At 48.8% G+C, this 141,559-nt stretch overlaps 4 protein-coding genes and 1 long non-coding RNA gene across 7 annotated transcripts in view; 2 read left to right on the forward strand and 3 right to left on the reverse strand.

The window, feature by feature from the left end:
- The first annotated feature begins 793 nt into the window (after positions 1–793).
- On the forward strand, positions 794–14,982 carry TF (transferrin). The gene is made up of 17 exons (XM_010304393.2): positions 794–1,028; positions 3,150–3,313; positions 3,533–3,641; positions 4,970–5,158; positions 5,363–5,498; positions 5,942–5,997; positions 7,297–7,466; positions 7,599–7,785; positions 8,859–9,013; positions 9,752–9,845; positions 10,054–10,089; positions 10,734–10,892; positions 11,930–12,074; positions 12,978–13,042; positions 13,152–13,336; positions 14,146–14,332; positions 14,744–14,982. The coding sequence occupies exons 1-17, from the start codon at positions 986–988 to the stop codon at positions 14,779–14,781; spliced, it is 2,118 nt and encodes a 705-aa protein (XP_010302695.1). The 5' UTR covers positions 794–985; the 3' UTR covers positions 14,782–14,982.
- A 10,336-nt stretch (positions 14,983–25,318) lies between these two features.
- On the forward strand, positions 25,319–34,066 carry SRPRB (SRP receptor subunit beta). Its single transcript, XM_075760707.1, has 7 exons — positions 25,319–25,475; positions 25,644–25,738; positions 26,130–26,207; positions 27,536–27,618; positions 28,695–28,831; positions 29,714–29,768; positions 31,685–34,066. The coding sequence occupies exons 1-7, from the start codon at positions 25,370–25,372 to the stop codon at positions 31,899–31,901; spliced, it is 771 nt and encodes a 256-aa protein (XP_075616822.1). The 5' UTR covers positions 25,319–25,369; the 3' UTR covers positions 31,902–34,066.
- Positions 34,067–36,169: 2,103 nt separating this feature from the next.
- Positions 36,170–65,539, reverse strand: SLCO2A1 (solute carrier organic anion transporter family member 2A1). Of its 2 annotated transcripts, XM_075760708.1 has the most exons (14): positions 65,319–65,539; positions 53,326–53,463; positions 51,143–51,305; positions 46,788–47,003; positions 44,903–45,001; positions 43,158–43,291; positions 41,909–41,990; positions 40,568–40,732; positions 39,824–40,013; positions 38,037–38,196; positions 37,520–37,689; positions 37,287–37,351; positions 37,015–37,135; positions 36,170–36,889 (listed from the first exon to the last, which is right to left on the reverse strand). In XM_075760708.1, the coding sequence occupies exons 1-14, from the start codon at positions 65,406–65,408 to the stop codon at positions 36,769–36,771; spliced, it is 1,914 nt and encodes a 637-aa protein (XP_075616823.1). In that variant the 5' UTR covers positions 65,409–65,539; the 3' UTR covers positions 36,170–36,768. The 2 variants fall into 2 exon arrangements, with proteins under 2 accessions (XP_075616823.1, XP_075616824.1); XM_075760709.1 differs by lacking the exon at positions 53,326–53,463.
- Positions 65,540–72,948: 7,409 nt separating this feature from the next.
- Positions 72,949–80,805, reverse strand: LOC142602984 (uncharacterized). The gene is made up of 3 exons (XR_012836854.1): positions 80,544–80,805; positions 73,836–76,216; positions 72,949–73,059 (listed from the first exon to the last, which is right to left on the reverse strand). It is a non-coding gene; the product is annotated as an uncharacterized LOC142602984 (long non-coding RNA).
- A 24,167-nt stretch (positions 80,806–104,972) lies between these two features.
- Positions 104,973–141,559, reverse strand: part of RYK (receptor like tyrosine kinase) — a 62,018-nt gene continuing 25,431 nt past the window's right edge. The window contains exons 7-15 of one of the 2 annotated variants that reach the window (XM_075760710.1): positions 137,320–137,421; positions 134,791–134,924; positions 132,320–132,406; positions 118,178–118,247; positions 116,158–116,290; positions 114,287–114,396; positions 110,342–110,501; positions 106,887–107,023; positions 104,973–106,035 (exon numbers count right to left, since the gene is read on the reverse strand). In XM_075760710.1, the coding sequence (XP_075616825.1) occupies positions 105,924–106,035; positions 106,887–107,023; positions 110,342–110,501; positions 114,287–114,396; positions 116,158–116,290; positions 118,178–118,247; positions 132,320–132,406; positions 134,791–134,924; positions 137,320–137,421 (1,045 nt within the window). In that variant the 3' untranslated portion in view covers positions 104,973–105,923. The remainder of the gene's footprint in view (positions 106,036–106,886; positions 107,024–110,341; positions 110,502–114,286; positions 114,397–116,157; positions 116,291–118,177; positions 118,248–132,319; positions 132,407–134,790; positions 134,925–137,319; positions 137,422–141,559) is intronic. The other variant, XM_075760711.1, reaches the window with a different exon arrangement.

Here is a 141,559-nt window from a genome sequence, read left to right on the forward strand (position 1 = left end):
CCTAGCAACTGCTGTCTAGGGATGCTGCCAAGGCTTGTGGGCTAGCCGATGTGATCCAGGGGCTCTCACGTAGTATGCACATGCCAAAGTCAACCTGAAGCTGGTCTTGTAGCCTGCAGCAAAGATGGGGACATCGAGCCTGGGACTACATCAGGAAGGCAGACCGTCATAAACCTAGCCATGCCCCACTGGCCCTGGCTGCAAGGAGATAAACCAGGAGTGATACAATTGGATGGAGAGGTTTTGCAGAGGAAGGGGGTGACTCCTAATCTCAGCATTTCTTCCCAGGTCCATCCCAAGAATTTAACACAAGCACAACAGGATGTTTCATTCTGGCTGTAGGGCGCTATCAAGCTGTCCAGTCGCTGCCACTGACTTTATTTGTCTGTGCAAGGAGCTTGCCAGATCATGCGTAAGGAACATTTACTGCCTTTCAGCCCCATTGCCATTGCCAAGAGAGCGCAAGGGAATGGGCAGGCACTCGCGGTGCTCAAGCCAAAGGGCGACGGGCACAACAGCAGCAGTTACTGGCAAAAATGCAAAACTTGGGGCTGGATCCAGCAGGGACTTTCTGAGATTAGGCTGGGCAAGGCAGGGGGTGGCTAGCACAAAGAAAATAGCCCCTCCCGTGGCGTTTCAGCCCACAGAAGAATTCAGATGTCACAACTTGGGAATTTTCCGTCTGAAGCCCCTTGTAAAATGAAAAGCACCTTGCCCTGCTCTGACTCCTGCCTGCAGGGGGGTTCAGTGCCAAAGTGAAAGGCTTCCTAAAAATGGGCTGATCCAGGGAGGGGGGCAATTTAGGAGCTATTGAGAAACAAGGAAGGACAAACAGTGTTAGGTCATTGCTTCTGCAAACACGGCCAGGGCTGTTCCTCTATAAAAGGGGGAGAAAGCAGTTTCAGAGCCATCACAGACTCAGAGGGGACAGTCTGTGACCAAGGCTGCTGCACCCCCTCCTCGGCACCTGACTCCCCGCTCAAGTATGAAACTCATACTCTCTACCGTGCTGTCCTTCGGGATAGTGGGTAAGTGTCTGCTGAAAGCAGTCTGGGGGGAAAGCAAGAATCAAAACCTCCCCGGACCCCAGGCTTTCCCCCTTAGATGAGGCTGTTTTAAAGCTGCAGCACGTGCCAGACCCAGGCAGCTTTTAACTAAAAGCCAGGAGTTAAAGCGATGCTTGCTTTGGCAGCTGTGGATCTCTGTCAACAAGGACTGTGCTTTGAGCATTAATGACAGCGGCTTTTTTCCTTGGCCCACGGAGGCTGGAGGGAGGTCTGCGGCTCCCCACAGCAAGCTGCTGAGCACCCGGTTGGCACGGAGGAGGGATGCTCGGCACCCACAGCCGGGGCAAGGGGATGGCTTGGGAGAGGCTCCACTTGTACAGGTGCACTCTTGCTGCCGCAGGGCAAGGGGAAGAATCGCCCTCCGGCTAGCTGCTGCGCTGGGAGAGGAGCAGGGGTTCAGCTGGGGGGAGAAACTAGAAGACCTGCCTGCCAAGCTTGCATTTGTATGGGGTTAAACCTGAAGGCGGTGACAATAAAATAGGGCTTAAATAACGAAAGACTCTGCATGCTCCCCCCTCTGCTCCTGCACTGCTCTGTCCTGCTGCCACCGCCGCGCTTTGCTGAAGCTCCTGTGTATTTTATGCCTAAATTGTGCTGCTGCTGCTTGAAATGATTATTTCTCTCTGTCTCTGCTGACGGTTTTGGCAGGCAATGGGCAGGTAGCCACGGCAAAGACATTGCTGCTGTCTGCACCTGACCTGGGGACCGCTGCCTGGAAGGGGAGAGAGGGGTCCCCTTCTCAGACTAGGCAGCGGGTCTCTTCTGACCCCCTGTAAAGTGTGGTGGTGATTAATGTCCTCTGGTGGGAAGTGCTCCCTGTGCCGCTGGCATCTGAAAGTCCTCGAGCACCTTTGCTGAGTACTAGCATGCAGTGATGAAGAGTCCCTCCTCCTCCCCTGCATGGAAGGAGCCAAGAGGTTGCCCAAAATCTCCGAGGCAGAGGCTGTGGCACTCGGGCTCCCGTTGCCTTCCCGGTGTTCACCAGTGCGGCCGGGCTGACTCCCTTAGGAGGTCCCCGTCCAGCCTCTGCCCAGGGCAGAGTGGTTGCCAGCACTAGGTTAAGGTGACCATGGCTTTGTGCAGCCAAGATCTGAAAAAGGTAGAGGACGGCAGTGGGAATTAAGGCTAAGGATTCTCCCTGTGGCCGAATTCAGCACCTCCATGGGAGGAAGGGAGGTGTCTGCTGGCAGGGTTATGGCTCAAAAATCAAGCATGAGAGAATATTTCAGAGGTGAAAAAGAAAATGGAAATGGCACAGGTTAATCTGGAGATGATGGAATGAAATGTGCCGTAAGGGTTTGGAGGGAGCGAGCTGTGCATACAGCCTCTTGGTCTGTGCAATCCTGCCAGGAAGGGGCAGAGTTGAGGAGAAGTGTTGCAGCGCAGGCTGCAAGTGTCCAGAGATTCTGGTGTTTAGGTTGCTGAAGGAGGAGTGTGCCTGTGTCCACTTGAGGTCTTTGCTTTGCTCTGGTCTCCCAGAGCTGCCAGTCAGCTGCATTTACTGGTTGGGGGACTGTTAGAAGAGAGGACTGTGGTGGTGGTATGGCATCTCTGTTACTGGGCGTAGTGGAGGAGGTGAGATATGAAGAGACCATTAAATATCTTAGATCATCTAGCTGCCAAGGAGGTCACGTGTGGCAACGTACCGAATGTGGTCTGGCCAGGTCAGAGCTGCTCTCCCTCTGGGGTTATTTGCAAAGACACTGCTTCAACAGACTGCCTCTTCTCTCTGTTTTTGCAAAGTCTTGAGTTTGATTTCTATTGAAGTGTGTGGATTTGTTCTACTCCTGTGGATGTAGCTGTGAGCCCAGGCTGCTTGAATCATGATGCTATGCAGGACATCCATTACCCAGGGACAGGAATGATCCTCCCAGATGTTCCTGAAGGTGCACATGTCAGGCAAGAAAGAAACAGCCTTCCTGCATGACTTAGGAGATGTGCAAGGGAGATCCTGCACCTGGCCATCACCCGAGGCCATGACTGCAGGGAACCAGAGATCTCGTATTCACAGCGATGCTGTTTCTCTCCAATTGATGCCTTTTCTACCTCTCTGAGACTCTTTATTTCTGGTTATTTCTACAGCTCTGTGTTTTGCTGCTCCCCCCAAGGCAAGCATCAAATGGTGCACAATATCCTCAGCAGAAGAGAACAAATGCAACAGCCTAAGGGACCACATGCAACAAGAGAGTGTTGGATTGATTTGCCTGCAGAAAACAACGTACCTTGACTGCATAAAAGCCATTTCGGTGAGTGGGCAGCAAATATCTGTGCTGGGCACTGAGGATGTTTCAGCAGCTTGTTACACCTGGGGAAGGTTGGAGTTTCCTTTGAGTCACTGGTTGTTACCTGTGATCCTCCTGCAGAGAAGGACTCACCCACAAGGATCCACGAGAGACTCTGGGGAAGTTTTTCCCCTCATGCATCTCTGATTTTTGTTTATTGACTGAAATCTTTCTGTTGTTTAGAATAATGAAGCAGATGCCATCAGCTTGGACGGTGGTCAAGTTTATGAGGCAGGCCTTGCCCCCTACAAGCTGAAGCCCATTGTTGCTGAGGTCTACGAACATAGTGGAGGTACACTTCCGTGCGATATTTTTAAGCCAAGTGGTGGTAACAAACTGACAGTGCAAAGGCCATCCTTTCCACGCAGAGCTCCCATGTTATTTCTGTCAGGTGTCCGAGATATTGCCCCTGGCTTCCAGATCCCAGAGGGGAAGGGGTGGGGGGCAGTTCCACCAAAATGTGAATCGTCACCCATGGCCATAGAGTCACTGCAATGGAAAGGGGCAGAGCCAGTGCCCCATTTCTGACGTTAGCTGCGATGAAAGTAAGTCACTGATCTGTGACGATGCAGTGGCCGTAGAAAGAGAGCACCACGAGCAGAAATCACAGTCAGCCTGAAGCATGGCATAAAAATTGTGCCGGTCCCAGAGATCTTCTGCTTCCAGTGACCTTGAACTACGTGGGTAAAACACTATGTTCCTGCGCAGTCATCAAGGCAAAAAAAAAAAAAAAAGGAAAAAAAAAATTGAAGAGGCAACAGTATTGCCATTAGTGGTGGTGGAGGAACACCCAGTTGAGATTACTGAGGCAAGAGGTGCAGGCAATGCATGGAAAAAAGAAGAGAAGCATAAAAAAAGCTCTGCAGCAATCCCTTCTGATAAGAGTTAGCTTGCTGGCTCCATGCCTACTAACTCTCTGTACCATCCTTTGTCTCTCCCATCTTTCCCCTGGGAGCCAAACAGATGCTATTTCCCCGGTTTTGTCTGTCTCGCCTCACGCAATCCCGCCACATCCAAAGATCTTAATCATTTTTCACCTCTGCCCTGAAGTTCAGCTCTTTTGTACAAAATATTCAGGATCAAAGCAACACGGCAGAGTCATCCTCAGCGCAGTAGCTAAGAAAATACAGATATTAAATGGAAGGCTGTGGTCTCTACCACCCCTAAAACTCAGGCATTTTATTTATACATAGCAAGTGATGGACTAGGTATAATTTTAAAGACTGAATGTGGAATTTCAGCCTTGCAAGGCTTACATGTATGCTTCAGTGGGCGACAGCATTTGAGAAAAGACTTGCCAAATAAGATTTGCCAAAAAGATTTGTTGAAGCATCCTTACAAAACTATGGACATATCTAATGTCTCTCCAGTGGCAAAGCATTTTGTGTCTGATAGTATTTTCCGGTCACTAACCATTACAAGTTGTAATGTGCAGCGATAGTTCAATATTGGCAGTGTAGCTTACCCCTAAGAAAACTGGAAGACCATGAGTGTTCAAGCAAAGTTGCTAATTATTTGGAAGTGCAGCACTTTATTCTCTGAAATCGGGGGTTTGGCAGGATTTGATATGTTCCTAAGTCCTGCTTTTTCATCGCTTTCCTGCTTTCTCCTGCACCGCAGGCTCCACAAGCTATTACGCCGTGGCCGTTGTGAAGAAAGGAACAGATTTCACAATAAATAACTTGCAGGGCAAGACCTCCTGCCACACAGGCCTGGGCAGGTCCGCTGGCTGGAACGTCCCAATTGGGACACTCCTCCACCGGGGAGACATCAAGTGGGATGGCAAAGACTCATCCTCCATTGAGCAAGGTGAGGTGGGAACCAGCGAGATAAATGGGTTGATGTTAAGCCGAGGTGGTGGTACGGTGAAAGCGATGTTGCCCGATCTTCTGCGGAGGTCCAGAGGTGGCTCGCAGATCAGTCGAGTCATTGACATTCTTTGTGCATCCCCTCCCTTCCAGGTCCTTGTAAAGGTGAATTTTAAACTAACTATTGCTTCTTTCTCCTCCATAGCGGTGGCCAACTTTTTCTCTGCCAGCTGTGTGCCGGGTGCCACCACTGAACAAAAACTGTGCCGTCAGTGCAAGGGGGACTCCAAAACCAAATGCTCCCGCACAGCACCTTATTCCGGATATTCTGGAGCTTTTCAGTGAGTGAAAGCTATTTTTCCTTTGAGAAAATATTCTAGCCTTGCAAATGCAAGTTTTCATTATACTGGGGAGGGCTGTGTCATAATCATGGGTCCTGAGGAGACTGAATTTATAGAACAACTAGGAGTGCTGGTAATTAAAGATCCAATTAGTAATAACTGGCAGGCAGCTAGCGGGAGATGAGAGAGGCAGCTGGGCTGTATGATTTTGCACAGACTTAAGAATACACAGCATTAGCATCATGCTAAACCTAACCGGGCTTCTTGAGCATTACTTCTCTGCCATTACATTTCCTTCCCTGCCAGCATGGCTTTTTGGGGGGAAGAACACTGCTCTATGGTTGCAGTTTGTGCTGAAATAATTTGCTGAAACAGGAGGTAGAGAGCCACAATGTGTGGGTTTTTTTTTTTTTTAACATCTGTTCTGTTCCTCCCACCTGCAGGTGTCTGAAAGATGGAAAAGGAGACGTGGCGTTTGTGAAACACACAACGGTTCAAGGTAGGCCTGACAGATCACCTGTTTCTCTCCTTCTAGTCCAACCTCTTGCTGCCATTCCATCCTGCAATTAGCTTACACTGTGCAGGCTTTCAGTCCTCTCCAGGTATGCCCTAAACCTCTTCTTTCATCTCTACAAACATGTTTTGCACACTGTTGACAGACATACTTGTTATTGAGAAATTATTATGGTGGGGTCCACTTTTTCTTCTTTGAGGTCCTTCTTTGAAGAAGGAAAACCTGCTTGATTTAAGTTCAATGGTATGATAATTGATGCCATATCTCAAAGCCAGCTTTAATGTTATCGCAGCAAATGCAGGGTGAGCAATTGTGTAGGTAATTACACAATTACACAAAATCCCTCTGGGAGGGATTTTGGAGGGAATTCAGCCCACAGCAAGAGTTCACTACCTCTGCACTTCTCAGAGATGGAAGATGGCCTGGCATGCCCAGGACCTGCAATGAGCTCAGTGGAGGGCCACCAAGATGGTCATGGGGCAAGGACACTTGTCCTGCGAGGAGATGCTCAGTGGGGTGGGCTTGATTAGCCTGGGGAAGAGATGACTTTAGGGGACCTCAGAGCAGCCTGCCTGTACCTACAAGGAGGCTAGCAAGAAGGTGGAGCCAAGATCTTTAAGGAGGTAGACAGTGGAAAGATGAGAAGCAATAGTCATAAACTGAAACAAGAGAGGTTTGGGCCTGATACAAGGGGAAATTTTTTTCACCTTGAGGACAGTCAAGTAGTGGGACAGGTTGCCCGGGACAGCTGTGGACTCTCCATCCTTCAAGGTTTTCAAGATCCACCTGGAACAACCTGGTCTGCCCCTGCTTTGAGCAAGGGCTTGGACCAGAGATCTTCAGAGGTCCCTTCCCACCTGAATTCTTCTGTAACCCTGCGATCTGAGCTCTGTTTTCAGCCTTGACATTGGCTATGTTACTGGCCTTAACAGACCGTGTGCAGCTCCTGACCAGTTCAATCCATTTGTATGGTGTTTGTAAATATATTTGCATTTGTATCCATTTGCACATGTCTGGATGTCTAGGCACTACCACCACATAAATCCACTTACTGTTGGCTTAGTTATGACAGAGGCAGGAAAAATCTGTCTTTCACAGGCACATGTATTCTCCTTTCTGCATTGCTTTCATATGACACGATGACCCCATTACCATTGCAACCTGTCTTCTGCAAAGATTCTCCCCTGAGCTTCAGCAGAAGTCAATTCATCACAAATCTGCCCCAGACTGGCTTTTTTGTCTATTTTCATGGTGATGCAACTCATGGTTCTTCCCTTTCTCCAGAAAATGCCCCGGAGGAGAAGGATGAGTACGAGCTTCTGTGCCTGGATGGCACCCGCCAGCCCGTGGACAACTACAAAGCTTGTCACTGGGCCAGGGTGCCTGCTCACGCCGTCGTGGCTCGAGATGATAACAAGGTTGATGACATCTGGACGTTCCTCTCAAAAGCACAGGTATCGTCACGCTCCCTTTCCTTTCCCCTAGCATCCCCACTTCTGTGCTCCGGCTTCACTCGCTCTCTCCAGCTTTCCAAGAGCTTTAGTAGTAGTCATTTACTGTTTTTTTTTTTTTCCCGCCCATGGCAGGAAAAATTTGGTGTGGGCACAACCAGTACCTTCCACCTCTTTGGGCCACCTGGCAAGAAGGACCCAAGCCTCAAAGACTTGCTTTTCAAAGACTCTGCTATACAGCTGAAGCGTATCCCAGCACTGATGGATTCCCAGCTCTACCTGGGCTTTGAGTACTACAGTGCCATCCAGAGCCTTCAGAAAGGTAGGCAGGACATGAAATACTAATGTCGTGTCAGCGTGAGCTGCGCTGAAGAGATGGGATCAGCAAATACGTCTGGGCAAAAGGAAGATGATTTATTTCAAACGCAGACGATATTCTCTGCAAAATATTTCCTGTGAAAGGTATTATCATTAAAATCACACAGTCTTCACAAACTTCACTTGCATCAACAAAAGGGATTTGTTGATTCCAAAGTCAAAATAACATCATCACCACACTGACTAAGGTGGAAAATTTGCACACACTCCACCCCTCGTCCCTTCACCACGATTACAACAGCAAAAATTGCCCACAGTTATTCAGCTGGTGGTAGGGATTGGGCACGGTCAAAACTGCTGCTTCAAAAAGCCATTTCTGGGACGTAAGAGGAAGGACCATCCTGGGACACCAGGTCCAGTATTGGCCATTTGAGTGAAATAGTGTCCTTTATTTCCATCTAGACTCATCAAGCATTTACTGGTGTCCTAGCTGGCTTTCTGAGAGTCAAACATCCCACAAATGACCTCCGAAAGCCACTCAAAGTTGCTCAGAGATCTCTGTGGCAGGCTCAGCCGCTATGGCATTTATTAGAAGGGGGTGCACGGACTTCATCTAGCATCAAACCAGGTTATTCAGATGCCACTTCACAGAAACATAACTAGGTTGTATTTTTCCAGTTCAGTCTGGTTGTAGTCTCATGGTTGTCTGGGCTGTGATGTCTGGAGAAATGTGGAATATGTTGTAAGCAGCAATACCAAGTACTATTAATGCACGGTGGTTTAGCAGCTGTGATATTTTAGCTAACATGAATCTGCGTGAATGGCTTGTATTATGCAGAAATTCTCCTTTTGGACCTGTAAATTGATTTTTGAGTATCCTTCAGCTTAAGAATCATCCCTTCTCTTCACGCCAGCCCTGGGCTTAAACAAGAACGTTGTGCGCTGGGCAGCAGCAGATTGGTGTGTACAGACGGTTTCAGGGCTGAGTCCCACGCACCCAGAAGATAGCCTGTTTGTAGCTTTATTTTTCAGTGGGGCTCTAGGCTTATCCTTCTTTTTCTTCTGCTGGTTTTACAGATCAGTTGAACTCCAACCGCAGAGAAAACAAGATGCGGTGGTGTGCAGTAGGCAAGTATGAGAAGAGCAAGTGTGACCTCTGGAGTGTGGTGAGCAACGGAGACGTGGAGTGCACCGTGGCAGACAACACCAGGGACTGTATTATTAAGATCATGGTATGGCTTTTTTTTTTTTTTCTTCTCCCTGTGAACCTTTCGGATGGAGAGCAGTGTTGCTTCTTTCAGCCTGGGAATAGATGGGGTGGAGGGGAGGGTAGATTTTAAAATAAAATGTTGGGAGCTTTGCAAGAAATAACAACTAACTTTGTCACAGGGAAAAGGCTCGACTGTTTTTTCACTGATTCACATTTTTCAAAAAATTTCATTGGACGGTGTTCTTTTTTGAGGTTTCCTAAGTAAAAAGCAATTTTCTGGTGTGAAGTAACTTTTTATGTGGAAAAGGAAGGCAAAATTTTGTAAAATGCAGAGAAAAACAGTTGCCTGCTTAGAAGAGGAGTGATTCCGTAGCATAGACGAGGATGCTGGTGGCAGCTCAGGGGGTTGGGTCAGTGCCATGAAGACAGCACAACATGCAAACTTGAACGGACAGGTGAGAGGAGGAAATCTGGCAGGGAAGCAGGCTAGGAGAGACACACGCCTCAGGCCGCGAGTGTCTGGGAAGGAGAGCTGCTGCTGGAGGTGGTTACAAACGCACGGGAGCGATAATTTCAAAACTCCCTCTGTTCGCATCAGCGAGACCTCGTCTGTCCGTATGCTGAGGGATGGCCTCTCGTGTCCCCTTAGCCCCAAGCCCTTCTCCCTTACATCGAGTGCTGCTTTTACGATCTAATTTCTGAAAAGCACTGGTCTGGGGACACACAGCATCGCTTCAGCGCTGCGCTGTTTTCGTTGCAGAAAGGTGAAGCCGACGCCATCAGCTTAGACGGAGGTTTTGTCTACACCGCTGGCGTGTGTGGCTTGGTGCCAGTGATGGGAGAAGCCTACGAGGGTAAGCACAGCCCGGGCTGCCCCTCTGGGTCCAGGTGGTGGGAAATGGGCTGGTGCAAAACCACTGGTTTTATTCTGAAATCCAGAAAGCAGCCTCAGCGCTGCATCCTGCAAAAAACAGACGGTGCTCTCAGGGAACTCTGCTCACTGCTGCGCGCCTTTGCCATATCTTTTATCTAATATCTTTTTTTTTTTTTCCCCTCCCCCAGAAGACAGTCAATGCAGCAAAGCAGAAGGAGAACCAGGTAATTACCGCCAACAGAAGGACAGAAAACAGTCCTAGTGGATATAAATAGAAAAATATATATGCAGTCACGAGTGGAGAATAAATGGCCAGCCTCCACACAAAGAGCCGCTGCGCCCAATGTAGATATTAAAAATTTGGGAGACAAATTTAGTAGTCAGATGGAAAGTCTGGGTCTGCAAGCAGATATCAAGGCAAAGCGTACGGTAGCATCAGTGATTTTTGCTTAGTTGCTGCTATCTGAAGTACGGTCACACCATAACGGTGCCAGGGCTGCGATCAGGGAAAGATCGTCTGGGTTGTGGCATTAGGAAATTGCTCTTTATGGAAATGGGAAGAGGGAGAGGAGGGAAGGTTTTTGTCCTTTGCTTAAAGAGGGGATAAGAAATCATCATGTATGCCTTCCTACAGCCTGCTTGTATACCCAAGTGTCAGAGTTTTGGGGGGCAGAGAAATGTCAGGGATAATAATTCCCCAGGAGCATGGTGGGAGTAGATGCATCACATCTGCAAACTCTTCTGCCTGGCAAATCATTTACAAGTGCAAAGTATTTCTTCTACGCTGTTCATAGGTGCCCTCTCCTAAGGGAGCACGGTGGGATCCTCGGGCCAGTCCTTAATTCTCCTCTCTTTTATTTTCTGAAAGCATCCTACTTTGCTGTGGCTGTTGTGAAGAAGTCTAACGGCGATATCACATGGAACAATCTGCAGGGCAAGAAGTCGTGCCACACTGCTGTCGGGAGAACTGCTGGCTGGAACATCCCCATGGGCTTGATTCACAACAGGACGGGAAGCTGCAATTTCGGTGGGTCGAGTTTTGCATCCATTTCTTTGAGCTGGGAAAGTGTTTTCCCATCCTTCATCTGTTCTTCAAAGTTTCTTCTGCCTCAAAGATTCCCACCTGGAGGTGGGAAATGGAGAAGACTCTGTTGTTTAAGCTTTCATCGAGCAAAGTTTTAGGCTGTTGGTAACTGCTTCAGAGTAAGATACGGCACGTCAGCTGCTTTGGGGGGCTTCGCTTTCTTTTCACATCTCTCCCCATCCCATTGCAGTGCCCCAAAAGATATTCCCAAAAAGGGAATAGGGGCTGGCCCAGGTATCGGGGGCTGGTGCTTGTGCAGGGTGTGTGGGGAAAGGATGGGTTTATGAATCTCAGAAGGGAGGGGAAGGGCTGAGAGCAGGGGACAGAGGCTGATCTTCATTCGAGAAACTTAAAGGGACTGATCCGACTGCCTGAGGGTGAGGGGGTGAAAGTCTGCATTGGCTCTGGGACTTTGGAGATTGCTCAGAAGATCAACTTCTACATCCAACTTTCAATCGGTGAGAGTTACGGTCCAACAAAAATAATTTGGAAATATTATTGACCAAGGCAAATTAAGCGTACAATTATGAAAAGGAAATCTCTAACCGCAAGAAGATACTAGTGTCAGTAAGTTTTAGACTCGGCCTCTGCATCCTCCTGCCTGCCTTTCCCCTGTCCCTTCTTCCCCCAGAGCTCGGGCATTGCTGCCAAATGCAACTCAGCCAACCCATGAAGGCCATGGAGGCTGGGGCTGGGGCTGGTTTGCACCAAAAACTTTCTTCTTTTTATGTCAAGATAGCACCTACTGCAATTGAGTGTCAGGCCCTGCTTCATTGTCAATAACAAGAAGACACAAGTTTCATACTGAAAACTGGATGCGCGCGACTTGCTGTCCACTGTCATGCTCCTTCTTGCTGCCTGTTTCCAGCTCCCAGTGACTGCTAATACAAATTCAGCGTGAGAACGTATTATTAAAAGAAAACCTAAATTTTCAGTGCAGGAAAAGTGATTTCCCCCCCCCTCCCCGTTTCTGCCTTCAGATGAATACTTCAGCGAGGGCTGTGCTCCCGGGTCTCCTCCTAACTCCCGCCTCTGCCAACTCTGCAAGGGCTCAGAGGGAATCCCACCGGAGAAGTGCGTCGCCAACAGCCACGAGAAATACTACGGATATACTGGAGCTTTCCGGTAGGTGGTGGAAACACTCCAGCTGCTCTCAAGTGCTTTGAGGCTAATCACAGCCGTTGAGGGTAGATCACATACAGAATAAAAGCTGATGTTGATGCTTATTTGCTGACCTTCTCTTTTTCTCCATTACACTGCTGATGATATATGTGCTATACATTTTTTTTCTTGATATGGCTTCCTGCAAAATGATGCAAAATATTCCTGTTCTATAAAATTAATGTCCTGGTGTGCCTCCAAGCAAGCTTGGAGAGACACGAGTGTTTTGGCAAGACCTCCTACAATGGCAGCAGTGCTACATTTTTAATATGAATAAGGAGTTTTAAAAGATGAGGAGCCACAAACAATGCTGCCACTAGACACCCCCTGCTAAACATGCTGCTAGCCTTAGTTAAAATGAGCCGTCCTCTAAAAAGTGCAGAGACCAGAGGTCAGCCCCAGTGCCATCCCTCTGTACCTGCTCGGTATTGGCTGAAGTCTAAATAATTCATACCGGGCATGAACTGAAAAAGAGAATGAATCTTGTTTCATTTACATCTAATGGCAAAGAGATCCTGCTTCAGGGTCTGCAGTGCTTTTGGTGCAAGTTAGTGTTTTTACAAAGCTATTAACACATGCAGGCAGGCATTGCAGAAAGCAAAGCGAATTCTGAACCTGCCCAAACTGCTGCTTTCTGACAATAAAATAAATCGGCTATTTATCACGTAAGAAGGATGCACATTTTTTTTCCAGAATATGTTAAAAAAACTGTGTTTCAGATATCCTTAAAATATTAATGGCAGGGCTCCTCGACCTGGCTGTCCTCAGAGATTAATTTTACAAAATAAGACATAGGTCAGAATCACATCTGCGGGACAGGGCCAGGATCCAACACACACGTCACTTGCCTTTCTTTGCACTTCCCAGGTGCCTGGTCGAGCGGGGGGATGTGGCCTTCGTTAAGCATTCCATCGTTGAGGAAAACACTGAGGGTACGTGGTTATTCTGTTGCATGGCTCTCAGCAGGGCTGCCTTCCCCTATCTGCATTATTCTTCTGCTACGCAAAATCTCTGAATCTCCAATACCAATTCTCTTTAAAGGCAAAAATAAAGAAGAATGGGCCAAAAATCTGAAAATGGACCAATTCGAGTTGCTGTGCACTGACGGTCAACGGGCAAATGTCATGGCTTACAGGGACTGCCACCTGGCCAAAGTTCCTACCCATGCTGTGATCACGCGTCCGGAGAAAGCAAAGAAAGTCCGTGAGCTGCTGGAGAGACAAGAGGTTAGCAGGACTGACAGTGAAAGAAATGTTCTGGGGTTGTTTTTATGCAGCATGTCTGCATGTTTAGAGCAACGATGCTCGGAGTTTCCCTGAGTCAGCGCAACACGGAGGATTTTAACTTAACCGATATGGGGTGACAGCCTTGTCCCCGAGCCTCCTCGTTCCTCCATCCCTTCCGAATGGCTCTTTCTTCTCTCAAACACTCCGTTAGGTATCAGCTGACTCACAGTGGTTGCTGTTGTCATGCTATACTTGTGTGACGTGAGATTATCACCTCCTCCTGGGGCTCTTGCAGGTGTGTGTCAGAAACTCCTCCTCATCAGACACGAGGTGGCACGGAGCCGTGCAGCCTCGGGAGGACAGCAGCCTCCCTGCACACACACAGTCCTACAGCTACTGGCGTAAATGTAACCCGGTTTAACCAGCTCTGTTCGATTTTACACTGAAAACATTAATATCCGCTCCACCATCAGGGTCAGCTGAGTGGCACTTGGGAAGTCGGCTCCTTTTGTTTTCAAGTCACGGCTAAGGCATGGCGCCTGCAGGCAGCGTCTGCCGATGGGCTGTGTCCTGACATGCTAAAATGGAAAAAAATTGTTTTGGCAGCCGTGCCACAACACTGCTCACCACTGAGAGACCCCTCATCCAACCACATGGACAGAGGACTCAATCCTAAATTTCTGGAGCTCGGCCGGGGGCTCCCCAGGTTGATGGTGAAGAACCATGACTAAGAGCTAGGCTTGTATGAGCTGAGTCTTGCCAGTTTTCTACTTTTTACATACACTTACCTCTTTGTGCCTTTATTTCAGAAACTGTTTGGAATGAAAGGAACTGAGAAAGACAGGTTCAACATGTTTGAGTCTCAAACCAAGGACCTTCTGTTTAAAGACTTGACCAAGTGTCTGGTCAAACTCCGTGATGGAATAACGTACAAGGAATTCCTCGGAGATCAATACTATGCTTCAGTTTCTAGCCTCAATACCTGCAATCCATCAGGTAACTCTAACTGCCCCGGGAAGAAGTCCATGAATTGCAGTTCGTAGCCTCACAGGCACGGACAGTTTCTTCTGTAGCCGTCCATGTAATTTTTTTAAAGCAAAATGAGGATAACTCATGAAGATGCCAGGAGACTTTTCTCAAAGTTCCTTGGATGAACTGAGAGCAGACCTGAAATCTGCTGCTCTGGCATCAGCAGGAATCACAGGTTTTTACTGACCTTTAGAAAATATGCACTGTGAGAAACACTAAAAAGGACCCACCCTGTCCCGTCAGTGTGCATTCAGTGTGATCTACGGTTAATACACATTTTTGGGTGAATATATTTTCCAGGCGATGATGTTGTTGGCATGGCTGGGCATGTGCTGGTGGGGTGGGATCTGAACTTCTCCCCGTCCTTTCCCTTTCCAGATCTCCTCCAGGTGTGCACCTTCCTTGAGGACAAGTAGCAAGATGGGAAGGACCCGTGCTGGAGGGAGAGGAAACAACGCCACGACTCCTCTCGTGCCCTCAGCCCTGAACACCGACCCGCAGAGGGCCCTCTGCCTTCACCACTTTCTCTGCCCTTCCTCATCACTCTGAAAGTGGCTGTTTGAGACTTTGCTGTTCTCTGCTGCCATCACAGCAAGAAATAAAATCTTGAATCTAAAGGGGTGTCCTGAGATTTTTCAAAACCCATTCCTCCCTCGGTGCCTCTTGCTGTAGACAGTGCTATTGCCACTTAGGGCTATTGCTGCCCATTTCAACATTTGCCAAGGCAAAATGGATTAAATACACCCTAGAGCCTAATTAACAGATGTTTTGTCCTCGCTGTGCATTTGCTTCGCCTGGGTTGTCCCATTATCTCCCCAGCAGATGACAGTTGCCCAGTGTGGTTGGGACACAGGAAGAGGGAGAGTGTTTATGTCGGGGAAGCTGAAGGGTAGACAAGGAAAAAACCTGACAAACCAAACAAGCCAAACAAAAAAAAAAAAATACATTGGTTGTAAGATGGAAGGTGTGAAGAGAAATCACTCCATCTTATGTCTCAGCTGGCTGCATCTGAGTCATTTCCACCAGGCAGTTCTCTTAAAACACATCAGCAGAGTGATGGGGAGAGTCCAGGCTTAGACTTCCTTTCTGAAAAAAACCCAAACAACTAGGACTTACTTAGAAACATTGTGTGTTTTGGTAGTCTGTCCAATGTGCTGCTGACCTGAAAACAAACACGTAGATGGGCAGCCTGACTCTGATCCAGGGAGCAAATAAAAAGTCAAAACAAAAAGGTCTGCTGAGGTTCTCCACTTCAGAGGAAGAGAGTCTGGGTAATCCAGACCTGTTAGGAAGGCAGGCATGGAAGAGCTGCTGAGGGCAGAAAGATGCTAAGAGCTTTTATAACCTGTTCTTAAAAACTAGCAAAGAAAGAGATACAGTGCCCCTAAGAGCCTGCTTCTAGAACTGTGTTAGAAAATTTTCCCCAAGGAAAGCTATGCCATCTGTACTCCATACCTGGTGTAACCGCTTGTCCCATTGATAGAGGGAACTAACACTTAAGGGAAATAGCAGGACCATTAACTAGCTTAAGCCACATATCTAGTAATCTTAACCCTTACGTAAGATGTTTTAACAAGAACTAGCGTAAGGAAGGGTCAAGATGACCCTTCATTCTGCTTGCATTTTTGCAACCAATCACAAGATAAGGAGGTAGTAAATCAGAATGGAATGAACACGGAGGATTCTCTGCTAATTAGGAACCGGTCTGAGTAAGTTTTATGGTGAAAGTGAAAAGTGCACAGTGAGGAAGACATACGGCCTTCATCCCCAAGACCCCGGCCCACGACCACCAAGAGGCACTGCGCGTGCGCAGCTGAGAGGAGTTAAAGGCGGAGACAATGGAAATGAACTCATTGTAATAAGACCGCCTTTCCACGGACAGATCATGAATATGTATAGGCGCTTTTTGAATATGTAACATTTTGTTGTATAAAATTCAAAGGGAATTGCCGCAAGGTGCGCACGATTTTGGTGGGATGACCCCCCGTGCTGCCCAGCGCTGAATAAACATACCTACTTTACAACTTTCCCAGTTGTGGAGTCTGATTTTCCGCACATCATTTTGGCGAGCCAGGCAGGAGACACTCTGCTCGGCTGCGGGATCGACTGCGGAGCGGACGCTCCCAGGCGCGCCCCGAGCACTTCTCTCGGAGGAGCCTCCACTTCCAGCCGCTCACGGCAGGAGTAGACAACAACCTCCTGAAGCTGCGGATAAACGGTATGTTTAACAAGGGGGCCAGTAAGTCGTAGGGGACGCCCACGCTTGGCCGGGGCCGCTGGTAAATCGCGCAGAGACGTCTGGCGTACAGCATAGTCCCCGTATGGGAGGAGGGTACCCTAAGGAAAGGGGGGATTCGCTGACCGATAGAGCGGCCGCTAGCGATCTTGGGAGTAGATCGAGTGAATCCGAGGTTATTGCTGCATCCCGGCATCGGGAGCCAGGACGGACCTGCTAATGACTGTATAAGAAGCAGGAGAAGGGTAAGCGAGCCTCAAAGTGTGCAGCTGCTGAAGGGATAACAACTAGAGCGTGAACTGTATGATTTATCTATGAAACGCCCGGGTATTTTATGTTAAAAGCACGAGTGTCTGTGTGTGTGTGTTTGAGAGACAGCGCCGCTGTGAAGTGAGTGGGAGTCCTGATTTGCGGTTCCGTGATTCCGCGAGGAACATGGCCAGAGACGGACAAAGTGTCTGAAACGTTTGTAAGATCTGTAAATGTTTTTGATATATGTAAGTTGGGCTGCTGCGGTGTTTAGTCAATCTCCTAAGTATCGGAGGCCTGGCTGATCATCAAAGTGGCAGGACGGAGAGAGTCACTCCTTCAGTGGTTTGGGCTCGAACCTTGGGAGTATTTAAATGAAGGAGGGAACTGGATAAGGAGGGGAGCGGAGCGGATTTTATTAAGAAGAGCGTATTTAACACCAATTGGACAGATAGTAGCCCTAAATTGGGAACAACCTGTCCCAGATACCTTTTTTAAACCCTCATATTGATGGAGGGTGATTCCTTGTTTTGTGTGTGGGATTACTAACAAATTATGCGAAAATTGGCATTCGGCCTGGGTCTTGTTAGAGTGTTCATTTTGCAAGGAAAGGTGGTATTGTTTATCTGGAAGGCAGAAAGCTGAATGTCCTAAGTGCTTTCCCAAAATCCCCAGCTTTGTGATTGGGAAAGGACTTACCAAGAATCCAAAATAGGAAAGTTTGAGTGTAAAAAAAAACAAAAACAAAAACAAACCCACCCAAAAACCCAAAAGACCTAATCCCAGAAATTTGGGGACGTTTGGGAAAAAGGATTGAAAGAGAACTGTGGGGATTTGTAAGAGGAGGTTTGCGTGGAAATTAAAACGGGATAGAGAAGGTAGCAGGAAAGAGTTTGTGAAAAAGGAAAAAGAAATTATTAGGATGGGCAATACCCAGGGAGGCATTCTAAAAAAGAGTCCCCTAGGCTGTGTACTTGCTCACTGGAAGGAAATTGCTGGGACTGGAGGCACAGAGAGCAGGAAGACCCTTATTAAGTACTGTAATCAGTGGTGGCCGCTGTACAAACTAGAAGATGGAGCCAAATGGCCATTGAATGGGTCAATTGATTATAACACTATCTTGCAATTAATGCTGTTTTTAAGAAGGGAAGGAAAATGGGATGAAGTATCATATGCAGATATGTTTTTCACCCTCCGAAATCATCCGGAGTGGCAAAGGGACTGTGGGATGGTGCCACCACAGGACCCTATGGTACTTGCCCTTGAAAGAGAGAGTAACAAGGAACTTAAAGGCAAGCTGAAGCGGTGCTGCTCGGCATGTAGTATTGGACAAAAATGTACAAACGCAAACAAAAACCGCCAGGCACTAGAACAAGATCTAACTGATCTGTTTAAGCCTCCCCCTCGATCGCAGGAGCAGGATGTGGACTCGGACGGAACCTCCACTCCCCCGACTAGCCCTGTATCCTCCCGTACTAGGCGGAAGCCCGGCCTGACGGTCCTGCAGGCACCTCTCCGGGAAGCAGTAGGACCTGATGGTGGGACAATGCTGATCAAGGTACCTTTTTCCACAATTGATTTAGAGGCATGGAAAAGGGTTGCTAAGGATTACAGGAACGATCCGGTGAGTGTGACCAAACATTTTCAGTTTATCGTAAAGCAACACAACCCCGATTGGAATGACATACAATTATTGTTAGAATGTATGACCGAGACGGAAAAACAATTGATTTTAAAAACTGCAGGGGATCTGGCTGAGGACCATTATAAAGTCTCGGGAGGAGACGTTAAAGAATACCTCCCCCTTCAGGACCCAAAGTGGGATGCGAATAGGTCCACCCATATGGAGAAATTGCGGGCGTATCAGGGATGGATTTCAAAAGGAATGGAAAGAGCCATTCCCCAGACCATAAATTGGTCAGCACTATATGCAATTAAGCAAGGGCCTTCCGAGTCACCATCCGAATTCCTGGATCGACTGAGGGACGTAATGCGCCGTAATACACCGCTGGACCCTGGGTCAGAGGTAGGAATACAACAACTAGTTTCTTTATTTTTGGGCCAGTCTACAGGGGATATTAGGCGAAAGCTTCAAAAGCTGCGTCCCACAGAGGGCAGGAACCTGGAAGTATTGTTGGATGAGGCATGGAGAGTGTTCAGCAATAGAGAGGAAGATTACAAACGGGGACAGAGAAGGGTAGTAGCGGTCATCAGGGAAGAAGAGAGAAAACCCAGACGAGGACCGCCTCGATTAGACAGGGATCAATGTGCGTTATGCAAAAGATTTGGTCACTGGAAGAATGAGTGTCCAGAAAGGCAAGGAAATAAGGGGAAGGGACGAAGCAATCAGAAAAGAGGGATAGTGGCCCATGTGAAGGAGGACTGACGGGGACCTGGGGAATCTACCCTAGCGGATCCACTGGTTATAATGAAGCTAGGGAAAGAACAAAAGAAGATAGAATTTCTGATCGACACAGGGGCAACGTATTCGGTTTTAAACCAAGCTTTGATGCCCCTGGGAAATGACTATATCATGGTAAAAGGGGCAACTGGCCAAAGTGAAAAGGCATATTTTTGTGAGCCTCTGAGATATAAACTGGGAAAACAATGGGGCATTCACAGATTTCTGTATATGCCCAAATCCCCGAAGGCACTTTTGGGAAGAGATTTATTGGAACAATTGGGTGCAATAATTAAATTTGAAAAAGGAGAGATTACTCTGGAGGTAAATGATCAACAGTATATCCAAATAATGAGTTTATCACTAGCTAGTGTTCCCACAGAAGGAAAAATCCGGGAGGAGATCACGAACCAGGTATACCCTGGGGTATGGGCCACTGATGTACCCGGAAGAGCAAAGAATGCCCCACCTGTTGAGGTCAGGCTCAAAGAAGGAAGGCAGCCGGTAAGAATTAAACAATATCCCCTGAGGAAGGAGGACAAGGAAGGAATCCGGCCAGTGATAGAAAATTTTCTACAACTAGGATTACTAAAGGAATGTGAGTCCGACTTTAACACTCCCATATTACCTGTCCGTAAGCCCGACGGATCATACCGGGTAGTCCAGGACTTACGGGCTGTAAATAAGATAACTGAAGACCTCTACCCGGTAGTGGCGAATCCATACACCTTGTTAACTGTGCTGACCCCTGAACTAACCTGGTTTACCGTTTTAGACCTGAAGGATGCCTTCTTTTGCCTCCCTCTCCATAAAGCCAGCCAGAAAATATTTGCATTCGAATGGGAAAATCCTAAAAGCGGTCGTAAAACTCAGCTTACTTGGACGGTGTTACCACAAGAGTTCAAAAATAGCCCTACTATATTTGGTAATCAACTTGCAAAAGATCTTGAGTCTTGGGAAGCCCCGCCTGAGGAAGGGAAACTGTTGCAATATGTGGATGACATCCTGATTGCCACCAAGACAAAGGACGCTTGTATGGCCTGGACGGTGAGTCTGCTAAATTTTTTGGGGCTCCAGGGATACTGGGTATCCAAGAAAAAGGCCCAAGTAATGCAGCGCAAAGTGATTTATCTGGGCTATGAAATTAGTGCTGGACAAAGGACTTTGGGACAGGCCCGAAAAGAGACAATATGCCAAACCCCGAGACCACAAACAGTGAAAGAGTTACGAACTTTCCTGGGGATGACTGGGTGGTGCTGACTATGGATCTATAATTACGGACTGCTTGTTAAACCCTTGTATGCACTAACAACCACTGAGCAGAAACCCCTTAAATGGAGCAAAGAGACCATACAGGCCTTTGAGCTGCTAAAGAAGGCCCTGATGTCGGCCCCAGCCTTAGGACTCCCAGATGTGAATAAACCATTTTTCCTTTTTTCCCATGAGAAGCAGGGGATTGCCCTAGGAATATTAGCACAAGATTTGGGCCCGTACCGACGAGCAGTTGCCTACTTTTCCAAACAATTGGATGCAACTGCAAAGGGCTGGCCTGGATGCTTGCGAGCGGTCGCGGCTGTAGTACTAAACATCCAGGAAGCCCGAAAATTCACCCTGGGCCAGAAAATGACTGTGTTAGTGTCCCATACAGTATCTGCAGTACTGGAAGCGAAAGGTGGACACTGGCTTTCCCCACAAAGATTCTTGAAATATCAGGCTATAATGGTAGAACAAGATGATGTGGAGATTGTAGTCACTAACATTGTCAATCCAGCCTCTTTCCTCAGTGGAAACACAGGAGAACCAGTGCATCATGACTGTCTGGAGACCATCGAGGCAACATATTCGAGCCGCTCGGACCTGAGAGACAGTCCTATGGAAAACACGGAAAACTGGTTCACGGATGGAAGCAGCTATGTCCTAAGCGGTAAAAGACATGCTGGATATGCCATTACCACCAGCCAGGAAGTAATAGAGTCAGGGCCCTTGCCCATGAATACCTCTGCGCAGAAGGCAGAAATAATTGCTCTGACCCGCGCCTTGGAATTGGCCCGAGGCAAAGCTGTAAATATCTATACAGACTCAAAATATGCCTTTGGAGTTGTGCATGCGCATGGAGCAATCTGGAAGGAGAGAGGATTATTGAACTCACAAGGCAAAAACATCCAGCATGCGGAGGAGATCCTGAAGCTGTTGGAGGCAGTCCAACTCCCTGAGAAAGTGGCAATCATGCACATTAAGGCGCACCAGAAAGTGAACTCGGAGTTGGAAAGAGGAAATGAGCTGGCGGACAGAGAGGCAAAACAGGTAGCCAAAACAAAGGTAAAAACAGAAGGGGCTTTGGTCCCTGACGGGCAAATCTCCCTAGAAGGTAAGCCAAAATATACTAAGGAAGATCAGAAGCTTATCATCGACCTAGAAGGGTCGTATAATAACGAGGGGTGGGCTCTCACCCCACAAGGGAAACTAATCATTCCCTCTTATCTAACATGGTCTCTGATAAGGGAAGAACACAGGAAGAGGCATTGGGGGGCAGAAGCTCTATATAAACACCTGATTAGAGAGATTGTAGCTAGGAATCTATACACCACCATGAGGCAAGTAACTCAACAGTGCGATATTTGCCTCCAGACTAATCCTAAGAATACCCCCAAACCAGAAATGGGCCAAATTGGGAAAGGCAACGGGCCTGGACAACAATGGCAGATTGATTTCTCAGAACTCCCAAGAAAAGGGGGGTATCGATATTTATTGGTATTAACTGATACCTTTTCAGGTTGGCCAGAGGCATTTCCTACCAGGACAGCCAAGGCTCGGGAGGTAACCAGAACATTAATACAAGAAATAATACCACGCTTTGGGGTTCCGGCAACCATATCTTCTGACAGAGGACCACATTTCATCTCAAAAGTAGTACAACAAATTAGCTGCCATTTGGGTATAGATTGGCAGCTTCATACCCCATATCGCCCTCAGTCGAGTGGCCAAGTAGAAAAAATGAACCACTTAATCAAACAGCAGATTGTGAAATTGGGACAGGAAACTAACTTGGCCTGGCCTCAGTCTCTTCCTTTGGCTCTTTTGCGCATACGAACCAGGCCAAGAGCAAAGGAGGGGCTGAGCCCTTTTGAAATTTTGTATGGACGACCCTATGGAATACAGAAAGGGATGTCCGCACAAGCAGGGGAGGAAATTATGTCTTCATACATGGTGGCATTAGGCAAACAACTCAGCAGAATTGAAAAACATGTGGTTGGGACTCGAAGCAGGGGTTTGGATGGACCTGTACATAACATAAAACCTGGAGATTATGTATATGTGAAGTCTCTTACAGAAAAGACCCTGGAACCACAATGGGAAGGACCGTTCCAGGTACTCCTCACATTCTTCACAGCAATAAAGATTAAGGAACAGAATGCCTGGATTCACCACTCCCGTGTGAAGAAGGCACCTAAATCTCCATGGAGAGTCACGCAAGTACAGCAAGGAAAGCTTACCTTGTCACGACACTGACTGTAAGCCTAATAGGGGGACTTGAGGCATGGGAGAATAATGCCTTTTTGCAGCTACATGACAAAATTGCTAATGCCATGAACTGGTCTGATTGCTGGATTTGCTCACGATTGCCCACAAACGTAGGACAGGGCCACCCGGTGGTCGCCACCAGTTTTCCCAACTCTTCGGAGATAGCCAAGGCCTTTAGTAATATATCCCTCACAGAATACATGGAGATACCAAAAAGGAATCTCGAGTGGCAGATAGATTTAAGCACACTCTGGAACGAGACCACGGAAGTACCTTGTGTCCAGAGGTGCTACCTGGAAAACACCACAAAGAGTACGGGAGGGAATAGCACAGATAAAAAAATGTGGAAGTACAAGTTTTGTTGGGGCTTACCCTAATTGCACAAGTTATATCAAGTATGGAGGTGCAAATATGTGGAATAGCAACCAGACTCGAAGACACGTCAGCAGTACCCCCAAAGGCTGGCCCACCCCTGTGGGTCAGGGATGGTACTGGATCTGTGGGAAGTGGGGGTACAAAGTATTGCCCTTAGGGTGGAAAGGTCAATGCGCTATAGGGACTATAGTTCCTAACATTACTATTGTACAAAACTTAACTAGTTCAGGCACGCTCGGTTTATTACGAACTTATATGAAACCCGTGGCCCATCAAACCCGGGGAAAACGGAACCCTTTAGTAGAAAGACCAACCAGCTTTCATAGCTTTGCGAGGTGGTTTATCGCATGGTTGGGGGTTAGTGAATTAGAAAAGGCCTTAGTCAACATTTCGGCTACAATGGAAATTATTAATAATGCTACAGCTGATGCGCTCACAGCTCTACAAAAAGAAATCTCTTCTCTAGAACAGGTGACACTCCAAAACAGGCTGGGGCTGGATTTGCTTTTTGCTAAAGAAGGAGGTTTATGTACGGTTATTGGTGAACATTGCTGTACCTATGTCAACCAAGACAAAAGGATTGAAAAGGATTTATCTCAAATTTGGGAAAAAACCAAAATCTTGCATGAAGTGGCCCAAGATAACACATCTTGGGGGTTTAGTGACTTAGTGGAAAGATTAACATCCTGGTTACCGAATTTGACATGGTTGAAACAATTGTTTGTTATGACAATTATGGTTATAATCCTGTTTATAGCTCTGTGTGTAGTAGTTCGATGTGCTTTAGGGTGTTGTCAAAACACGGGGAATTCTTACAGCGAATGGAAGAAATATCAGCTAAGGCAAAGGTTAGAATCAAATAAGTATTTTGAGAAAATATTAGATAAAGAGTCATTGTATTAGCTATAGTAAACGAATTTACTAACCTTTTTGAAAAGGGGGGATTGATAGAGGGAACTAACACTTAAGGGAAATAGCAGGACCATTAACTAGCTTAAGCCACATATCTAGTAATCTTAACCCTTACGTAAGATGTTTTAACAAGAACTAGCGTAAGGAAGGGTCAAGATGACCCTTCATTCTGCTTGCATTTTTGCAACCAATCACAAGATAAGGAGGTAGTAAATCAGAATGGAATGAACACGGAGGATTCTCTGCTAATTAGGAACCGGTCTGAGTAAGTTTTATGGTGAAGGTGAAAAGTGCACAGTGAGGAAGACATACGGCCTTCATCCCCAAGACCCCGGCCCACGACCACCAAGAGGCACTGCGCGTGCGCAGCTGAGAGGAGTTAAAGGCGGAGACAATGGAAATGAACTCATTGTAATAAGACCGCCTTTCCACGGACAGATCATGAATATGTATAGACGCTTTTTGAATATGTAACATTTTGTTGTATAAAATTCAAAGGGAATTGCCGCAAGGTGCGCACGATTTTGGTGGGATGACCCCCCGTGCTGCCCAGCGCTGAATAAACATACCTACTTTACAACTTTCCCAGTTGTGGAGTCTGATTTTCCGCACATCACAGGCACTGAGACCCGCCAAGGATGGAGACTCCACAACCACCGTGGGCAACTTGTCCCACTGCTTGACAGCCCTCAAGGGGAAGAAGTTTCCCTCGCACCCACTCTGATCCTCTCTCGTTTCGGTGTATTGCCCACGCCCCTCATCCCACACCACTGTGAAAAGCCTGGCTCCATCTTCCCGACGCCTGGTACAACCGCAGCCATCTCTTCTCCAGGCCCGACAGCTCCCGGTCCCGCACGGGGCGAGTCCCCAGGCCCCTGTCCCTCTTGGTGTGTCTCCACCCTTGCTATCACGGGTGTCTTGCTTGAACTGAGGGGCACAAAACCAGACGCACTTAGATGTGGCCGAACATCTCACGACGTCTGAGTCTCAAACCAAGGGGCAATCATCTCCCGGACCGCCACGGCTCTCGGGCCGTGGCAGCCCCCCAGCGCCTTGTCGTGCATTTAACACCCCCCCCCCTCATGCGGGAAAGGCGACCCGTGCCTTTACCTCGGGGGCCAGCCCGAGCCACGGCGCCCTGGGCCCGGCCCCAGCCCGAACCCCCCCCTTCCCATCTCCTCAGCAGCCGCCGCAGCGGGACCTCGCTGAGGAACTACAACTCCCGTGAGCCCCCGCGCCTCCCGCCAGCCCTTGCGCGCCGCCGGAAGCGGAAGCGGGGTGCTAAGGCGACGTGTGCGCGCGGGCAGCCATGGCGGGGAGGCTGGAGCCGCACCTGGAGGCGCTGCGGCGGGAGCTGCCCGACCCCGCCGTGCTCTCCGTCCTCTTGGCGCTGCTCGCCGTCGCCGTCACCCTCCGTGAGTCGCGACCTGCGGAGGGAAACACACCCCCCCCACCCACCCCCGGTCCCTCCGGTCGCGCTCTGCGGGCCCGCCGGGGAGCACCCGGCCCCTGGGGCCGCGCTCGCTGAGGGGGCACCGGTGCTGCCAGCGGCGGGCTTAGGTGCGTCCTCCTCTCTCCCGCAGTGATCTGGAGGTTCGTGCAGGGCAGGAGGAGCAGCCGGAAGGCCGTGCTGCTGCTGGGCCTCTGCGACGCGGGGAAGACGCTGCTTTTCGCGCGGGTGAGCGGGGACCCGGGGCGGGCGGCGGGCGGGGGGCTCGCAGCGGCCGCCAAAGGAGCCCCAAGGCGGGGCTCTGCCCGGCTCCAGCCGCCCTGCCGGCGGCCTCTCCTACAGGGGTGAAGGGGCTTTGAAGGATTTGCAGGCATGCTGTCTTCCTTCTTGTTTTTAGCGACGTGGAGATTCAGTATATATATTTTTTTTCTCTTAATAAGTGCTTTTTCAAAATTTTTTGGGGAAAACAATGAAATCGTTTTGTGCATGTCAAAGTTGGAATTGGATATTTGAGGTCTGTTACCCCTTACATATCATTCCGGTTTCTGAGGGGATGAAATGTGATGCCAGTGCTCCTCCAGCCTCCTTTTTCTGAAAATGACCTTTTTTTCCCCCACAGCTGTTGACAGGCAGATACCGCGATACCCAGACTTCTATAACCGACAGCTCCGCGGTTTACAGAGTCAGCAGTGACAAGGTGAGCGGGCGGGTTTTTGGCTGTAACTTGTGTGTGGTTGCTGCAGCCAGCTGCTGCCTTTGTTTTTCTGCTCCCTGTGCTTGATGCTTTTTGTGCTGCTCAGTCCTCCCAGCTTGAAATCAGTCCCCAGTTTGGCCCGAGCGTAGGACTGGATTTTTCTAGGCAGCGCACACTGAGAAGGTAGGAAAGTACTGGGAAGTGTTAGAGGCTTCTCGTCTGTGCAGGTTCTTTTTTCTTTGCTTGTCAGATTTGGAAACCTTTTTGGCTGAAAACCACGTCTTTGTGTCGGGTTTTGAAAGGCGGGTAGTGCGTGGTGGTTTTTCCTGTAGGAGAGGAAGAGGAACTGCTTTTACGAGTGGAGTAAAAGACAGCATTGCGGGGACGGCGGTGCGGTTCAGAGCTGGAGGGAGATTTGTGAGGGAACGTCGTTCTGTTGTGTTTGATTTATTTGCTTGGCAGCAATTGCCCAAGAAAATCTGAATTTAAAAGCCTTAGCAGGCTTAAAAAGAGTCTCCAGCTGAACTTTGTGTGATCTCAAAAAGGGTTTTGGATACTTTGAGGTCCTGGGCTGCCACAGAGCTAGTTATTTTCAGTATATGATGATCTCTCTAGTTCCAGAAGAGTTTCTTTCTCTTGCTGGGTGCCCATGTGGCAGTGAAAGCAGCGAGCTGGCAGCTCGTTACGTGCTGGTGAATTGTAAAAGTAGAGGATGTTTTTGTGGATTCTCTATGGCGAGCTTCAGTAACAGTGGTGAAGAGGTTAAAAACTTAGTAAAGGGAAGTGCAGGGCTTTTGTTTAATATTTGTGTCCCTAGGATTGAGCAGACAGGAGGTGTTTGGAGGGGGAGAGGTGCTGGAATGCTGCAATGCCAACTGTTGCTTTTCTATTTTTTAAATTGTGGACAAGGTTTCCGTTAAAATCCAAGAGCAGTGAGTATCTACTCACAAAGCCTTGTGTGGTGTTCTCTCCCCTCTTGAGAACAAGGAGCATTATCTTGAGAACGGTGACGTGGCCCTACTTGGCCACATCTCAATGAGGAGCGTGTGAGGGGCATGCGTTATCTTTAATGTCGCTGCTTTCTCTGGCTGGCAGCTGGTGGAAAGGGAAATGTTTGTAGCTTTCAATTAAAAAAAGTCTCTTGTGAGGGCATTTTTGTGTTATTCCCAGACTGTAACTCAGGGAGAGTTACGTGATTCTGCCTGTATGGGGATTCACTCACCCCAACGCCAGGCTAACTGGAATCCACGATCAGATTGGTTTTCCCTGGTCCGTGATGACAGGTACCCCTAGATTAGGTCTTGCTAATACCTTCTCTCTTCTGTTCCCAGAGCGCCAACGTGACCTTAATCGACCTTCCAGGCCATGAGAGTTTGCGGCTGCAATTCTTGGAAAGGTTCAAGGCAGCAGCCAGGTAACTTGGGGGAGATTGGCAGGGGAGGAGGGGGTAGGTGATGTTTTGGAAAGGGACAAACCAAATGATGGTGCTGGGGATGCTGTGAGCTGGGCTGGAGTCACTGTGGGTGGTGGTACCCTGAGAGTCAGAGCTCTGCCATGGGGTAACGGGCGTTAGTTACTGTTCTGCTTTCCCGCTGTAGCGCATCAGGAGACAAAACAAGCTGGACACCAAGCTCTCCGTGACCAGCAGTGTGCCCTCATGGCCAAGAAGGCCAGTGGTACCTGGGGCGCATGAAGAAAAGCGTGGCCAGCAGGGTGAGGGAGGTTCTCCTCCCCCTCTACTCTGCCCTGGTGAGGCCACACCTGGAGTTTTGTGTCCAGGTCTGGGCTCCCCAGTTCCAGACAGACAGGGAACTGCTGGGGAGAGTCCAGCGGAGGGCTGTGAGGATGAGGAGGGGACTGGAGCATCTCTGGTATGAGGAAAGGCTGAGAGAGCTGGGGCTGGTTAGCCTGGAGAAGAGAAGACTGAGAGGGGATCTGAATGTCTAAAGAGTGGGTGTCAAGAGGAAGGGGCCAGACTCTTCTCAGTGGTGCCCAGTGACAGGACCAGGGGCAACGGGCACAAACTGGAACACGGGAAGTTCCACCTGAACACGAGGAAAAACTTCTTCCCTCTGCGGGTGACCGAGCCCTGGGACAGGCTGCCCAGAGAGGTTGTGGAGTCTCCTTCTCTGGAGAGATCCCAAACCCACCTGGATGCGATCCTGTGCGACCTGCTCTGGGTGATCCTGCTTTGGCAGGGGGTTGGATGAGATGATCTCCAGAGGTCCTTCCAACCCCAACCAATCTGTGAATCTGTAAAACAACCACGGTGGGGAGGGTTAGGGCATGTGGTGTTTCCCGGGGCAGAGAGGGAAAGATTTCCTGCTGGACTGGGCATGGGGTGTGTTTCAGCCAACACATGCTAACCTGCTCTTGGATTGGATGAGATCAGATGTGGAAAAAAATATGTTAGCCCAGGCTGCGATACTTGGAGGAGCAGACGGTTGCAGAGCTTTAGGCCCAGCACGTGTTCTTCCCTCTTTCCTCCAGAGCCATCGTGTTTGTGGTGGACAGTGTGGCCTTCCAGCGGGAGGTGAAGGATGTGGCAGAGTTCCTGTACCAGGTCCTGGTCGATAGCACCGTGCTCAAAAACGCACCCGCGCTGCTGATTGCTTGCAATAAGCAAGGTATTATGTGCTGCCTTACGGGCTAGACATTGGATTCAGTCCTAGGGGTTCACGCCATGCATGCTGAATTTCTTAGGAGTTGGGATTTCAGGAAAATGAAGGCTGGAACTTAATTTTAACCTTGGACTACCCAGCAGGAGCATTTCTAGCAGCCAGTGGAAGAATTCTAGGTCAGGTATGTCTGATAGTTTTGCAGAGAAGCACCACTTGAGAGCGCTATGGCTTTTTAGACAGGCTTAAGTAAGGCAGGTGGCGTCCTGCTTGTGCTGAGCTGTCTTCCTGAATCTGCAGGCAGCGGAAAATAGGATCAACTTGAGTGTAATGAGCTGTCTGTACACACTTGGTAGATTCGATGTTAAAATCAGAGCTGCTTAGCTGCCAAGTTTATATATTTTCTCTTGATTGGACTAGCAGGAGCATCCAGTTATTGGAGAGGACTAGATTTTCGGATCCCTACAACTTTAACAGTAAAAGTGTGAATCCCTGGATAACATTCTGAAGCTTTTGGGCAGTATCAGATTTGGTTTTCTTAGTTATTTTGAGCACTACTTTGGGAGGTGCCCAGGCCCTTCCTGGCTCCACGTGCCATAGGTTAAAAAGTGCTGTGTTGAGCTCTGTAATGCCAGGATGGCTGGGAGTGCTGGGCCTTGTGGTGGGACAGCAGACCCCGTCCTCTGAAGCAACTTACTGCCCAGCAAGAAGAAATTAATTCCATATGTTTTATCAGACCTTTGGGTTGCTCCCATTCACACCTGCAAACCCAAAGCTCTCGCATCCCTTACCCTAGTGCAGACGCAGCCATCTTTGTCGCGGTAACTCTTAGGACTGCGCAGTATGAGCGGGCCTTGCCAAGGAGCTGAATTCCTTTGCTTTTCTCTCTAGATGTCACCATGGCAAAATCAGCGAAACTTATTCAACAGCAGCTGGAGAAGGAGCTGTAAGTATGAAACAGGAGCTTAAACCCTCTGAGTGTCTCTCTTCTCCTTTCTTTCTCTTACCTCAGTGCTCAGTGATGTGATGTGGCCCTTGAGCCACGTCTGAGTTCGCTGTAGAAAAAGACCAGACTGTTCTGTCTGTGTAGGTGTAAACAGGATGAGAGAAGATTGCTGCTTGCTAAAGCACACAGAAAAGCTGTAGGAACAGACAGTGTATTGCCTCCTAGAAGATGTGGGTTGGAGGAACAGCATCCCTTTCCTAAAATCTGCCGTCTCTAGGCTAAACGATACATTCGGGGGCGCTGTTCTCTCAAGTACGGGCAGGGTTGGCTTCGCAAGGTCAGAATTTCTGTGGGTAGCGTGAAGATCTTGGTAGCTCTGCTTGGTTTTACTGGTGTGGACTTTTTTTGCGCGGCTACTCTGATGCAAAAGGGTTTGGCATGCAAAGCTTGAGAGCTGGGGAGAGACCGTCTGGTTTTCCTGGTCTGCTAACGGGCATTGGAGGAGCCCTGTTTGGGACCCTTGTGTTTGCTCTGTGTCCCCCCTAGGAAGGGCATTCACCTGGGAAGACAAATGATGTATGATCTGTTGTTAATTTTAAGTTGTAAGAGGAAGTGGAAGGAGGAGAAAGTGGCTTGTAAAGTGGCTTACGTTATAAGCTGCCAGCTGAACGAGCTGCAGCGTCAGTGGCTGGCGAGTCTGGGGATCGGGCAAGTAAAAGTTGGGGTTTTTTAAGCTATATTTAATCTCCCTATGTGAAAATTCTGCCTGTGAGTCTCGTAGTTGGGCCAAACCTGCTTTGGGAGAGACCTGTGCAGCTCTTGTGCTGTGGTGGACTTCACCAGCATCTAGTAGAGGTTTTGCTTCCCCATGCACACTCAGAACTGCTTATTTTACCTGTGAAGCCTGTTTGCTGGATTGCAGTTAGCAGCTGGGTGGTCTTGGGCGTAGGAGGAAGATTGTGGGTAGCTCTTCGGTCTCCGAACAAATGCACGTTCATGGGATATGGCCATCCTGTTGCCAGTCTCTTTGGCCAGCAGACGGCAGCAGGGTTATTTGTGCTGGTGCCTTTTCCAGGCTGGATACCTGACCTTCCTGTTTTTAAGGGAGGAATTGGTTGCCACATATTCAAGCTCTCCAGGAAAATAAGCATTCCTTGGTTCTGATGTTGGGCATTTGCTGGTTACCTGTGTGTAGAAGTTGGATTTCTAGGTAGGTTATATGTGCCCTGTTAGGCAGCGTTACTCCTGCAGGGTGGCCGATTGCTGCCATCCTCTCCCTGAGCTGCAGTACTTGGGTGTCCGTGTGTGGAGAACCCAAGGAAGTGTCTGCTCTCGTTCCTGAGCCTCTGGGCAGTGGTGTTCTTTCTGTGAGGTATCTGGGATTGATCAGAGCAGGCACTGCCAGACTGCTCTGTCTCTGGAGGAGACACATCAGTCCAGCCATGAGTCAAAGATCCCAGGAGAGATTGCATCTGCGCCTGCTGCAGCCCCTTGACTTCCCTAGCCTCGCTTTTTGGGACCTCAGAGGCAGTCAAGCTGCAGTGCCTGTGTGGCTGTTCCGTCTCCCTGTGCTGCCTTGGATGCTTGGTGAGTGTGGACAAGGAGGTCCGTCCTTCCTCCCCGAATGTGGCAGGGAGTTGAGATGCTGCAGCAAGCTGAAGGACAGGAGCAGCGGGGCAGGAATTTGCTCAGGGGAGCGATGGGGACACTCGATCTCCCTCTCAGTCCACAAAGGTATTTGGCATTGGGGTGAGCCCCTGCATGATCCCTGCTATCACGGCTGCCTCTCTCTTCCCACTTAACCTGTTAAACCAGTGCAGATGCTGAGCTCTGTGGGCTAAACCACGTGTAACTCCTGGTCACGGGTGTAGGTAATGTTCCCCTGGCTCTTGACCCTTTCCCTTCTCTCTCTGCAGCAACACCTTACGAGTGACCCGCTCTGCAGCCCCCACCAGTCTGGATGGCTCAGCCACTGGGGGCCCTGCCCAGCTGGGGAAGAAGGGCAAGGACTTCGACTTCTCCCAGCTCCCCATGAAGGTGGAATTTGTGGAGTGCAGTGCTCGGGGCAGCAAGGGAGAGGAGGGAGATGCTGACTTCGAGGGCCTTGAGAAATGGCTGGCCAAGATCGCCTGAACGGAGAAGGGCAGGGCTGGAGGGAGAGGCTTGGGGAGGCTAGGGGGTGGGATGCTTGGGGACTGAAAAGAAAAGGATGGTGTGAAGCACTCACATCTCATCTTGCTGTAGAATGAAGAAACTTAAACTGGAAATCAGCATTTGTGGTATCTTCCTCTGCTGCTCCTGGGCTTGGAAGCGAGATGACACAATTGCTGGTGTGGTTTCCTCTGACTGTCTTTTCACACCACAATATTTTTTTCCTCTCCCCTCTTCCTTTGTCTTCCTCTGGGGTCCTGACCCTCTGGGCTTCTGAGTTTCCTTAATCTTTAGGCTTTTCATTTGGTAGCTGCCAAGCAAATTAGGAAGGAGTGCACTGCCAGGTGAGTTTTAGAGATTGGAGTCTGTGTGTTGTCTTCTGCCTTGGTTTAGCATTGCAACCCTCTTGCTTCTTGGAGCTACCGATCACCTGATTTGGACTGCTTTCCCTAGCCTCTCACTGCCTCAGCAAAGCCCACAGACTCTCTCAGTTTGGCAATCATTGAGGAGAGTATAAAAATCTGTTTTCCTTTGTGTCTCCTACCTTCCCGTTCTTCCAGACTGGTGCAGTCCCGTTTTTGTGGGACTGGAGTGGTCCATTAAATGCCAAAACCAGGCTGGCTGCTCAGCCTTTGTCACTGCGCTGCCGGTGTCCAGCTCCGGTGCCCCTGTCTTTGGGTGATTTCCACCGTTGGACACTTCTTGGGAGTTTTTCTTTAACTCAGGGCTGTGTCCTGAAAGCTTGTTTCGCTCTGCTTCTCCTTCCTGTCCTTCAGGCTCTTCTCCCACAGATGTGTATGCACGCTCTCCAAGTGCCACAGAGTAGGGTCTTTGCTTGAAACTATGAGGCACGTTTTCAGGTTCATACCTACGTTATCCACGAGATCTGGCCTGACAGGCGTTTGCTGTGCAGTCCCCTGCCTGCCTCCTGCTCCAGTGACTGCGCTAAGATCTTTTTTGTGTGTCGTAAGTCAGCAATTGAGGCGAAGTGAGAAGGAAGGTCAAGGAGGTGGTGGCACGTTGCTGTGCAAGTGTGGTTCCTCCTCGTGAGGAAGATACTCGGAGAGGAAAGAAATGTGAGATTTTTGCAGTTTGTTCTTGTTTGTCAGTGGTGTTTAAAGCCAAAGTTGCTGCCATATGTGATCTCAACTGTTAATTTACAGGGAAGATTCAGGGAATGCCTGTGGCTGAAGCTTTCGCAGTGGCTCAGCAGGCTGCTGTGAGGTTTGGAGTGTGGGAGGGCTCTGATTCAGCATGCTTCTGAGCTGTCCAAAGGACGTCTGCTCTCTTCCTTCCCATGCTCTCGGTTATCCGAAGGGAGATCTTCCACCAGCACTGGTGCTGGTTAGGTGGGAGACAAGATCCTGGTGCCGTACTGGGTGTTCAGCTTCCCCTTCCTGAACAGCCTTAAAACACGGTCGTCCCACCTGGCAGTTTCGTGTAGCTTTGTGCTCTGATGGGGCGTCGTTTCCGTGCAGCACCCGTGTGAGGATGATGAGGGTGCCACTGGGAACTGTGAGGTTCTACGGCATTGAAATGTTTCCTTTGTTTTTGTTGTTTCCCCCTTTGTTTGGGGGTAGGAGGGAGTGGCTGGCTCCTGGTAGACCTTTTCTTAGACCTTTCCTGTCCTTTGCAGGCCCCTCTCCTCTCTGGTTCAATGCTTCCTTCATCACTCAGCTGATTTGTTGTGTTCTTTTCCTTTCTCTCTGGGGCATCCTCTGCCTCAGCCAAGCGTGAGTAGTGTTGGGAAGAGCAAGAACAGTCTTCAGCAAAGATCTTTGCTCGTAATGAAGCTGGGCCTTGCCTTAATAGTCTTGTGGGACCCAGTGGCTCTTCTGCTATCCATGCAGGAGGTGGGGAGGGTTATATTTACATTATGTTATTATATTTCCCGCAGCCATAGTATTGTTGGAACATGTTTGTCATGCTTTGAAGTCCTTTAGCTGGAGATCCTTCCTAGGCTGCCTGCTTTGAATCCGTAATGCTGAAGTGAGGATATAGCTGTTTCTTTGGGGGGTTATTCTGCTTGGAAAGACCCGTCTCTTGAAAAGCAGAGGCCTCTGCTGGGGTAAGGGGGAAGGTGGTGTGAGGCCATGGTTGGTTTTAAGTTATTGAAAGTATTCCTTAAATAAATTTTTTTTGCTTAAGTGTTTGTTCTCGAGTCTTGGTTTAATCTGTATTGGCCTCTGCCTTGACTCTTTTCCGTGGTGTTAAATCCACAAGGACCGGGGCTTTGCTTCTGCTCAACATGACGTTGGAGATCAACCTTCCCGCTTGGTGGCCAGGTCTGTCTTGTCAAAAAACGAATGGCTCCTCCACACACAGGGCTTTTGGGTTTGGTTTTTTGGGGTGTATTTACTCCTTAGTCTGAATGTTAAGCGACTTGATTAAAAAAACCCACCAAGCCGCCAAACAAAAAAACTTAACAAAAAAGCACTTTGCTCAAATGCACAGGAAGACTGCGCTGTGCGTGGCTGTTGTGCTTTAAGTCGCCGAGCACTTGCCCTGCACGGTGGCCGAGGTGGCTACGGCTCCCAGCAGCTTTACAGCCGGATGGAGAAACCTCAGTTCTCCCCGTCAGCGGGGCTCGGGGCAGCCGCACGGCCATGCAGCTGAGCTGAGGCTGCACCCAGTGCCGCTCGTGCCAGAGGACGGAGCACACGTTGGGCTGTTGCAGAGCTACGTGTGTTTTTTGGGCTGCAATCCATGACTTGCCTGTTAAATATTTGGGGCTGATTTTCCCCAGTGGCTGAGGGAAAAGGGCAGAACTGGAAACTCTGAATGTTGGGGTTGGTTGTTTTTTTTTTTTCCCCAGTCAGCTTTGTGTTTTGTTTTTTGCTCTTAAGTATAAACTTTGCTCCCAGCCTGTGGCTTTGCTGGCTGGGCAAGTTGCTCCTCAGGCTGCAGCTTGGCAGCCAGCGTGTTTAGATGGCTTTGGCAGGACAGCAGGATGTGATAAACTCATCCCTCTGCTCCAGCTGTCTGACCCAGAGTCAGTCACCCTGCCGCATTTACACATCTGCAGGGATTGAGGCTTTCACTGTACTTTAAAGCTCTTTTGAGCGATGTTTTTTACTACGGGTTGTGCTATGCCTGCAGATTGTTCCCTTGGAAAGGAAGGGTGTTTTAGGAGGAGATCGACAAACACAGCGAGATCCAGGATAGCAAAAACCACATAAAAGTGGAGGAGAGATTGCCGAAAGGCAAAGAAAAGCTAAAATAGCATGATGTCTGAAGGTTGGCATCCCAGGGGTGGTGGTTTCCAGGGTGTTGCAACTGTGACCTTTCCAGTGCATAGAGCCTTTGGCCAGCCCGGCCCTGTTGACACCTTTGGGGCCAGGAGCTTCTGTGTTGGCCCCGTTTGGGTCACCTCGTGCGCTTCTGCTGGCCAGCACCTTCTGGAGCTTGTCCAGCTTGATGCTGCTGGTGGGGTGAAGCTGGAGAAAGCGGTGTTAAGGGAACACCAGCCAGGCGGAGGGGGAACAGGAATAGCATGGACAGACCTCATTATTGTAAAGACTTGCTGATCCAGAGCAAATCCACGGCATCCTCTCCTCTCCCTCTATTCCCTCCGTGAGCGTGGATGCAGCAGGGCTGTTGGCCAAGAGCACAGTGAAAAGAAAAGCGGTGCCTTGCCCTGCACAGCCGTGGGCTAAGGACAGCACAGGCTGAATGCATTTACCCAAGAAAACTCTTCCGCTCCGCTGCTGTCCCTCCCTGCCCTATCTTTCGGTCTATGATGCCCTTCAGTCCTTTCCTGAGCTCATTGTATGTGCAGCGATCTCCGGCTCGGCCACAGCCGCGTCTGTGCTGTGGACCCTGCTGATCCTGACCCACCGACTGACTGCGATCTCAGCCCTGGGGCTGCTGTGTGCTGAACTGCGCAGGCAACTTTTGGCAGCAGGCTGCAGGATGATGTAGGCAGGGTGAAGAGGGCTGTGGGCAGTGGAGTGCAGGCAGGGTGCTGCGGGCTTGGGGCTGCCAGCAGGTTTCATGGGGCTGCAGGCAGCACTGCTGTCCCTGGGCTGCCTGGCCCCCCCTGTTCTGCGCAGCCCCTCATCACGGGGTGGGGGGAGGGAGCCGCAGGGGGAGCGTGTGCCCCGTCTGCCGCCATTTCTCCCGTCTGCCACCATTTCTTCACCTTTGCCAGCGATGGATGCACTCAGCATCTGCCAGGATGCGACCTGCAGGCATCCCCACTGCCTTGCTGGTGGGAACAGACCTCGGGGGAGACCAGCAAAGCACCACAATTGGAAAAGTGACCTTTATTTAAAAAAAAAAAAAAAAAAAAAAAAGCAACACCCCCCCTCCCCCCCTGCAAATGTTCTACAATAAACCCCTAGTGTTAACATTTCCCAACACGTGTGTGGTGTCCATGCTGACCTCTGTGAGGGATGCGGGCAGGGGAGGACACAGGGCAGCCCCACAGTGTTGGCAGCCATCTCCCCTGCTCCTGTCCCAGCCAGGAGGGCATTACCCGGCTGGAAATGTCACGCCGAGGGGGACACACCCACCCCCCCATCGCTCACAGCAGGCACGTCTCTGGGTATATGGGATGGGGCTGTGCTACAGCCCCCATCTGCCTCCTGCTCCAGCCCGCGGGGGCGGGGGGGCTGTCCCCTCCCCGAAGCGATGGGCAAGGCGCAGCTGGAGGCCCTGGGAGAAGCTGGTCCCACGATGGAACTGGCAGGGAGCATCCCTCGCCGGGAGCACGGCAGTGCCATGGGCTGCAGGATGGGAGCTCAGAGCTGCTAAGGTGAAGTTGCTCCCTTAGAAGGAAAAACAAACCCAAAAAAGACAAAGTACTGGCAGTAGGTAACGGGGGGGGCAGAGTTAGTCCTCAGGTGGGCTACACCAGCCCTGCTGCCTTCTCCTGCACATTGTACTCCTTGCTTCTCTTCACCTTCCAGCTGATGAGGGCGAGGAGGATGGTGCCCACCACCTTGTAGCCCACCTGCAGCCCCAGGTATCTGTCGGGAGAAGAGCAGGGAGATGCCGTGCGTGGATGTGGCACCAGGCTGAGCTGGGGACCATCCCGGTGGTCATCCCTGCCCAGGGACGCCCCCATTCCCGGGGGGGACACGTGGCGGGGTACCTGTTGCGGAGGAAGTCGTTGTTGTAGTAGGCGCAGAACCGGCGCTGGGTGCACTGCTTCTGCCAGTAGACGCAGGAGGAGTCGATGAGGGCACCGAACATGGCCGGTGCCGGCAGCCATGCTTTGGAGAGCAGAGGATGGAGTCAGGCTGCCTGCCCTGCCTGCATGCTTTGCCTGCCGTCCCCAAGGAGGTTCAACACCTCCCGGGGCTCGAGCAAGCTTCTGAGCACCCTGCTGCCTTCCCCCAGCCTCATTAGGAGATGGACACTCACCCAGCAGCCTCATTAGTAAGAATTGGACTCCGATGGCAAACGACTTCTCATCCTGGTTCACCACCCTGCAGGGGAGAAGCCACAGGAGGTCAGAGCTGCCCCGGCAGCTCTGCATTTGGCCAAGCATCTTGGCCTGGTGCACGTTTAAGAGGTCCCGTTGATCCCAGCATGAGGAACCCATTGCATCATGCTTCCCCCCAGTGCCTTGCAACAACCCCGTGCCCGTGGCTCACCGTAAAACCATCATGTAGAGGGGGTTGTGGGACAGGCAGGCTACCAGGGCAGCAAAGGAGATGAGGAATATGGCAGGAAGGAGCATGTGGGAGCAGCTGAGCGGACAGGAGCCTGTCTTGGCAGAGGACAACCCATTCCCAGCGGCGATCAGGGAGCAGTTCTTGTAGATCTGTTGGAAAAGTTTGGAAAAAAACAAACGTAAAACTCGCAAAGCCAAGAGCAGGGTTTTTAGTGACACACCAGACCACATCGCCTTGCAGAAGACCGATGAGAGCATCAGCTCCAATTTTATGGCACGGCCATGACATCCTGCAATGGCATGTGCTGCCATCCCCATTTCTCCAAGCAGACTCCCAGGGCATTACGGCAATTCCCAGGACTTCAGCATGTCTGGTAGACCTCACCTCATCAAAAAGCCTCTACCACGCTATTGCATTTGTCAAGTTCCTGCAGCATCGCTGCAGCCTCCACCGTCACCAACAAGCACTAGCTTTGCCAACCGATCGTTTTACTCACCACTTGTTTGGGAGTGGAAGAATTAGTGGTGCTGTTTGTGCAGCCAGCAAAGCAGGGGGAGATGTACTCCACGTTGTTTTCTCCACACACTGGGTGAAAGATGTGCTCAGAGCAGTGGCACCCACTCGGCGTCTTAACCTGCTGCTGGGAACTCAATGTACTGCCAAAAAGGAGAAGAAAAAATTTTTTAAAAAATTAAGAAATAGGACAGGAGGAAGAAAAAAAAAAATCCTTCTTAATAGTTAGCCAGTTTCCCCATTCCTATTTGTGCTGGGACACTGCCAGCAGTAGACTGGCCTTGTGCCAGACCCTGATCCCCTGCAGGTACCTCTGCAAGTGTACAGGGAACTTAGCAGTAATTATGTTAAGTCTGCAAACAAGTACTCACACACTTACTTTTTTATTTCCCTCCCCCCGCTCTCAGCTGAAAACTAATCAGTCAAATGCCTGGAGAAATACATCTGGGCTGCATCCAGAACTGCACAAACAGATGTGCGAACAGCCCCAGCTGGAAACGCCATTCTGACAGAAACTGGAAGCAGGCTCGTTTCCAAACAAGCCTGACAACAGCATGACAGTCAAGAGGATGAACCGAATTATCTGTCCCGTCTTGCCTTACTACCTCAGGGAGTTCATCTGCTGGAGCTGCACGGTCTGTCTCCTACGGGAAGACGGCACTAGGGACCTGCCCTTGGGCATGGTGAGATGGGGCAGAGCTCATGTTCACCCATCCATGTAGCCCACAGCTACCTGGGGATCCAGGCAAATGGCATTTATGCACTTCTGCCATCGCATAGAGGGGAGGTTTCCAAAATAATATGAGAAAACAGTCTCCTTTTCCATGCAAGACCCTCCAGCAGCTCCAGTTACATCAGCAAAGCCCATGAAGACTGGTGTGTGTGTCCCAGAGGAGCCAAGACAGGCAGTTGACCTGACACTGGTGGAAAGAGGTGAACGCTGTGGGGCCAAGGTGCCTCCCAAAATTTAGCACTTGCAGCACCTGATCTTGAGCTGAAGGTTCTCCTCACATCTGAAGCCTCACATTTGAGATGCCAGTGCCTCCCTGGACTTCCATACGCTCCTGAATTCACAGTTGCATGCCATGCAATCATCTCAGAGCAAAACATAGACACGTTGTCCACACATGAATTTGCAGAGTGCTGTTGCTTTCCTTCCCCATGGTTATTTAAGTGGCTTTTAAGTGGGAGAAGCGCATGGACTGCCCTGGCCCTCACCCCTCCACCGTACCCCTGGGACAGGAGCCTTATTGCTGGAGAAGGGAAACATCTGTACGAAAGCCCCTTGCTGGCAGTGCGTTGGGAAATGAGCGCGCTGCGCTCGACAGCAAGCCTGGGGCGGAGTCTAAATGTCATTTTTATCTTAAAAAGACATGGTAAGAGCCAAAAGTTTCCACCCAGGTGAGGAGAAAGGTGATGTCCCACTGGAACAAAGAGCGCACAACGTGCCTATGTGTGGGGTTGATGTGGCCACGGACACTAATACTACTAATTTCCCCATGGAAATCCAGAGTGAAAAATACACCCCACTTGTTTGGTACAGAAAATCAGGAATCATAGAACCGTTTTGGTTGGAAAAGCCCTATAAGATCAATAAATGACCTCCCAAGCTTTCAGTGCTGCCTAGCGCTTAGATCTCCTCCAGGCAATGGGATGAAGGAGCAAGCCGTAGCGTCGTGATGTCTACTGCCTCTTCCCCTCCACCTGCATGTATCCCACCCCATGGACAATCAGGTTGAGAGCTGGAAACAACCCAAGAGCCTGCGTTACCTGGGTGGGTAGATCCCATCGATGCGTCCTGTGGAGCAGCCCATGAAGAAGATGGGCAGGCAGATGAGGATGGAGAAAACGAGCACCACCACAGCAAACCGGGGGATGGCCCGGAGGGAGAAGGCAAAGCGTTTCATGATGATTCCTCCTAAGAGCATCCCAAGTGCTGCTGCTGGCAGGTTCACAGCTCCTGCAGAGGAACGAAGTCATTAGCTGGGGGGTCCTGCCTGCCAAGCACGTCTCGGTAGTGGCTTTGTGGACCTCGTGGTGGTTGGGAGAACCCACAGACCCCACTGTTACCCGAGACAGACCAAAACCCAAGGCAGCTAGCACCTATGAGAAACCTCAGCCGCAGGAATCTGGCTTAGAGGTGCAAGATCGAGCTTGGGGCGTGATGGCTTCCTCTTGCCAACTTCTTTAAGCATCCGAGTGATCCAGACCTGCTTCACCCATGTGGTGGGGCTGCACGTTTTCAAAGAGAGTGGTTGCTGGCCCGCAAGAACGAGCGAACAAATGTAGACAGTCTTTGAGAGGCCGCAAGAGAGCCTGGCCTTCTGCAGGCATCTCAGGTCAGGGGAGTCACCAACCACGAGCATTTCGAGGTGATCCCTAGATCTCATCTGAAAATGAGTTTCCAATGACTTCCTCCTGCAGGATTTACAAACGCTGGGGAATATGGCCACGTGGCTCCCTGCCGATGGATATTTTTTCACCCTACGGCTGCTGCTGCCCGGCTGTGCTCACCTATGAGAAAGTTGGCGTACGAGGAGGAGGCACCGTACTGCTTCTCCAGGAACTTGTTGAGGAAGGTGGCCAGACCCGCAATGACTGAGGAGAAGCTGCACTGAGCGAGCACCAGGAGGATGAAGAGGGGGTTGAGGAGCAGCCTGAGGAAGATCTTTGGGAATTCTACAGGGAAACAGCAGGAAAAACGTATTTTAGCCACGTGATCTTCATGTCAGCAATTCATACCGTGAAAAAAAACACCCCACCCTTAGACTGTTCCCAGTGAGTTAATACAGGAGATGTCTAAGGCCATGGGAAAATGGAAGGGGAGACACCCTAATTTGGCTGTGCAGCTGGCAGGACCATGGCCAAAGTGCTCTGAGAAGCGGAGCCCGCTACCCGCTACCCTCCCTCCCACGCTTTCCAAACTCACAAGCCTTCGGAGCACTTAGCAGCCACCCTGCATTTGTTTTTCCAGAGCAGGGGCCATACCCTCCGGCAGTGCAAACAGACAAAGCCGCAGGGCTTTTGGCAGAGCCCCACCAGCTGCGCACGGGCAGGGTCTGGCTCCTGCAGCTAATGAACACCGAGTATTTTCCTGGTGGGACATCATGTCCCCCTGCCCAGCCAGGACAGCCTTTCTGCAGAGGCAGACTGACTCCAGGCTCCTCAGGAGCAGCTCTGTTTGTTTATTTGGTCTGTAATTAGCTTTCCCCATCTAACAGAGTGCCATGGAGACCCAGCGTTGTTCATCAAAGCCCAGCGAGATAGATAGAGAAGTTGCTGGACAGCTGCAGGATATGACTGCGGTGGATGGAGAGGGAAGGAGCAGGGGCTTTAGCTGGAAAGAAGTCATCACGGAGCTAAAAAAAGTCATTAAACTGATCTCTCTCATCAGTGACATCCCTACTCAAGCCTGTTTCAGCTACACATAAACAAACTGGTGCAAGCTGCAGTGCGGTGACCTTCTCAAAGCGGCGGCTGGTGGCGCCGGCAGCCCCGTGCCCTCTCCCGGAGCCACGGGTTAAACCACCCAGCTAGTGTTTTCCGGTGTGCTTATGTCATTTAAGATCCTCAAACCAATTTTCAGAGATGATTCAGGCTCCACAGACCTCAACACCGCTGTCTTATAGCAAGAGGGAGGCTGTGTGCATCTTCCTGTGGTCCTTAGGGAAGGCCGCGCTACAGCCTTCGAGGTGCAGGAGCTGCCCCTGGCACCTCCAACGCAACGTGGTGGAGGGACTCAAAGGTCCCCAACAAGCACCCTCAGCTTGAAAAAAACCCGGCGTGGTGATGTCCACCCACCCAGCATGGCCCGGCGCCCCCGATCACCCTCGCCTTTAAGTGCCAGCCCTTTACTTTTTATAAACTCCAGCAGGGAGGTTTCTTCAGCCACCCCCTTCTCCATCTTCCGGAGCATGCCAGCCTCCACGTTCGGGTCCTGGGGAGGGAGAGAAGAGCAGCCTGCGGTGAGAGGGGACCACCCCCGCATGGTTGGCACTGTCCCGGCGCACAGCGAGGCTTGGGAGGAGCAGGGTCTGTCCCCGATGCCTTTGAGCCCCCTCCAAGCCTGATGGGTTCTCCTGCCCGTCACAGCAAAGGGGCAAATTATCTCGAAAATCGCTGCAGCCCTTGAGCAGAGCTGCAAGGAAAAAGCTTGTCCTGCTTGGAGAGGTTTTAAGAGCTTGGAGAGCTTTCCTCTGCTGAACCCTGACAAGATGCCTCTTTCTTAATTCTACAAAAAGTCTGAAAATGAAAGTTGGAGACAGGTCAGGTCAAGTCTGGTGAGTCTTCTAGCAATAATTATGAAATATTTTGGGTTTGAATTTGACCTTTAAAGAATCGATGATTAAACTATTTCAAAACAAAACAATTTTTGAAACTAAACTAGTGGGGCTTGGCTTTGAAAACACTGAAATGGAATGTTTTGATAGTTTTGCATCTTTTAAAATTTGTTTTAATGGGAAACTTGTCTCTTTTCTGTAATTTTTTTCCCAAAGGAAAAGCCCACGTATCAAACCCCACTGCCCAGCTTTATCCCAGTACGCCGCACGTGAGGATGCTCTGCTCCGAGCAGGGGCTGTCACTGATAATGATGATGGTGTCAGGGGAGTGTTGCCTTGCAGGGGGGTGTTGCAGTGGGGAGTTAAGATACAGCCATCACCAGCAGAACCACGTCAGACCCCCCAGGAGGGTCGAGTCCCCACAGACAGACCCCCTACCAAGGAGGACTGCATGCAGGAACCCCCAGAAGCCACCCAGCCGTCACCCTGCCCCAGGAAAGGCGCAGGTCTACCCAACACCTTCCCAGCAGATGCTGTCGATGCAGCTAGAAGGAAGGGCATGAGGTCTAGTTTTGGTCTGCTGAGCTGCGGTGGTTCTGGCTTTCCAGCTAATGGTGAGGCAGTGAAGGGTCTGGTCCTTCACATGTTAGAGGCACAGAGCTTGTTTGGAAGACTTTGCCTTGTGAGAAGTTGTAACCACATCTGAGAAGGGTTGCTGGTCTCCCTTCCTCCCTCCCACCCTTCTCCTCCGGGGAACAGGTATTCCCTCCCTGAGGGCAGCCCTGGCACCAAGATGTTCTGGCTCTCTGGAGATGAGGTCTCACCTCTCCTTTCAGCATGTACCGAGGGAAAAAGAAATAAGGAATGGACGTGAGCACCAAGCAGCCTGAGGAGATCAGCAGTCCCAGCCACCAGGCTCCAATCCACCGCTGGTCCCTCGGTGTCAGGGCCACTGTCGCTGCAAGACACAAGATCCATCGTAAGAGCTCTGCTCCTGCACGTCTAAGGGTGACAGGGGCAAATGTCGATGGAAATATGGACCGGTGGAGCATGAAGGGTCCATGTGGGCACAGTCCAAGGTTCTCTCTGCTGGCATGGAAGAGTAAGTGAATGAGGGTGGGAGATCCCACCAGCATTGGTAGCAAGACCAGCCCTGGTCATGTTTGACCTCCTTTCCCCTGGCCAGGACCCTGCACCGCATTTCCCCATCCAAACTGCGCCGAGCTTCCCAGATGACCGTAGGATGGATTTAGTCAGCATGGAAGTATGCTGATGGCAGAGGTTCAACCCTTCCCTGCCGAGCCAGCCAGCAAGGCGGCCGTTACGGGGGCCCGACTCCATCCTCCTCTGCCTGGGACATACAGGGGGTTTCGGCCACGGTGCCTGCCAGGGATGCCGAGCTGAGACAGGGACCGGGAAAAGGCACAGACGCTTTCCTGGAAAAAATTGCTCTCCCATTGTTCCAGGCTTGGTCACTCTCTGCTTGCAAAGACCAAGGGAAGGACCCGTGCCGGCAGAAGAGCGCTGTTAATGGCCCTGGTTTCCGAGTGGATGAAACTCTGGGCGCCTTCTCCGGAAAAAGGAGGAGAAGGTGAGAGCCGCTCCGTCTCCAGCGCAGACATCCTTCGGCTGGGCCAAGCGATGCTCACGGGAGGTTGACAGATTGCTTGGCTTGGCATGGGGACCTCATCTCCCCATCGCTGGGACGTTGCGGCTGGGAAAGGAACCAGCTCCGGGTGGGAGCCCCGTGCCAGGGTGCGGCAGGAGAGGAGCCCACACCCCACCGAAACAATCGCCCTGCTTCCCCAAACAGGACCACTCCACTCCGGAGCTTGGACGTCATCACGGAGCGACCAGGCAGAGGCTGCTAAATCCGTCTGCCGCCGCGGGGAGTGAGCCAAGGCTTTTTGCCGTTTCCTGCCCCAGGTTCATTTATTATTCTTATCAGGCACCGGACAAAAATGTCAGGCGAGCTCTGATCTCTCTAAGGAAACACAGGAAAAGCCACATTAATGAGGGAGCTAGGGAGAATTCTTTAGTGATTAAGTTACCAGAAATAATAAGCAAACACCGCAGATAAAAAAAATAAACCCTGCATTGGCATTGGCTTGGTCCTGCTCCCTGCAGATGCTGGTGAAGGGTGGTGGGGAGGATGAGCAGACTCGAGCCTTCCCGTGTACCCACAAGGCAACGGTTGCCCTGTGGTTGTCTTCTCCATCCCTGGATGCTTCAGATGTCCTTGCTCCTCTCCACCACCATGCTGGAGTAGTGTGATACTTCTTCAGTGTGGTGGCAGTGGGCAGACCCCACCAATGACCACTGATGCAGCACCATGAGTAAGAACATTGAAATGTCACTGCCGCAGAGCTCTGCTTCAGTGGTGGCTTCAGGACAATCTGTAGCCTTCCTCACAGGGACATGGAGTGCTGGGGGTGTTATTCCAGGTCAGGTGTCTCCAGGGGGGTGGGTTTTGAGGGTCACGGCACTGGTGGCTTCATGGCAGAGTGACCTTCTGACTCACAGAAGGCTTTTAGGAGGACCATCGCTTGAGGACTTGAGAAATACTCACCAAGGTCAACTCTTCCAATATCCACGAAGAGCCGCAGCACCACAGAGCCCAGCAAGTATCCAAAAGCAGGGCCAAACACGGCGATGGCAAAGAGGATGGCTGAAAGAAGGAAGCAAGAGAGAGCCAGTGAGAGCAGGGAACAGTAGCTTCAACGCAGATATGGCTTTTGTCTTCCCATGTGAGGCAGGCATGGTGTTACAACATGCAGAGGAGAGAAACCATCTTTTATCAAACAGCAGATGATGAGAAGATCCCCATTGCTCAGACACTGAACGTGGTGTTTATCTAACAGGATTAGGAGGAGGGCAGGCAGCTGCCTGCAGAAAAAATCCCTCTGCTCTGCTGCAATCAAGGCTCTGCCGATGTGCCAAAAGTTGTGAGCTACACCATGAATATCCATGATTCACTGTGACAAAGGGGGGACTCCAGAGAGCAGCAGGATGACGGAGCTCCTGCAGGTGACGGAGACCTTAATCTCCCACAGGAGGCCAAGGAAACAAAGCGACCAAAAACATTTGGTGCAAACTTCAGGGGAGGTGAAAGATGCTGAGGGCACAGAGGTCAGCAGATCACCCTCAGTTCAGCTGAACTGTCCCATTTGAAAAATAGATAACTTGGACCTAACCTGTAAGGTCAAAATATTTCCTTTCAGCTTATTCGGAATAAAAGGATTCAAGTTTCCTCCCTGAAGGAAACTCTTTGCACAGCCTTCTTAAGATGTTCAAAAGGAGACAGTTTGCTTGAGCTGCATTGACCATTTCTGTGCATTTTGCTGGTCTGGAGCCTTTGAGCATACTGGGTATGAAAGCACCTGGTCCCACCACTATGCTCTTATTTCAAAAGTTGTTTTTTTTTTTTTCCAATTAGGCAAGGCAGTGCTTTTGTTTCTACAACATAAACCAAAGTATTGACGGGCAGGGTCTTCAGAGGAGGAGTATTTAACCTCATACATAGGCAGTAGGGTTCCCTTTTATAGGATGCTGAGACCTAAAACAAAACAAGACTCACAGGGCGATGGTGTTTACTTTCTGCAGAGCTCTTAGGTGGTGCAGCAGCAGGAGCCTGGAGCAAAGCACGCCTGGGTGGGTCTGGAGACCCTGCCAAGCACTCCAGTGCTTGTCCAAAGCCTGTCCTTGGGAGTCTAATTCTGAAGGCTTTCCTTCTCCTCTAGTGCTTACCTTATTTTGGAACATCCGCTTTCGACTCCTAAATCACTCTGATGCCTTTGGCTGCTTTAAAGACATTGTTCAGCACCAGGAGGAATTGGGTTTTTAAATAACCCATGGACTGAGCTCAAAGCTCACGTAGGCTGGCCAGCACCAGATGGGTTTTGCCATTCACAGGGAAAAAAATGCTGTTTAACATGGAAGCCAGCACCTATCTCTTTGCAATCAAGAAGTCCTCCTGAGCCTGGGAGCCTCCATCAGGAAGGGACCGATTCCATGGCAAAAGTGTTGATTTTGAACCCTTGATGCAAAACCTGGGTTAATTGGCTCCTGCAGGCTGTCATACTTCTGGTTAAACCGTGATCAACCGATGCTCAATAGGAGCAGGAGGTGGCCTCTGAGAAAGTTTCCGTACTACACTTTCCCCCACGGATGGCATAAGTTCTCAGAGATACAAGGGAGAAGCCCCAGCTCATCCATCTCATCTCCTTGCCCTGATTCTTTGGCTTCCTAACACCCACACCATAAATATAACCCTAGAGAGAACAGCTGACTATCAAGGGGAGAGACAGCCCGGCCTTTTAATGCGTGAGGATCCCATCTGAGTCCCACTGGCTGCTCAACCCATGTCCCCAGGTTCCTCTCCAGACGACCACCTCTACATCTTACCTCTAAGGTCTGGAGGAAGCAAAACGATATACAGCAACCGTCCCACTTACCAACGTACAGCGGGGAATTGTTTGCTTCTGCAAAGTCGTCTACGTAGGATATCCCGAAGGGCTGGATGGGAACCGTCCCGATTCCCGCCAGCAGCTGGGCAATGACCATCATTGCCCATATGCTGCTGGCCTCCTTCTGAGGATCCTGGGTGGTGTTTGGGCACACAAACTTGTTTTCTGCATAGCAGAGTTCAGCCTGGACCTGGCTTTTGTTACCTGAAAAGGAGAAGAACGAGCATTACAATGCTGGGTACATCCCCTGCCTCCTCCCACACTAAATCCCTAAATATCAGGAATCTTCCGACTTTGCTGAGTAGGCACACACTGATGGATTTTGGATGGATTGCTCGTTTTATTTAGCAGTTCTCATCAGCTTTCCCTTCCTTTGGGTATTATACTGAGGACAGCATAGCAAACAACCAGGCTGTGAGTTTTATCAAGCTTTTAAAGACAAGCTGATCAGAGCAGATGGTAGCCAATTAATTCCTCCTGCGAAGGGTCAGCCCTGCAGCCCAGCTCCAGCGAGCGGCATTCGAGCTGTCAGCAGAGGACAAAAATCTCTCCATCAAAGTTGCAGCAATGCCAGACCCAGCCGACTGACAAAAGCCTTCGGACAGACAATGTCAAAGCCAGTGGAAAAGCCTATTTCCATCCTATTCAGGGATGGAAAAACCCTTTTTTTTTTTTTGTTTCTATGCAAAATGAAGGCGTTACGGAGCAAATAGAGTAAGCTCTGCTCGTTCAATGCTAGCTCTTCCCGCTCTGGCTTTTCATGTTTTATTATTATTTGTAATTGGTTCAACATTCCTATCACATCTTTCTCGTTAATGTAATAGCTCGATTTTCTTCACTTCTGAGCAAACAGACACAAAAACAAAAACAAATATTTGTCAGGTGATTGAGGGTTTTCATTGGCGTAGTGTGGCAGCACATTCCTAATAGTAGGTCACCACAAAAATCCTTACATAAATCCATTCAAAGCCGTGTTGCCTGAAGGGTCCACGTTGCCAGACAGAAGGAGCCTCCTTTTCTAATAAAGATTTTACCGCAGCAAAAGCGAGAGCCACAGAAGCCTCTCGCGCCAGACTGCATGCTGTGGAGTGAGGCTGCTCTCAGTTTAATGAGGGCAAACCTAATCCGTGGCTGGATTTTCGATGCCAATGGTCTTTGCAAACTTGTGGTACCCGAGCAGGGGCAGGGAGCGATTCTGGCTGCCCTGAGCACGACACCCAGCCCCTGCATCTCCGTTGCCCTCATCGCTCAGGAGCAGCCCACCTCCTTCCAAAGCAAGGACCTTATTTCTTTGTACCGTCCGGACATGTGGAGGTCTTCACTCTGCTCAAGACTGCCCTGAAAACCCCAACCAGGACTGGAATATCTTCATGGGCTGTAAATGCCGGGCCACGTATGGGTCTGGGCAGGGGAGCAGGATGATACCTGCTCCTTCGACTTGTTTCCTTTGCAGTAAGAGCAGCCCCTGTCCCAAACCCTGACCAGTTCATAGTCTGACGTGTGAATTTAAGCTGTCAGAAAGCTTGGCATCTGGTGCCTGATCCACTCTCCAAACCACCCGCCTCAAAAACCACGGAGACGTTGGAGGCTGAATAGCAGGGAGGCAGCTGTGAGCCAGCAGAGAGCTGGTCGTCTTATTTCTGCGTCAGCGCTGGCGCCCTCTCAGCCCCATGCTGGGCCATCATCTTTAACAACATTTCACAGGATCTGGGCTGGCAGGTCAGCCGTGGCAGCGCCTGGTTTCCCTGAGCTGACGTGGGAGAGCAAAACCAGAGGATCTGGCGGGAGCAGAGGGGCACCAGCGAGCGGCTCCGTCCTTGCTGTGCTTTGCTCCCCGTCCGGCGTTTGCATCCTGCTGTGCTGTGACAAAGTCACGACCTAACTAAAGGGAGCCCTAAGGCCACCCAGCAGCCCCCCCCGGGCACAGCCAAGGCTCCCTGAGCCCAGAGGATCGTGCTGACACACCGTGCATGGGGATCAAAGCCGTTGCACGAGAAGGCATTTTCTAACCAGAGGTGCCAGGCTTTCCCCAGCTGGCACTCCTGCGCCATCTGACATCCCCCTTGGTGGCACGGGCTCGGTGGGGAGCGACTCGGCACGAAGCAGAGGTGACTGAGGGTTTTCAGAGGTGGCAAACCCCGAGGAAGCTAAGGCTCATTGGCATCCCGAGGATTTAGGGGCTGAAGTTGCTTTGGGAAGACCGAAGCCAGCCTTGTAGCACGCAACGCAGGCTCTTCTGCGTCTTGCATTCTGCACGGAAACTGGAGCTGTCGTTGCACGTGCTAGCTTGTTCCCAAAGCCTGCCCAGTTAAACCAGTATCCCTCCTTAGTGTGGATCGTAAGACTTACTGGCTCGAGCAGAACAGGCCCTGGGGACAGGAGATTTTAACGCTTCTCTATCACCCACACAATGCTCAGCAGCAGTGAGACGATCTTGCTTCTCATGCTGCAACACCTCCGTGACTCCAGCAAAGATAACGTTCCTCTCCTTTCCAAAATGCTTTGGGCTATAGGTGAACCATCAGCTGCATTTGCTTGCAGGGAAGCCAGGCTGCAGCGGGAGCATTTGCTCTTCTCCCTTGCGCTGCCGCAGCTCTCAGCTGCCTGCAGTGAGGCCACCACAAAAACCAGGAGAAAAGAGAAGGTCAAAGCCTAGCTGGATGCACACACGTCAAGGCTGCACTTTTCAAGCCTTCCTATCAGCCAGATGAACTGCTTTGTCCTCAGAGCTTGTGGCACTGACCTGCAGTGCCATAGCCGTTAACCGCTTGAGCAGACAAGGGCCATCCAAATGAGAGTGGTATGGCAAGAACTGTTCTGGCATGAACCCAGCTCAGCATTCAGAAAAGCACAAACCCTCAGTGGCAAGGTACTGCAGAACCTTTGACCCCCGCCAGGAAATGCACCAGTGCCCCAAATTATCCAGAAGTGAAGCGATTTGTCCACAGTCACACAGGGCATCAGCAGCAGAACCAGCATCTCCTGCATCCCAGGGCTTCTACCCCAAATCTGCTGCCCCATCAGCAGTGCTCTCTGTTCACACTCTCTCCCTGGCTGGCTTTTTGGATAGCTAAATGACATGTCATCGTTAATAACAATGCAGTCATCACGAGCCGGTGATGCAGCTTTAGAGCTGCAGCTGGGGCTCTTCTGATGCCACAGAAAGCAAACCTATTTCCAGGATGCTCAGGAGCAGGTTGGAAGGACACACACCGCCCGTGCAGAAAGCAGGGACACGGCGTGCTTAGAGATCTGAAGAGAGATGGGTGTGCACACCCAGGAGAGCAGCATATTAAAAAAATCACATATTAAGCTCGTTAAACAGTTTTTCAAGTATATTTTATAGCATCCACGTGGAAGGATGTGCTCTCTCACTGAAGCCTCCTAACAAACACTCCTGGGGCAGCACGTCCGTGTGGGATGGTGGCTACCTCAGGGGTCTCAGCCCTGCAGCAAGGTCCTTGGGCACTGATGGGATGGAGAGGTGTCCTGGAAGCCTGGAGAGATCCTGGCTGCTGAACTTGAAGCACAGACTGCTCCCTCTGGAGGCCTCCAGGAGCATCTGTGGGGAATTCAGGTGCTTCACCATGACCACAGCACTCCGCACCCAAAACCGTGGCTCAGACGACATGCCCGGAAGAGGCAGAAGGGATGCCACATGTCATTTTTGCATTCAGAAGGGGTTGCAAAACTGTTCTGAGGTCAGGCTTAAAATAGCAAGTCTCTTGCCCCCAGGAGACTGTGTCCCCATTACAGGTTATAAGGTGGTCCAAGCTGGGGGTCTCCCATTGCTTTCTTTTGAATGGGATGACTAAGTAACCACTCAAAGGGTGTCAAATTATCAAATTCAAGGGACAGTGCTCCTCGTGTTCTTGTTGGCCATATTTTAAGTAAAGTCCATCCTTCTTCCACATGTTACCAGGAGCAGCCCTGGAAGGAGTATGTGTTGGCATGAGCATGCTCTGCACCAAACAAACCACCTGCTGCAGATTTCTGTGGCTGCCTGCTCCTGGAAATTCAGACTAGGAACTGAGGATGGATTCCCCCTGGGAAAAACCCAAAACAAATTGTTTTGTCCCACTGGGTTGGCTCTGTGGCTCACAGGCCACCTTGGAGATGCCTCAGCCAACACTCACTGCCAGAGGTGCGGCTAGGGCTCCCAAAGGAGCCAGGACAAGCACAGTGCCTTGCTTGTCTGAAGTCTTTCCCTCCAAACACCGTGTTTAAATTGTGTGTGTGCTGGATACAACCCCTCAGTTTGGGTAGGCGAGTGTAACCCAGCCCAGAGATGGAGATGGATTTGTGCTGGGGCAGCTCGTAGCAGCAAGGGTGGTGGCACTTACCGGTGCTAAGCGTGGTGTATTCGTAGGGGTCTGATAGGAAGTGGGGCAGGGTAACCAGGAACGCTCCCAGCGCCAGCAGCAACCCCCCCATGCCGATCACCCGCGGGCGGTGAACTCGGCTGCCAAAGTAGCTGACGAAGATGATGAGGACCACGTTGCCGATCTGGAAAGGGCACAGCGAAACGGGGAGAATGTTACAGGACGTCATGGACGAAGTCAAGCCCTGCCCTGTAACTGGTTCCCCATGACTGTGTCTGGGTGGGTGGAGAGCTCTCTTATCAGGTGGTGTTTGACCCCCCCAAGAGTAGGAAGGGAACAGCCCTTCACCCTGCATATTCACAGCAAGTCAGCGTTTCCTTCTCATCAAAAGCCAGCAGGCCAGCTGCTTGGCTTCTGCCACATCTGCACATCATCCCTTGTTCCCATGGATGACTTCACATGCCCCCCACCCCATAGGATGTGGCATCAACTAATGGTCCCCCCAAATACAGCAACAAATGAAGCGTATCGCCTCCATCCCCATGACTCTAAGCAGATGTCAGCCCAGCTACAAAGTCCAGCTCATTGCAAATGTTTGTGACTCTGGACATTTGCAACTAGAGATACGATGAGCTAAAAAGATATAAAAACATGCAGCTTAGGCAAGTAAACGAACACCATAAAATTACCAGTACATGAGCTTTGTCAGCTTGGGACAAGCTAAACATTATTTTAACCTCGGCATGTATGGCTAAGAACAGTTTGTATTTAACTTTACATGGACTCCCTTGTTTGTCTCTGTGGTTTTTGTTCTTGGAAATGCTGCAGCCGTCAGTGAGAAAAGATTGTGGTCCTGGGCAGGCAGGGGAGCTCACACAGAGCTGGAGTAAAGCACACAAAGCACTATCTCATAAAACAGAAAAATAAAGATGGATCTGTTGTCTGCAAGCTGTTATTCTTTAACAGCATGGCATATGTCCTGTTCCAGTCCTTCCCCCTTTACATTCTTGCAGTAACACACTGCTCTGCATGATGTTTGCTTTGGTATTACTTTTCCAAGCGTTAAGTCTCATAAGTAATTTCTCTAGTGGATGAGGAGCATATGGGTCGCAGATGTGTCACTGCTGTGTGGTGGGACACGCTGCCGGGCTTCATAATGCCAGTTCAGGATTACCAGTGTTACAGCTGGCCATACTAGGTCTCTTTCTTCGCATGGTTTGGATGTAGTCACAATCAGTGGGAAGTCCTTCATGGTCTCAATAGTTTGAACCAGTTTAACTTCAGATATGTGTACTGGTTGTGGTAAGACTTGGATGTCTACTTCCCCAAGGACCTGGGAGCATTCCCAGTGCTCAGCCTCTTGGTGGAGGATCCCATGGGAGAAGACCAGCTGTATGCAAGATGGGCTGCCACCAAGCTCTTCTTTGTCTGCACCATCAAAAGAAAGCCTCTGCCAGCAGGTCTTTTCCTAGTTGGTCTCAAAGAGCTCCCAGAAAGGATACAATTCATGACAATATGTGAACTAGAAAACTTTTTCCAGAGCAGTAAGGGATTAGAAAGTCTTCATGAGAAAATCCTCAGCCAGCTCAGCGATACGATGCCAGTGGAAGTCAGTCCTTTGCCACAGGGCCATCAGGAGCTGGGAGCACTGGAGAAAGAGGCTAGATCTTGGAGGGACTGCTGGCCAAGGTCTCCTTTCAGAGAAAGCTTGGAATGGCTCAGTCCAGGGTCATTCCTAAAGCCAATGAGAAACGCATGAAAACAGATACTTTTACTGGAACTTGATCACAGATCTGTAGTTACGTGGATACTGTTTGTAATAAAATGTTCTTCTTCGCAAAATCTGTAAGAACTGTGAGAAGAATCGTATTGCATGTTTTCTGTCTCTCAGTCATATCTCTGCTGGAGATGGTATGGCATCCCAGGGTGGAGTGGTCTCTTCTGAAGCAACCTGCTTTCTGCTGCTGCCCTCCAAGGCCATGTCCTCACCACATAACCCTACGTTCAACCTCCCGGCATGCGGCACAGCAGAAGTGAAGTGTGAAGAGAGGTCCAAGTGTACGGCAACAGATGCTTCATCCAGCACATGTGGGCACGGCCAAGGAAGCACTGAGTGCGAACAACCCTGAGACCCTATTCTGGGAAGGTCCCCCCACGTTCTGGCCACCGCTTGGGTCCCCTGCACAAGCGTCTCACCCAGTTACCTCGTGCAAGCTTGAGATGAAACCCGAAGAGAGACTGGAGAGCCCAAAGCGCTTCTCAATGGTGGTGAGGCTGCTCTTGAAGTTGGCGCTGTAGAGGAGCTGGGAGAGCTGGAGAAGCCCATGGCACAGCACAAACACCTGCGGGCAAAACAAAAGTGCCATCCCGGTTAATACCCAGTTACTGCCCTGCTGCTGTGTAACTGCTGGAGACCACATCCTGTGTGAGGGATTTGAGAGTCATAGCACGTGGGGTCAAGTTGGCCAACACGGCTGTGTCTCTGACGTTCAACAGATCTACTGAAGGGCTCAGTCCTGGGTCCCCGATTAACTTAGCTTTGCAAAATGAGCGATGCAGTGTTCAGAAGAGAGGACAGGGAGCTCTGTTTTTATCTTTCCTCCGCTTCATCGTTATTAATAATCGTTGGTATTTGCACTGCGGCAACCCTTGTGCAACCCTCAAGAACAACCCTCCAACCCGAGGGGAACCCATTGCACTGGGAGTTGTACGATCATAAACGAGGCAGGTAGATGCTCCTGAGACCACGTCAGTGCCGCAGCTGAAAGGGAGCCGTGCTGGTTTAGGCTACCTGAGATCCAGTATTTCCTGTCAGCCCCTTGGATTCACTCAGCATTAAGCCAATTAACAGAACCTGCTCCAAGGGGTGTTGCAAGAAAAACTTGAAAAAGGGCTTTAAAAGCCCCAGAGGGAAAGGATAAAATATGCACAATATAGCCTCACTACTGGAAGACCTCTGTAGTATTCTAAAAACAGCATCTTTCCCTGGAGCCAGGCCGTGAGCCGAGCCAGAAACCGAGCCGAGTGGAGACAGAGCCTGCCTGGAGCAGAGGAGGGAATACAGGGAGTTTACGGGGCAGGGCAGAAACGTGGTTGAAAGAACCCGGGTGGCCTGGGAGAGGAAAGCGCTCTCAGCCGGGGATGCAAGAGGCAGCTCACAAGTGTCTTTTGATCTATATTTAGTCAGAACAGTTTTCCTTTATTTTTCTTGGAAAGGAATGCATCCACGCGGTGCCAAAAGTATTTTAAAATAATTTAAAAAAAAAAAAAAAAGGGAAAAGGTTTTTTTATTTAAATTCACAGGAAATCAAATATTTGCTGAATACCGGAAGCGTGTCCCACAAAGATAACGGCGGGAAGCCCGAGATGATAAATGGGGGATCAAAGGTACTGCAGAGCTGACAAATTCCTTATGTCCTTTGCTAGCAGCAATACACATTATTAATATTTATTTGAAATGGCGGTGGCACCCAGAAGCCCTGACCCATTGTGTGAAAAAAAAAAACCCAACACCCAACAAAAAAAAAAATCCAGAAAAAGAACTAAATTGTCCACCTGACACAGAGGATGCAAATGCTGTAGGTGGGTAGAGTGGCTTTTTGGGGAGCAGAGGAGGACGCGGAGCCAGGTCGAGCAATTGCGAGAGAATTTGGGTAGAAGAATATGGCCAAGAAGATGGCTTCTTGGGAAGCTTCTCCTGCGAGGGAGGGTAGCACCAGCCAGGAGACACAGCCGGGTATCTAAAAGCATGAGAGATGGGAGAGATGCTGACCGACAGCATGAGAAGAGGACAGAGAGGAAGGAAAAGGAGAAAATGGAGCCCTGGCAGTGTGAGAGCAGGCTGGGAACAACCTGGAGACCACAGGAAAGTAGGAGAAAGGTGAACACTGAAAAAAGAGGGAAGAAGGGTCACAGGGACAAGCTGCCATCATGAACTCCCCAGCCACATCTCGGAGGGGTGTCAGGAGATGGGCTAGCAACAGACGGGCATCTGCTGCCTTGGGAGCTGAGCAGGAGAGGACAAACTCCCAGGATTTTGCCCTGACAAAATGCCGCAGAGCAACGACGTGGGGTGTAACGTGGGAAACTCTCCCAGACAGGGACAAAGTGGAAGTGAAACATCTGAAAGTAAACTCTTGAAGCAGAATGACCTCTATGCCCTCCAGCTATCGACTCCTATGTTCAAAAGCCCATCCCAGCACACGGTCCTGTGGGTGAAACCTGGATCCACCACCTTCACCTTCCCCAGTCCTGACCTGGGATCACCATGTCATTAGTCCAGCCGGGTCGGTCTGGAGTGGAGAGGTGACTCCTGCGGGGATGAGAAACGGAGAGGAGATCTTGTTGCCAGAGAACATTAATTTTTGTTCCCGCGGCTCTGGCCAGACCCCATTGAAGTCATTCGAATAAGGAAGCACTGGCTAAACAGCGGAGGGCTGAAGATGCAGAGCAGCTGGAGGGAGAGCTCTCCCGGTGCGAGGCGTTAGCTGGAGAAGCAAAGCTGTTTACCGACGGGGAGGGAAGAGGGTGGATCACCGAGGCTGAATTTAGCACAGCAAATGTCAGCCTAGTCCCAGGGCAGACAGGGAGATGAGAAGTATGGCGGAGAGAGAGGATGCTGGCGGGGAGGGAAGATGAGGAGGAGAGGCAGCCTGCCTCCCCGAAACGCTGGGGTTGGCAGGGGATGGGGAGGAGGTCGAGGTATGGAAGGAGCATGGAGAACCAGCGCTGGCTGTGCTTCATGAGAGGATGGAGGGCGGGAGGCGAGAGGGACAAGCTGTGGTCAGAGAGGGCAGGCAGGAAAAGGCAGAGCTGGCAGGGGATGGCTGAGATGGGTTTACGGGTTTGGTGGTAACCTGGGGACGGACAAAATGGGGCTGTGGATCCTGAGATGCCTGGGAGCGAGCTGGGGCTGCCTGCCCTGAGGGAGGGCAAGGTGGGGGAAATGCAGCTGGAGAACCGACGAGGGGAGAGAAAGACTTTGGGGTGTGACTGCTCCCCCCCACCCATGAGTCCTTCTAGCCAGGCTCCTGTGAGCAGGGTGAGCAGGGAAGGCAGAAGAACAGGAGGGATGCTCAGGGGACCCGATCCTGCCCCGAGGTGCTGCTGGTGCTGAAACCACGCAGCAGCCTCATCCCTTGGATGTGGAGAGCCCAGAGGAAGGGCAGAGGATATTTTTTTTTTATTTTTTTTTTCTTGGGAAGAAGCTGCCACCCAAAACAGTCAGAGCAAAGCAAAACAACCTTTGCTCCAGGACTTGTGCAGCTGGAGCTTGGCTTTGCCAGACGTGCTTCGACTGTCTGGAGGTAAGAGATGTGCCTGATTTAAGACTTCCCCTGCATTCAGCAGATTCAGTTCTAATTAAAATAATGATAGCCCAAACCTTGAAGGCTCTGAGTGCAAATAGCTGGGAGAGGGGCTTACTTGCAGGGCTCCCCCCAAAAAGAGCCTGTGTACTGCCTGACCTTGGCACCAGCCAAGATGCTCTAGCTGGGAAGAGCAGAACTCTGAAGCTGGAGGAGATGAAGGGCACCACTCTCCCATGTCCCCTCGCAGCTCCTCATGGGTCTCTCCCATCCCTGTCCCTCTCCCCATGGGTCCCCATCCCCACACGTTCACGTTGACCACCCACAATCTGCCAGTCCATGGAAACCAGCACTGACCCGGTCCCTTCCAGCTGCAGAGAGCACCAGATGTGCTGCCCTGGCCCTGTGCACCCGCTGAGCAACCCCAGGAGGGGACAGAGCCAGACATCATCCGTCTTACATTACACTTAACGAAGAAGGAGGTTTTAAAGAAGAGCCACGCTCATTTGAAGGGAGATTTCGCTGACGCAAAGCAGGCACAACGGCACTGAAGGCGAGGGCATGGTGGGAGGTGAAGGAGTTGGGGACACTCCTCTGCATGTGCAGTGCTGGCCCACCGGAGCAGATGCTCCCATCAGAGCCTGGTGCATTTTTGGAGCTGCAGGCAAGCAGCAATCACAGGCAGCCAGGGAGCAGCACGGAAAAGCCAAAGGCGTGCACCCACATGCACCCGCACACCCACCCACCCACCCACACCCCCCCCCCCCATCCCCTCCTAATCATCCCTACGCTTCCTTCGGAGCGCCTGAGCGATCCTGACTCCAGGCTGTTTACACAAGACACTTGACTCCTTGCCAAGGAGAACTTCATTTTAAAGGGAAGCAAACGCCTGGGGGAAGGTCCCTCGCAGGCACGCTGCTCCCCCCCACCCAGTTCGTGGGGACTAGCACCTCCCAGGGCAATGCTTTTTTGGAAGGAAGAGAAACCCACCGCGTTGCAGGGAAGGGAGGGGACTGGTCCCTCCGTGGTCTGGACAGCACTTCTCCGGTTCAAAGCAGAGAGCTGGCAGCTATCCGGTCAATCCCAACCCAAACCTCCTTCAGAGGAGACGTCTTCAACAAATACTCAACCTGGAGGGCTGGTGGGGCTGAGGAGGGGGCAGGCTGGGCTGCAGGCAGCCCCCGGGCATGAGGATGTGGCAGCAAGGCTGAGATCCTACACTGGCACCAAGACAGCCCCATGGGGTGCCAGGTATGGCCATGGCAGCTGGTGCACTCCTAGGAGATGTCTGAGATGGCGTTTCAGCCCTTGCAGCCACCTCAAAAGACCCACTCACGCCCTTTCCACTTCCCCGAAGCCCACAGGGGACAAAATAAGGCTCTGGGAGGAGAAAGGGGGCTCCCAGCCTCGTGCTGAACCCATGAAGCAGACCAGGATGAGGAAGCCAGAGACAGGGAGCAAACCCATCCTTGAGGTGGGCGTCCTTGGGGGTAGAGGGAGGTTGCTCCTCCCAGGGCTGGATGCGTGCACTGGGAGCAGCCGCTGCTGCGGGCAGTGCTGGTAGGCAGCCGGCGCTTGCACCACCCCACGTCACATACAGGGTCGGCTAAGCTGTGCTCCCTTATCTCGTGTCTCTTCCCATATTGTTTATGTAAGATAATGCACTGTCAGCACTGTCACTGGCCTTAAACAGGTACACAGAGACTGGACTTTAGAAAAGCCTATTATGAAAGGTGGGCAGTTTTGTAAGAGGGGGCAGCATCCCTCGGTCACCACGGCAGGCAATAAAGTGCTTGGCAAGTTAAGTTAAATACACAACCCCCCCCCCCCCCCCCCAAACATGAAATTCTTGATAACCTCAGCATGCACGTGTTGCACATGGGTCAGAGTCAAGGCCAGGTAAAAAAAATACAAGGTTACTTTTTATTTCAACAGAGTGAACTGCCTCTATGGAGCATCCAGGAGACTTGTCCCGGTAGGAGCCTGGCTCTGTTCTGCAGGGACGTGGGGGCTTGGGAAGACGCTGCTACGCACGGCACGGCCACTGCCCCTTCCTCTCTGCCACCTGGAGGGGTGACTTAAGGGTTAATTCCTTGCTCCGCTTCCACAGCTTCAGGCGGTGGTGGAAGTGTTGGGTGCAGCTCACCCTGCGAGGACAGAGCCTTGGCAGCTCCCGGCTCCAGCTCTCACGTGCACGCACCGGTGCTCACCTCCGTGCCCAACAGCCTTCCCAGGGCAGCGCCGCTGGCAACATGGATGGGAAGAGCCGGGGCTTAATTCGTTAGATGGATGCAAAAGCTGCCTGGGGAGCTGTAAAGAGGAGAGTAGATCCTCGCAGAACTTATCAAACCGCTCCCAGCAGAACGATGACACCGAGGTAGGACGTGGCCAAGAGCAGTCATTGCAGGAAGGTGCGAAGTGAATCTGGCTGGAGTAAATGCGTGGAAAGGACTAGGAGTAAGGGTGCTCTGTTAGCTCTTTCCCTCTGCAAAGGACTATGACAGCAGCATTTTGGGCCAAAGCAAAATCATTTGACCTTAGCGGGAAGTCATGACCCAAAGCAGGAGACCCCAACCTGCCCACCTCTGAAGGCTTCTTCCACTTTACTCTCCTGAGCTTCCAAGGGGAAAAAAGAAAGGGGAGGGGGGGAACTTTAGGAAGTAATAAGAATATCCCCAAAATTTTAATAGGCAGGGAGAAGACAGATTGTTTGTTTTAGAGCTTGTATATGATCAACACTCACTACACTAGGAGATCCTCCTGCAGCATGATGGCTGAGATCACTCAGTCCAAAAGAAATATATTGGCTGGAAATGAAAAGTATATGGACACGTATGGGGAAACACATCCCTCCTTGGCATCTCTTTGCTACATGCAGCTGCCTAGATTTGTATATCAAAAAGCACCATGAAAGATGTTAAAAAAAAACAAAACAAAACAAAAAAACATTTCCACAGAAGGAACCACATACCTGCCATGCAGCATGTCCCTTAGCACAAAACCTCTGAGACTAGGCACGGTCCAACGGCAGAAGTTGGCTCCTAAATTTTATTTCCATTGCAAAAAATAAACTAATAAAAAAATAAAAATGCTTAGGGATTGTCTGAAGCACGCCGCTACCCAGATTATTAGTCGCAATGGTGACTGTCTACTGCTGAGTAATCCACGCTTTACAACCCCCAGTTGTCAAGTGCAAAGACAACGTTTGCTCTTTTTGCAGTGAATGTACACGTGGGATTTCCCTGCATCGCATCCTGACGCCCTTGCAAGGTCCGTGCAAGCCCTGCTTTGCTCGGTTGCTGCGGAGGGAGCGCTCCGGGCGACGTAAAAACACGTCCCTGCCTTAACGTGCAGGTGCGCGTTGCAGATGTCAGAAAGAAAGGAGGTTTTTGGCTGGGGAGGGTTCCCCAGACCAGACCCTCAGCATGCGAGCTGCGAGGGTTTGCTGCTTCCCAAGCTGCTGCTGAGAAAATACTCCTGCCCGCAAAATACGATGCGTATTGTTAAGCAGAATTCTTTTTTCCTGCAACTAGACCGAGCACGCAGGTAGGTTGTGTGGTTGAGCCTTCGCTCTTTCATTATTTCCCAAGGTGCATCAGGATGCGATCATGATTTCCTGGAAGGTAGCTTCAGCTTGCCTTCGTTTTCCCTGACACACAAGTGTGTGTAAACACTCCTCTCTCATGCCTGCAGCCCTGGCCGTGCCTCGTGCTCCCTATCAGCGACACTCCTCTCCCATTTTGCTCGTGATAATCTTATCTACGCTGACCACTCCTTGGTTGTGTTTGGGCACTAAACCACCTCACCCCTCATAAAATTATCTTGTTTCATGTCTCCTAGACCTTGATCCCATTAAACTTTCCAACTCATTTTACCATCTGGCTCTTCCCCATCCTTTTCCTGACCCTGCTGCTGGTGTTGCTGGAGAAGGCCAGGCGGTTCTTCCCTTTGGGAGCCTGATCCCACCAACACCAGACATAGACACTGTGTCGGATCCATCCAAACCCATCCTTCGCTTTCCGTTGCCAGTACCATCACCACGAATGCTGGGCGACCCCAGGCACAGTGGGTCCTTCTCCCCATGCCACCCCACTTGTCCTAAGGACCTTGCTTGCTTCTTTGCTACAAAAGCTCATCCAATGCGCCATCTCTCCTTGCACACTGTCCAATATTGGAATATCCTTTGATTTTCTTGCTTAAACCAATGGTCCTAATTATCAATGACTTTCTTCTCGCGGTGCTTCCCTCTCCAAACCTACAGCCGTGCTGTCTTCAGACACATGACTTTACGAATCTCCTATTCTTGCTAACAGCTAAATAAAGCAATTCATAATCTTTTCCAACAGGATACAAGAGCACAACTGTTACATCTCCAGGCTTCTGGAATACACTCCTCTCAGCAAATTCCTTTAGACTCTTTAAAGGAAGGAAGGAACAAAAACCTTGCCCTGATGCTGTTGGGACCTCAGACCCCCAAGGCACAGCTCCCGTTTCTTCTGCAGAAGGCATCCTTAGCTCCCCACTCCTGGGGGCATGTGACGTGCAATGGCCAACATCTTCACCCTGGGATGCTTTAAAGCTTTATCACACTCCCAGAGCCCACAGACCCCTCCTGACCTCGCTGTCCCCTCTCCTACACCCTTCCATACCACCCCCTCCCTGCCCCGCACCGGGCAGGTTTATGCTGAGACTGCTCCAATATAGCACCCAATTTAAATCTGCCCCGAAAGCTTTTAAGTCTCCCCCTGGACTTTCTCCAGCTGATGTACAAGTGACAAGAACTCCGTTCTCCTCCTGCTTCCTTTTCCACATCAGGCAGTCCATAGGGTAAAAGCCCAACACTGCTCCCCTGCACTCTTCCAGCTGAAATCCGTCCAACTCGGCTAAGTAACGAGATAAAGCTCTCCTTGTCATGTTTCTGGGGATCCTGAACAAGCAATTAGCTATCAATTAAAATAGCACAAAACCACGAAAGAGACAATAAAGGTGAAGAAGCCAAAACATCTGAGGCACTGCACATTTTTCAGCGGATGTCTGGAAGGGCAAGATGGGCATGGGCATGATGATTGGAGAGAGCGGTGAGGACTCTGGACCAGGGGACATTGATGAGGTCCATGGCCATGCATGGGCATCAAAAAGACTAACCATCCACTTCTCCTCCACCTTTCAAACTTGTTTTGCTCCTTCAGGCTGTGAGGTCCTCAGTGTCCCCAGTGCCACCGGGTGCTGACATCCCCCTGAGGGTTGGCCTCATCCTGCATTTGCCAAGTGGCACAGCTGCCAGCCCCCAAAATCCCAGTGCCAGTCAGCACTGCCAGAAGCTCTGGTGAACTTCAAAGTAGGGGTCTGTCCCTGCTCATCATCACCCATCTCCACCACCGCTACGGGATTACCGAGATGCTCTAGGCTTCTCGTAGGGGACAGTGCTCAGCAGCAACCTCCCAGCCCCAAAACTGAAGGCCTTTTGCATTCTGCTTTCTCCCTTCAAGATGATTCAAGACAAAAAGCCAGCTTCTGGAGGAGTTCAAGCGACCCTGCCACATCCGAGAGGGCACCTAAAAATATAACAACAGTGGTTCCAGCTATGAGATATGGTAGCTGATATCAGAGCCGGGCAGTCCCCTTAAATATTAGTGCAGACAGAGCCTTGGTGTCGTTTGGTGTAATTGCAGAATTAGCTACAGTCATTAATACCCACATATAACAGGTAGTAACTTCCACAGCAGCAACAAGGAACCGTCACCAACTACGTACCCGTAGGGTGCAGAGATCAGCTGCAAACGCCTGCTGTGTCAGAGCATGGGTATGAGCCAGCGGCCACATCCACGGGGCATCGCCTCCCTCCCTGCTTCTGCACCAGTCCTGCTGCATCCCCAGCAGCGCCTCCGTACCGTCCACCCCCAGAGCTGCCGTCCCCATCCCGCTCTTCAAATCCCTGCAGAACCATTCAAACCGCTGCTTCCCACCTTTCCGTCTCTGATGCCCATCACGCTCCCATACCTCCGAACATCAGCAGCAACGCGGCCGGTGCTGAAAAACACCCCGAGAGCGATGGGAACCGGTGAGGGTGGGGGGTGGTCCGCCATCGCAGGGAATATGGAGGAGCAAGGCGGTTTGCACAGAAAAAATAATTTGTTATTTTTGGCCCCAGCCCTGCAAAAGGCACTCTGAAAATGACGGTGGTATGTGAGCCTTAGGGAATAAATATGAGCTTTGTGACAAGGACTTGGAGCCTGCTACAGCTAGGGGATTTTTTGTGTTGGAAATACTATTCCCCTCAAGAAATTACCATTGCTTATAGGAGGATGCTGCATCTAGTTAATTAAACCCCTTTATAATACTTTTCTTTGTGTGGGATGATGCTAGCAGCTTCCCACACAATTAGGTGCTGGATAAAAACTTTGTATAATACATTATTCACAGCACCAATAGCTTCTTGTACAAACAAGAGCTATAAAGCCATATAAACTGCGATGCTTACTGTATGCCGTGCCCTCTGACAACCCATTCACAACAAAAGAACATCCCAAGCCTGGAAAGTCAGTTGTGACACTTTGATTTTGGGGGGGGCTGAGAGGATTGACAACTGCACACAGGCTAGTGCTTTCCTACCTTGAAGCAGTTTATTTTTTTAACATACATATGTTTTTTACAGAAATGTCATGGCACAGGGAGAGCAAACAGGTCAGGAAAGAGTGGGGGGTGTCATTGCTTATCAATTTATATACATTTTCTCCCAAAAGCAAGAACTTTTCACCCAAGGGATGGGTGTCCTGACTCCCCACCATCCCAGTTGGTACCTATCATCCTTCTGATGCCAACAAGCATGTTTTGACAGAGCTCAAACTGTTCCTTAGTGTGCTCACACACTGCCGGCATTGGGCCACGCTAAACTGAGGGCTGGTTTCCCTTGATTTAGAAAAAAAACCTGTTGACTATTAAAAAAAAAAAAAAAAAAAGTGCTTCTTTTCCCATGCTGGTTTTCCCTCAGTGCAGCTGTATTCGCACCAGCCAGGGCAGGCAGGAGGTTGGGGGTCTCCGGTGGCATCTCCTGCTCCTGGGGTCACTCTGCACGTGGTCCCACACGCGGCTGTCACACTGGGTGCTGCAGCCCCATCTCTCCCTCCAAAACCCATCGAGTTTGGCAATGTTTTTTCAGTTCCAGGATATTTTTGCAAGCAGGCAGCTGAAGGGAGCTGTGCATATTTCCAGAAAAAGAGCATGAACTGCAAGAAGGGCTCTGGTTTTGGGTGACGTTACTCACCCCAAGCCATGGTCATTATCGGAGCAACCTGGAGGGGGTTAGGGCCACCTTCTGCACCTCTACCAGAGGAGGGTCAGGTCACCAGTCCTCTCCAGAGGCAGCTCTAAATTACCCAGGGTCATCTCAAGCTCTTTCTCCTGGGGCTCGCAGCCAGAAGGGGCCATCAGGGCAGTGGGGCAGAGCCCGGGCAGTGGGGACCTCCAGGGATGCAGGACTGGAAGACATCATCTGGGATGATGACTCTGTCCCTGGGAGCCCCCTCCATATCACCTGCTGGCCCCAGCAAGCCCAAACCTTTGCTGTTTGACCCACCATGCTGCTCTGGAGAGCAGCCTGTTTGGAACAGTCCCACGGCACCCAGAGATGCTGGGGCCAGCCTGGGGAGCAAGCTCCTCAGAAACCAATGTTTGCTCCCCAGAAACTGATCCCAAGCAAGCACAGCCCAAAGAGGAGCAGGCAGGACCATCCTCCATGCGGGGTGAGGGAAGATGGGTGGCAAATAAAAAACCCAAACCCATCCTGGACCACGATGCTGCATGCTCCCGAAAACATGCTTAGCTGGGAAGTGCTGACAAACGCCTCCTCGCAGCACTGCTGTCGACCCAAAACCACACTCTGATATTCAATAACACGTGGGAAATCACACCTCGGCCCCAGGCACGACCGGCAGCGCCGGTGCAAGAGGGGGTCCTGCCAGCCGGTGGCCCCCGTCACGCGCCCAAAGCTGCTCTGCCTGTGGGCAGCTGCTGCTGGGAGGCATCGTCCCCCAAAACTGCACCCGGCTGCTTCGGATGCCGACGTGCGGACATGCTGCCAAGCGAGGCACGAAAATCCCCCCCGGCACCCAGGGAAACCCTGGGGAAGGCAGGCAGAGGTCCCAGGGACGGGAACCAGCACGTGCAGCAGCCTTGGTGCCCATCCAAAAATGGTCCAAAAAAACAATGGGGTGAGGGGTGGCGTAAAAGCAGGATGGTTAGCAGGGTTTAAAATGCCAGAGGCGGCCAGCGCGGCTGGTGTTTTCGCACGCAGACAGGCAGCTCAAGAGCCTGAAGCTCAGGCAGGGACTGGCTTTAGGATGACAGCTCTCGTCTTGCTAGTAGGGGCAGGTGAGTAACTGGGCAGCCGAGACCAGAAAACCCACTTCAACCCACCGAGATATTGCTTCTGTCACTCAAAATGCCCTGCTCACCAAGGTTTTTAAAGCAAATCAGTGTTATTATAGGGCAGTGTTTTCTTTTCGCACCAGGATGTGGTTAATCATTCCCTAAGCGGCAGCACACTGTGTACCGGACACCGTGGGTAAGCTCCGCAGCCCACGGAGAGCTGCCCACGCTGCTTCCATGGGACGTAACACCCGCGCGATGTGCAGGGTACCACTCCGAAACCCACCGAGCCTCCCAGCCCTTCCCATGGGCTGAGCGGGACAGACCTCAGCGGCGTTACCCAGGACTGCCCGAGGAGCTGAGTTTCAAATTCTGCATCTTAGCAAACACCCCTCATTTTGCTGGCGGTTTGTGTTGGGGATGTGGGGACCCCTGGGCTGGGGTTGCTTGCTGCACAAGCATCCTCCTCCTCCTCCCTCCCCGGCGGGGAATCAGCGCATCCCTGCCAGGGCACCACTCCTTACCTTGATGTTGCAGAAGATACTCCGGGAGCAGGTGCCAGATTTTTTGGGGACATCAACTGGGGACTTGCCGGCTTCGGGGTGGACTCCCATCTTGGGGACTTCCCAGGGAGCCCCAAATAGCCGGGCTGCGTGTGGGGTCCCGTCCCTCTCCGGCCTGTCCCACTGCCGGCAGCACGCACGGTCCGTGCCGAAAATCCTCCAAGCCTGCGAGTGAGGCAGGCAGCCTGAGCGCAAAGTTTTTATAAGTCTGCTCTCGGGAGCGATGATGAAACCCTTTCTCCTCCCTCTTTTCCTTTATGCGGAGGGAACTTTAAAGTCACAGGAAGCCAACGCCAGCTCAGAGGGAGCAGGTGGGAGCGAGCCCTGGATGGTTTGGGGATGGGGACCGCGACAGTGCGACGATGCTTGCCCACCCGTGGGGGACATCCAGCACCCCGACCTGCTGCTCGTCCCTGCAGCAGCTCCCCTCTGCTATCCTCGTGTCCAAGACTGCGGGACACGGCACCGGCAATGCAGCCTTCCCACGTGGAAAACGACTGGAGTTTTAATTCAGGTCATCCCCCCTCCGCGAAGGGGTGAGAGGAAGGGGAGGCACCTTTCAGCAAACAGATTTGGCTTCCAGGTGGTGGGAGGGGGGAAATTGGGTGGCCAGATGGAGAAATTCCTCCCTGGGGTAAGGGCTTACAGAGAAAAAAAACCCAAACACCACCACTTCTGCTTTTCTCTTGTGGAAATAACTGCGTTTGTGAAGGTCCTGAGCACTGTTTTTTTTACTAATATCTCTCTGGGGCTTTGTTTATGCAAAGTACTGATTTATTTTGCAGGTTCCTCACAGGGAGGAAAAGTGTCAGAGAGAAAAGAGCAGGTTGATCCCAGTTGAGGGGAAGACAACTTCAGCTATTTTGTCAAAATTATTGCCTTTCCCTGCATAAAGCAGGGGGGGAGAGAGGTGGGGGGACCCCGTGGGAAATGGTGGGTGCCCTGAGCCTGGAGAAACCAAATCCCAGCTCCTGAACACTTTCCCTATGGGAGGGCTGGCAGGTCCCTATGTACGTCCTGGTACGATGCCGAGGAGCTGACCCCCGCTCAGCGAGCACCCACCAGCACCCACGTCCTGCCCGGGCACCCACCGTGGCCGCTGGCCACGAGAGGGTGTATTGCACCCATGGGAGAGGCTCCCTGGGCGCTCCCTTCCTCCCGCCTCGCCCAGGACGTCCTGCGAGAGGACCCTCAGGTCAGGATCTTCGGGGTCCAGCACTGGTCTGGGCTTGAAAACGACGTGGAAAATTAGCGTTGCTAAGATAAAAAGAGCTACTTTTGGCTGTCAGCTTCCCGATTTCCTAACCCTGCCCCAGGAGCACCGCTTGCAGGGACAGGCGGGTATCACTGCTCTGTGGGTGGGGAAAAAAAATGCATCCGGTTCTCCCATCTCTCTTTTCCACTCCCATCCCCGAATTTGCTAGATCTGGGGTCAGGAGGCAACATGGTGAGAGCCCTTTCCCCCGTCAGAGTTAGCCAAGCCCTTTTATCTGCCATTCCATGGCAAGAGAGTGTCAGCCTCGCCGGTACAAAAGCTCAAGCAAACCAACATCTCCTCTGCTTATCTCCCATCCTCCCCGTGAGCCTGACGTGCCGCTGAGCTCATTTTCCAGGCAATGCCTGACCCGCTCGCTAACGGCCCTGTCTTTTCAGTTTATTCTGCAGACACCTGTGACGCTGACTTTGTTATAACAACCACCTCCATGCAGCAGCTGTTTTGGCCTCTAACTTCAGCTTTTCCTTACAAATTTGTCTCCACGCAGCAAAACGTACCAGGGAAGAGGCATGATGCCTGACAAGCCCGTGCCCTGCCTGGCAGCGGGCAGAAATGGCCCCACCCCGATGCCGCATCCGATGGATGGGGTTGGGAACCCCGTGCCGATGGGGTTAATAACCCCTACAAGAGGAAGCAAAAGGCTGCGGTGATTCAAAAGGGAATCGTGTCACTCTGCGTGCAACTTCTGGTAAACACCCCAGTGATCTGGACGTCGCTGCCCCACAGGGATGTGGGTCCTTGGTGGGAACTGACCACACATCTGGCTGGCCTCTGATGTGCTCCGATCCAAAGGACCCAGGTCCCCAGGCAGCAGGGTGCTTCCCAGGTCCAGCCACCACCCCAGCAAACCCCTGCTAGATCTCAGACACAAAGGGATGCCCCAGCAGGGCTGATTTGCTGGAGGGCAGGAAGAAATCACGGCGGCAACCCACGCTGCTGTTGTATTTCTCAACCTGCAGCTCTTGCAATACTTAAAGCAAGAAAAACACCCGCTTCACACCCAGCTGTGAGCCGCTGGCAGCGCTGGGGACCTCCCCATGGGGCTGCGCACCTTGCTGACCCACGCCATGAAGTGCCTTGGTCTACTCTCCCAGGAATAAGCTTCCAGTGATCATTTTTCCCAAGGAAAGAGCATTGCCCAAGCCTTGGCAGCTTATCTTAGCTATAGTAAATAATACAATAAAAGCTGACGATTCTAAATTTAAAAGTCCAGTCATAGTGGTTTCAGCTATTAAAGGCAGGCACAATTTAAGGACACATCCAGTACCTGGTGTGCTGCTTTATCTTGCAGCAGAAGCAAAGGGCTATTCTGAGCAGGTTCTGTCCACCTAGATGGGAGCATCGGAGAGCCCTGCTGACATCTCCCAAGCCTTTAACCTGCTAGAAGAGAAATTCCAGCCCTTGGACACATATTCAGCTCCTAGATACAAGCTAGAGCTTCCTTTCAACAACAATGCTTTTAAATTAAGGACCTTAGACAACTGATTGTGCAACAGGAGCAGCAAAACGAGATGTGCATGAGAAAAATAGGACTCTTGCCTCTTTTTGAGGATTCTCCGCTGCATTTTCATTCCTGCAGGGTTACAGCCTTGGCAAGGAACGGTTCGGCCTGCAGACAAATGCACAGGAGGAACGTGATTTATGGCAGCGTTGACAAGGGGAGGGGAGTTTGGTTTCAAATTCGTCTCGTCGTGCTTTGTTAGGGCGATATGATTGATGTTAAGTGCCTGGCAGGAAAGATCACACGTTGACTGGGTTTGGTTCGTTTTACACGGCTCCTGGGGCTGCATTTCTCTCTCAGCCTTTGAAATGAGTTCCTCCTGCAGCAGTCACGCTCCCCTGGCCAAGACAGCGGCTGGAAGGAGAAGACCTCACTGCCGCTAACTGAGCGGGAAGCAGTGCTACTTCAACCAGCAAAGCTGAATCAGGCCCACAGATCTCCAGGTACACCACCGGTTCAACCTCTACCCTGCCATTTCCCCTCACCCAAAGCAAGCCATCAATTGAAACCTGCCCACCAGGCATGTTTCCCATGGGTGAACTGACCAAACTGACACCGGTGTATCTATGCAGGAACTGAGACAGGTCCTTCTTTGCTACCAGGGGATGCTCAACTTATCTGCAGAACAGCAGAGCCCTCAAAAGCTGCTTTTCTTCTGCTGGGAAGGAGGTTGAGTCAAACTCTTTCAACATGACCACAGCTCTTCTCTTTCCCCACATCATCCTCCTTACTTCTTTTTACCAAGCAGTGGGTTGATGCTTTCTTGGGGTGAGGACCAGACTAGCTCCGCTTTACCACCTGGTTTCAATCTTTCGGGGACTGAAGCATCTCAGTTTTCCTCCACGGTATCCCAAACCTATTCTTCTCAATGATTTGCCCGCTGGTCTTTAAAAGGCGATGCGTACCCACCACACTGAATTGTAGAATATCTCAAGTTGGAAGGGACCCATATAAGGATCATCAAGTCCAACTGGGACTTAACTGGGAAGATCTTCCTGGCCCCTGGGAAGACTTGTTACTAGATGAAGAGCCGCTGCATCCCAGCACAGAAGATGATTTCCTGCTGTGCTATGCATGCATGCTAGGACAGTCCCCGCTACGTTTGAAGCTGGACCAGCAGATGCTTCTTAAAGGAAGGTGCTTCTTTCCCAGCAGCCTGCCTATCAGTCACGTAGGACTGAGACTTGGACTTTTGCATCAGTATTTAATTTCATACAGACTTGCTTGAAGCACCATCCATGCTCTGGAGCCCGACAGCCCTGGCCCCAGGGGAACAATGGGCCAAGGAACTGATTTTCCTATCTTGGAGCTGGCAAAATATGAACTGTGTGGTCAGACATCCCAAGGAACCTGGTTCCTGCTAGGCCAGAAGTTATTTCCCCAGATCCAAATGTGTGGATCCAGAAGACTCAGCTGCCTTCCGATGTCTTTGGTGGCTTCATGTGATCCAGCAATAACAGGGAAGCCCACAGCAAGCTCACATGCATCCCCCAGCCTGGGAAATCTTCTGTTGTTGGATAAAACTAGAAGCCGGAGAAGGGACTGGACCTCAGGACCCTCTGGCTCAGCAGAAGAAAGGAGCAAGATGTGATCCAAGTGAACTTCTGGTCTTTTCAGATATAGCAGCAATGAAAATCCTACCACGTGGGAGGAGATGTAAGGATGGGCAGATGCTTAGAGACACACATCGTGTTGGGAAGACCTGGGGAGGCTCTGCAAGAGAGGACGAGCAGCAAAAGCAGCATCAGAGCTTACATACAGCTTGAAAAACGAGAGGTTATCGCCCGAGATGTGCTGGGTCTCCTGTTTTGCGGGTGGTGCTGTCGCAAGCAGGATTAGGAAGGGAGCGAAAGGTGATCCCTGTACGTACTTGGGAACCTCACACAGCTTAAAGGCAAACTTCCTGGAGCTGCGTGACCCCCGATTTACTTGCTGCACACAGCACTGGGACAGCACAAGCCTCTGCAGAAGCTAACACGAAGCCCCCAGGCTCCTGGAGGTTTTCAGACCTGCAAGTACAAACATTGCTCTGGGAATGTGGATTAAAAACAACCCCCGTCGCTACCAGAGCCAGTCCCTGGGCTTGCAGACCAGCATGCCAAACCCATCCCCTGGAAACCTGTTTATTCTCCAGGGCTGGTGGTACGGCACAGTGGGGATGGGGACCGAAGGGGATGGGGTGGGCAGCGTGCACCAGCCAATGCCTGTGGCTGCAATGGAAATTCCAGACCATGGCAGGCTGGGTTTAATTTACCAGCAACATCTATTTGATCTGGAGCAGAAATACTGGTCAGAGGGAGGTACACAGCCATACCTGAAGAACAGGCTTGGCTGGCTCACAGCCCGACCTGCTCCTGGGGATGGACAGTGAGGGGAAGGTGGTTTACCAGCACCAGAGAGGTGGTCCAGCCCTCGGGGAGGGGGCACCATGGTCCCCACGGTGGAGAGGCACATACAGAGGAGCTTTTGGGACAAGCAGCAGACAAGCCCCAGAGCGGGATGTGACACTGCTTACCCTCCATCCGAGGCCACTGCCAGCCCTGCAGGGAAGCCAGCCATGCCCAGAGATTAGGAGTGAGGTCAAGGTGGGATGGGAGAGCAGGTAACTTACACTGGAGATGATGGCAGAGGTGCGTGTCAGCATTAAATCATCCCTCCCATGGCTGGCTGCCCATGACCAGCTAACCTGAAGCAGAGGACATTTGTCTGCGCTGGTGACTAATAAATACGTTCAGCAACCCTGTTGCGCTCCCCATCCCGTACGCAAACCCAGTCAATCCAACCTCGTGCAGGGCAACGGCAAGAGAAAGGTGCGTTCTGTAGGGATGAACGGGAAGGCAAGCTTGCAGGGCTGCAACTGCACCGTGAGGGTGGTTGCAGAGCCTAGAAACCAGGAGGCTGTGATTTTGGCAGGCTGAGTCTTTAAGAAGAGCAGAGAGGAAAGCAGAAGTCTCCTCCACTTTTAAAAGGAGTGCTATAAGTGAAGAGGGGAGTGGAGGAAATGCTTTTAAATGAGCACTGGTGGTGCTTTCTGTCACATCTCTCAAACAGCCACTTTCTTTTCCTCTGCCTTTTCTGTTTTAAGTAGTTCTTGTTTATAATTAGGCCACTTGAGTCTCACCATGAGTTGAATCCCTGCCATAATATACCCGGCTCTTCTGTTAAACTGGAGACGACCTGATGTGTGGATTATTTTGGTGGATCCCTGTTGGACCAGCCAACTCTCCTTTCTCCACAATACCTTTTCCACCTCTCCTTTCTCCGTAACAGCTTTTGAAGATGCCAGCCCCCAGGTGTCACGTCTGGGGCCTTTTGCTCAGCACATTCCAGAGAAGAAACACTGATGGCTGGTAAAAGGAGGAGGTGGGAGATTGGAATTAAGATTATTTATTCCACACCCTCCCCAGCTAGTCATTTGCATGACACTCACGTGCACAACAAATGCTGCCCCACCACAAACAAGTGCAGTCGCAGGGATGGAAGACGATGTGCATCACTTGGTGCAACATGGGTGCTGTGAATACCAGGGGTCAGCACCCAGCAGGGCTGTGCCAGCCAGGACCCCGCAACCCTCACATCCTCCAGCCACCTCTGTAAAGCCCTCCTGGCACTCTCCAAGTACAATATTCAAAATAACCAGATGTTTGTAGTTGGGCCAGAGCCCTGGCCTTCACTGCAGGATGTGTTCTGCAAATCCAGAACAAAGAGACAGTCCTTGCCTCAAAGGATATGCAATATCTAAAGCATCAGTATCCTGTAGTAAAAGCAATTAAATGAGGCAGACAAGGATCTGACTGTGCCATTCAAAGCAAGATTGCATTTCCTTGAAATTGCTTCAAGTGATCGTGATGAGACAGTCTAATTTAACTCTGCCCACTGCCAATAGACTGTACAGTTGGTAAATACTTCAGGAACAGTGCCCCTAAGCAAGGCTTCTGCAGCCTAGAAAGGTAGAGTGTCAAATATTTTTGTAAAATTCCTTAACTGATTCCTCCCTGGACCTGCATACCCAGGAGACACAGACTTTTCCAGGCTCTCCTCTGCCTTGAAATCTGTTATTTCACACCAAAAAGGCTGCATCCAGCTGTACCAAAACCTGCTGCTGCTTGTAGGTATGTTGTTAAAGCCCTGGTAGCAGGTCTACAGAGATGCCACCCTAAAGGGTGAGGGGAAGATGTGTGACTGAATCAGACCTTGAGCAGCTCAAGGAGGCTCATATCCAGAAGGATATCCCATGCCTGGGCTGCTGGCAGGTGGCACATCCCAGCACAGTGAAGGCAGAGGTGACATCTCAGCATCACCCACCTCAACAACTGCTCTCCGTTGGGTGCAATCCAGAAGCACTGGCCTCCCCAGGAGAAGACCTGATCTGATCTGAGGCTTGCATCTCACCCTCCTCCTTCTGTTGCAAAGGTCTGGCAGGCAACGCGTGAAATGCATCACCATGAGCAATGCAGGACCCTCTTACCTTATCCACTCCTGGTGATGAGTCTCTGCTCTCTGACAAGGAATCAACATGACTACAGAGTCCCCACAAAAGCCCCACAAAGGGGCAGAAGGGCTGAGATGGTCTTCATGGTTTCAGAGATGGGGAAACCCACGTGCCCACCTCTGTCTTGTCCCACTGGAAATCTTCACCTTCTCAAGGAGTTGATATTTGTTGGATATATTGACCTTTTGCCTTGGAAATGATTTTATTTAGCTGTTCTGCCACCTCTAAAAGACCTCAGAGGGCTTTGGCAGCCACAACTCAAAAGGAAATTAGAAAAATAAAGAACAAAAAAAAAATCTTTAATGATATTACCCCATTACATGAAAGGAGCCAGTCCAAATGTTGTGTGGCGATCATGGCTCCAATTTGATCCCTCCTGAAGTTGTGGAAAGGACAGTTAAACCACAAAGTTTGGATGCTTGTCCACTTCCCTCTGGAAAAAAAAGTTAAATTCAATAAAAAGAGGATAAAAGACAGTGAATTCAGCACATCTCATTCCACAAGACTGTACTCATACCACTGCAAGTCCTGAAGCTCCATTAAATATGGAATGAGAATTATGTGTTTGCAATGAAAATGGTTCAGTCTCCACTAACATGCAGCAAAATATTTTTATTATACTATATATTGACTTACTTAATGATGATGGCAACATGAGTGCCAACAAAGTTGCATAATCATTAAATTTTTATTGGGTTTTTTTCCAACTACTTGGAAGTTTCATAAAAACTCCTTGTTTGGTTTGAAATCTTTCAAATTTCCCCAATACTGTGAGAGTGTGCACATGTGGTTTGGCTGTCACTGTGCAAGGGTCAACCCACTAAATAAAACAGCCTGAATTTCAATAAGCAGCAAACCAAAAACAAACCAATAAAACCTGTTCTCCTCACGCTGGACGCGAGGCAGAGGCGGTTGTGAGTAAGACACTGAGATTTGGCAGTCACCAACCCCTGCTGACACACGTTCTGTAGAGCTCTACTGAAAATTGGTTTTGACAGAGCCATTTTTGCCTGCCCAAAGCAGTTCAGATCTCTTCATTCCCTTCCTCCTCATCCTCCAGAGAAGCGCTTTCCCAGGAGAGATGCTGCCCCATGCTCTTTACGTCCCCATGCAAAATATCTTTGCAGGGTGCCTCTTCCCACGGGGTTTGCTCCAACCTTGATATTTAGCAGCTAGAAGCCCCAAATTAAGGTGAAGGCTTGGCCATACCTTGCTGCTGGCAGCTCCATCTCCATCCCAGGCTGCACAGCCCGAGAAGAGGACCTGGGCCTCACTCAGGGCAGGATGGAAAGCTGCGATGTCCGTTGTACAAAAAGTGCTGGAAACTTTCTGTTTGGAAAAGCCGGAATAAAAACAGCAAGAAGGGTTTTGATCACAACAAGATCCTCTCCTGACTGAATGTGCAGTAGGGAAGGGCTGATTTTGAGCTGGTATCAGCATTAGCCATTTCAAGTGAAAATGTATTTGTTTTCCTTGGAACATGCAAGTCGATCTGGAACAATGGCTGGAACTGACATTTTGCAAGGAAAGATTTTGTTTCATCTTGAAAGGCTGAAACACCTTGAAATATTTTCCAATGGAAATGACATTTTGTTTCTGCTGATGCACATGGGAATCATCCCATCACAGTTTCCATCCTCCTCTAGCCGCTCCCACTTCAGCCGGAGGGACCCAAGGAGACGCTGAACACAGCGTCGGTATGGACCAAGAGGGATGGAGAACCATCCAACCATCACGCCCAGGGTGACGGACAGCAATCCAAGTAGTCCCCATGGGGCCAGCTCATGAAAACACCCCTTTTAGTAGGGAAAACGGAGGGGCAAAACATCCGGTGAGATCCGTTTTAGTCTGCATGAGCTAATTATGAGAGGAGCCATAAGACCTTGAGGGAAGGCAAACAAATAAATAATCCACCTATAATCTAAAGGGGCTATGAGCAAGAAAAAAAATCCCCTAGGTACTAAAACGTGACAAGACCTCTTAATTCATAAAATAAGTAAACAGCAGGCCCAGGAATAGGTTTTAAAACTCTTGATTTCTATCCTGCTGCTTCTGCATCTCCTCCATGGGCTGCTGGAGGAGACAAGCGTGGGAGCAAGTCCCCGCGAGAGCTGTGTCCGGGGACACTGGTGTAGGGCTGCTAAAAGTGAGGAGATCCCGTTTGAATTTTTGTGCAGGTACCAGAGGAACAATGGAAAGAAGTCAAAAATCCTGTCAGTTTTCCATAAAGAAGTGGAGTAAAAAGTAAAAGAGAGTAATCTAGAAATCTGAGTCCTGCTTTGCTATAGTCTCAGATTTCTCGTACCTGGAGAGCTTGAGAAACCTCAAAACCACTCCCATCCCAAATTCAGATAAAAAGCCCTATTCTTGAAAAGCTTCATCAACAGAGGAAAGTTTTGAGCTCAGGTTGGCTGTAACATTTCCCTTTCACAATTTCAAAACATTTCCTTTAGATCATGGCTTTTTAGTACTACGGGATTAGCTCCCAGTCCTAAACAATCATTTCAGAGCAAAGTAATCTGCCGCTGTTTCCTTTCAAAAATGGGTTGATGATTCTGAAACTTCTTTTTTTTTCCATATTCCAAATGAACGTGAAAAGTTGGTTTTGAAACAATATGAGCCCCTGTTGGGTTTTGGGTGGGGTTTTTTTTTTAATACAAGAGGAAAAAAGCTGTCACAGTCCAACAGGTTGGAAACAGAATCCTTTCTCTCCTGTTCTCCTTTATGTTGTGAGGACAAACTAAGGGGTTCCTGGAGGTGCCTCAAGCTGGGGAGATGCTTGGGGTCTATTGCTACAGGTTCAAACCCAGCCTGTTCCCACACAGCGAGCGCTTTCCTCCCTTTAGTGACCAACTTCTCTCAATCTGGATGCTCTAAGTGAACGTCGATGACAGGAGACAGTCCTCCAAGCACGGCGTGACCCCATGGAGAGGATCTGAGCTGGGGTTTGATGGAGCAGTAGACTCGAGCCCTTGTGTGCTTGCTGTCCTCAGCGCACTCGTGAAGAACCATAGATTTAAGACACAGCAGGGTTTTTTTTTCCTGCTTTCGTTTTCCTTTTCTAACCACATGACCGAGGTTTTGGCCAGCATCTGAAGTTCTCAGTACCTCTGAGAAGAAGCTGCCCCGAGTCTTCCCTGAAAACCACGCTGGCTGTGGTGAGCACAGTCATGCTCTTACATCCGTCTGAGAACAGCCTGATGGAGAAAATGCTTTTGCTCCCGGACCGCCACTGTCTGCTCTGCGGTGGGGCTGGCAGAGGGAGCGACTCACCCACTGCATCTTTGGACCAAGTCCAGCCTACACAGTCCTCTACCTCGTGGATTTCAGCAGTACCATGCAAGCTTAGATTTAACGTCAGTGGAGAAACCTGACTATTTATAGCTACTCCGAGTAATGACCTTCGATTGACATACAAACAAGGAAGAAGAACATCAAAAAATAAATACATCTGGTGAAGAGCTGTCAGCTCTGATGCTCCTCGCAGCACGCCTTCACACTTCACTGGTGCTTGCTTCAGAGCCATCCCATCAGGTGAATGATTGACTTCTCAGCCAGGTATGCCTCTGCCATGGCTGCTTAACTTCACCCTAAAAGAACAAGACAAATGTTTATTTTTTATGGGGAAATCAGTAAATTGTTCTGACAGCCATGATGGACCACTCCTATCTAAAAGAACTCCTTTGACCAAGACAGGTATCATGTTCTTGAAGGGACTGAATATCTCTCTCTTAAAAATTCATGGTTTTGAATCAGGAACATTGTGTCCGTAGTCTGTATCTGACAGCTGTGGCTGAACATTAGCTAAAGGACCTGCCATGAGGTTTGAACCCCAGAGCAAAAGGCATGGTTGAGATCCCACTAAGAGGAGCCATACTGGTTGGCTGCACAGAGAAGCCGCTCCCAGCTCTTTGACATCCCAACACAGAGCTGAGAGCTTGAGGAACCATAAGGGGAGCTATGCTGCAAGATAAAAGATGTGGTTAATGGTGGTCCACTGAAAAAAATCACCCAAAGTCAATCATTTCAAGAATGAGCTGACAGCTCAGGGAGCAAGATACCTGTTGTCCTTTGGAAGTGGCATTTCAAATAGTTTCCCTGCACTCTGAGCAAAAGCAGAGGTACAGGAGATGCTGTTCTTTAAAGAAACTCCCTTGAGCTCCTCAGCTGAAGGGAGGACCGCACACCACCACCATATAGGCGGGATGGCAGAGGCCAAGGCCTGCACAAGGGGACATTTAGGAGTGTGTGGTCCTTCTGCAGTTCCCTTCTTTCTTCAGATTTCCTTGTGGATCCAGTGTTAAGGAGGAGTAGCTTCATCTAGCAGGGCTGGTCAATGCCTGGTAAGAACAATGAAAATCTGCATGGACACCAATGCACTTCTTGGGGCCAGCTGTTGAGCCCTCCACAAGCAGCCTTTGGGACAATGTCCATGGGGGGCTGTCAAGCCATTCCTTCCTCAGCGCTGGTTTCCTTGTGGTGAGGAGCCACCAACGTCCTCATCCCATTTGGCCCAGACCCCCTTCTCCATGATGCCCAAGAGACACCAGAAACCCCACACCCTCGTGCTCCCCTCAGCACCACGAAAGGAAGAGCTCTGACTCACGCCGAGCGGCATGTTATCCTTGGGAGTTCATTAATTTCAGCGAGGGATCGTTTCCTCAGTGCCTGTTCCTGTTGTTTGACCCCTGGCTTCGCTTTTCTTTCTTTTGCAAGGACAACTGTTGGTCCAGGTCACACCAATGAGAAATGTGAAGCCAGTTCTGGGAAACGCTTCCTGAAACGCATCCATCTGTGTTATCTGTGTGCCGGCATGCTTCTGAAAGAGCCTCTTGACTGGAAACATTCAACTGGGAAGAAAAACGGATCATCCCATCCCGCTCCTGCCTCCTCCCCCTGCTCCTTTGGGGAACCGCTGTAGGAAACAAAAACCTGTCCCTCACAGAGAGGATGACCAACGGTGGGATGGGGCTGTTCTGGCACAAGGTCTTCATCACGCGATGGCTCGTCTCACCACGGCACCAAACACCGGACAACGGCTTTCCTCACGTGACCTTTTATTCTCAATTTAAAACAGGACACAATGAGGCTGCAAAGACAAAAATAGTGGTTTAAATTTAGGTAGAATAGACTGAGAGGCACCGTCGACACTTCCCCTTCCAGCAACAGCACTTCACAGCCCGGAGGAAGCAAACAAAAGAGGAGGAGAAGAAGCCAGGCCAGCTGTAGGATGCAGTTGCTGAGAAGATAGCCAAGGAAAGAAGATATTATGATGTCTGTCCCGTGGAGACTCTCTGGACAATGACTGACTCATTGCTTATAGGCGGTATCTCTGGGCTTGAGCCGTCTCCTCCGTAGACCAAGCGAGGCAGGGGTTGTAACATAGCTGGAATAGGTGGAGCCCAGTAACAGTTCCTCTCTCGCATGACTCAGGCTGTCAGGCTACCTCCTCCCATCCCCAGAGGCCCTTGCATTTGGGGTCTTCCAGGGACCCAAGCCACCCTCTTGGATGGCTCCAGGTGCCAACAGAAGGCCCAAGGCACCTGGAGATGCATCTCCTCTTCCAGTCCCACCAGCAGATTTGGTCTCAGATGAACAACACCGACTCAGACTCAGTCTGAGGGCACAAAGGAAGTAGCAGTGGTGGGAAGGGAAGGTGCCACGAGGAATTAAGACTAAGCCAGTCCCCTTCTTCTTCCATGAACAGCAGCACACATCTCCCTCCAAGCAGTGGGAAGTGGGTTCCTAACTCACCCAAATTGAGAAAAATTAACTCCTGCACAGGTTGCTGGCACTGTCGGGGAGGACATGCTCAGATTAATGAGAAGTCTGCCGTTTCTGGTCTGCAGAGCATCAGCAGGCCACCACATGCATGGCCCCATCCCACTGGTGCGTGCTGAGCTCCAGCTGGGTCCCAAGCACCTGCTTCTCCAGTCCTGCCCACGAGGGAGGAGAGCAGGGCCGTGCAGGTGAACCCAGGGCCAGAACACGCCATGCCACTAACTAACAGCAGTTCCTCTCCAGCCTCCATCGTCCCCATCGCCTGTCAAAGGCTCCCTGCGATTTTTCAGGACAGCGATGGAGCCAGATGGTCAGCGCTAATCCTGACTCACCCCTGGGCTGCTGCAAAACCCCACATCTTTCAGATGACGCGCCTGCCTCCACCCCTGCGGTGCTCTGAGTGCCGGAGCGAGATCCTGATCCTGCCCAGCAGAAGAGCAGCGGCCTTCAGGGCCGGTGGAGACCCCAGGCAGAGGCAGATGCAGACACCACACTGCAAAGAGCTGCAGGATGTGAAAGGACTGTTGCCCAAAGCCAGAATCATGCTGGGAGACGCAGTCTTCGGTTAGGATTCAATGCCCTACCTTGAATGCTGCTGCCCCTCTGAGAAGTAGGGGAAGACCAGTCTAGTTATTGACTTGTCCTGCCAGCCAGAAAAACTCTCAGAGGAGACACCAAGGATGCAACACAAAGCTGGGGATAAACAGAAACTAGAGAGGCTTTAACAATTCCTTTTATCTGGAAGAAAGAGGGGGAAGGTCACAGCCTGGTGTGAACACAACCCATTGAATAAGCATCTGTGATGGGTACAGGCAGCAGGGTCCCTGCACTGCTGATGGTGCCATCCAGATGGACAAAGAGGCTGTAGCTGGCTTTTTCTGCGGTCACGGGGTGGTGGTGTGCCCTGGTCCGCTGTGTAATGGTCCAGAGACGAGATGTTTGGGAAAGTAAGTATTGTATCCCTGATATAAGAGACTGAGCATCCTCCTCACAGGTCACCAACACAAGAGGTGTTGAAAGGGGCGGGGGTTCGGGCTGTCTTCCCCTTCTTGCAGAGGACTTTGCTCCCCAGGCAATGAGCCCACAGCCTTTCCGTGCTTCCTCCAGCCTGCAGCCCTGGAGTCAGCCCCCCGTCGTATCAGCGCAGGCTTGGTTCAGCCAGAACGTTTCACAAGAGAGCCCGGCAGCTCCGAAATGGGAGAAATCGTTCCGTAAACAGCCTGCTGTTTGTATCCCCAGCTGGAAGCCGGCCCGGGACTCCTTGTTCTGCAGCGCAGCCCTCCATTGCCAGAGATAAGAGGTAAGCCACTCGCCCAGACCTGAGAGACAGCCAACGTCTCTCCCGGAGAGACCAGCCATGGAAACCTCATCTTCAGCACCCAAATCTCTTGTGGAAGGCAGCGGGTTGTGCCCCTCATTGTGCCTGCGGTGAGGAGGGCATCTCCTGGGTACCAACCGTCAGAGCTGGGGGATGCATTTCTTCCTGATGCTGGGCTGGGGTCACACTGGAGTGTGGACTGTTCTGACCATCTTTGGGACAGTCTGAAGATGCTGAAGAGGGAGAGTATGGGTGCAGCTACGGCTTCCCAGGGTTGCTGCAGGCAGATTAAGGAGCGTGCAGGATGATGTGCACTGGCTGCCAGTTTGACCTTGCAAGCACTGCTGGGTATTGCTCAGGGACAGCGTAGACATAAGACCCAGAGCATTACATGAGGTTTGATTTAATGTACTCAATATTTGTACATGACAAGGTCCTTTTACAAGCAATTTCTCATTCAGAGCACAACAGCGTGCCCTGGCAAATCCAGCCCCTCCCCTGCTCCTGCCATACTAGCTAGGAGGTATCTCTGATGGGTTCCCCACACCAACGTTTCCCTCTACAGCACGGAGTCCCTTTCCACTTACTAGACAACACAACTATTCACAAAAGCGGCATCTTCTTATGACAGAGAGCAAACCCAGCATACACAGGGTGAGAAGAGGGAAAGCTGTAGCTCATTATAGTAGAGCCTTCCCCACCACACGGTGCCAAGTCTCAGATGTTTCTTTCCCTCTTTCGCAACCTCCATCCCAGGAAGCCTCACCTGTGCTGCTGGCATCTTCTCGGCTCAGCAAAGTGCCAGGCCAGGGTCTTACCTCAAGCCTTTCCAGAGTAATTCCCCTTTTCCTCAGGCCAGGTGATGCCGGGACATCTCCCACCTTCTCCTGCAGCCTGCGGAGTCCAAGAAGAAAGGTAAACAGGACACTGGTCGGGCTCAAACACAGGGCGTGTGCCCCTCATAAAAAGTATTTTGGAAAGGATGACTGGAATGCTGGTATGGTTTCCTCTGTTTGTCTGGCTGGGGAATTTCCCCTTATCGCTGACAGGGTTTGGACTGGGACCAGATGAAGCGGTGGCTGTGTGCTGCCAGGTTGGTTAACACAGCTGGAGGTACACATCTGGGTGCTGGGGGGTGTTTTCCCCCACCAATACATGCGTACAATAAACACTCGTGAGAAAGGTGCTCCTCAGTAAGGATTCAGCACACGGGACAAAAAAAAAAAAATTATCAGTGATTGCAGCAGAGATACTCAAACCAAGGGTGCAACCAGGTGAAAGTGTGTCCAAAGAGGCATCGTTTTGTCCCCCAGTTTAATTCCCCAATTAAATGGTGACGTGCTGGACTGCAGCGCAATGGAAAACTGCAGAGATGGGACCAAAAAAAAGGCAGAACTTAAGGAAACCAATGTGAGCACACATAATTTGGAAACAAGGGATGTAGATTCAAGGAGGGAGGATGGGGATGGAAACCAATGACCCAGAAGCAGAGCGAGCAAGGACTGAGGATCTACCACCACAGTTGTGCTCGTGACAGCTTGATGGTTCGGGCAGCGTAACACAGGTACTGGGGGGAAATCCCCTCTGTCCCACCACGGGACATCTGATGGCTTTCAAAGCCCAAAGGGACAGCCCCATCCACAAGCAGGGTGACCATGGCGGGCACCAGCAATTTCTGGTCCTGCCTCCCAGTGTCGGACGGTGGTGAGCCCATCCAGAAATGTGATCCTGGACCCAGTCCGGCCTGATCCTGCCTGTATCCTACCCGGCTCGTCCAACACCAGGCAAGCGTAGAACGTGCAGGGGATGCACAAGGGCTTGCGCTCCTGACATAGAGATGGAGCGATAGGGATGTCACCGTGTTTTCCGTTAAGCATTGCACACGGGGAATTACACGATTACACGCTGCTGTTGGAAATGCTCGTTTCACGTACGGCTTCAGCTTTGCCTGCCAGAGCAGCAAACCCGCTGATACCAGGCTGTTATCTGTGCTGGCACTCACCGCAGACCGCGGGCAGATCACCTCCCCATCCTTCCTCCACTTACTGAACAGGTCAGGGCTGGGAAGATGCGCAGGGATGCGATAAGGAATGCTGCATGCTGTTAGCAGGGGAGGAGACGCAGACTCCCCCGCTGCTGCTCTGGACTCGCCTCTGCCACCGGCAGTGGCCCCGATGGCCACGGGCCACCACAGGAACCTGCCCCAGGAGAAGACATCCCTGAAGGACCGGGGCCGTGATGCTGCTGCCTCTGGGAAGTGAGGGACTGCAAGCAATCCCAGCGTTATTTTTTTTGCTTTGGGAGGTGAAATAAAAGCACATCACAGACACAGACCATTTTAAACTCACTCCAGCCTCTCTTAACAAGTCTGGAAAATCGCCACATAGCCCAGGGAGGCTGGTGGTCCCTTTCTTTTCCGTGGCAGATGGAAACAAGTGCAGTGCAAGTAGGATGTTTTCCCTGCTTCATTGTTTCCAAGCCATTTTAGAAGCTAAGCGAGTTTCCAAATAGAGGGGTGGATTGGCATCACCTTAATGAAAACTAATTAAGCATAATTATTTAGCCTGTTGAAAATATTTGTGCTCCACCAGGAACACCCTGCAGTTGGCTATTAAAAGGCCAGAAGAAAGTACTTTTTCAAGAAGCAGGTTTTCATGTCGGTTACTCGGGTGGCTGCAGCTTCTCATCGAGGCTTTTCACGCGCCGCTTGCTTACAAACATCAGGGTGGAAAAGAGTCTGCACAACCAACCTGATCTGTGAAATTTTTTTTTGGGGTAGGGAACTGCCTTCCCAACACAGTTTCATGGGCTTAGGAAATACGCAGGGAGGTGGGTAGGGGTAAGGGGTGCAGCTTCATCCCCACCTTTTGTTTTTCCCCTGAAAGTTGCTGGATTTAGGGGTGAACGGGAGTATTTTTAGAATAAGTTGATTCCTCCCAAGACCCATTCTCTGCTAGAACAACTCCAAAACCATGCAGGCATGCAAACAACAAGCTGCAATGGTGTCATTTTGACCAAACCAGTAAGTTTTGTCGGATGATCTCAGTTTACAGGGAAGACCATTTCTCAGAAGCAAAAGGCCAGGTCAGCCCTGGTTTGCAGAAACAGATGAGCACTGAGCTAAGCTATTAGTTATTAGGAAGATTAAGAAGCCTGGTTTTCAGCGAATCCACGTTTATATACATTCCTTTCCTTCTCCGCTCTCCTGCAGCTCTGTCCCTGCAATGCCTGAGCTTGGGAGCAGGGACATGCAGCATGCAACTGGAAACAGCGGGTAGTCCAGGCAGCAAACGACAGGGAGGTCGACCTTGGGGTGCTTCTCCATCTCTTCCCTTCTGTCATCCGCTTGGTTTTGGGAAGCTGAATTATGCCCTCTGAGCCCTTTGCAACTCATTCCAGGGGATCTCTCGACAACCACATCGCGTGTTCCGGATGGGAAGGGCAAGTGTGGCACGGTGGGGTTGGTGCTGGCAAGCCTGGCAGCTCAGGCAGAGGAGAGGGGAAACCACCCGTACGCGCTCCAGGGCTGCCCGAAACGGAGGAAGCCATGAGCAGAGAGGCTGGGCTGTGTTCTCGGCACCAGCCGTGCTCTTCCCAGAGCCGAAATAATGAGCAAAAGGAATTGCGTGTTGCAAAACTGCTGGAGCACGTGGGCAGGGCACACTGGAGAGCAGCCTGACCTTGGACAGGCTTTGCCCAGTGGGACTCCCAGGATGGGTGAGCAGCAGAGGAACTGAAACCCACGGATTCCCAGATCTCAGGCTTTTCACAATCCACCTTTCACAGAAAACATAACAATTGTTAATCAAAAGAAGCCCAAAGTCATCACCGTTCCAGCACCCGTGGCTAGTTTGGTGCAGGACCTGCTGCATGCCCCACCTTCTCCGGAGGTCTCCAGCCACACCAGTCCCCTTCCCTCCAAGGCCACCAGCACCCCATCCCGCTGTCCCTGCAGCCACTGCCTCCTCCCCTTCATCTGATCTCACCCCAGGCACAAAACCCCTCTCAGAGCCACAGAAACCATGCAAACCATGGCCAATTCCCTTCAGGTTCCTCCTCATCCATTCTTGGAGGCTTCCTAACGGCCCTGCACATGCGAAGCCTTGTCTTCCTCAACCGTTGCTTGGAGCAAAAAAGCAAGACTTACACTGGCTTGCTTCTGACAAAGCCCTGTTAAAATTGGGTGAAAAATAACAAGAAATAATCAAGTTTCTAACATTATTACAAAAGACAACTTCCATCTGGCAGTCAAAGGCTTTCAGTCCCTTCTCCAGACGAGCTGTCATATCCTTGAAAAGCAAGGGAGCTCCTGAGGGAACTAGCCAAGCCAAACCTCTTTTTGGGGTCTGTCCATCACCTCTGCCCACCCTTGGGCTCCAAGCAGCCCTTAAGCAAGACCGGTGTCTCATTCCCAGTGGAGATCTGCCCCAAGTACCTGGTAAATCTGTGGGTCCCAGCCCCCCATCGCCAACCGGGCATTGTGAGTGGCTGGCAAAGCAGAACATCATTTTCCCACCACACCTCAGCTGTTAGAAACAAGTTCTCCTCAACAGGACTGGTTTGGCAAACAGCTTCCCCCCGCACGCCCAGCACGGCATCTCTCCCACGCCACATGAACCAGGTCCTCACTGCGGGTCCTTCATCAGCTGCACTGCCGAGCACGGGCTGCAGACCCGCTGAGGACCCTTCTTCCAAGGCAGGTGAGGTTTGGCCAGCCACCATGCGTTGCGGGGCCCAGTGACTTGCCTGCCCTAGCAAACACCCTCCGTGCCAGCACCCTGAATCCCAGTCACCCGCAGCCAGATGCTCCCTGGCTCCTGGGGCCAGCAGAGCAACGGGAGGTCCTCTGTGAGCGGAGCTGAGGGCATCGTAGACAGCTTTTGGGCAGCTGGCGTTTCAAAGAGGGGTTCAGGACTGCCATTCCCTGGCCACCAAGGAGATGGCATCTGCCACTGTGACTTGGAGAGAAAGTCAAATCCTAAAAAATACCCCAGAGCAAATTCTCCCTCCCATGTGATCATCAAGCCAAGACTGGCAGCTCTCCTGGGGAAGATGTAGGCTCAGCCCAAACCCAGGATGGGGGCTGTTTTGGAGAGGTCCAGGATCCCCTCAGCTTCTGCAAAGCTGGCTGCACCAGCAAGCAACTTATCCCCTGCAATGTTCAGGAAGGTTTCAAAAGACGAGCCAAAAAAGAAAACCCAAAGTTCCCACTTCTTAACGGACAGCGGGGCTCACAGGGATTAAAGAGAAGGCCACACGAGTCCACAGAGAAAGAGGCAATCGCGGCAGTGTTAGAGCTGGGGAAGAGCACCATGGCCCCTGGTTGTCTGTGAAGAGGAGCACCTTGGAAAGGAGTGTGGGACAGGCAGGAGGACCTGAGCTGATCTTCTGCAGTTTCCCCCGGCGGTAAATAACTTCCCATAATTCTTCCCTTTTTAGTTTCTAGGGAAGCTTCTGGCACGCTTATGGTAATTTCTTCCAATTTGTTAATCATGCTGAGATATTCATCAAACTCCTTTCTGCATGGTCATGGGTCTCTGAAGCCTAGGAGCTGGAGCATGTCCTACACACAGCATTCACCTCCCTGGCTACAGCCTCGGCGTGGGTGTGATGTCCATACCAGTTTGGAAATGGGTCCTCTGGGAACGTCTGGTCTTCATCCCACAGCAACTCCAGGACTCAACCTCCTGGGCTATCCCACCTCGTGTACCCACAACGAGAACGTGCCGGGAATCATCACCCCACTGCTTGATTGTGGACAGGGAATGAGAGGGCATGAACCCGGCCTCAGAAAACTATTCACAAAAATCTAGACAAATATTAGCTACAAAATATTGGTTTTGCCACTGACCCCTGGGGTGCCAGAAGATGCACAGGGATTGGGCGAGAAGATAACAGGGTACACAGGAGGATGCTGTGGGGTCATGCTGTCCTTCTTAGGGCTGTGAACTCGCACGCCCTTTTTCTTAACGTCTCCCTGTTTTAAGAAAAGTGATCAAAGGAGTATTTTTGGGGATCAAGTACAGGTTTTACGTCTACAAAGAAAAACTCGAGTTATACAGCCCCAACGTACCCTCTGGACCAGAATTTCAAGCAAGAGAAACTCCCTGCATACTTCTGGATGCCTCATTTGTTGGGGGAGGGCTGAATCACAGTATTTGACTAATCACACCGAGGATTCCAGCTTTCTCCAGAAAAACTCACTATGGCACCACCTCTGTTATTTCCCCTCCTCCGGACCAAGAAATAGTCAAATACATTTCCCTGGAGATCTGAAAACTCAAATGCTTTGCTAAAACTCTTGCCTGGTGGATATCATCCAACTCTCAGTTTCCAAGACCTTAAAAATACATAGTCAGGAAGGAACACAGACCAGTGCTGCAAACACAGCGAAAAGGCAACCTAAATCGAGATATTAGGTAATTTGCTCTGATGGCTACTTACACGCTTTCACACTATCCAGAAAAGAAAGCAACTTAGTTTGAGGAATCAAAGCAGCGGATTTACAGAGTCCTTTGACGCTCCTGGCCACGGGCTTTCAGCTCGATGCACGGACCTGAAACGGCTCTAAGGGTTTCCACTGCCCAGGTATGACCCAGGTGGAGCTTCAGGACAGTTTCCACAAAATTGCTTTCTAAGCCAGGGGAAAAAAAAAAAACCAAACCAAAATCTCTTCAAAGCTACTTATGGTAACTCCTGGCTTCCTGCTCTTTTGTCTCCTCACTCCCTAGGTTCACCTTTTTTTTTTTTTTTTTAAATGAAAAAATATTTAAGGACGTTAAAGCCAGTCCTGCTGAGCAGCCAAGCCCAGGGAGCGGAGCGGCTTGTGCCAGAGAGGTGGCTGCCGCCGAGCAGCAGGGAGAGAGTCATTTCCCTTGCGGGAAGGCTTAACTGCATTGACCGAAGACCTCGAGCTGCTTGGGAGCACAAGTCCCGCAGCAGAGCGGAGAGGATTTCCAGCTCGGAGAACAATTGCCATCAGGATGTGTCGTTAAGGTCACAAGTGGAAGCAGGCTCAGCCTGGAAGCCATGATCTCCATGCCAAGATCTCCCCAGAGAGCCTTTTCCAGGCTCCAAAGATAAGCGAGGCCTTGCAAGACAGGCACATAGGAGCTGGATTTGGACCATTTCTGCAAGCGGCAACAACGGATGATCAGCTTTCCCCGGAGCAGTGAGCCCAACACACATCACCCTTTACATCTGCTGATGCGTGGAGGAGGGATCCATCCACGGGAGACCCAGGGCGTTGCTCCCATAACTTATTCTCTGTGAGAAAAGCAGCAGAGCTGAGCGTAGGTTGGCTGATGACACAAGTGACTGGGCACGGCTTCCAGGGAGCACCCTGAAATGGTCCCTCGAGGTGGGACAGTGATGGCTGGTGCAACCTGGATGGGGCTGAACAGCTTCTTTAGTGATGGATAATAAAGGAAGGGACAAAACTGTAACTCTGTGCTAAGCCTTGAGACAAGAACGAGAGGAGAGCAGCAGTCACCCAGCAGCAGAGATAACATCCAGCTGCCCACGCCAGTGGTCTCGGCTGGCTGGAGAGGATCAGGAGAGGGATCAGAGAGACAGGCAAGATGCTGATGGGGCACGTATGGACCCTCGGCACGGGCAGGGGAGCTGAGCAGTGCTTTCCCAGCAAGCCGGATGGGTAAGATGACATTTTTCGCCCCATCAGGGACGCTGCCTGACCAGGCAGACCCGGGTGTGAGTCAGCCAGCAGCTCTCGGGGCTGGGCCATGCCGCAGGGGAGCGGCATCGCTCGGAGCTGTGCCCCCCTCTTCCCTTCTTCTTCTTCTCCCTCCTCTGCCTCTGTGGTTTCAGCACGATGTTTTTCTGCTAAGCCTGCAAGCACGCGTACGCGGAGACTTGCCCATTCCTCCCCAAAAAGCCCCCTGAGCCATGGGATTGACGTCAGCAAAGAGCCAGCTGTCAAACAATGGAGATTAAGGCTTGGCAGGCAGTGCCAAGCCATGCGAGCGCCTGTGCCTCCCCGGGCAGGTGAGCAACATTCCCCGCCGAGCAGGAACAGGCACATTGCATCAACCCGGCTGCCTGCACCTGGACACAAGACCTAACCTGATCCCTGGCGGGGGCCAAGTCGTGCCCAGGCAGCTGACGGGGCCCAGCGGTCCCCCCCACCCCACCCCGTGCATGCCCAGCAGGACCCCCCCGGGGCGAGGGCACCCTTGCCCTGCGCATGGCTGGGAAGAGGCAGAGCCCCGGCGCTGGCTGCTCCTGACTCCAGCCCACGTAAAAAGGTTAGCCGGCATGCCAAGAGATGTACGGTGCCGGGAACAGGCCCGGGGCGCGATCCCTCCCTGTTCTGCCCAGCGCAGGGACAGAGGCGATGACATGCTGCCTCTTGCAGAGGTGCGGCTCAGCCCAAGCCAAGTCCTCGCTCCACCCAGACCTCAAGAGGTTCAGCCCTGGGGGGTCTGGACCAGGGCTGAGGGACGTCTGCAGGACCTGCGGTCCTGACCCACGGCAAGAGCCCCGGCATCAGGGAAGGCACGGGATGCAGCCGGGCTTTGGGGAGCAGCCGGAGCCTTGAAGACGGGATGGGAGCTGCTCCTAGTCGTCACGCTTGACCATCCCGTGGTCCTGGCTTTGCAGGCGAACCCTCCCATTCCTGCCGCTGGCACAAGGGCAAGGCTGCCGGGATCTGCATTTTGCCAAAACAAAGATGGGAAAGCTGCAAACGCAGAGGTCACCCAGCACTGCCCGTGGACACTCCTTTCCTTACCACCCAGCTCCCAGGCTGGGCTTGACCTGGACCTGGCTGGGAGTCCTCAGTGGCTGGGACAGAGGAGAGGCAGAAACATCCTTGTAACCAAAGCTGAACCCAAACCAGAGAGCAGAGCACCAGCCTTCCTCCCGACCTTCACTCCTAACCAAACAAGCAAACCCAGGAGGGCACCTGAGGTTAAAGAAATACGATCTACAACGCCCAGAGATATGAACACACAAGGGTTTGACAGTTCCAGCATGAAGTACAAATCCTGCTGGGCTCCTGCCCTGCTTGCTGGGAAGCTCTCCCAGCTCGGTGCGTCTGCACACAGGAGCTGTGCCCGCTCCTGCTCCAGCGGCAGGAGCCCACCGACGTGCTGGGTCTGGCCAGACGCACGAGGAAAGCACCTGGCTCACCCAGGAGACACACACATGGCTGGCTGGGGACGGGCACGGCGTGCTCATGGACACAGACGGCCAGTGTCCAGGTCCTGCCCCCTCCCCGTGCTCCAGGCTCTGAACCCCCAAACCCCTGGGGCAGGAGCAGGAGAGCCAGGCTGCCGCGTCTCCTTGCTTGCGCTGGGCAGGGCTCCTGTAACTCACGTACCCAGGGGAACACCCTTTGATGAGGTCCTGCCACTAATGACGGTGACCTCGCGGAGTGACGCAGGCTGGCCCACGCTTCCCTGAGGAGGAGGAGGGAAGGATGACGGGGTAGAGCCCATAGCAGCTCAGCTGGACCAAACCCAGAGCATCCTGCCCTGAAGTCCCCAAGCTCTTAGGGAGGAGGACATGCCCTTCAAGAAGTCCTGAACGCCACAGTGCCCTCACATCTCGAGGCTTAACGAGGCGCACAGCTTGGAGGAGCCATCAGCCAGTGGCTCGCTGCTCTCCACGAGTTGGCTCAGCTGATCTGTGGGTCTCAGGGGATGCATCCCTCTCCCAGGCTTGCCTTCCCCAGCTCCAGGGACCAGGACGGGCATGCAGAGGTCAGGCCCAATCCAAATGGGCCGCATTTCCTGGAGTCCTTGCCCTACAAGCCCAGCCCAGCCAGGGTGGGCTTCAGGAGGTCCACCGAGAGCAGAAGGCAGAGGTGCCCGGGGCAGGAGCTGCTCCAGGGACAGCAGTTTCTCATGGCTCCGTTGACTTCTGTTCCCCAAGACCAGTCCCTGATCTGGTGGGATTGAAAAGGGCCCTTCCCTGCATGCTGCACCTTCTCACACCCTTCCAGCCGAACCTCCTGGCACGCTTTGCCTGTCACCCAACCTTATCACAGGGCCTGGCCCAGCAGGGCCGGATGGGAGGGGAGCAGATGGCCTGTTCAAGTCCTTCCCATTTGTTCTCCCTCAAGACGCTCTCAAAGGAAAACCCTTGAGGTCATTGTTCTATTTTCATTAAGCAAGGGCATCCAGCACGACTCGCGTTAGGAGGGGCTGTGCTGAAGGCAACCACTCAAGGAGAAAGATCTGACCAGAGAGGAACCAGCAGCCCAAAGCCCAGACAACCACAATCACCTCTCGCCCACCTGCCTGGGGTATCTGCCCATGGCTGATGAGACACCTTAAATGCTTCACATCACCCCCACCAAGAATCAAAAAAAAAACCAAAACCAACCCAAAATCCCTGTATTTGCCCTCAGTGACCCATCCCAGCAGACTTCTCAGGAACAGCGCTTTGCAAGCGTCAGCGTTCAACAGAGACGGTGCTGGAGTGACTCACATGGGTGGCTTTGCACGGAGCTCTGCTGCGCCCCAGACACCAACAGGTCAGGCTGCCTTCGTCACCCCGCGGGGGCCTGCGGCATCTTGGCCAAACCTCCGCCAGCTGCGCTCCCCCACCGCGGCTGCCACCCTCCCTGCCGAAAGGGCTCCGCAGGACTGTTGTACGGATCATCGACAGTTTTGACACCACGGGTTTTTGTCCTGTGCTTCTCAGTCAAGATGTTTCCAACCTGTGCCACGAACATCCTCAGGGCTTTGCCGAGACAACCAAATTGCGGTGTCCATACTCAACCCCGGCTGCTTTAAGCGCGCGGTGCTGCGCCGCTCCTCTCCCAGGGCCCGACGATACCGTGTCGCGGCTGATCTGCCCCATCGGGTTCCCCCCGGGAGGTGGGATGGCAACAGGGATGGACAACGCCATGAGCCAACAGCCGGGCCCTCCTCTCTGCAGGAGCATCACCAGGGCTGCTGGCCACCAAAGCCAGGGGTGCAGGGGAGGACAACAGCAGAGGAGCAGGGTTGCTAACACACCATTACAGCTGCCAGCTGCTCCTCCAGCCACAGAAGTGGTGCAAAGGAGCACCACGCATCTTCTGGGGTCCACCAGTAGCAGATGACCACCAATGAGGTGCACAATGAGGACGTCGCCACCAGCAGCACAGCAAGACACACGGCTGCCAGAATCGGCTACAAGCGAGAAAATTCAACAGGGCCATAAATAGGGCAAAAAAAGATGAAGGAGCATCAGGCCTGCAGATGGTGACACCTCTACCGCAGGGAAGAGCGGCAGCTGCCACCAAACGCCCAGGGTGAGATTTTTCACAGAAGGAAGGTGCAGTGAGCATGCCAACCCATCAGCAGGGCAGAGCCACCGCGCAAAGCCCAGCTCTGCCCTCCTGGCTGGGCTCTGGGTCATCGCAAGGTCCTCGGCGTGCCAGGAGACCATCTTCATCCATCAGCCACCGCAGCCGAGAGGACCGTTCGTGCCCTCGCGTCTCCCTCAATGGAGACACCTCCCTGTGTAAGGACGGTGCAGGGAGGGACCAGACAACCTGTCCTGACACAGCCCTTCGGCAAACACCAGGCTGGCTCCCGGGGCGCGGTGCAGACAGGTGGCAAACAGCCACCGAAACGCCGGCACCGCGTCGCTCGGGCCAGACGTCGGCTGCTCCTCGCCGCTATCTGAATAATGATAATAATCTGAATAAAGGTCCAACGCCGTGCTTCCCTCACGTGTTCCCCACTGGGTTTCTTATCTTTTAAAACAAACAAACAAACAAACAAAAAATCTACAAGTGGTTTGTGCCCCTCCAAGTTTTCCTCCTTCTTCTAGGCTGAGGTTTTCCTGTTGGCCCCAGGAGATGGACCTGTTTGAGCCCTGGTCACTACATACCACCACTACCCTCCTCCGAAGCACCCGCGCAGAGCCCGAGCCGTCACCGGGCACTCCTCCTCTTCCAAGGGCACAGCTTTCCAGGAGAAAGCTCAACGGAGGCTGCAGCAATGCTGACTTTGGCCAAAAAATATAAATAAACAAACAACTCCCCAGCATTTCCACTAAACGGTACAGGGAAGGATAAAGGAAAGAGGAAGGAATACGGTTTGTTTTCATTCATCCGGGAGTTGCACAACAGGCTGATGTCCTCTGCGTAGCTGTAGAAACACCATGTGCTCAGCAACGTCTCCACGCCGGTGAGCTCACGCTACGCTTATCTTCGTCAGCAAATAAAAGAAACAGTCACCAAACAATTTAACGGGGAGGATGTTCTGCAGCTCTCCCCTACCCCCGAGCACAGAGCGAGCCCCACCGACGCGAGCCCCGTCTCCCTCCCCAGGGACGCCGGGAGCGCACGGCATCTCGCGCTACCTCCCTCCGCAGGATCACGCCGCTGTGACGCATCGGGGAGGTCCCCTGCGCCCGGACCGGCGATGCAGTTGCCATCTGCCAGCTTTTTCCTAGCCCGGATCTGACTGTGCTCAACGCTGCCGGGCCAGAGCATCCCTCTGGCAGAGGGAAAGCTGCTGACCTCTCTGCGTGGTGGGGGAGCGTGGGGCAACACGTCCCGTGTTCCTTGCAGAGCGGGGATTGCCGTGCTGCCCACGTATGGACCGTCCCACCATCCCTTCCTCTCTCGCAGGGTTTCTCAGCCAGCTGCAGAGAGATGTACAAGACGGTCCAGGGCCTGACACGCAGAAGATGCTGCTGCATCCTGGTCCTGATGGTCCTGGAGCAGCCCTGGACGCAGCAGCAGGGACAGGGTACCCAGCGCTGTGCTGGAAGCCCGGGGGACACTAAGGAACAAAGCCAGGTAGCATCCTGGGGGCTCCCACACCTCTGCTGGGGGCAAACAGAGGGCAGCCCAAAAGAAGCTTTGCTCCTTGGTCGTGACGGTCCATAGAAACGCGGTGCCTTCAGCCCGCAAGCTCTCTTGCCCCCCCGTTGCCCTTGTGCTGGCCGTTACCTCAGATGCTGCCGCGTAGGTGGTGCTTTGTCTGGCCAGGACACGCGGCACCATCCTCCGAGCGTGGGGGAACGGCCCCGTGGGTTACTGGAGGTGCGACAGCTCCTCCGACCTCTCTCCAGGACCTGCCCAAGTTTAGGACTGGTGAGCAAACTGTTGTGTTTCTGGAGGCCCTTACCGTAAAGGCTACAGCTCCCATCCCTCTCCTCTCTTTCGGCTGACCTCTGAGCACCACCACCGCTTCCTTCATCGCCTGCGTTAGCCACCTGCCTTTGTTTAAACAAGTGAGGCAACGAGGCTCTGCGGGGCTGGAGCCTCCCAGGCTGGCACGTGTCACCCAAAGGGACGGCTGCTTGGCAGAAACTGCAAGAGGGAAGCAAATTTTGAAGACGTCAAAGCAAATCGCACTGCCTTTGGTGGCATTACACCCTCAGCAGCAGGACCAGGACGCGGCCCAGCAGGGCAAAAGTGCCCTGTGGGGCCCCAGGCGAGCACAAGGTACTTGAGGACCTGGGCATCCCCTGCTCCTGCCTTCCCCAAAGGGCAGCCAAAGGGCTTGGAAAATTTTGGATCTCTTTGGGGTGGAGGGGGAACCAAGGGCCCACACAGGCAAAAAGTGTTTACAACTCATTTGACAGCTTTGCACGGCTCGACTGCAAAATAATTTACCCCGATGAAGCAAATCCCAGAGTGGGTGGGATGCCCACAGCCAAATCCTGCCGAAGATTCACAGGGTCAGGGAGAAGAGACATCGCTTGGCACCACCTCCCGGCAGGATTCACACGTGGGGACCGAGCACGCCAGCTCCTCGCCGTGCCCCTTTGCTTGGCATTGTGCTTCCACGGGGGTGGGGGGAGAAAGGGGAACCCTGTCCAGCCTTTTTCCCCCCCCTCGCTTACCTTTAGGGACCACTTGGAGCATCACCTGCCCCCAGCCCCAGGCACGGAACAAGGGTTTTGCAAGACACAGCGATGCTGAGCTGCTGCAGGGCATCCCTTTCCCATGGCAGAGCAAGCCTGAAGCATCCTTGGGGTGGAATTCCCAGAGGAACAGCGGAAATCCTCCGAGGGGAGAGCCCCCAAGCATCATCTGCTGCAGGCAAGGGGACAGACAGATGCTCCTCCTCAGCTTTTGAGTTGCACCTTACAGCTCCTGGAAAGGCTTTTGCGATGACAGACAGACGCACCAGCTCAAAGCGGGTGACTTGAGCAAGCGTCTTGTACGGGGAAAAGAATGAAAACTTGAGATCGGGAAATTAAATGTTCAAGACCGGGGAGGTGGGGTGGGGGAAAAGTCTGAGCAGTTAATCAACACTTAAAACCCACTTCCTCCACAAACGGTATCAAAATATTACAGGATTTTTGCAGTCGAACACCGAGCAGCAACAATTTCCTGATTTCCTGCACTAGTGCCGTCCAAGCAACCAGGGCGATGCTAAAGGATTTACGCGTTACCGGTATCTACTCCACGCGTAACTGAAAACACTTTTCCTCTAACATGGGAAAAAACCCAAATTAAAGGCTTTTTATGCCAGGGTGGCATTAAGACATTTCTCCTATTACAGCCCATCTGCTTTCAGGTTTTGGTTGTTCAGGCCTGGAAACTTGCTGTAGTACCTTGATGAGATGTTCATGTAGGGACAGGACTCCAGAACTCGGGGATTTTTAAGAAAGCAGATGTGGAAAAAATGCTAAAAAGCATCATTTGGCAGTTTTATGCTTTGTAGCTTCCCTTCTTTTTGCAGAGCTTCCGTGGATGCTGTGGTGGGCTGTCACCGCCCAGTTCACCTAACCGCGAGCCTGACGCCAATAAATGTCAGACGAACATTGCCAGGACGCAGGAACAAGATTAAAAAAAAAAAAAAAGAAAAAAAGAAGTGGCAGCATTCAAGCTTCCCGTGACTACGCGGCATCTCATCAACGACTCGCAAAGAGGAAATCTATTCGTGGGAGGAATGACTGCTTAATGCGCTCTCCCACCCACCTCTCCTTCCTATGGCTCCGAAATTTCCCCCCTGGGATTCGGCGGCTATTGCGCAGACGTGCTGAGAAATAGGATATTAATCCACTAAAAGCTAAACACCGGAGTTTCAAACTGCTCTGGTCCAAATTAAGCAGAGATCAACCAGATTTCTGCTTTTTTCATGACCTCTACGTAAGGACAGAAATTGGGGATTGTGTAGCCAGCCAAGCAGTCTGGTACCACGCTCAGAAGCACCGCATAAGAATACATGTAAAAAATTGTTTTAATTAACTTAATTTTTTTTTTTTCCCCCTTAAAGCTCACAGATTTCAAGATTAGAGAAACACACCCAGAGTGGCTCTCGCTCTCCAAAGGAACAAAGGAGCTTTGAAAGAGTTATGTGTTTCTATGGACTCAGAGACAATATCCGCAAGTCCCTTCTTGTTGAAAAAAACTTAGAGCTCTGCATGTACAACCAAGGTCATTAAGCTTTTTATTATTATTAATTTATTTTGTTTTAAACTTGCTTGGGAGTCATACTTAAGCTTTCCAGTATAGATAGTTGTTCGTGATGAGATGCTTTACACGAGCGTTACACAAGGAAAACAGGTAATTCTAACGTAGCTCTGCAACCGGGTGTTAGAAACGGCGTTTTAATTTATCCCCAAAGACTTAGTGGACTTCCAACGCTCCAAAAAAACGTCAGCTTGCTCCTTAGCGGGAAACCAAGTGCAAGGCGTTGTGCAGAAAGGAAAAACGCACAGTTTCATGGCACTGCTAGGGAAATCCAGAGTTTACCCAGAGCAGGAATTGTGGCACATTTAGGGCCCCCTGGTCCTTGGAAACGGGTGATGAACGGGATTATCCAGAGCTCTTCATGCTCGAGACGGGACTGTGTTCACAGCTGCCTCAGAGGAGATGAGAAGGCAGGTTGGGAGCAAAAAAAGAACACACACATACATTAAAAAAAAAAAAACAACAAACCCACAAAAGAGATGGTTCCTCACGCAACAGCTGAGGTCAGAGCTGCTCGCTGCTGGGGATGTTAAACACCCAGGGGGTTCCAAGGGCCGGACAAGAGAAAAACTCAAGACTTAGTAGACAGAAGCATCATTTGGCTTGGAAAATCATCTGAGCTGGAAAGGGCTGGAGGCTGCAAGAGGACTCCAAAGGATGCGTCGCACAAGCCTGCCCTGCTCTGCCTGCTCTCCATGCAGCTGCTTTGACCGGGGCCGGGGAGAAGACCAGGGCCCTCGATCCGCCCCAGCGTGGCCGTTCTGAAATCTTTAACCCGGGCAGTAATTTTTAATGTATGAGGGAACGGGATTGCATTCAGTAAGCAAAGTTAATACAAGGAGCAGAACAACAGCCTTAACTTCAACATTCGCCCGAGATGAATATCGGAACTGTAATATGCCACAGTGGAAAGGTGAATTTTTATCACTGAGTTCTCCCAAAAGAATTAGCTCACTTTGGCTAGACTCCTCACGTATCCTGGTGGGGTTGATACAATTTGCTCACTGAAGCCAGACAATAAAAGGAAGATATTCCAGGGAAAGCATCAAAGCACCTGAAAAGGTGAGCTGGCGTGACCCCCACTGGGAGGGTGCAAAACACGCAGCCCCACAGCACCATCGCTGAATTAAAATCCAAATTCACGCAGAAGACACAGCACCGAGGGTCCTACCCTAAGCGAAGACGCTTCTGAAGATGCCACATTAACGCGAGGGCAGTTTGTTCTGACCCTGGGATGTCTTCTTGTTTCTAGGAAGAAGTATTTGCGTGGCTCCCAAGTACGCTTTTCTGGCCAAGAATCTTCGGAGATCGCCACCGAAAAGCCAAGACGGGAGCCGCGAGCGCGGTCAGACGTTCTCCAAAGTTGGCACCGCAGAGAGGGAGGGAGAAGCTGGGCAGCAGCCACCACCGCCCCAACCTGCACCAGTACGGAGCAGTCAGGCACACGTCGCTATGGATTCCCCGAGGCACCAGAACTCCCTGCGGAAACCCCAAATTGGCTCTGACGTACAATAACATTGTTTTCCCCAAATTGCTGGGCAGAGCTGGGATTCACAGCTTTTCCCAGAACCCACGCTGCTATATCCCCAACCAAAGCTAGGAACAGTCTCTGCCGACGGGACCCAGTTATCCCCGTTTAAAATAACACCGGAGAAGAAAAGGTGACTGACCTGAAGTAGCCTAAACTTTAATTTACCCCCCAAAACCAGCAGTTACAAGCAGCTGGGATTTCTGTTGGACATACTGACACCAAAAGCACCTTTTTTTTTTTTTTCCTTTTTGGATGGAGATGATTGATTCACACCCAGGTTGCCGCCAGCATACGGGCTACAAAACGGCATTTTCTGCGACCAGCTGGACCCGTAACTCAGGTGCCAGCATCATCCTGCCCGCAGAGAGGACTAACTCAGATGGAAGTGGCAGTACTTGCAAATGGGTTTTCATCATCCCAGTGTGTTGGCAGAGTTCAAGGCCAACAGTCTCCGTCTCCTCGTTCCGCTCCTGCGTTTTGGAGGCAAAATTTGGTAGTTAGTCAGTGATGGCACGCTAGGGTATGGGTTTTCCCCCTCCCACTAGTCCCAAAGCAGCTGTCAGCAATTCCCCCTTCACGTGTTTTATTCCCCCTGCACTATTAACTGACAGCTCTACCCGATGAGAAGCCGGAGCAGGTACCGGCTTTCTTGCTTTTCCCTTTGCACAACAGCCCTGCGACACAAGCCAGCGCTTTCTGCGGGGGGAAACCAAGGTCTCGGGCGCCTCAGCGAGCTAGCTAACGTGGCAGGAGAAGCGCGGAGCAGAGCAGCTACATGAATCTAGGTCTCTAAATCACAGGTTAGCTAATTTTTGCCCCCCTTTGCCCTTTTGCCTGTAGCAGACATGGAGATTTCTACTCTTTCCCCCACCCCGAGCAGCGATTTTATTGCTGATGCACTTTGCTATTTCAGCTCTGCCCTTTGACTATGGTTCTGTCCTCCCTGCTCCCATAAATCCTTCAAAGCAGGGAAGCCTCAGCCACAGGTTTATTACGCAAAATAATTTTAAAAAAAAAATCATTTTTACACCACAAGCTTGTCCTTAGTCATTGCTGCTTCTCGGGAGCCTGAACATTGCAACGCAGGGAACAGCTCATCCATCAGGTGCCGGCACTTTGTTCCTTCTCAAAATCCTCCTCTTCAAAGAAAAGGAGAGTTTTAAAGCAAGTGACACTATTTAATCCGCCTGAAACCCTCCCTTTGGCCTTACAAAGCTGGCATCACCAGCCTGAGCACAACGAAGCGCACAAACAAAACGAGCTTTACCTGGACGTCACGGCACGCCGCCGCTGAGGACTTCCCGCAGCACTTCTCAGCAGCAATATCCACACAGTAGCTCCTAAACGTCAGGAATATCTCCTACGTGCTTTTATCTCTTGACAGGTAAATCTCCGCCAGCTGAACGAGGGCAGTTAAAGCTTGGATTTTAGCCCTCTGGCCAGCATTCAAACCAGGAATGAAGTCCTGCAAGAACCTCGGAGCACGTTACCCTTTTGAGAGCCTTTTTTCCTTAAACTACTTGTGTTTTCACACAGTTCCCCTTTGCACAATTAAATGCTGGGTTAGTTTGCAAAATTAAATGCTGGTTAGTTTTTGGTTGTGGGATTATTTTTTTTGTGTGGTTTTTTTTTTTTTGTTTCCTCCCCTCTGCTCTCTTGGGTTTACCGCACCAGCGAGGACTGCGATGTAAACACAGTTTGGTCACCGGCACAGAGCAGGTCTCCAGCAATTTTACAGCTGCTCCTTTGCATCGCTCAGGACTGAGCCAAACTGTTTTCTTTCTGGAGGGCATCCTGTCCAGCTGCTCCATGAAAACAGCCATTTATGCATCAAAAAGAGAAAACCCAAACATGACATTTACCCCAGAGAAAAGGCTGAAGCCTCCCATCAGGTCACCCTACCGCTTCTCCGCTGATATTTCACCATCTCGCTGCTCGTGTACCATCCTTCTCATACGCCCCTAGTACCAATATTCTCAAAACCAGCTTGCTGCTTCCCCGCCTCCCAGCTTACTCCTAAGCCTTCTGCCATTTCCACAAGTTTAGTCAGTCCGATTCCCTACGCCTTCAACCCCGTTTCAGTCAAACACTACCCTTCAGTCTGCTCTTCAGCATTTCCCAGGAAGGTGTGACCAGCATCTGTCCCACTGGCATCACTGAGGACAGACCATTTATTTATTTTCCCTCCTAGAGCATGCATCACCCCCGGCACAGTGCTTCCCTTATCCGTGGGTTTACTCTTAGCTCAAAAATAACACTCGGGAGGACAGTTTTATTTCAAGTCACCAGCTCAGGTCCATTTTGGTGGCAGGGGGGGGAAGGCCATCGCTGCTCCTCTGCAAGCAAGGGGGCTTGAAGACCTCAAGAAGCGCTCACAGTAGCGTCAGACCGAGGTGCGGGACGCAGAGGGTCCACGCAGCCCTAAGCAGGACCTCTAGGACCAGGTAAGCTTGAAGTCAGTTTTTACGTGTTATCTACAGGACTCTGGATTCTGCACTGGGTATCGCACCCCAAGCAGACCCAGAAGAGATTCCTACTTGCTTTCACCCAAGCTTTGCAACGGAAATGCACTTGGCACCCAGAGCTTCAGCTTCCAGCCTTCTCCGAGCCTATTCCAGAGGCTGAAGCATCACAAACATATCGGAGCCACCTCCCCTAACCTTCACCCCTAACTCTCACCCCTAGAGAATGGTCAGCTTTTGTTGGGGAAGCAAGCCTGGGACCTGCACAGAACTTTTAAAAAATAAAATACTGAAGAAGCTTCTTCTGAAGGTGTCGGACAGCTCCAGGAGATGATCCTGAGCGGCCGTGCAAGCTGCACAGCGCCACGGTTCTCAGCGCTCAGCCTGACGGATCAGAGGGAAGCCCCAACTTGTGTGCCAAGGGGCCGCAAAAATGCAAAGGGGGCTTTCGCCGCGGTCTGATGAGGGTATCTGAGGAGGAAGAGGAGCCGTTCTTGTGTCTGCAAGCAAGAAGGGTTCCACTGGCACATGCTCTCCTGCTGGAGGACAGGGTGGGACACAGGGCACGTGGCTGCAGGCTGCCCCCAGGCAAGGGGACAGGCACCATAAATTCCCCCGCCAGAGCTGTGGTATGTCTCCAGACATCGGTGTGCCCACGCGTCAGGACACAGGTCCAAGCCGTTTTAAGTGTCATCTACGGGATGACACGAACTGCACCGCGTGGGTCCTTCTCTCACAAACTACAGTTTCAGCAAGATTAATCTCGTCTCGCTAACGAGTCTTGGATTGGGGGGATTGTTTGCAGGCAGCACCAGGGTTTCTGGTTGCTCACAGAGTGTTTTGGCTCCGCAAGGATACAAAGCACGGCAAGAGTTATTTGATCCTGGAGTTACTTCCAGAGTATAACCCTTCTCGTTGGCTCAAAAGCCCAGGGGATGGTGACACAACAGAAGAGGCTGATCTAAAAACTTACGAAGCAAAAAAGAGCTAGAATAAACTAAAAGGAAGCGCATCGTGTTGGGGCAGGGGAAAAACAAGGTGGGAGCTGAGACTACAGATGAGGCTGGGGGCAGGAGGGAGGGAGAGGAGGAGTCGGGGTTGTTTGATGCATCCAGCCTCTCCCACCCTAGGAATGCGCAGAAGCAGACAGCTGAATCAGAAATCCACTTGGGGTGGTTATTTTGTTTAACTTTGCATATTTCTTGGGTTTCTTAGTGGAAAAAAAATGTTTTGATCTGAAGCTTTTGTAAAGCTGACATGTCTGGCTGCTACAGCTGCTGTGCAGCCCTGAAAAGGGACCTGCTATCTGGAGCATCAGGCTCGGAGTGAGAGCTGATCCTAGAATTCGTGAGCCACGCTTGTTTACGTGGCTGGGAACAGTTTCTGCACCATGAAAGGAAGGAGACGGGACCAAACGTTATTGCCTTTTCCAGCCAAGGGAAGCGTGACAGCAGATGGCTCAAACGCATTACGGTTGGTGCTGTGGGATGCCAACGTAAGTCAGCGCGTCAGAACATGTACCAAGCTTTCCCGAGTCGTAACCCTAGGACACTCGGCCCCAGTCAGGCCAATAACTCCCCCCCAAACCCACTGAATCTTACAATCAAACCTTGCCTTCTGCTACGGAGCTACAGCACGGTAATAGGAGCCTCTGTTTTTTAGCTACCAGGCAGTACTTAGCAGCACTATACATAAGATGTTGCTCCAAGGCAAGATACAGTTAGAAGTCAGGACAGGCAAGGTCCACTCCTTCACAGGAAGGAGATGAGCCATCAGAAGTACGGTACGTTCCCTCCACCCCCAAATTATTCCGTCGCTGTAGTGCCACTTCAATCTGATATTTGCAGAGAGAAGATACATTCTCCACATCCTTACCAGGGAGGAAGCAGCAATCACCAAGAGCATCACCACGTGGAACGCGCAGATGGCTGCAGGAACGTCCTTATCTGGTTGCGAGAACCTGGATGTGCAAGGGTGTGAAAGCCTCACTCCCCCAGCAGCAGCACCGCGGATTTCAGCTGCCGCGTGGGCTCCTTATCAGGCACTCTGCGGCTCCGGTAAGCTATTTGGATCAATCCTCACCCACACCAGTTCTCGGCAGGTTGTTAGCCTCAGGAGGCAGCCTGCCCTTTTTCTAAGAAAACAATTTCTTATTTCTTTTATTTCTTCCAATGGTTTCTCACTAAAGTTCCTGTACTGAGATCAAAGGCTACGGCTGGACTCACCTCGCATCCTGCAATAACAATCTGCCAACACCAAGAGGAGTCCACCCGACAAAAAGAGATTTCTTAAGCCGAGTTAACACAGCCTTGAACATGCACCATCCTTGGGTCACAGACCACTTGCACTACAAGTCACACGCCATGAAAAAAATACACCACGTGTTAGAAAGCGCACCAAGGGCTGCTCCCCAGAGCACTACGGCGAGGCTTGCACGAACAGCCTGCGTGCAAGTTCACGTTCATTTGTGTCAAGTGAGGTTTCCTAACACTGGCGTTGGTGTGTGGCACGCGTATTTGATTACTTTCAAAGGTAAGCACGGGACTTGGGGACTGAACTGCAGAAGATGGTCAAATTTATACCTGGCCCCAAGGATGCGGATTTACCCGTGAGGAATGCACTCATGCACTCTTTTCATGGAGAGCTTTTTTCTTTTTTTTTAATCCTCCTGTTCTTCAAAATGATTCATATCCATCAGCTACCACAAAAATGCTCAAAACTCAATACCCTTACACAAATTCCACAGCCTCAGCAGTATTTCCACTTTCTTCTGGAAAGCACCAGCTGACTCAAGCCCTTTCCACGCACATGGCTCAGAGCACAGCACACACGTGTCTTTTCAGAGCAAAGAGTTGAAAACCTTCTCACAAATCCTAGCAAACAAACACTTTGGGGTGGGGTGCTGAGTCTTAGCACCAAACTCAAGCAAAAAAAAAAAAAAAACTTCAATAAACCAATGTCACCTCTAGTAGAAAAATGGCACCATCTTCACGTGCAGCTCCTTTGGCCACACCAGCCTCACCCTTCGCTGAAAACTAGGACGACAACCTGAACACAAAGACTGGCTCAGATGGCCAAGAAGAGTGGTTTGATCCTCCAAGGCATCTCTTGAGTTACATGGAAAAACCACTCATGGAACATCCATTCTCTCAGCATTGCTCTCCAGATGCCCTTCCTATCCCTTATGTAGCACCTCCACAGCTCTCAACCCATCGCTGCTGATGAGCTCCCTGCTCTCAGCCATTTTTTCCTCTCCGTGATTTGATCCCCTCTTTCACCCTGGAGCCCTCCCAACCAACCCTGACCTCTGTGACACCCTGCACTTTGGCCATCTTCTCAGCTAAGCCACCCAACTTAACGCTCAATGCCTCTTGCCTTTTATCTCTTCTTGCCTACTTTTTTCTCCTAGTATCACCCTCCCAAGAAAAAAAACAACAAACCTGGAAGCCACAATCTTCCCCACTTCCTCTTTCCTGTAACCACAGCTTTCTGTTCTACTATCTCCTTGACTTACCTACCAGTCATGCTCCATCTGGCTCTCCCAAGGGTCACTCATTTACTGCTCTCCTCTGGCTTTTCCTGAATATGGGAGCACTATAATTTCCAAAACCCATCCTCATCCCACATGGCTTGCTCATTTTCCCCTCTAAGCCCACCAAGAGAGCTACTCCACAACATCTCCCATACAGTTTCAACATTGGCACTCCAACTCAGACGGCTCTTGCAGAGGTCTCCGGTGACATTATTTTACAGACTCCACAGCAAGGAGCTATGGTGCTCCAGATGGCTTGGAGCAGAGAGGACTGGTCCAACCCCTACCCTGCTATTTCCCCCCGAAATGTGGTTAGGGCTTTCTCAGCTGGTTCCTTCTCCTTTAGCTCCCATCTCCTGTCTCTCCCACATACAAAACATCTTTTCTACACATCAAGTCCACAGGTTGTGGCTCTCTGCCAGACCTTGTTACCACCCCTTCAAAGTCAGACTTGTGGAAAACAGATTGAAGAAAGACTATTTGATAGGTTTAGTATGGCCAAAGCCACCACCCTTTTTTCATCTTCCTCTTGTCAACATGAAACGTGTCTCCATCCTAGCTAGTCTGCCACCGGACCTGTAAGCCCAAGGACTATCATCAACATGTTCTTGCTGCCTCTTCAGCATGAAACATGGTGCCATACTGGACCTTGGAGAGAGGGTGTATATTTGTATTGTGGTAACAGATATTGATCAATCTGAACTTTGACACTGAGACTTTTCTGTGTACTTTAAGAGCAGAAGCTACCAGTAACATTCTCCTCCCAGAAAACCTGTATTTTTAATCTTCTGCTCGAGTGACCTGCTCCTTGAGAGCTTTCCTAAAGGCGATGGAGCTAAGATGCATCATGTGCAGCAGAAGAAAAATGCCAGCACAAAAGCTCATTGAAATTTTGGGTACAATAAATTCCTGCAAGACATCCAGTTGAGGTAGCTCTGCTATCCACAAAACGCCTACCTTAGCTTTAACCCCTGTAGGTGAAGCATGTTTAAATGAAAGTAGAATTTCCAAAATTGATAGTTGTATCTATACTTTGACACCACACTAAACCACTTCTCAGCCTCTACTGATGTGCACACTCATCCGGGAGCAGATGAGGAACAGCCTATCGACGTTTCCCATTCCCACAGCTCGTGCCGATTGAGCAGAGCAGCTTGAAGTGCTCTCGCCCACCTCGAGGCCACAGCGGTTAGATGTCACTTCAGATACCTATCGGACCCCAACAAATCTTGCCAGATATACATCTCGTATTCGTGTGACTACTACAGTGCACTCGGTGAAGCTATGCCACCCTGCGAAGCACATACAAACACCATTTTCACCTTGGGCTGTTTTCCAATCTCAAGTAAATCTTGCAGCTGTGACCTCTGTAGATGCCATCGTAACACCGGTCTGGGTACAAACACCACTGCCACTGAAAGCTTTAACCACCAAGACATCGTAAACAAGGAGTTTCCCTCAGTGACTCCAAAGCCAACCAAATGAAACCAGTTTCAATTCATGCAAGCAAACACAGCCCGTCATAACGTGCCCAAACTTGAGCCAGGGGGAAAATTTCCTTCTAGGAGAAAGCAAGGCTTGGTTTGCTAGCCACAGATAACACCAAAGTACAGATAGGAAAGCTCCTGCATTTTGAGGGACACTCCATTTTAGCTTGGCAACGCAAAGGGGCAGCCTGAAAGACAGAACAGACCACACAAAGTTCTGCCTCACGTGATGCTAATTAGAAAGGATTAATCTTCTTCAGTAAGAACTCCAGAAAGAACAAAAGCTGCACATCTGCATGACACAGTCAAATCCAGTTGCTCGTACTTGCAGACCAGAGTCTCCTAAAATGCTACGATTGCCACGGAGCCTGTCAGGGCAACGCTCCCAGACATGCAGTTGCACAAACACTCGAGGTCACGGGTGCTTTAATCCGACGATGGTGTCAGACAAAGGCGATTTTTTTTCATGTGCAACCTGCCTCATGGTGCCACCATGGAGAGGATGCAATCTACAGTTCACTTGGAGAACTGAAAGTTGTTCTGCAAATAACTTTGTTATATACAGAATATGAAATTTACTGAGGCTGAATCAACGGATCACCACGCACTTTCCTGAAATACCTTTTTCGGTCCTCTTAATTAACATTCAACTCAAAATAGCCGGGGTGGAATGGACATTTGGGCTCAGGAAGGCAGCAGGACAATATATTAAGTCTCAGGGACTGGTTGTGCCGGGAGGGAGGCAGGCGACCCACCTTGTCTTTGTACCAACTCCAGCCCAAAGACCAACCTGCACATTCAGTACACAGGGCAATGCGAGGGACCAAGCTTTCACATTAGACATAGAAAAACATTCTTTACTCTGCAAGTGTCTTTACAAATATATATTTATATATTTAAGCCCATTTCAGGCCATAAAAGCCCATAAAAAACAACCAGTACCTTTTGGAACAAGAGAAACTGCGATCCAGAAGTCTGAGGTGAAAGACTCCCACACAAGGGCTGCTTTGGCGCTTCTCTGAAGGCCTCTATTTAGCACATAAAACCGTCTTAAAAATCACATCAGCCTTTTATCTGCAAGGAGGGGCACTGTTTTTACCCCTCTACTCCTCTCTGTATGAGGTAAACTGGAATCACTTTTACATAATCACTTACTGCTTTAAAAAAGGGGATATTGTATCCTGAAGACCAGCTTTTTCAAAAAACATTCGTGAATGGGTTAAAAAAAAAAGTAAGATGCCGCTTGTGGATCCAACCACAATGTGCTGTTGTCTCAAAATAGAAGAAGTTGATACTAAAAAGCTATTCCAGATACATACAAGTACAAACACTAGAGCTGGTCAGAAAGATTCAGTTTCAACATTTTTAAAAAGCAGGGAAAATTTTCTGCACTGTGGCTTTTGCATTAATTTCCCCTATCCTCATTTTTTTTACCAGTTCCATATACCCTTCAAAAAAAAAAAAAAATCACGTGTCTGTTTTGAGTGCAATAGTCCATCCAAATCTCGTGTTTACGTTCACTATCACTACACTTTAAAAATCCTGATGGCAAATAAAAAGGTCTCGATTTAACTTAGCAAAAGTGATATCTAGAAAATATTCAACATCAAGAGGTCTTACAAAAAAACTTCAGACTACTAAAGCATTCTAAGGCACAGTGTTTTGGAAGAAGTGCTTTCTCCCTTTGGTGTTGCTTTATACACATCACGTGTGTGAGTCCGAGCGACGCATGGAGCTGCAGATGTACGCCATGCCTTCTCCCAATCAGTGAATTGAATCATCTTCCGCAGTTTCAGACGTAAGCTCCCAATGCTGCATGAAATTCAGTTAAACATTGCACCAGCTGCTGAAACTTGGGTCTTTCTTCAGGATCTAGGGCCCAACAGCAGGCCATCACAGCAAACCTGCAAGAAAAAGACAAACAGAAGACATGAGAACGGAAGCCAGGCGACCACCGTCCCAGCTTGAAAATAAAAAACAGCATTTGCTGCTAGAAAACCCGCAGATCTGAGAAACAAAAGGAACCATGTATCTGATACACAATGCCGAACAATTCCTTCGGAAGGCAGACACCTGGAATGATCAATAAACGTGCTGTGGCTGGAAGCGCTGGTTTGATTTAGGATACGAGTCAGAGGTGATCCAGAAGGAAGCAATACACAGTTCATCGGAAATTGCTCAACTATTGTAAAAAGCACAGTTCAAAGTGTTTCCGTGGCAGGTTTACGGGAAGGGGATTTGGAAGAACACGTGAGGCAGGAGGCAGCGCCTGTGCGCTTGCGTTCTCTTATACCATTAGGATTACGAATAAACACCTCGAGCACTGCCAATTTAACTCCATTACACACAGTACCTCTCCGTAGTCTTGCTGAGAGAACAGACATTCCCTCTACCTACAAACCTAGTGGCTTCCTACACTGCAGCCCCACAAACACTGAGCTGAAGACCCCTCAGCCCCTTTGCCGGCCTCCTCCCGACTTGCTGATCAACCCCATCGCTCCCATGTGTCAGAATAAGGAAGAGAGTTGGGTCAGGATTAGGTGAAACTTGACAACAACAACAAAAAGCAGCAATTAACTTTAGCCCAAGTTCCTATAAGTAGGTCACTGAAGCCACACAAATACTTACATGAGGCTCAGCCTAAAAAGCAGAATAAACAGACAAGGGAAGGCAAACCTGGCTCTTTCACCGCTAAGCCTGGCTTAACGTGCTGCTTAAAAAATAGATGTTTTATCACCTCTCCAAAAACACTTACAGTTCATCAGGGCAGTTGATTGGCTGAGCTATTCGATAGCCATCCTTTAAATAAGCAGCCATCTCAAAGGGGTCGATATCCACATACGGAGTCTGTCCTAAAGTCATCAGCTCCCACAGCGTTACTCCGAAGGCCCACTAAAAAGAAATAGCGTACAGCATTAATGGAGCACACTGAATTTTGAGAACTCCTTCAGACGTTCCGCAAGATCAGTCATGAGTAAGAAAGCTTTACAGAAAGGTTACGCATGTCCAAGTTCAACACGACAATGCTTTGTCTTGAACGGGCACAATTAAGAATCACAGAACAGGTGTTAAATTGAACTAAGATTAAAATCTTAGTGCACAAAGACTTAAGTGCTAGAAAATCGTGTATTTACTGCATTTTTCCAACATGACATTTCAAAACACTTTAACGAATATTAAGCACTAAACTCACCGTTTTGAAAAAATTAACAAATTTATATTACATTTTACCTCTTCAAAACACTACATGAAATTCCTCAAAGGTCGGTAAAATCCAAAGGTTCAGAAGAGCAGGCTGAATGAAACCATCGTTTTTTTTAAAAATCAAACTCATCTGTATATTTTAAGTATATGCTCAGAAGTGGGACTCATAAGAAAAAGATTTCATCTAAGTAAACCAGACAGCTGGATCAGCGTTCGACACATCATCCAGTTGACAATACTTGCCAAAAGGAGCTTAAGGTGATGAAAAAAAATCAATCAATCCATGTGCAAGCACAAGTAAAATGATTTATTAGCTGGTATCAAGAGACAAAAACATAGATGGTACTGATACTGCACAGTGATGATTCACCACTGAGATTACAAGTGCTGAAAACATCATGATTTGTTAAGAAGGGGCGGAATTCTGCAAGCCTCGAAAGATTCTTGGTTTTAATCAAAGGAAACCTCTCGAGCAAAGCCTGAAGTAAGGGATGCTGTTGGTGCATGCCGATGGGTAGCTCAGAGCTGGAGAACGGCAGGGGCAGAGATGCTGAACAGCCGTCCGTTAGCAGTGTGGGAAGGACACCCTCTTTATCCGCAGTTAAGAAAAATGCCAAGGTGCACCAAGAACATGAGAGTAAAGGGCAACTCAAGCAAAACTACTCTGAGAATAGAGCTATTTCTAATCCATAAGTAGCCGCATAAAAACGGCATAAAGAGGTGCAGAGCTTCACGTCCAACAGAGGGGAAAAAACCCACAGAATTAAAATTCAACAGGAACCGTGTTTTGTTTTTCTGTGCTTTGGCTGACTGATATAACTGCTGGCAGAGGAGGAACACATTAGGAATGTCTCAAGCCAGCAAAACCATTTTAAAGAAATGCATCCAAAAAGCAAGCCTAGAGCACATGCCAACTGCATCTTAACTGACACCACCTAAATTGTTTGTAACAGATTTCACCACCGATTGCAAGTTACACGCAATCGATAACTAGATTTGCTCCTAGCAAGCAGACAAAAACATATTACACCATGTTTGTGAAAAGCATCCAGGTAAATGCAAAGATGTTTTTTAGGGCAGATAGTATTTTCCACACCCAGAAGAACCATCCATTTTTGCACCCTGCAAAACTCAGCTAGCTACATAAGCAAAGTTAAGAACCATGTATTAGAAGCTGAGTTGCATTTATCCCTATATAATTCAAAAAGGAGTTTTGTGTTAAAATAGTGTGGACTATATGCTGAATTGCGCTTGAGTTTTCTGAAATGGTCCTGTACCAAGGTGCCTTCATCCTAATAAAATTCCACTGCCAGTGTTACGCAAGCTTTTATTTCCAAGTGCAGTCTTCACGAACAGTGAATGCTTTCGTGTTCCAGATTAAGAAATCAACATTTAATCGATCCCACTTAGTATTATAAAAACAGGCTTTTACAGGCAACTTCCTATTTCCTGTTCTGTCTTCAAGTTTGGTGTAACACAAAACCCTACGCCTTTTCCAATGAGTACAGAAGTATTTCTGGAGCAGAGCTCACTCCTTCCCTTCCTTTTTTTTTTTGTTTTTGTTTATGTGGCTTGAGCACTAGCACAGAGACCTCCTCGCTAAGGCAGGAAAGAGAGGGTGGAAGCAGGAGACGGCTACTTGAGGAATACAGTGAGAACACATCCGCATGCGGGGATGGAGTTTGGAAAAAACAAAGCTCAAACTACCAAAAAACGCCCATAAAGGAAGACATTCGGGCTGCACTGAAGCCGAGCGCATACGCACCAGACCACTGTACCAGACAGGATGCATTCGAGAGTGCCGAAGGAGCAGGGTGATGTCATTGCAACGCTGCTCTCATCATCTTTGAAAAGCCACCGCAAGCCGGGGAGGTTGCTGACAACTGGACAAAAGGTCCCCTCTTGATGAGGTGGGATCTGGGGAACTACGGGCCAGATAGTCTAACATCAGGTCCCACTGCTCTTGGGAGCAGGAGAGCCTGAAGTCACTTCCATACATGCGAAGCACAAAGGTGTCTGGGAACAGCCAGCGTGGATTTATCGAGGGCAAACTGTGCCTAACCTGACCGGTTCCCTGCTGAGAAGATATTGTTAGAGGACACGGGGTGAGCAAGGGATGTCCACCTTGACTTTGGCAAAGCCTTTGACGTTATCTTCCACAGCATCCTTATACCAAATTAGTGAGATGTTGACATTAAAGTGGCTGTACTGCTGGACTCAAGCCGCTGTTACCAGCAGCAATCGTCCAACTAGCAGCTGGCTACCAGTGGCACTGCTCAGGAATCAGTACTGCTGTCTTCAGGAACAACCTGGAGTCAGGAAGTTCATGCATGATACCAATCTGGTCAGAGAAGACAGGATTCTGCAGAAGGACCTCGAGAAGCTGGAGAAATGGGCTGACAGGAACCTCAAAGTTCATGGAAAGCAAATGCAAAGTCCCGCATCTGGGAGGGGATAGCTCCACGCAGCAGGACTGGCTGGGGTCGGCCACCTGGACAGCGGCTTTGTGGAAAGGGACCTGGGGGTCCTGGTGAACACGCTGAACGCATCAGCAGCTTGCCCTTGAAGCAAAAGAAGCCGGCTGCATTCTGCAGTGTGTTAGCATCAGCATAGCCAGCAGGTCAAGGGAAACAATTCTTCCTCCTCTTTTCTCTGTCTGTGAGACTGCAACTGAAATATTGTTGTGGACTCTGGATCGCGTTCATTCAACCACCAGGCAAGTCCCAGTACAGATTGCTCACTGAATTTAATTGCCTTTTCTGCTAACGCGACTGAGAACAAGGTGTGACAGACAATTCTGCCGTGCAAGAAGGGCCCGCTTGACCTTTGAACTACCTGCCACAAGCAGCAATTGCAGGAAGCAGGTGTATAGATGGTGTCCCGGACAAATCACTTATCTATTCAGCACCATGATTCTCCAAGGGTTGAAAAAAGGGGAAAATATCGACAAAATATATCTACAAAATATAAGAGGAAAAAAAACCCCCAAACCAACAAACAACTTACCACATCACTAGCACTGGAAAATTCATTGTTAACCAGGCTTTCAAGAGCCATCCATCGAACTGGTCTGTTTTCATTATCTCCCAGACAATGGTAGTCCATAGGAAATAGGTCTCGAGATAGCGCGTTGTCTGTTATCTTAACCTGAAGTGCATCGTCAATGCTAATTTAAAAGAACAGAAGTATTTAGCAAACCTGACATTACAGTTTTACAGAAAATATTTATGCTCAACCTTAAGTTTCAGGCTCGGGATTTAATTGGGGAATGCTAATCACACTATCAACATCTCAAGGGACTAGAATTCTTCTAGATCAAGACACCCTTTATTCTGGGATTACCAAATATTATCAAAGGACATATTTATTCTGTGTTAACAGATAAGCACTAGAAAAATCAGCAGTCTTTGATTAAATAAAATCAAACATTTACAAGTGCAAAAAATATAGTTAAAGTAAACAAGCAACTCCCTTAAATTAATCCTGCTCCCTTGGAGATCCTCTATCAGATCAATTAAAATTTTACCTATAGTACCTCTGTAGACATAATGAGCCAAAGATTTAAGCAAAGCAAGATCCAGTAATATCTCGTTAAAGCGACCGATATTATTTGCGGCCTTAAAGCTTATCTCTAATCAAGCAAGCTGGTAAGATCTTATTTATTCCCCTCAACAAGAGGTAATTCGTTCTGACTGTTGTCAGAAATAAGGTACTGGCTAAGGGAAACTTACTTTTAATCAACAAAACATGACTCAAAAAAGCACACGGAGCCCACTGATGTTGTCCCTCCCCCGCGCAGGATGTTAATTCATATTCTTGTGAACTTAAAGCGTGTGATGAAGTTCAATGTTGTCATGAACAGCTGACTTCAGAATATGGGTAAGATGTTGGCTTTAACATCTTATGAGAAAAATAAAGAAATAACATCAAGTTGGGAGGGTTGTAACAAAATGATGTTTGCTGTCCTTTTGTTTCATCAAGTATTTATTTTGATGAGAAAAATTAAACAGAAATGCTGAATTTGTGCATTTCCCACATTGCTATCTCAAGTACCTTCTTATTTATCCCATTTCTATGCACTCTCAGGTCAGTTCACTGCCTTTAAAATTTATAACCAGGAAATTTTCATATCTAATCATCTTAAGAGTTCAGAGAAATTCCTAGAAGGCCTGTCTATAAACAAATACGACACAAAGGGTAATTTTCCAGCAACTAGAGAGCTCTGACTCCTGTAATCTGTATGTCCACTCTAACCGGGCCCAACTGTGCCATGGGCATTTGAGACCAAGAGTATTTCTCCCCTTCACAAACCTGCCAAGACCACTACGATCCTGGCTCCCTTCCCAAAATTAGGGTACAGGTACGTAGGTCTGATACGCTTCATACCAACTCCTCCCAGTCTTTCACCATACAGGAATAGGGAATCAAAGGGGTGGCAGATGAACTAAGCCCTTCAAGGAAGCCTGGCTACTGGATTCTCTATCCTGGCTATCTTTTTCTCTTTAGGCTAGCCCAAGATTTCTTGTACTGCAGCACAGAGCAGTAGATGCTTAGCTTCCGCCCACATTTCCCATGAAGAAGTAGTACCAGGTGCACTATGAATTGATTTTTCCTGCCAGCAACTCCAGACCACACGTATGGCAACTAAAGCGAAGTCGGACTTTGCCCCAGGAGGGCAGGGAGTCAAGCTGTCTGGACTGCCGACCCTTCGCACAGCAAGGGCACGAGGCAATTCATTCACTGCACAGAAATGAGAGGTCATCACAACGTAATTTCCCCGGAGCACTGTTTGTGATCTTTGTCTCCTGTTGTACCACTTCTCCCTCAACATGCTCAGAAAGGAAAAGCAATAGGAATTAGGAAAAAGAGTCACTAAGGAACTGCATCAAACCAAGCATCCTTATGTAGCACAAGAGCCACGAAAGACTCTGCTGGACCAGCCTGGTGGCACTAGCTCAAAAGCACAAGAGATGGCTTCAGGGTGGATCTCCCCGCTCCCTGTCCTAGCATTCACTACACCAGCAGCGCCTGATGCCAGTGCAACCGGTGCAGCAGATAAAAGAATATCCCAGGACAAGCGTGAGTGCTTAAGCGTCCCCCAGCTTTTTCTCTTAGCCCCTGGGATGCAACGTCAGAAGCTCTGTTGGCTCTGGTCGAGACGTGTGAGGAACCAGGTGACTGAATCTGAGAGGACCAAGTGGTTTTGTGGACAGAAGCACAAAGGACAAAAACTGTAGCAATAGTGACCTCTGACAACCCCAAGGGGCTAAGCAGGGAAGCGAGTCCGCATTTCGGGAGCAGGACCTATCCTGGTGTTGGAAACGTCACCCGTATTTTACTATCAGTTGCCGAGCCAGATGCTCAGAGCTCTCTAACGGACAGCAGTGGCGTGGCCCCAATACAGACCATACACCAGAAGGCGTGCTGTCCATGAGAAGTGCAGAGGCAGAAACTGGGCTTCCACTTCAAGGACTACATAGGAACAATGAAAGCAAACCCCCAGTCAAAAAGGGGTACAACAAGGTGGTTGAACAACTTTGCCATGAAGATATCGGAGGGACTGATGCCTTGAAGATCCTAGGAGGTATTTCCAAGCGTATACGGGAAAACACGTTGGCAAATAAAGGAAAAACACAAAGGTGGCAAAAAGTTGAAAGAGATGGAAGCCAAAGAACAGGAACCGAGACAGTAACTCAGTCATTCCTCCTGCCCGGGCAGCCAAGAAACCTGAAGATTTGGGAGCATGCTTTACTGTAGGTGTTGTTAAGGCAAAAAAGCCTCTCAGATTACACGTAATGCGAGATGTGGGCAGCAATTCTGAGAAATTAACTAGTTTATCAATAATATTTTCATAAAACAGACACAAGAAGAATCAAGCAAATGACTAAAGGACAAGGCATTTTATTTTCTTCCAAAACTAAATGAAGCATCCTAACTGAAGGAATGCCAGATGTGCAATCATCCCAAGTGATCCAATGATGATGTACTGTTTCATAAATGAAATTATTTATGATAAAGCAGAGCTCAAAGCTCAAAAGCACCTCTAATAGCCAATTTCAGGTTAAAGGCTTTATATTCATCAGTAGAAGTTACTTCACTGACTGACAATTTGGACACAGCTCTGGGGTCTAACCCAGAGGTTGGTTCTTTCTCCTTTTCTTTCATTGCTAATTCATTAATAAACCAGTATTTGTCCTTTGAGGGGGGAGGCAAAAAGGAGAAGTGTCTCTCCAAAACGAGAACTTGAATTTAATGCTTCAAACATGGTCTTGAATTCTGAAAAGTACCTGTGTTACGTTATTTGCAGATATCCTAAGATTAACTGCCCCTTTAGGTATTTTTAGTATTTTCTATGTTTCCTCTTATTAGGTATGAAAGCAGGTGGAGAATGAGCACAGTTGGTGGTCTCCAAGTGATTTGGTTTACAGAATCCACCAAACACCTCAATCTCGACATTTTGAGGGCATATTCCAGTTAGAAGATGGTCTCAAACCCTATTTCAGCATTCCTACCATTTACAGAGCACATTCCTATCGACCCATCATTTCACAACTAAGAAATCTATCAGTAATCAAAGCCATTTTCAAGCCAACTTCATACAAAAAAAAAATCTATCCATTGGTAAATGGCCAAAGATAGTCCAAGTTTTTATTAAAGTTTAAGTGAAGCTTCAATATTTTTCAAGCCTTTGAAAAAAACCCACAAGGACAGACAAAACCTAGCAAAAGTATTTAAGATGAGGATATTCTGCTTTCTTGAAAACCATGCTTTCTGGTTTATCTTACATGCAGAGGAAAACAACTTCATTGACAAGGATATTCACCCAAAATTTGAAAAAAAACCCACAGTGGCATATTTTGAAGTAGCGATCAGATCAATTGGAGAAAGCCCTACCTAGCCCTAGCTACTGACACTAGCCCGCACGATGACTCTACCCCCTTTAGCACTTACACACAGTTTCTAGCAGCCAGGTCTTTGTGAATGACCTCCCGTCTGGCCAAGTAACTCATTCCACAGGCAATCTGAATAGCCATATGTACAAGATCCTGCTGGGAAATTGCCTGCAAGAGGACAAAAGAACAATTATTGCAAAACTCCAAGCCCAGTTCCTGCTAGTTTAGTAGTTTTGTTATTTCCCAGTGCCCCCTCCTCTCCCTGTTAGTGGCTGAGGCTTTCTAGTACCTTATTACAGACATTACCATCAGTCGAAAACTTACGGAGACTCCTTATTCCAAATTTTAACTTTTTCTTTTGTTTTGACAGGCCAGAGGCAAATGTTTCCAATTTGCAACTGCCTGCCACAGCTTTTCCTTTGATTAGTGGTGAATATAGGCAAAAATGGTCAATTTTACCCTTCTTACCCCACTTTTTTCACTTTGTTTCTCTTGAACCAATTCATTTGCAGGCAGCAGAGCACAAACAGCAGAGTTCTTGCTGTTACTGAAAACTAGTATCAAAGGCTGTTGGCTCCATCTTCGACAACTTCACAGTCCTCTATAAATTAAACCCTTGCATATATTTATACCCTGGGTTCGCTCTTTCATTTCTAGTGTTTCAGAAACTGCAGTATGTTGGTTGACACACTAAAGCTGGAAGATTGGGCTTAAAATAAACCAAATAATAAATTAAACCAGTAATAAACCAGCTTCTTCGTTAACCAGGTGTTATTAAGAACAATAGCCATGTATTATTTCAGAAAAGTCAAGAGTTTGCTTTAGGTATTTGTAGGAGAGCTCCATCCTATAAATAAGTATCAAGGACACCAAATGTCCCATTTTTTTGATAGTTAAGGTATGGTCACACCTAGCTACTATGCAACACCTGTGCAACATAACACAGATTATAAATATAATTGCTGTTTAAATTCTTGGAAAGGGATATTACTGTGTTGCACAGCGATCTAACTCAGATTAAGCAGCAAACCAAGTAAAAATCAAAGCTGAAAGATCCTAGCAGCTTAACGCAACTTGTGAATTAACAGAGGTAGGTGGCCCTTGCTAGTTGAAATCCGGTATGTAATGGGGACAAACGCTGACCTCAGGAAATAAGATTCCATTTTGTGCTTGATATAGTCTAAAGACAGAAGCCAAAGCAAGGTGACGTCAAAGAAAAGACAAGGTAATCCTAACAGAAGGGATAGTTTTACTAAATATACACATCCATCATTAAACACTTATTTGAGACTTTTAAAAATAAGCAAAATACATTCTCATCTAGGAATATTTTCTCACTTCTCACGAAACATATACAACAGGTTCCACTGAAACACAGTAAAAGTTACGAATGCTGCAGAGCACCCACAGCAATGTAAAAAAAAAATCAGATCACTTCCTTTAGTATCTAAAGTTAAATCTAGTTGTTTTAATTAACAGCAAATCTACAGCAGCACCTTAAAAGTTTAACAGAAGTGCTTTATGCTTACTATAGAATAATTAAGAACTAACCTATTAATTATACCAAAAAAGTAATCAGTAAATCTGAAATTTCTTCATACACAATTTTCCCCCACGTAGTCTAACTTAAATCCACAATCATATACCATTTTCTCTATTTTTAAATGGCTTTTTTTTTTTTTAATGTACCAGCTACTACCCTAATCGGAGTTTAACTCAGCTTCACGGTCTCTGAATGTCTGCGGTAACACAGCCAAGAATGTTTTCCTCGTATGAATCAAGACAAACAGTAGGGAACCTGCTTGCCAATTCTTTCATTGTACCAACCCAGCAGGTGAATACCACAACTATTTCTTTTAAGGCACATAACACAAATGAGAAACCACGTCTAAGTTTAACAGGCAAGAATCCACAGATTTTCGAGTGTACCTGAGGATTGTTGGCCTCTACCAGCTTGCACTGTCGCAAGAATAGTTTAAGGTTCCCCCAGTTCATGTATGGCAGCAGCACCATGGGTTTCTCTCCCTCTTCTATACAGACGTGAGTGATGGGTAGCAGATTCCTGAAAGACAAGGAGAGAAATTCCTAACGTTATAAAAATGAAGTGTGATAAAAATCTTCTCTATCCCTAAACACAAGTAACTCAACATTGAAGAAAAGTATTAATCTTGCATTACAAATTACAGAGCACAAGGTCTCCAAATAATTGAAGCCCTAGACAAAAAAAAAATAAAAATATTTGAGTACTTCCCCATTGAGAAGAACCCTCCAAATGTTTTCACTTGGTCCAAAAGGGCTGTAATAAATTTCTGTGAATACAAGTTATCCTTTATATTAAGAAGAGATATACGCTCGACTTGGAAGTGTATCATTCTAAATGCAACTACGGATATAAAACATACAGCTCAGTGGTTTAAAGAAAGTGAAAACATCATGTTTGATCCACCTTAAGATGACAGAAGAGAAATTTTTAGTTTTGAATCACTCAAACATTAAATTGTACTCTAAACGCAGAAGTATCTCAGGAGTTTTATCACAGGTCTTTTACTCCTCCTCACGGCTCAGATAACCCCCATGCCGAGTTGCTTAAACATCTTCCTATAATATCAAGGTATGAATGCGTAGAAACTCGAAACAAACTGTCTAGAGTTTCAGTTTTTACAAAACTGTGTATTCTACTGAAAACATATCAGGAAATCTTCAGTGAGTTATAAAGATTTTTAAAAGGGAACTTTGAAATTTCCTGGTTTTAACTTGAAGTCTGCTAGTCGGGTGTCACACCCATAAGCTCTACGCACCCACATAGCTCTGCCTTCGATCAAGATAAAGGTCCTAGCTTTATAGGCACTGTACAGAAAAAAGCTTTTTGAACTTTTTTTTTTTTTAAGGAGTTTGACTTGTAAAATGGAGGGGAACAGCTGATTCTGAATGACAAGAGGGAGATTGTTTCATTTGGTTTTAAGGATGTTTCCCCAAGAACCTGCTACTCCTTTCAATACAATCCTGTATCTTAGGCAAGGTCTTAACTACAATAACTCTTAGAAAAGCAACCTTTTAATGCGCCGTAGAACTAATAATTCTGCTTGTACTATTTTTGTTTCCTTCACATTACCAGTAAAAAAAGACCAACTACCAGTCCAGGGACTTGACGATGAGTGTAGGTTTCTTCTTATCTGCACCCTTGCCAGGAACAAGGATCTTTAAAGCCAATTTCAGCCTTTAATCCAAGCTGCAAAACTGCCACTAACTCAAGCTTTTTGGGGCATCAATTTAAAAACCTAAGCAATCACCCCAAAAACTTATTTTGTAAGAATTATTGGCATAAACGCCATCAGTGATGTTACGATGTTGTACCAGGACAACACGCGTGGAAGAATCCTAACAAGTATTTCCTCATCTCCACGTGGGAGGGTACCTAAATCCCAGGACTTTGCTGCGCCGCGTAGAAAATCATAAATAATACAAGACAGACTTGTAAATTAGCTAAACCGGCACATACACTTACTCTCGTCATCACCAAGATCCCACCTCATTTAACAACCAGTCTGTGCAAGAACCAGCGTAAACCAACACGTGCCTGCAGCACCTTTTTCTGCAATAACTAAGAATATACAAAAGGAATATCTACCCATATTTCACTGCGAGGCTTGGAACACCAAAGACTTTCCCTGTTTTCCCCACATGCTGCTACTATTTGATTTTACTGACTGTGCAGCCAGAAAAACCTCATAAGCACTCTTTGCAATAAGAGGCACATCTAGAATTCGGTATTTTGAAGTGACACAAAAATAGTTTCAGCTCTTTACGGCTTAAAAAAACAACTTCAAATGTAGAAAGTGTGGCTGAATTCTGAAAAAAAAAATGGTTTCCTCTCCACCAGGAAGGTTTAAGCACAAGTATTCTGAGCTGGCACAGGCATAGTTTTGCTTGTAAACACTGCTTAGCTTACCTGTGATGAAGTCCTCTGAGTTTACAGCTTTCAGTCAGCATCATTGTCACCTGTACCTCTGAGGCTTGATCTAATGAAAAAAAAAAAATAAAGGAACCACAGATAGAACTTTGGACACAAACCAACATATTAATTAAAATTTGGTCCAGATTTGCAAGTCAGTTGAGGTCATTTGTGCACAAACAGAACTTGTTTGCCTACTTTTTAAAAACGGAGTTTAAAAACCACCAACAAGCAAGCCAGCTTCTAGGACATATTTCTGCTTAAACAAATGGGGTGAAGCTGAAAAAGGAAACAAACCACACTCCAGGTGCTGACAGACTGTACTTTTGCCACTTCCTGACAGCTTCTGGGCAGGCACGCGCTGCCTGCACTGGGCAGCGTGGGTCACATCCTGCACACGGGGCCGGTGCTGCTGGAAGAGGGGGAGCGTGCCGTGCGTTTCCCAAAAGCACTGCAGTGCTCGGGAGACGCTGGTATGCTGCTGAATTATCAGTATAGGCTGCTGCAGTTTATTTCCATATTGATGGAGATCGTTTATTTCTACATTTACTTACTCACTTGCTCTCTACTTGAACCACTTGACCCTTGGTAACCTTCGAAATGTTTGCTGTTCTCTTACCACTTTTCAAAGAAAAAAACCACTAAAAAAATCCACAACCCCAAAGAATCACTGCTGCTAGCTGAAATTCGAGCATCTGTGATAACTCCAGTAACCCACAGCCATCAGAACATCCACTGGGCAGACGCATTGCCTGTAACCCCTTCCCCACAAATGTTTTTGGGTTTGCGGGTTTTTTCCCCCCTCTGGTGGCAAGAAGCAAGAGGGAAGCTTAATGTGATGGATGTCAGCTCTCACAATCCCACCCTCCTCATACCTGGGTGTATTTTCTCTCCCTCCTTCATGCTAGAACTAGTACTGGTGTGTCTAGGCAGCAAGCTAGCACAGGAGAGAGCCCAGCAGAGGCCAATTAGTTTTCCTTGCTGCATTAGGATGAATTTACATATTACAGATGAGTCAAACCAACATTTTACTGCCTTGGGAGTAAGAAGAGGAAAGAACTCTCTGCTCTTTTTCCTTCTTCAAGGTCTTACCCTCCTCCCCGTACAGCTCTGACACCCTTTCCTAATTGAACTTTAACCCTGCAAAAGAAAACATGACTTTTAATTGAGGGAAGAGTGGTGAACGTGGTCAGTGGAGATGAGGACAAGGTAGGGAAAGCAAGCACAGAGCCCAGAGGGAGAGCACAGCCTCCCCCTCACGGCAATGGCAAAGTTAGATAGATAGGTTCTAACCATAACACACAAATTGGCATTTAAGCTTTCCAGATCTGCTGGAAGCAGGGACAGCTTGAGGCACAAGACGGTTCCTGCCTAAGAAGGGTTCATCAAAAGAGAAAGCGCGCAACTCAAGAACCTGTGAGCCACAAAACATCGGCTGGAATGAAAAAGCTCCCCTAAGCCAGAGAAAAAGGAATGCTATCCTAAGGCAAACTACTTCAAAGGTTCTCTCAGCTCAGGAGAGATTAAAAAGGAGGCATGCCTTTCCAAAAAGCATACAGGCACTAAAAAAAGGAGGAGATCAGGAAATGGAGGTTATAAATGCAGACACAGGTCCCAGGCAGAGGCACTGAACCCTGAGCATGCTTGGAAACCCCTAAGCAGCATGACTGCCTAGATCCTGTCCAGGCTGGAAGGACCAAGACCACCAAAAGCCAAACCACAGCTCTCCTGAGGAGTCCAGATGTTAGATGCATCAAAACGGTGCATTTCTTTGCATTTGATGACAAGTACCTATGGAGGGTACGAACAGGTTCTTGCAGTGCAGGAGACGTTTAAGTAATGGTCAGCTGAAGCCTCTAGTTTGCCCTCCAGCACACAAAGGCACAAGAAAGAGAAGGTCCTACCTACTGTGCAGTAGTAACTCATCACATACAAAACACCTGAGTGCTGATACGTAGGAGATGGACTTCAAAAGGCTTGTAAACAAGTAAGAAAAACCAAGATACTACATTGAAATGAAGTTATATAGGCATGAATGGCTGAATCATCCAACTGTTACAAAGGGCAAGAAGCGTTAAAAACAAGTCTAAAAGCAAATCATAAGTTAGAGGAACTGCCAGCAGGCTACTAGTACACAATTTCAGGTTTAAATGCATTAATTACTAGAACTTGAAGACCGTAACCTCTTCAACTCAGCATATGATGAAGGGAGGAAAGAGATTACTAGGCATGAGTTTAAGCTGATTAACTCACTTACACGCTCTTTGGCCCTGTTGCTTGCTTAACTGGTTTGCTTTTAATTATAAGAGCCACCATGCAATAATTCGAAGCTCTAAATCAAAGATTATTTAAGACTTGCTTTAAAAATGTACAGAACGAGTTAATCAGGTTCAGACAATGCACCTATTTATCTCTTCAGGCTAACGCTGTAAGGGACAACGCTCTTCTGCCGATGCCTTTCCCCTTCCATCACGCAGGTGTTTTTCAGTGGGTCGCTGTTACATTTCATTCTTTTCTTTCAGCTCCGAGACACTACGCTATAGTGGCTGAGCACCCAAAAGGACGATTGACTGCCATTCAAGTATATATGGAAATCTAAATCTTATCTTGTGAAACAGTCCCAGCATCCGTATTGTGTTTTCTTATCAATATTATTTCCTTGTTTTCTGTAGGGAAAAAACTTACACACCACCAAAAAATTCAACACGCTCAGAACAAACAATAGCAGTACAAGGCTAATCCTCCTCCAGCTTAGACCTGTGCCAATTTAAAACCACCAAACAATTTGATTATTGTGGTTTTGTGCTAGATATAATTCAAAACAGAATATAAATCACCACTTTGAGTGATTCCAGTCAAAAGGGGGTAAAAAAATACCAAAATACTGCAACAGTCCTCATTGCAATTAGACTTCCTTTTACGGCCATTTTCTTTAGTTACCCAACAAAAAACAAGTACATTTAAACAAACTTTCAGCCACATTTAGTAGATTATAACTGCTTTCGAGCATCCAACAGACAGGTCTTCACAGATTATGAAGAAGGTGATTTTGGTAATAAAACATTACTGGAGGACCTGGTGAATCTGACCATCCTGCACTGAAAACCCCTAAAAGCAAGCCAGAAAATCCACGGCATTTCTGGCTTTGATACGAGAAATACACAGTCTCAGAGCAGAGCCAGCGACAGTCGTGACCCAGCGATTCCAGCTCGGTGAGACAGTTTTACAAGGACATACTAAGGTGAATCCTACTGATTTCATTTTCCTGCCTGGGCCAACATGCAGTTCTGTACCGAAACCATGTATCAAATCTCTACGCATTACATGTAAGTACACACACACAGGCATTTTATTCACAGAATTGTTTGCGTAGTCACACAAAACGAGACCTGGGGAATGATCTTGTCAAATACACAAGCACGCCCACGGGGTTTTGCGGCTCATTTTTTCTGTACCGGATCTGTGAAGTCATTTGATATGAACGCAGCCACACATGCAGCTACAGAGAATGGGGGGGAAGCCTCCCACAGAGCGAGAAGCCTCTTAAATCAGAACAGTAACTTAAAGCCACGACAAAGAAGGCCATAGTCTCCTATATATTAAATATGTGCATCAGGAAACAGCCCACAGTAAGTCAAACACTCCAGGGCAAGGCAACAAGGGCTTGTTGCACAAGTTTTTCAAAGCCCTAAAAAGAAGCTCAACTTCCCTCTGAGATATTAACGCCATTTGTGATTAAGAATATGTCAGTGCTCAACAATTCATGCATTTGCAGCCTCATGATCACGAGGTGTAGCCAAGTGAGCGCTTCTTTGATCTGAAAGTGCAGCACCCACTTCCAGGAGGCTATCATGCACCAACAGCTGAGTAACTGAACAGCAAAGACTTCAGGTCACATGAGTTAAGAGAAAGATTTAATAAATATCCAGTAGTAATTCTAGATGTTCAATTAGGACCAAAAAGGTGCAACTTTTGGAAAATGCTTAAAAACAAAGACTATTTGAGATAGATGTAAACGCATTCCAGAACTAGGAAGATGCTTTTAAAGCACCCTTTCTGTGCCAGGACCCTGGCTGCAAAATCTACCCTAAGGCACAGAGCAAGAACAAGCTAGGATATTCAAGAAGTTTTGATAGAGCTGCAAGTTTATCTCATGATATTACGTTATTGGTATATAGCCAGGCACAATGGGGCTCTTGGCACTACTATCTTTATGTAGGAGCCTAATCTCTCCACACAATTCTGGCAAGTGTTCTATATGCCGAAGTCCTTCCCGGCTCACGGGCAGAAAAAGCACCTAGGCGATTTTTACCAACTTCTAAAAGGCCATCTGCAAAACTGCATTTTAAAGCTTAGTTTACCATCACTCATCGGTCACATGAATCATTGTGACACTGACGCGAGAAAAATCTCCGCAAAGTTTTGCAATGACATTAACATTGTGGCAATTGCTGGGGCGCTCGTAACAACTGCAGAGCATCATGCTCTACATTCACTAGGTGGTAGTAGATCGGAAAAGAGTCACTCCACACCTCAAATTACTTACCAGAGATGAAAAGCAGCAATTACCTGGATATTGGAGTGGGTTACCCAATTAGCTGGATGGCTTTCAAGAATAACATTTTAAGTCACACCTCCTAGAATCTCAAAATAGCAAAACGCAGCATTAGAAGTTGAAGACTTTAGATTCTAGCATGGCCACTGAAATCTGTTTCTTCAGACAGAAGACAAAGCAGAAACTTAAAAGGTCTCAAAATTGAAATAAGTCATTCCAGAGCCCTTTCATAGCCTACTATTGGCAGTAGTACACAGCAACTTCTTTCAGCACTCCTATCAGGAGCAGCTCCACAAACACCACAGCTAGGAAGTCTAAGGCTTCTGATAAACATGTTTCCTGACAACAATATTTAAAAAGATGTTTTACCTGAAGCTGTTCTCAGCTTTGGACCATTTGTAACATCTTGCTCCCCTGCAAACTTCCTTCTGCCTCATACTGCAAGTTAATATTCCCCAGCATCAGAACACTTAACCCATTTTCTGTAGAAAATGGTTACCTGTTTTCACAAAGCTTGTATTACCCTTATTATTTTTCGTACTTGTAGGCTTTGACAAATAGACCGTGACAAAGTCCACAAGCTCAAGTTATTGAAGGGTGAAAAGCATAAAGGCAGGCACAACGGTCATAGGTTCTGTGCCCGTAGGAACCAAGAGTGTAGTACTAGGACTGCCCTAAATGTTCAGCTTTGGGTAAGAAACACTCCTAGTATCAACGCATCCTTTTTAATTACTGCTGCTTCTGCAGAGCAATTCCTTAGGTAAAATTTCTCCCAAAGCAGAACTCAATCCCAGTTCAAAGAGAACACATGCCTGAATACTGCTTTAACTCTTCTACGCAAGTCTTTGGGATTTGGAAGAAAAATCAATGCTCGAAGACTATCCCGAGTTCACATCTGTCGTATGTGACATTTTTAATGCTGCTAGCAGACATTGTCAGAACTTTGCTTCAACAGAAGGACTAACTGCTCAAGGAACGCAAACACTCATGAGCCAATCTGCTTTTTCATAGATAGAAGGGGAAATACGTACACAAAAATATTTACTCTCAGACAGTGACAAGTCACCACGGAAGCCAGTAGCGTATCTGATGGCTTTCAGCCTACCACAGAAGCAAAGGAAAAGCACCTCGTGTAGCCGCTCTATTGCACTGGCAAGTCTAGACAGCCACAGAGGCAGTTCAGGTAATGGCTATACTTCCACGCATCAACGTCTATCTGCTTTAGAAGGCAACCACGCATCCTACAGGATTCAAATCTTCCGTATATTAAGATACACCAACGACAACGTAAGGACACTATGCTTAGTCTTGTAAAAATCCCACTAGAGCAGAATTTCGCCTCCAATCTTACTACCAAGGCTATTTATATCGAAATGTTTGTTTCTACACCACGACCGCACAAGTTTATTTTCCAAAGCAAGGTAGTTCACGTTTTCAAATTCAAGCCTAATTTTAATATAATCTGGAAGTGATTCAATGTGACGCTGCTAAAACAGGGAACGCTGTTCTGGTTTCCCTACATTATGAATGCACACGTGGTTTTAAACCACAGAAAAGGGCAGAGAGAAGTATGATTGGGGATAGTGCCATTTCCCTACATAACAACAATACTGGAATCCAAGTAGCAGCAGCAAATAGCAACAAGAGGCTCTTTAGTAGTGATTTTAACTGTAAGTAAGTGAAGGGGCACTGTAGATTATCATTATTTTTTTTTCCCCCTGCAGAAGCATATGGAATAGCAAATCTTTAAGTTAAGAAGTACAATACTTTGGACATCAACCTCAGAGCTGCTATTCACTATTTTTTAAATGTCTGTTGTACTATTTTAGGTCTCAGGATTCTTTCTTAATGTACTAGGATTGAACGACAAATACAGTGCATTTTTAAGCTGGTATTCAGGTATTTGCTACTTTTCCCTAATTCTTTAAATTCAAGTATCTGCCTTTACGAAGACACTTAGGAATTTAGCTCAGACTAGAAGCAGCTCTCTAATTTTTTTGGCATAAACTTCTTTCTACAGAAACAACATCCTGTACTCTGAATTTGGGAGGTTAAATACTTCCAACAATTAACTTAAACACTGCACGTTTCAAGCATAAACTTAAGCTTGTAAATATTTTTAAAAGGCAGCACTTTTAAGAATGAACTGCCCAGAATAGTAAATTCAATGCAATTTAAAACTGGTGCCTTGGGCACAACTGCAGAAGCTCCAGGTTGCCATATACTGTATGTATGATACGAACACAAAACCCTTCGTCTTTGTTAACACACAGCTTATTACACACTTACCTCGCCTAACTGCGCCTATTGCGCTTTCCCCTGCTTTGCATGACTTCAGTTCTTGGGCTCTCTATTCCGACACACTAAATCACAGAATCATCAAATCATAGATGGTTTGGGTTGGAAGGGACCTTAAAGCCACAGGCAGGGACACCCTCCACTAGCCCAGGTTGCCCAAAGCCCCATCCAACCTGCCCTTCAACACTGCCAGGGAGCCAGGGGCAGCCACAGCTTCTCTGGGCACCCTCTGCCAGGGCCTCACCACCCTCACAGGGAAGAATTTCTGCCTCCCATCCCATCTCCATCTCCCCTCCTGCAGCTTCAGGCCATTCCCCTTGGCCTGTCCCTCCCTGCCCTTGTCACCAGCCCCTCTCCAGCTTTCCTGGAGCCCCTGCAGGGACTGGAAGGGGCTCTAAGGTCTCCCCGCAGCCTTGTCTTCTCCAGGCTGAACCACCCCAACTCTCTCAGCCTGAGGTCTCCATAGCAGAGGTGCTCCAGCCCTCGCATCATCTCCGTGGCCTCCTCTGGACTCTCTCCAACAGCTCCGTGTCCTTCTTGTGCTGGGGACCCCCGAGCTGGATGCAGCACTGCAGGGGGGTCTCACCAGAGCAGAGTTAGAGGGGCAGAATCCCCTCCCTCGACCTACTGGTCACGCTGCTGGGGATGCAGCCCAGGACTTGGCTGGCTTCCTGGGCTGCAAGTGCACATCACCCAGGTCATGTGGAGCTTTTCATCAGTCAACATCCCCAAATCCTTCTCCTCAGGGCTGCTCTCAATAAGTGTCCTGAAGAAGCCCTAAAGGGTCACTGGCTTGCACTTGGCTAGATGGCAAGCAGGCCAAACCAGACATCATGTGAACAAAGGTCTGCAAGCTATGGGCAGTTAAGTCACACTTGTTTTAACATACAGCATTTAACATCTAATGGGTTTCCTCCTATCCACAACACAACCTCGCACTGCAGTCCGGTTTGGACTAGACTAGAAAAAAGTCTTGTGTCCTACAAATACTCAGAAGGTAGCTGCAGTCCTCAGCTGCACCAGCTGAATTCATGGCAAGGTTCTTCTCCACAGCTTCCATTACAGCACCATAATCCATATTGTATCTGTGGGTGCACTTTGAGCATTCCTCCTTTTAAAAAGCATAATATTGGAGGTAGCCAAGAGTGGTGGGAGTCCTTTAGTTACCTATGATGATATGACCAAAACTCAAAGCTTTGTTAAAGTGATGAAGTCTTGAGAGTTAATCTTCACTCATGCCATGACTTTTGTTTCCAGTGCCTTTCATGGGTGGTTTGTTTTCAAACATTCCTTCCTTGTACATAAGAAAAAATTTTAAGTGGTTAGAAAATGAAATGGAAGCAGTTAGGTTATCGCAAATGGCATAATCGGTTGTTTTTAACAAAAATGTACCTTGGCCAGAACGTACTAAATGAGTCAGGGCTCAGCACAACTCAAACTGGCCGTGTATGTTCCTGGAATAATACAATTCCATTTGTTCTGTAAAGAGTTTTCTCCTTCACAGGAAAAGCACCATTAAACAATATGTTCTTTAAATCAAAGGTGAAAACTGCATGTTTTCTTCCTCTTCTGACGTAAGATGATCTAAAAGATTCACAAGAAAGTCTCTTTCACACCATATAAAGGCAGAAGAGATCTGCCAGTCAGTGACAAGGGATGCAGTGCCAGCTTTGAGAAACATGCCAACTGAGACACTTCCCAAAGTTGAGAGTGATTAGAAACCTCCTATTGGAAAGGAAAGCAAAGCATTACAATCACATAAAACAATTCTACTGCAGAGCAAGAAACACAATGAAGAAAGCAAATGCCAGCTAAGTCTCTCACCTTTCTAACAAAGAACTTATTCAGGTTGTGTTGATTCATGGATTCCAATATCCCAAACATAGTACAGATTACCAGTAAGAACAAGACTGTGTTATGAGACACACATGCTGGGTCTTCAGCAGTGTCCGTTTAAAGAATGGACGAAGGCAAATTATCCACAGAAAAGTCTAAATGTGAAAGAAGCTAAAACTTTTACAACAATATACAGCGAAACTGTAAACCGCAAATAGAAAAGAACAACTGGATGGGCAACAGGAAGGATCTACAGAAAGTATGAACAAGTGACACCTTTTGCCCAGGGCTCGTGATCTTTGTACTCCCAAAGTTATTAGAGCTTCCAGAAAGCTACTTCTAATTTTGCCAACCGATACCCATTTTTTCTTTTAAGCAATCCTCTTTGGCACACAGCACTGCACATAATGGAAGAGTCAGGCATCCAGATGCACTCTAAAGCGTTAGATGATATAGCATTAAAAAAAACACATTATAAATTAACCTACTTCATGAACATGCAGGTAGAAGCTCTGTCACTACCCAGGGCATGTTACAACTTTTCTCTGAAGCACACCACAGTTAGGTGAAAGAAAAACCTCTAAGGGAGCTGGAGTGAACTTCTGGCACTCGGGGATGACTTCTGCCTTCAGACTGTATAAAAGATGTGGCATTGAGATTAAGAGAAGTGTCTCCAACTTTTCAGTCGTATCAATTTACAAGCTACAAAACAAGTAAACACTGAATTGGTTGAAAAGCACTTCAGTGACTTATTGAACGGTTCAGAAGAAAAACCTCAGACAAATTCTGTGGCGTAGGAGAAACTAGTCAAATAGCGCTAACAAGCAAACTCCAATCTATTTTTCTCCGGCACCAACGTTGCTTTATTAGGATCAAACTTGCCCTTTGAGAGCCTGACCTAACGGGTCAATCCCAGCATGAGAAAATGGAGAATACAATACATTCCTGGAAACTAGTCTCACACGCTCTCTGAATGGCCTCTTTCACTCGCAGAGTTTCTCAGGACAAAGGCAGGCAGGTCCAGGCTTTCCCAGGTTTTATGGATTACCGATTCCTTTAACAGGACATCACTTCAGAAGGGAGAACAAGTATTAAGTTCAGAAAAAAAACCCCAAGGCTTCTTGATTTCAGTTAGCACTCTACTGGTTTATTAGTAATGCTCGACATCTTACCAGAAGAGTAGAGAACACCAAAGGGAAGTGGGAAGGGCTGCTGCAGTTACTGCCAAATCAGCCAACTATCTTTGCTTTTTGATCCTTTTGGGAGAAGAATCAACCCCAGGGAGTGGTAAGAAGACAGGAAAGAGGCAAAGCGACAAGGCTGCAAACACACTCCCCTCGGAGCGGGAAATATTCACAGATCTAACTATTGTCTGATGAGCATGTCAGCCACAACATTCATCATCTCCAGGATATGGAATGAGGAAACCGACAGCATGTTCTCCTCTGTCCACATTATTAGAAATAACCCATCTTGAAAGGTTATGGATCCTATAATACACCAACAACTGAAGGAAGGACACAAGAAGAGATCCATTACGATATGCACCTGCTCTTACATCTATGGCATGACATTTCTTCACAGGTTTTCCTGAAGAGCAGTACTTAGAAACCATTACTTAAATGGCACAATAACCCATCTTTGGCACCTTCCTCACCATAGCAGAGGTCTTCTAAAAGCCAACGTACAGGAGCTGCCCGTGGCTCAAGGAAGCCTTCCAGTCCCATGAATACTACTTGTTGTGCGCTCTCGGGCACATCTAGCAGATAATCACTTAATCCGCTAAGCTTTACTGCTCTGCTCAACGCAAACTTGCTACGATCAGTGTAGTTTGCAATGGTAACACCCAACACAAAGCCACTTGTTTGCGAGTAATCTGGTGTGACTCTGCAGGGGTGAGGGCTTGTAGCCAGTGGCACAGTAGACAACTGCACCAACTAACATCATATCCAAAGTTCCCAGGTCGAGGGAGGGGATTCTGCCCCTCTAACTCTGCTCTGGTGAGACCCCCCTGCAGTGCTGCATCCAGCTCGGGGGTCCCCAGCACAAGAAGGACACGGAGCTGTTGGAGTGAGTCCAGAGGAGGCCACGGAGATGACGCGAGGGCTGGAGCACCTCTGCTATGGAGACCTCAGGCTGAGAGAGTTGGGGTTGTTCAGCCTGGAGAAGAGAAAGCTGCGGGGAGATCTAATTGTGACTTTTCACTACATAAAAAGGGCTTATAAGAAAGAAGGAGTGAGACTTTTTATCACGGTCTGTAGTGACAGGACAAGGGGCAACAGTTTTAAACTGAAAGAGGGTAGGGTTAGATTGGACATAAGGAAAATTTATTTTTTATTTTTTTTAAAACAATGAGAGTGGTGAGGCACAGGTTGCCCAGAGAAGCTGTGGCTGCCCCATCCCTGGAAGTGTCCAAGGTCAGGTTGGATGGGGCTTTGGGCAGCCTGGGCTAGTGAAAGATGTCCCTGCCCGTGGCAGGGGGGCTGGACTAGATGGGCTTTAAAGGTCCCTTCCAACCCAAACAACTATGATTCTATAATTCTAATATGAAATTCTAGCTTGGGCACAAGTGTATTGATCATATTTGCCATGTCCAGGTGTTCTCCTTCCAAAGGGAAGGTTATTCTTCCATGCAGCACTTGCTGAAAGACTTTCAGTTCACATTTTTCAGAAGATCTGCAATGCCCCATGCTCCCGCTCCATTGTTTTCTGTCATTCGGGGTATCACTGGGCTTTATTTTACCAGAGCGTACCACTGGGTAAAAGATGACAGTTCTGGAGCAGCCCACACTTTTTTTGTGGGGATAACTTAGCTACACAAAGCCTTTTTCCCTCGTTTCTTTTCCATGACCCTGAGGCTCCTTCCTTGCCTTCAGCAACTGAGATACTTAAGTCAGTTTAATAATTCTCATACCCATCCTGCTTTTGTGGTCCTGCCCTACTCCTGTGTTTGTGCCAAAACAGCAGTGTGTGTGTGGTCACAGAAAGAACGAGATCAAGGAAAAAGTCTGGTTAAGAGAGAATTTTTGCAGGTTGTTTTTTTCCCTGAGCAGAGCAAATTCCCAACTTATTACATGACCCAGCTGCACACGCAGCTATCACAGCCAGGGTATGAAGATGAAGCTGCTTAATATTAGCACCACAAATGAACCGCTGTTAGAAGTGGGCATGTTTATAGTTATTTTCCTAGCAACGGTTCTGCTGCCCAAACCAGTATTATTTCACAGACACGTATCAGCAAAATCTATTATAAACTTTGTCCATATAGATACTTTTTAAAGCTGAGAAATTCTCTACAGAGAACAATTATGCGAATACCATTACTCCCTCAAGACCACGCTCCGGTTCACTGCAGCCAGCAAATCTTTCCCTGCGAAGGGAAGGGCTAGAGAAATCAAGTTGCATATTGTGTCAAAGATACAAGTCAGTGCAAGGGAAAAACACGGCTTTGAGAGTGGATTGGAAGGCCCATTTTGGTAAAGCAAATAGATTAAGGGGTGATGGGAGGCAGCTAAATTAAGATCTGTTCTCACAAATGTTGTCTTGTCATTTAATCCAATGCCATAAAGAGTAAACGTGCTTGAGTAGTGCTGTACAGATGTCAAACTGCCTAGCTCACAACAATTTTGGGGCTCATGGTGTTTGTTGGCTCTGAATCAGGGTAGAGAACCACCAAATAACACAGCAAAGGGGATTGCAGGTCAAGGTAATGCTGGTGAATGATGCCCCAAGTCAGATGGCCTCATCATACAGAGAAGAGCACCACATCCACGTGATACGGGATAAGTCTTTTGGAAACTATACTGAACAAAATGACAGAACTGTTTGACAAGGAGGAGCAACATAAGAGAGCAGAATTCAGGAAAAGTTGCCAAAATACTGGAAAGTAGCATATTTTTGTGTTTGGTGGTTTGGTTTTTTTCAATTGAGGACATTCCTTTGCTTCTTGCTAGTAATCACAAAAAAAAAAAATACTTGCCCTTATATAAAGGACCAATACTTTTGGTAAGGCAGTGACTGCTGCAGCAGAGACAGTTCTAACTACTACCACCATGCTAAATGGTAGCTACCAACATCTTCCAAATGGGCAGCATATCTACTTTTCAGAAGTCCTCTCTGGACACAACAGGGAGGAAAAGCATGACAGAATGAAAGCGTACCATCCCAGAGGCACTCCTGAAGAAATAATGGAAGTATCTAGCGACTACGAGAGTAACTGTCAGTCTGAACCTGGATATGCCCACAAGGATGTGCAAGAGTCGATGCTGAGACAGATTTACTCACAGGTTGCCCTCCTGCCGCCTACAAAGCACTACTTGGCTGTCGGTACACCCATCCCACCTTACAGCTCAGGCTTACCAGGCTGATTAGGAGGTAAGAATTTATTAAGCGGGAAAGGAGGTTACTTTCACATTGTTTGTGTTGACTGCTCCCTCACCAAGTGGCTTTCCACCTAAACTTTTTTTTAATTATTATTATCATCACAAGAACACCATATTCTTGGTATGTGTGAGAAACATACCAAGAATAATAGATTGCTTTCTTTAAGCAGCATATTTATCTTTCAAACACCTCAGAATAAATGGGTACCAGAAAGATACAACAACAAAATAAGGCACCTTCACCAATTTCCACCTTCCTCTTTAAAATTAGTATCTTTTAAAACTACTAGCCAGGCAAAAAAAATTTAAAACAAGATGAAATTCTGATAGAAGCCTTTTATTTTTTTAAAGAAGTTGGGAAATGAAAAGAGGCAATAATACCCCCAACTGAAATGCCAAAAATAACTGGTAAAGTAACTACTGTACAGGGAACTCAAACCTGTTGTGAGCTACTACAGAAGTCTTACAATGACAAATGTAGAGGAAGGGACATATGTAGGATATAAGTAATACGGTTTTCATCCATGCTTACCTTGTTATTTCTTAAGCCTACCTATCGCTATTTAAATCACTCCAACAATGTATTTCCTGAACAAAGATGCTGTATTTGTATAAATGAAGCTCCAAATGATAAATCTCATGCTTCAGTAGCAAAGTCACAGACACTATGCCCCATCTTTTGTACAGCCACACGTTTATAAATGATTTTAAGATGCACTACAGGTGCTTTTTTCAGCAATTTGCAGGGGAAAAGGCTGTGGATGGAAAGAGTAATGACATGCTAGGGGAAAACAACAAATAGGGTTTTTACTTAGAAGAATAATAAGCAGAAGTATTCAAGACGCAGTAACTGAAGGCACTGGTGGAAAACACACGCATTTTTCTTCCATATAAGATTTCTGTTCTCTCTGGCTGAAGGCAGCACCCAAATTGCTTTTGCTTTTTAAGCAGTAGCCATTTGAATATTTTGGGGAGGAGGGGGTTGGTTTTAAAGACAGATTTGATACACTCAGCACACACCACAATCCAAACAACTGGACACAAACGCACTCCTTTATGTAAACGTACCTTTAACAGTTTTGACAAAAACTTGTTTTTCTTTACTAGGGTCTTTCTCTTCTATTAGAATCCCATGGAAAATGCGCCCAAACGTGCCTATGAAGAGAACATACAATTAGTAAGTATTACATGGTTAAAACACACTGGTAACGTTAATAGAATTTAATAGCTATTACAAAAATAACGTATCAGCCACAGCAGAAAGTTAGGAACAGCAGTTATGGTGTAAGTCTTGAATGCTCTATCAAGTCAACCAAACTACTGACAATATTTAACACAACCATCTCTCCTGCAGGAGGTGGGATCAGAACTATATGCAGTAAATGCCAAAAGTTTTAGATAACTAAAACTTAGGGGGAGAATAGCAACAGAATCCAGTTACATTAAGTATCAGTACCGATGACTGGTTTAATTGCGGCAGTTCCACCTTTGTCAACTGTGTGCGCTAAAGCCTCCAGCTCTGTCCTTTTCCCATCCAGTCAGTCTGGAATTCTCCATTTCTCAAAGACTGTATTTTCAAGGTGTTGGGTTTGTTTGGAGTTTTTTTTCAGTCTCTCCAACATTTTTCCATTCACAAAATTTTAATATAACTAGTGAAGTAAGAGGAGCTAACTGAACAGCTGTAGTAAGAACAATTGCAGCATCGTGACACACAGAGAATTAATGTTTTATACAACTCAGGTTGGCGATGCTTCTCTGTCGATGCAGCCTATTGATACGTTACATCCCTTTACCACTGATCTGTCCTGCCTGATTAGGTTGAAATATCTTCGGCAGGGATTGCCTTAGCCAGGTTGTACATCTTCTGGCACGAAGCACGGGTCTCATTCGGTTTCTAAATACTTAACAGGGACAGTGCAACATTTCTACTGTCTGCCCTGGGACTGCAAGTAAATCCTGCAAGACAGGGGTCTTCAAATTCTAATCTCCCTAAGGAGCAGTTTAACTAAGGACACAAGGCAACCAGAAATATACAGCATGAATTATTTAAACTAAATCTCTCCTATCTTGATTCTTGATGACGTCAAGAAAGCAACTTAAATACGTATTTCCAATATACAGATATATTTAGAAGTCAAACAGAAGATAGCACCTTGTACTGAAGTTTGTTATGGTATCAATATATTTTTAAATGCTGGAAATAAAGAGAATGGGGAAGCGCGTAAAAGCAGTTATGACTAGAAAATAATTTTCACGCAATCCAATATGTAGACATAGTAAGACTTCAATGCAGCATGCCTGTATGGTCCACGGTGTGGGCTTTTGGTGTTTGGGGTTTTTTAATGGTACCCTGAAAGACTTGTATCTTAGTAGGAATTGTGTGTCACCGGTGTTCTGCAACATTTAAATACAAAACCGCGAATGCATTATTTCTGCCTCACTCTCCTCTGGGCTTTTTGCAGATTAGGCTGTTTATATTCCAGACTAGACATCGAAGTCATTTCTCTACTTCACCAGCAAATGGTAAAGGGCCACTTACCGTTAACATCTGCTCTCCGTTTGCTAAAAGTGGAGCTATTCCATTCAAAACTACCTTTTTTTTTTTTTTTTCTTTTTAAGACACCTACATTTTTGCCTTACATCTAGTACCATGAGAGTTTGATGCAGGTTCAGAATCAGGTGCTGCACGAGCCCAGCGAGACACAAGGCTCCCACAGATCCCTCCTCCTTTGCGCACACTCAAACCCTGGTGCTTTGCATTTTCCAACTGGCTACGCCACAGCGGAGCCATAATCTCCTGAATTTATAAAATGTTAAAGCAGGTTAAATTATGGAAGCTACTTGAAGTTTATAATGAATCTCTGGCCAAGACTTATAAAATATCTTTACGTTCCATTTGCAGCACTTCAGAATTCTTGAAAATTTTATGCTTCTTCCCTTCTGAAGCCTCATGACAGCAGCTCAACTCTGCTACAATCCTGAACTAAAACTGGCAATTGTTCATCAGGATCTGTCTTCTAGTCCTCTAATTTTTGAAGATTTTGACAGACTCAAATACCAATTGGAGGCCAAGAAGCCAGATCCCTGTATTAATTGGGTCTGCATTGCCTTCAATGATCATTTAAGCCACATCTCATGGAAATTTTTTGTTTTGATTATTTACTTTTGTTAAGAGAAGCTCTCCTGCAGTCACTTGCAAAAGTGAGTTACTTTATCACTCACAGTCCCAACCGATTACCTCATTCCTTAACCACCTAACCCCTTCCTTTAAATAAAGGACCAGATTATTAAGACAGACAAGCATAACGTAAGACAGACAGAATGATTTACTGAGCATGATTAGTCGCTCCTCCATTCTAACGAATTCTGGAAACTGCTTTCCCCACACCCCAAATGCAAACATCAGTCATCTTTCTTCTCCACCACCAAAGAAATATCATCCATGAAGAATTTCAGAAAGATCTAGCTATAAAACAAAATAAAAAAATCATATATATACACCATGTTGTAGCCAACAAGTGCCTGAGTCCTGTAAATACCTTCTTGGAGCACATCTTTTAGAGTTATCCTCTCCCTGGAGATGGCTATGTCCTTCACTTTAGCTTTCGCTTCCATTAGAGTGACACTTTTAAGATCATTCTTCTCTATCCGTAACGTAGGATAACCTGAGGAGCCAGCAGAGCCAAACAAACCAATATAAATACCCTTATAATGTGAACACAAGCACATTGCTTCACCTCAGCACCACCTACAGGCATAAAGACAGGCAAGCAGCACGTACTTAAACCGATTAGGTATTAACCTTAAAGAGATTACAGTATTAAATAACAAAGACAAGAGAAGCCATGTGAATATAATCATCCGTGAGAAAGAAAAAAATCACAGAGGAATTCTAGATATTGTCATGCAATCAAGTCTCATTATTAACAACAAGTAAATAAAACTCCTCCTTACAAGCCAAAGCTGATTAACATGACGCTGCACTTCCCTGACAACAAGGAAATAAAGATCACAGAGGGCTGAGACTGTCAGAAGCCTTGTTGGAGTAAGGAAGATGCCTTACGCTGGGAGGACATAACCAGAACTACCAGTGCCCTCTCCTGGCACTTGCAGACATCTAGATACGCTAGTCAGGCCTTAATATTTTTGTACAAGTTTATGAATCTCTAGAGAAAAATCTTGAGAATTACTTCAATGATAATTTTTTTTTTTTTTTTAAATTTAAACACTACTGAAAGCAAGGTTAATATGATTGTGGAAGTACTAAGAATGTTTTTCCTGTTTATTTTTGCATTCAACATTTTTTCTTATATTTGTTTTTGCTGTTTTACCGGGGCTGTCCCAAAACCACTAAGAGACACTGAAACAACACAGACTGAACACAGCAAACGGGTGCCCTTCAGGCACAGTGGCTACCATGCTCATCAAGGTGAGGAGGGTTTCATCATCACCATGGGCTTGGTTTGTAGGCCAAAGTCATGACAAGTCCTTCTCTCCCCTTTTGCCAGAGGCTCAGTAATGAGTTTTCAGGGTTATGTTCAAATTAACCAAATGTTATCACTTAAAAGGGCCAACCTAAACACCTTGAGTTGACAGGTCGTCAACAGCAGAATGTCATCTGGGGTAGGAGATGGAAAATAAAAAGGCTGGGGAGGGACTTCAGCTGACAAGAGGGAAAACCAGCTCAAGAATCAGTTGCAGGCTAAGGTGTCTTCCAAACTCTGTGGAAAGGAATTTTTTAGTATTTTTTTTTTAAATTTTCAAATTAACACTTCTACTAAATAAATTTTAAAGGAAGCTTTTTCAAGTGAACATGAACTCAGATGACAAAAAGATCCCCCTTTTTTTTTTTCTTTTAAGGGAGATATACTACAATTTAGAAGAAAGCCAAAACTTTCCCAAAGTCACAGGAGTTCAATCTTAGGTAAACCCCTGCTTCCACATGTGGGGAGGAAACAAGAAAACACAGTAGGGCTGAACAGGAATCACAACATTTCTGCAGTGCTCCCTCATGAACTGGGATGGTCCATACCACTACTAAGTGCAATCAGAAGAAAACAGGAGAGGCTTTTGGGGTCTTATTGGTTGCTTTAAAAAAAAAATAAATCAAGTCATTAATCATTATTTTTACCTAGCTCTAAATAACAGATCTACATTGACATTTCTACTTATTAAAATTGCTGAACGAAGCCTCTCCAGGCAATTAATGCAAAACTCAATGATCTTAGAGGTCTTTTCCAACCTAAGTGATTCTACGATCCCATGGACCATTACAGAAGAGAAAGACAATCACTGGTGGCAGTAGATGAAAACAGGAGGTGTTTAATTTAAACTTTCTGAAAAAGGCAGGAGTGCCAGAGTACTATTTCAGCTTGGCAGTTCCCACTCTATTGAGAAAAACCAGCATTTTCAGTTTAACAGAGAAATGGTTTGTTCCTCTGACCAGGCTCCCCCATTTTTCCACACCAAGATTGGTGCTTAGAGGGTACCACAAGCACATTCAGAGACCCAAGTGAACCAAAAAACCCATCGCTCTACAAAAGCGGTCAGTTTTTGGCTGAATTATCTTGCAGCCCAGCAGCGTAGGTGCCAGCACAAGGGAAAGGCTCATGGTCAGCCCCATGAGACCGAGCTGCCAAGAAACTGCACGCCAAGTGTGTCCCTAAACCGTCCAGCTTCCCTGCACCTGAACAGTCCCTTCCCTGGAGCAATGCTATATGGGATAGCCCTCCACTAATGAAGGCAGACAATAATTGGAGGAGTAAACACTCTGCAGGTATCAAAATACCTCCAATGATCACAGAATTAACACTGACCAGTCTATCACAGAGGATATAAAACACTACCACCTCTCCTTTTCATTCCGTGCTCTTTTTAACTATTTAACATTCTCTCAAGCAAAGCTGTAAACGAGAAGAAATGATGAATATATCACCCTTGTAAAACTTTTCCCTCCATTCATTTCCTTTGCAGGCTGCAGCAGTAAGATGGAAAGACTAATCAGTGTGACCCCTACCACCAAATACTCTGGCTGTGTCCAAGAGGGTCGGTAATTAGATTAACACTTACTGGTTACTGGCGTTGCATTGTTTGGCGTGTCAGCTCGCAAGTACTGCGTCGTCTGTGTGGAGGGTTGGGATAAACCTTGTGAGCTACTGCTGTCACTAATGCTGTTTTAAAACAAAAAATGGACATGAAACACAACTGCTTGCCACTGTAATAAATTCAAAATTAACATATCAAAGTTAAAACCAGAAGATTTCCCAGGGTAGACTTTAAAAGACTTTAAATTTTTACAGTGTCTCACATGTTAAAACGTATTGCAGGTAACTCAAAAATCTCAGCGCTCCTGTCCTTGGAGTGCAAACAACTCCCTCCTATTTGTTTTGCAGAATTTGCTCTATTTTCCAGCACCATCCCCCCCACACACACTTTTGAAAAATCAAGGTGAAAAAGAAAATACATTTCTTGCAAGACCCACCCTGTCATACCAGAAACAACAAGACTATTATACTCCAGCGAAGACTCAAATGCATTCGTTTTGTGGTACCAACATCCCACTGAGAATCAACAATGACCACAGAAGTTTGAAAGCAGATGCCAGAGCCAAACGCAGAGGCACCCATAACACCCTGCAAAGCTGAACCAGCTTTTTCAGCTGGAGTGATCTCTGATCCCCTCTTGCTTCCTCTGGGCATGCCAGCTGGAGTGATATCTGCTGCCCTTTAGCTCCTGTACTGGAGCAAATATTGAAAAAAATATTCCCTAGTTGACTGTTGCAAATGGTTGGTCGCCCTATACTTATTGGTTGCTTTAAAAAAAAAAAATCAAGTCATTAATCATTATTTTTACCTAGCTCTAAATAACAGATCTACACTGACATTTCTACTCATTAAATTGCTGAACGAAGCCTCTCCAGGCAATTAATGCAAAACTCAATGATCTTAGAGGTCTTTTCCAACCTCGTGACTCTTTTACAGCCCGAGCCTACTTTGTCATTCCTCTCTCCACAGATACTTGTTGCCCCTTCCAGGGCCATCTACAATGAACTTTTGGGATATTTTCTTTGGGTAGAAGGACTGTAGCTGCACATAGTTTTCAAAAAACAGGCAAACAGAATCCCAGACTTGTAGGGTTTGGAAAGGACCTCTGGAGATCATCTCGTCCAACCCCCCTGCCAAAGCAGGATCAGCCAGAGCAGGTCGCACAGGATCGCATCCAGGTGGGTTTGGGATCTCTCCAGAGAAGGAGACTCCACAACCTCTCTGGGCAGCCTGTCCCAGGGCTCGGTCACCCACAGAGGGAAGAAGTTTTTCCTCATGTTCAGGTGGAACTTCCTGTGTTCCAGTTTGTGCCCATTGCCCCTTGTCCTGTCACTGGGCACCACTGAGAAGAGTCTGGCCCCTTCCTCTTGACACCCACCCTTTAGATATTCAGATCCCCTCTCAGTCTTCTCTTCTCCAGGCTAACCAGCCCCAGCTCTCTCAGCCTTTCCTCATACCAGAGATGCTCCAGGCCCCTCCTCATCCTCACAGCCCTCCGCTGGACTCTCCCCAGCAGTTCCCTGTCTGTCAAACTGAGGAGCCCAGCACTGCACACAGAACTCCACATGTGGCCTCACCAGGACAGAGTAGAGGGGGAAGAGGACTTCCCTCAACCTGCTGGCCACACTCTTCCTAATGCCCCCCAGGACACTGCCTTCTTGGCCATGAGGGCACACTGCTGGTCATGGAAAACTTGTCCACCAGGACTCCCAGGTCCTTCTCTGCAGCGCTGCTTCCCAGGTCATCCCCTAACCTGTACTGGTGCCTGGGGTTGTTCTTCCCTGGGTGCAGGACCCTACACTCGCCCTTATTGAATTTCATTTGGTTCCTCTCTGCCCAACTCTCCAGTCTGTCCAGGTCAACTACAGCTTAAACTGTAGCAGGATGTTTTCTGTCTTATCCTCACAGACAACGTCCTACGAAAAAGAGTTGTTGTGGCTGTCATGGCTTAAGAACAAGCGTGAGAAAGTTTGCAGGCAAGGGCAGTACCCGTTACCAGCTCAGATGGCTGGGCCAGAAGAAGCTTTTTTGCTCTCTCTCCCAAATACACACAAACATCTCCCCCTTTTTTTGAAACTTAAAAGCTTCTCCACTTCTGCTGACTGTATCAGGAGAACAATGAAGATATTGTTTCTGGGTATAACCCTCTGCCTTGCCAAATAATCAATTTTCCATTTGCTTCTTGGGCTGCTACTGAGCACTGACCAAGCAGTGCTAGCCATCCTTGCAGAATTTTTAGACATGCTTGGCAATGTCCTCAAGGAACACTGTTAGTTTTGAAGCAAGATTTCCTTTAAAAAAAGAAAGCCAAGTCAACTCTTCCCCATTACACCATAGTCACAGATGCACCCACTGAGCATTTTTTTTTTCTTTAGAACAGAATCTACTAATCCTCACAACACAAACATCAGGGTTACTGATTTATAGTTGGCCTTGATCTCTCTCTGGAAACCTTTTTTTAAAGTCATTCCCACATTAACTGTCTTCCAGGTGTAGGGTTCCAGCATAAGCACAAGGTTAAAAGCCACATTGGTGGTCTGCTACTCCGCTTTAACTTCCTTTAGAGTTTTTGAATGAATATTCGCTGGTGCTAGCAACTTATTACTGCTTATTTCAACTGTTTGCACTACTGCATCTATAAGCTGCTTCAATATGATCCACTCTCCATCGAGTTCCCTGGAAAGAAATGCCCTGGCACAGTCACTGCATTAAACACCGATGCGGAACTTGCATTTCATTTTCCTGCTATGGCTGGAAACTCCTTTTGTAACTTGATCACCTACTAGCCCTACAGATTTCTTTGGCTGCCTTCCTCCTGCAGGCAAGCTTGAAAAAGGAATTATTCTTTTTATGCCTGTTGCAAGTTTGAAAAACTACTTTTTTGGTTGGCTTCATTCTATTTTTTAGGTTTAACTTGCTCATGTTTATGAGCTTGCTTGGTTTCCTCACTTGCACACTATGTCAGCTTTTTGAATGATGCCTTCTTGCTTTTAATAACCTCCATTATCCTGCTGGTAAGCCATGCCAACTTTCTTTGGCACTTTTTCAAGTGCCTTTGATGAGAGGTATGCAAGCATTTGCTCTGAACTTTCAATACAATGTTCTTAAATAGTCCATGTGCAGCCTGTAAACGCAGCTGCCTAGTTTTAGCCTCTATTTAACAACCTTCCTCACTTTTATTTAGTTCTGGGTTTTGAAATCAAGAGCAACGGCAGCAGGTTTTCCAGCCTCTGCTGCTCCTAGGAGGTTGTTCACCCTAATGACGTTCTCTTTGATTCAGAATCCCTTTACAGCAATATTTTGAACCAAATCAAAAGTTGTTGCTTCTCTTACCAGTTCCTTGACTAGTTGCTAGGTCAAGTAGTCACTGATCATCCATAATGCTAGCACATGACATCAAGGCTGAATTGTAACACTGAACCAGTTTCTCAAGCAAGTACCAAAACATCACCTCGCAGCCTCTTGCTGGCTCCTGCGCACGCTGCCCGCTCTGAAAACAAAACTCGGCAGATCCCAATTTTCAGGCACATTTTGCCTCTGTTACCCCTTTACTACATCACTGGTCGACCACAGCTCTTACCCAGGAGCCCATCCAAGGTTTGGTAAGGTCAGCCACCTTTGGGCTTAAAACACAAGTCAGCACGTGGCTCTCTGAAGAGCTTAATCCCACTATCTGCGCAAACTTCACAGAAATTATCAGAAGGCCACATGCTGATTTACAGCAAATTCTTTAACACCTGCAAACCATGCAGCATTAACATTAGATGAATTTTTAGCTTGTACCTCCACAGAAATCAAGTACAATTTGATCACACAGCTAGGGTGAGACAGTCTCTCAAAACCTCATAGATGACACTGCTCACGCACTCTAGCAGTATCATGCTTTTTCTTTCTGAAGTAAAGCAAGCTGCACATCCTTTACCACCTTCTATTGATTAAAAACCCTCAGTAGACGATTAGGCACAAATGAATTGAGGAAAACTGACAAGTCATTCGGTTAGATAACCAAGGACTGAGAAACCATACTACTTCCTACACTAACACTCCCCAGAAACCAAGTGGTCAGGGGACATCAGAGGAGTAAATGGCAGAAAGAAAACCAGAAAGAAACAGAGGAATGGATAGGGAGGAAGATGAAGAGATAGAGCTGCTCCGAGACTGTTCCTGCAGGCAGGAACAGAAACAGTTTGAGATATCCTTTCAACAGGGGTGACCACCCACGGGCCCGACTGTTTTCTAAAGTATTCGGTTTCTAAAGTGTCTG

Source organism: Balearica regulorum, chromosome 9 (assembly GCF_011004875.1).
Source record: "Balearica regulorum gibbericeps isolate bBalReg1 chromosome 9, bBalReg1.pri, whole genome shotgun sequence".
In the NCBI taxonomy this organism is placed as follows: Eukaryota; Metazoa; Chordata; class Aves; order Gruiformes; family Gruidae; genus Balearica; species Balearica regulorum.

Bases quoted from the DNA above. Each gene is read 5' to 3' on its own strand.
- TF (XM_010304393.2), top strand. From the start codon at position 986: ATGAAACTCATACTCTCTACCGTGCTGTCCTTCGGGATAGTGG. The intron at 10,090-10,733 runs GTAATTACCGCC...ATTTTCTGAAAG, and splicing joins CAAAGCAGAAGGAGAACCAG to CATCCTACTTTGCTGTGGCT. The intron at 10,893-11,929 runs GTGGGTCGAGTT...TTCTGCCTTCAG, and splicing joins GACGGGAAGCTGCAATTTCG to ATGAATACTTCAGCGAGGGC.
- SRPRB (XM_075760707.1), top strand. From the start codon at position 25,370: ATGGCGGGGAGGCTGGAGCCGCACCTGGAGGCGCTGCGGCGGGAGCTG. The intron at 27,619-28,694 runs GTAACTTGGGGG...TCTTTCCTCCAG, and splicing joins AGGTTCAAGGCAGCAGCCAG to AGCCATCGTGTTTGTGGTGG. The intron at 29,769-31,684 runs GTAAGTATGAAA...CTCTCTCTGCAG, and splicing joins CAGCAGCTGGAGAAGGAGCT to CAACACCTTACGAGTGACCC.
- SLCO2A1 (XM_075760708.1), bottom strand. From the start codon at position 65,408: ATGGGAGTCCACCCCGAAGCCGGCAAGTCCCCAGTTGATGTCCCCAAA. The intron at 53,464-65,318 runs GTAAGGAGTGGT...TTTTGCCCGCAG, and splicing joins GTATCTTCTGCAACATCAAG to GTGTTTGTGCTGTGCCATGG. The intron at 36,890-37,014 runs GTACCCCGCCAC...TTCTCCCGACAG, and splicing joins AACGACTTCCTCCGCAACAG to ATACCTGGGGCTGCAGGTGG.